General features: G+C 50.4%; 4 protein-coding genes, 2 long non-coding RNA genes and 1 other non-coding gene across 28 annotated transcripts; 4 read left to right on the top strand and 3 right to left on the bottom strand.

Moving 5' to 3' along the window:
- The first annotated feature begins 43,125 nt into the window (after window positions 1–43,125).
- Phospho1 (phosphoethanolamine/phosphocholine phosphatase 1) lies at window positions 43,126–51,386 on the top strand. 3 transcript variants are annotated; one of them, XM_060386886.1, is made up of 3 exons: window positions 43,126–43,348; window positions 47,748–47,859; window positions 49,681–51,386. In XM_060386886.1, the coding sequence occupies exons 2-3, from the start codon at window positions 47,815–47,817 to the stop codon at window positions 50,437–50,439; spliced, it is 804 nt and encodes a 267-aa protein (XP_060242869.1). In that variant the 5' UTR covers window positions 43,126–43,348; window positions 47,748–47,814; the 3' UTR covers window positions 50,440–51,386. The 3 variants fall into 3 exon arrangements, with proteins under 3 accessions (XP_060242869.1, XP_021497285.1, XP_021497284.1); XM_021641610.2 differs by lacking the exon at window positions 43,126–43,348 and adding an exon at window positions 44,296–44,537; XM_021641609.2 differs by lacking the exon at window positions 43,126–43,348 and adding an exon at window positions 44,298–44,537 and having other exon boundaries at window positions 49,563–51,386.
- A 127-nt stretch (window positions 51,387–51,513) lies between these two features.
- On the bottom strand, window positions 51,514–61,465 carry Abi3 (ABI family member 3). 3 transcript variants are annotated; one of them, XM_021641614.2, is made up of 8 exons: window positions 61,413–61,465; window positions 56,070–56,237; window positions 54,771–54,947; window positions 53,464–53,549; window positions 53,150–53,245; window positions 52,761–52,954; window positions 52,320–52,445; window positions 51,514–51,988 (listed from the first exon to the last, which is right to left on the bottom strand). In XM_021641614.2, the coding sequence occupies exons 2-8, from the start codon at window positions 56,202–56,204 to the stop codon at window positions 51,825–51,827; spliced, it is 978 nt and encodes a 325-aa protein (XP_021497289.1). In that variant the 5' UTR covers window positions 56,205–56,237; window positions 61,413–61,465; the 3' UTR covers window positions 51,514–51,824. The 3 variants fall into 3 exon arrangements, with proteins under 3 accessions (XP_021497289.1, XP_021497288.1, XP_021497287.2); XM_021641613.2 differs by lacking the exon at window positions 61,413–61,465 and adding an exon at window positions 61,027–61,164; XM_021641612.2 differs by lacking the exon at window positions 61,413–61,465 and adding an exon at window positions 61,027–61,164 and having other exon boundaries at window positions 52,761–52,951.
- Window positions 60,833–64,524, top strand: Gngt2 (G protein subunit gamma transducin 2). Of its 12 annotated transcripts, none has more exons than XM_060386895.1 (4): window positions 60,833–61,032; window positions 62,881–62,963; window positions 63,835–63,924; window positions 64,262–64,524. In XM_060386895.1, exons 3-4 carry the CDS (start codon window positions 63,841–63,843, stop codon window positions 64,385–64,387), a joined length of 210 nt encoding a protein of 69 aa, XP_060242878.1. In that variant the 5' UTR covers window positions 60,833–61,032; window positions 62,881–62,963; window positions 63,835–63,840; the 3' UTR covers window positions 64,388–64,524. The 12 variants fall into 12 exon arrangements, with proteins under 12 accessions (XP_060242878.1, XP_060242874.1, XP_060242873.1 ...); XM_060386891.1 differs by having other exon boundaries at window positions 60,879–61,032; window positions 63,816–63,924; XM_060386890.1 differs by lacking the exon at window positions 60,833–61,032 and adding an exon at window positions 61,232–61,284 and having other exon boundaries at window positions 63,816–63,924.
- Window positions 64,525–71,523: 6,999 nt separating this feature from the next.
- On the top strand, window positions 71,524–75,236 carry LOC132655157 (uncharacterized). The gene is made up of 2 exons (XR_009592818.1): window positions 71,524–71,966; window positions 72,635–75,236. It is a non-coding gene; the product is annotated as an uncharacterized LOC132655157 (long non-coding RNA).
- A 322-nt stretch (window positions 75,237–75,558) lies between these two features.
- On the top strand, window positions 75,559–88,010 carry LOC132655156 (uncharacterized). Of its 6 annotated transcripts, none has more exons than XR_009592815.1 (5): window positions 75,559–75,652; window positions 77,923–78,019; window positions 78,248–79,018; window positions 80,370–85,489; window positions 86,001–88,010. It is a non-coding gene; the product is annotated as an uncharacterized LOC132655156 (long non-coding RNA). The 6 variants fall into 6 exon arrangements; XR_009592817.1 differs by lacking the exon at window positions 75,559–75,652 and having other exon boundaries at window positions 75,703–78,019; window positions 78,248–78,327; window positions 78,883–79,018; XR_009592814.1 differs by having other exon boundaries at window positions 77,923–79,018.
- Trnaq-uug (transfer RNA glutamine (anticodon UUG)) lies at window positions 79,108–79,179 on the bottom strand. Its single transcript has one exon. It is a non-coding gene; the product is annotated as a tRNA-Gln (tRNA).
- Window positions 83,330–123,212, bottom strand: B4galnt2 (beta-1,4-N-acetyl-galactosaminyltransferase 2). 2 transcript variants are annotated; one of them, XM_021645357.2, is made up of 11 exons: window positions 122,923–123,212; window positions 103,172–103,369; window positions 102,458–102,595; window positions 101,140–101,246; window positions 97,365–97,402; window positions 92,591–92,771; window positions 90,519–90,605; window positions 88,204–88,391; window positions 87,184–87,324; window positions 85,979–86,198; window positions 83,330–85,617 (listed from the first exon to the last, which is right to left on the bottom strand). In XM_021645357.2, the coding sequence occupies exons 2-11, from the start codon at window positions 103,303–103,305 to the stop codon at window positions 85,412–85,414; spliced, it is 1,440 nt and encodes a 479-aa protein (XP_021501032.1). In that variant the 5' UTR covers window positions 103,306–103,369; window positions 122,923–123,212; the 3' UTR covers window positions 83,330–85,411. The 2 variants fall into 2 exon arrangements, with proteins under 2 accessions (XP_021501032.1, XP_021501031.2); XM_021645356.2 differs by lacking the exon at window positions 122,923–123,212 and adding an exon at window positions 122,650–122,723.
- Between the last annotated feature and the right edge of the window lie 16,202 nt (window positions 123,213–139,414).

Raw genomic sequence — 139,414 nt, 5'->3', positions numbered from 1 at the left:
CCCCCCACGGGCCTGTTCCCAGGTGAAGCCAGGGAACACCTCTCCTCCACCTCATAGTTCCCTGGTTCCCAACCTTCTCAGCACTGCGACCTTTTAACACCGTTTCTCATGTTGTGGTGACCGACCCCTCAACTGCAGGATTATTCTGTTGCTACTTCATACCTGTAATTAATTTTGCTGTTATGGATCGTAATGTAAATACGATATTCAGGATATCTGATAGGTGACTCACGGGTGGAGAGTTGCTGAATCATAGCCCGTGGCTGTGAGCAAGCATCCTGGCCGCTCGGAGCTCGTCCCCATGTCTGCAAGTGGTGGCGTTGGTAACCAGCACCGTAAGGTCAGCATGAGGATTTAAGAGAAGCAGGTGAAAGACTCAGCTGGACCTCTGCCGGGTAGGTGTGAGGACAGTCAGCTTCCAATAACACCGGACTCAAAGATGCCCCCGATGAGCCCACTTCCTAGTGCAGCCACACCCTAAATGATTGGTTCTCCTTCTTGATTTGGCTTGGCTTCAGTGACTTCTTTCTGAATGCCACTGGCAGGGTGAGATTATGAACCCTAGAAATTTAGCCCGGTGTCAAGAAAGTCAGAAATTCAAAGGCTGTATGAGAGACCCTCTCTCAAAAACAAAACTTTTCGCTCTGGATGTGGCCTCCATCTTCAGTCACCAGCCGCCACGTCACGAGGACACGTAGGCAGCTGTGGAGGATGCCACAGGACTGAAGCTGGCCAGCCACCCTGTGAGCCAGCTTGGAGGGAGATCTGCTAAGGCCTGCCGCCTGTCGCATAAGCGAAGTTAGATGAGAGCTCGCCAGTCCTGGCAGAGCCTTGAGATTCTAGGCCGGGAGTGTAAGGACGACAGTCTCCCGAAAGCCCAGGACCCACACACCCAACTAAGTTGAGGTCAGACTCCTGACATCACAGAAGCTGTGAGGTAAGGGGATTTTTAGCCACTGAGTTCAGGGGGGGAGGGGAGCAGTTGTGTTTTTTTTGTTTGGGTTTGGGTGGCACTGGCCTCGGGCATGCTGGGAAAGCATTCTTGAATTGAGCCCCAGCTTCCTTCTCCTCCTCCTCCTTCTTTTCCTCCTCTTCTTCTTTTTGAGACAGTTGCCCAGGTTGACCTTGAACTCCCTGTAAACCTCTAACTTTAGGCCCTATGGCCTAGGCCTCCCAAGAAGCTGGGATTACCGGGCTGTGCCACCAGGCCTGGTTCTAGGGGTGGGATTTGTTATGAAGCAATAAAACTACAAGGACTAGGGATGTATGTGTGCACAGAGCCTTGGCTTCCATCCCCAGCGCTGACCAGATCAGACATAGCAGCTGGCACATGCCTGTGACACCAGAACTTGGGAAGTAGAGGCAAGAGAATCAAGAATCCAAGCTCATCCTTGACTACATAGCAAGTTTGGGGCCAACCTGGACTACAGGAGACTCTGTGAGAGCCAGACACGGTGGTACACACTGTAAGCCCAGCACTGAGGGGGCTGAAACAGGAAGATCATGGATTTCAGCTTCTGTTACATAGAGAGCTATAACTCAGTTTGTCAATTGAGTTCCATCTCTGGGACTGACTCCCAAAAGCAGATCTGACTTCTACACATGCTCCGTGGCATTATCCCCCTGCCCCCACCCCCACCCCACAGACACACAATTCAATAAATAAAATGTGGCAGTACTATTATGGACTATGAGGAGATTCCGTAAACAATCGTTGGCAGTAGCTCTGTGGCTTGTGTCCAGACTCACCACTCCAGGGTGAAGGGGTCAGTCAGCCCTGTTCCTCCCCCAGGACCGTCCACAGCCAGAGTGTCGCCTCCTCTGCCCAGGGGAGGTCCGCCTCCAGTGACTGGTACGCAGACCAGGCAGGCCTGTTGCTTTAAATGGGGTGGGATTCGAGGCTCACCCTTTCCTGAACTCCCGTGACATCATCTGCACACTTTGTTGTGACTGCATCACAGCCAGGCCCTGTGTCCGACCTGCCTACAACGTGACCTCTGACCTGGCCTGCTTCTCCACTTTACCAGCTCTTGCCTTTGGGTGCTGGTGTCCGTGCCCGGGGTATCTGATGGGTTTGAGAGGCGTCAGGAAGGCAGCTCTCACATAGGACTTGCTAACTAGTAATATGATCCCCACCCTGGGGTGGTAGAGCCACCGAGCACGGGGTGTTAAAGGGATGCAGTGTTCGGCAGCAGGGGGCCGGGCCGGCTGGCTGCAGGTCTCAGAGCGGCCAGTTGGGGAAGTCGTGTCTGAGCGCTCCTGGTGAGCACAGACGTGAACTGAAGGAAGCAGAAGGGCTCTGGGTGTTTTGTCACCCGTGGGGCAGGGGACTGAGCAATGGCTGTAGAGTCACGGGGCTCTGAGTTGCTCAAAGCCGCTGCATTTGAGGCGGGTTCGCTGTCTTTAATCCCAGTGCGTGGGCGACAGAGGCGGGCCGATGTCTGTCTGAGGCCAGCTTGCTCTACATCGGCGGTTCTCAGCCTTCCTAACACTGTGACCCTTTAATGCAGCTCCTGGGGTTATGACCCCAGCCATAGCATTTCGTTGTTGCTACTTCATAACTGGAATTTCGCTGCTGTGTCGAAGTGAAGCCTGATGAAGAGGATGTACGGGATGTCTGATGTGTGACCCCTGTGGAAGGGTCGTTTGACCCCCAAAGGTTAAGAACCACATAGTGAGTTCCAGGACACCCAGAGCTACATAGTGAGACCATCTCTCTCTCTCTAAAAACAAAAACAAAAACGAAAAAAACCTGCCATGTGTATGTACCTGCAATCACAGCTCTGAAACTGGGAGGGTGAGGGGCTTGGCAGTACTTTGTAACGTTTGATAAGCAAACATTATTGGGCTGGAGAGATGGCTCAGAGGTTAAGAGCCATGGCTGCTCTGCCAGAGGTCCTGAGTTCAATTCCCAGCAACCACATGGTGGCTCACAACCATCTATAATGACATCTGATGCCCTCCTCAGACGTGCAGGTGTATATGCAAAACACAACATTGTATACATAATAAATAAATAAATCTTAAAAAAGAAAGAAAGAAAACATTATCATTTTCTTGATAGATTGCCTTGAACAACCTTAGGTTAAAAAAAAAAAATACAGAAGCTGGCCTGAGTGTGGTAGCACCCAGGAAGCAGAGGCAGGGAATGTTCAAGGCCAGCCTTGTCTACATCAGCAAGTTCAGGCCAGCCAGGGCTACATGGTGAGACCCTGTAAGCCCTCAAAAAGAATTTACATAAAGGCTAGTGCTAGTCAAAGTGGACATTCCAATTGCTATAGCAATTACTGACACCTTAGGTTGCCTTAGAGAGGACGCGTCTTTGGTGGTTCTTGTTTTCCTTTTGAGACAGTTTCATAGTGCCACCTTGGCTGGCCTGGGGCCATGCTGTGTAGACCAGGTTGACCTTGAGCTCACAGCAATCCTGCCTCTGCCTCCCAAGTGCTGGGCTACACCCAGCGGACAGCTTGGATCTTGAGGAAGAGACCTCAGGAGAAGCAGCTGCATACCCTCAGTGGACACTCCAGACAGAGGAATGTGCCTTTGGGAGCCAGAGGAAGAGAGAGCCGCCGAGGGGCATGACGGTAGCCAGCTCGGTGGGACCATGTCGGGTCATTCTGTGCAGAACAGTTTACAAAGGCTAACATAATGATGACTTCCAGGACTAAGCTTGGCTGCTTTTTTGCTACTCGTGATAACGTGTAAGAAGAAAGAAATACATCGGGAAAGAACTGTGAAACAGAAAGCGAGCTGTGGGAGAGGTCCGGGAAAGAGGCAAGATGGCTCAGCGGGCAAGCCCGGAGAACTGTGCTTCCCCTCCGCCCCGCCCCCCAGCACTTGGGAAGGGGAGGCAGAAGGCCTAGGGTCTTCAAGGCAAGCCGGTCTGCCAAGGCCACGTTGTGGGGAGATGACTGGCGAGATGACTCCAGGAGTAAAGCACCTGCCACCGAGCCTGGTGACCTGAGTGAAACTCAGGGGCTCCACTGTTTGTCCTCTGACTGCCATAGCTGAGCCACGGTGGTCAAGCATTCGCATTGCACAAGTAGGTACACACACCACGCCACGCCCCCCCCCCCACGCTTACACAAAAGAAAATGTGAGGAAGGCAGAGCTGGTTGGGCGTGGTGGCACACACTTTTAATCCCAACCCTTTGGAAACAGAGGCAGGCAGATCTTTGTGAATTTGAAGCCAACCTGGCCTAGGAGATCTGGGACAGCCAGGACTACATCAAGAGACCTTATCTCTAAATAGAATAAAAGAAAACAAAACAGAGCTTGAGAGATGGCTTGGAGGCTAAGAGCGCTTGCTGCTCTTTCAGAAGACCTGGACTCAGTTCCCAGCACCCTCATGGTAGCTGACAGTCCCAGGAGCTCGCCTTCTTCTGTTTTTCTAAGGCCCCAGGCACTCACTTGGTGCACATCCACACATTCAGGCCAAACATTCACACACGTAGAATTAATAAAGATCTACATAAATAAGTGGATAAACAACAAACAAATAAAATGAATATTACAAAGTTCAAAAGAGGCCAGGGCTTGATGATCTGGAAAATTCTCAGCCTACCCAGCCTGTGAAGAGTGCTTTGTTGTTTTTATTAATTTTTGTTTGTTTGTTTAGACTGAGTGCTACTATATAGCCCTGGCTGGCCTGGAACTTGATCTGTAGACCAGATTGAACTCAGAGGTCTGCCTGCCATCCCCTCCCCAGGTACTGGGATCACCGTGTGTGCCGCCTGAAAACTGTTTTTAAAAAGGAAAACAGAGATGAGAGACAAACAAACAAACAAACAAAAAAGATACTAAAGCTCAGGCGTGGTACTGAACTTGGTAGCTTACGTCTATAGTCCCAGCTCTTTGGGAGGCTGATAGGAGGATGGCAAGTTCAAGTCCGGCCTTAGCAAAACCCCGGTGGGTGTCCAGAGCTAAAAACGGGGCTATGGCTTAAGAATATGCCGGCTTAATGTGCATGAGGCTCTAGTTCATCCTCTGTACTCAGACAAAAAAAAAAAAATATTAAAACCAAATTACGAAAATAATAAAGAGGATTAAGATTTCTAAGTGATCCTTGCTGACGTGATGAATCGGAAGGCCGGCCTGGACTCTGTGAGAGCATGTTCCCTGGCACGCCTCTCCTTTCCGGCAGTTTGCTGGCAGCCTTCAATACTCTTTGGCTGGTAGAAATCTCCACCTGACCTTCACCCTCATGAGGTGTTGCCTTTGTGCATTTGTCTGTACCCAAACTGCCCTGGTCATAGTAGATCAAGGGCCTAACCCTATTCCTATTCCAGGGAGAGCCCATTGGTTTGTTTGTTTTGAAATAGAGTCTCCCCGTGGAACCCCCCAGCTGTCTTGAACTTTTTTGTGTGAGACAGGGGTTCCCTGGAGAGCCCTGGCTGCCCTGGAACCCAGAGATCTGCCTGCCTCTGCCTTCTAAGTGCTGGGCTTAAAAGCCTGAGCCACAACATCAGGCTTGGTCTTGAACTCTTGAAACTCCTGCCTCAGTTTCCCAGTGATAGGATTTATAGGTGTGTCCATGTATTCTTTCATTTAGTAGCACTGAGAATGAGACTGGCCTTTGCTTCTCCTGGGCAAGTGCTCTTATCACTCAGCTACGCTACAGCCCTTCACCTCGTCTTAACTGATGGCTTCTGCAAAACTGTTTCCTAATCAGGCTGAATTAAGTACCGGGGCTTAGGACTTCAGCTTATGGGATTCACCCTGTGCTGAGGGGGCTGTTCTTACACCTGCCACTTCCTAGAGGGGGCTCTAGGAAGCTTATGTAGCTTCATCCTTCAGCTTCCTCAGCAGAAACCAAGTATAAAGGCAGGATTTGTTTGTCCTTGATGGATGTTTGCCTGTTTTTTAAGACAGGATTTTCCAGTGGTGCCTTTCTTTAATCCCTGCAACTCAGAGGCAGAGGCAGGCAGATCTCTCTGAGTTAGAGGTCAGCCTTGTCTACGGAGAATTCCAGGCCAGCCAGGGCTACACAAAGAAACCCTGTCTCAAAAGCCAAAACAAAGCAAAACAAAACAACCGTGATAACAAAATGCTTTGGCTTTCCTGGAATTTATGACTTGCTATGTAAAATCAGGATGGTCTGGAACTCAAAGAGATCCTCTTGCCTCTGCTTCCCAAGGGCTGGGACTAAACGTGTTTTACCATCACAAGTAGCTTGTTTTTTGTTTGCTTCTTTGACCTTTCTTTCTTTCCTTTCTTTCTTTTCTTTTTTATTTATTTCCTTCCTTCCTTCCTTCCTTCCTTCCTTCCTTCCTTCCTTCCTTCCTTCCTTCATTTCCTTTTTCCAGATAAGGTTTCTTTGTGTAGAAACCTTGGCTGTCCTGGACTCCCTTTGTAGATTAGGCTGGCCTCAAACTCAGAGAGATCCACCTACCACTGCCCCTCTAAATGCTGAGGGTAAAGGCATGCGCCACCAGGCCCAGCTGATTTTTGTTTTCTCCTTAAAGACAGAATCTGTTTTGGGTATAGTGGCATATACCTTTAATCCCAGTACTGGGAGGGAGAGGCAGGTGAATCCCTGAGTTAGAGACCAGCCTGGTTGGTCTCCTGAGTGAGTTCCAGGACAGCCAGGGCTACCCAGAGAAACCCTGTCTTCTTGTAGCCTGGGCTGGCCTTGAACTCTTGATCTCTCTGTCTCAGCTTCCCAGCGCTAGAAATATTTTGGCCTGGCTCAGAAGAGTTTGCTTTGGGAGGATCTGCAGAGCCTTTGGATAAATAAAATGAGTCCCTGCAAGGCCCACAGGGATCCTGAATGATTTATATCCACAGAACTCAGTAGATTCTTAACTGAGTGGAATGGAAAACAAGATGAAAGAAGGTTCCAGACCTTCCAAACTGTTGCTGCCAGGAAGCATGCTGATGACGCAGCAGCGAACATGAAGGTCCTTCATGAAGAATCAAGGATGGAGCGTGGGCTACAGAGTCCAGAGGGTGCAGGCAAGATCTGAAAGAATCGCGCTCAGAATTAAAACCGAATGGAGTTTGTCCACGGCCCGAGGAAAACTAGCCTGACTGTGGCACTTCTCCCTTGTTGAACTGAATGTAACTGCTTAGCTCATCCTGTCCCACTGTTGTGTATTGAGACTCTCAGTGACATACAATTTTTTTTTTTTTTTTTTTTTTTTAGTTCTAAAAAATAAGTCTTGGATCTCCCCTATGCTACAGAGCTGTATCCCCACCCACCCACCCGATTTTGTCTACTTTTGGAGATAGGATCTTTCGGAACTACCCTGAACAGCCTCAAATTCACTAACAGCCTAGGCAAGTCTTGAACTTCCAACCATCACGTCTTACTGTCCCAAGAAACTGGGATTGCGAGCCTGGCTTGCAACTTTTTTCTTTAGCTTCATATAAGAGGAAACCTACCTAGACCTGTTTCTCATGGGCCCACACGAAAGGAATCCAGCTACGCCTGTTTCACAAACAAAATTTTGGATGTTTTTTTTTTTTTTCTTTTTCATTTCATCTTACTATATGTGAGTGTTTTGCCTGCAGTATATCTGGAGCGCTCTGAATGTGCATGCAGTACTGGAGGAGGCCAGGAGAGGGCACCAGATCCCCCAGGGTTGGCGTTAACAGTTGGGAGCCACCATGTTGGTGCTGGGAATTGAAACTGGGTCCCCTGGAAGAACAGCCATCAGTACTCTTAACCTGATGAGCCATCTCTCCACCACCACCTCCCAGTTCCGTTTGTTTGTTTGTTTGTTCGATAATGGTCACATGAGATTTCAGGTTTGCAGTTCATATCGTCACTGGATGAGGCGTGGGCTAGGGGTTCTGCCTCAGTTTACAGCATAGGGAGCTGCTGGCGGTGTCCAGTTAGAGCAAAGCAGGCCCAGCCACAGTGCGAGCACTTCTCCTTGGCAGCCACTGGGACACCGCTGTAGGATTAGAGGTGAAAGGGTTGACGCGTAGGACTCTGGAGCGCGTCCCTGCCCTCCGTTTAAGATCGCCGTTTTGCACATACTATGCGCCTAAGTGCATATTTTGCTGAACGGCTTCTGAAGGCTGGCCACGTAGCTCAGCAGCAGAGCGCGGGGAGAACATAGGCCAAGCCCTAGATTTAATCCCTGCTGTGGAGGGGTAGGGCGTGGGGGAGGAGCTTCCGAATGGTCTCCCGCAGAAGGAGGGGCTAATGGTCATGTTCATACACGTTCCTGAAGCCGGAACTGCCCATCTCCATCTCGAGTTCAGCTCTGTCAGACCTACAAGGTCGCACGGGCCTGACAGCACTCTGAGGTTTGAGAAGAAGTGCATCCAGGATCGAACTCAAGCAGACACAGGATGCGAGAGGTAGCGGTGAGATGTACAGGCCTGAGGCCCAGACGCCATGGCCTCCTCCGCCACCGTGGTCCCGGTGCCCACATAGGGAGGTAACTGCCCTTCAGGAGCCTCGCCCACAGATGCACTGGCTCAGTGGGTACAAGCCGAGGACAGATTGTCAACTGCGGCCTAGCCCCACTCTGGTTGCCTTCTGGATAATACCAGTGACGGCCAGTCCTCCCAGCAGGCAGAGAGCTTCGGCAGGGCCCGGGAGTATCCAACACTTTCTGGGAAAAGGAGAGCCGTGGGAATAAAAATCTAAGAGTCAAGCACAGTGGGAAAGGGCTTGACTGGTGGCCACGGACTTGAAGGATGGGGACACCAAGGAAGGGGGCCTATGACTCGGAGCTGTAAGCTGGACCTGTGGGAGAGGGCACGAAGTCTGAGGATCCGTGCCTTAAAAGACCACCGGGGAAGACGCGTTGCTGAACCAAGGAGGGTAACTAGGTCACTGGCATTTGCATGCAGCGCGTGCTGTGGTTTCAGTGCGGTTTGCCCCTCTGGAGTTCTTGTTGGAGTTTTAGCCATCCTGAGGTATTAAGAAAGTGGAATTTAATCGGAGGATAGTATTTAGAAGTAGGGCCTTGGGGTGGAGATTAAGATTAAATAAGGTCAGGAAGTGGAGGCCCCATGACTGAATGACAAATGGCATGTTGCTCTAGAACAGTGGTTCTCAACCTTCCTGACTCTGCGACCCTTTAGCGCAGTTCCTCATGCTGTGGCGACCCCCAGCCATACAATCGTTTCCACTGCTACTTCATAACTAATATTGCTGTTGTTAGGAATTATGATATATCTGATAGGCAGGATATCTGACATGTGACCCTCAAAGGGATTGCAGCCCACAGGCTGAGAACACCGCTCCATAAGCATGAGCAAAGACGCTGTGGTGGTGCATGCCTTTAACCCCAGCACTCAGGAGGCAGAGGCAGACAAATATCTGAGTTCGAGGCCAGCCTGGTCTACAGAGTGAGTTCCAGAACAGCCAGGGCTACACAGAGAAATCCTGTCTCAAAAAGACTAACTAACTAACTAGCTAACTAACTAGCTAAATAAATAGATAGATAGATAGATAGATAGATAGATAAATAAATAAATAAATGAGAGACCAGAGGATATAAGTACACATTAACGCATTCTCTGTCTCTTCACATGTGCTGTCTTGGGACTCTGTCAGATATCCAAGAAGGATATCACCAGATTCTGCCCCTCTTTATATCTTACCCATCCGGTGGATACTGTGATATTAGCGAGAGAAGCAGAACTAAGGCAGTGCACAAATGAGGGAGGCCTGAGGAGGCCGAGGATGATGTTGTAACTAGGCCAACAGCACCGGCGCCCGCTCACCAAGACGCGTCCTCCTGCGGCTGGCCAACCTGCCCATAGCAGTGCGCCACGCCAAACCCGTTAACTCACCCTGTGCCTAGAGCCTGTCACACATGAGTCTGGAACTGACGCCTACGCCGGACAGCCCGCAAGCAGCTCGACCGAGGCTGAGTGCGTCACGCGGCTGCAGAGATCTGTGCTGTGATGCAGCAGCTGGGTCCTCCCAGGCTCTCTTCAGCCGTCTACCATCCACTTCCGCAGCTGAGCAAACCTCCTCTTCCCCATTAGAGAGGGCTCTAGATAGCCCTAGCTGCACCCACCCTAAGACTAAGAACAGGACAGAGACAACACCTAAGATCCGCCCCCACTAGGAAGCGAACCCAAGGCTCTGCGCATGCGGGGCAAACACTCTACCCAAAGCCTTCTTTTCCCCCTTTCCCTTTTCGTGTCTGTGTGTGTGAGTGCTGGGGTTAAAGCTGTCCTATTGCTGCCGGCTATTGTTGCTTGTTTTTTTTTTTTTTGAGACAGGCTATCTCTGGGTAGCCCAAGCTGCCCACAGCCAGGAACTTCCCATCTCCTTCGGGGATTCAATCCAGTTGAGTGCTGGGTCTATGGGCGTGCACACCACACCCAGCTCCTGCCCGTTTTGTAAACACGTTAGTTCACGAGTTTCCTTTCTGCAACTATAAAAAGTTCACGTCAGGCTTCGGGTGTAGTTCAGTGACAGAGGGCTTGCCTAGCCGGCCTAAGGCAGACTGTCTCTTCACCGGGGACTGTGCAGACAGAGGTTATTGTTCCGTGGAGTCTGCGCCGCTGTCCAGAAGATGTCGCAACGTTTTGAGGAAGTCATGCGCAATGTTTGGAGAACAGTGCCCATGCAAGTTTGCACGGCGGAACGTGTCATTTGAGGCAGCTGGGCTCTATGTTCCCAGGCCATTGTGCCACCGTCGTTTAGATTTGGCTCAGCATAAACTGGAGCAGAGTTGATATTTTCCTTACGTGAACAAAGGTGATTACCGGGGACCAGTGAGATGTCGTGGAAGCCCGGAGACCTGAGTTTAATTGCCCACTCTCTGTTAAGGGCAAGACCTGACTCCACAAAGTTGTCCTTAGACCTCAACTAGGCATCAAGGCCCATGCTCTCCTGCCCCTACCTCTCTCTCTCATACACACACAAACAGTAATTTTCTTTTCTTTTTTTTTTTTGAGACAGGGTCTCTCTGTGGTCTTGGCTGACCTGGAGCTTGCTATATAGACTAGGCTGCCCTTGGACTCACGGACCCACCAGCCCCTCAAGCTTCTTCCCCGTTCTGCTGTCAGTCGCAGGCAGTTTTTACTCTGATTCTCAAGGGTAGCTGTCATTTCCAGTTCTCAGCAATTGGTCTCCTGGGCTTAAGTCCTCAGCTCTCTCCTTGACCTGGGCTGGGGTCAAAAGGACTTGGATCACGAAGAGATGGAAAAAGCCACCACCGGGCTTTGAAAAGACCCCTGTTCTTTCACTCCAGACGGGCCAGTGTGAGTCTGAGGCGACCCAGCCCAAATATGTCCCATCAGAACAGCATACATTAACTCTGTGCCACTCTCTTTGCTTTGGCGACCTTCGCAGAAAAACGTGGCCCCCTGTGGGAAAGCGGGATCAATAAAAGACTCCTAATTTGTAACTAGCTAATGTTTGAAGTTCTAATTTCGGAGCTTTCCAGAGAGAGCGCTATTTTGTGGTCCGAGATGGTCTGGGATGTTATTTGCTAAACTAAGCCACATCACTCACCCTGGCCTGCCTACATTCCTGCTCTGGAAAAGTCGACAGCTCCAGGCCTGCGGGCTGGCTCTTTCCCAAGGCCTCCCCTGGGTGTTCAGCTCAGCGCTGGACTCCGTTAATGAATACCCTCTCACCTGGGCCCAAACTAGCAGGGAAGAAAAACCATACTGTGAAATCGGCCCATGCGTCAAAGTGGCCCAGTGGCTTAGGGATCACATTTCCACAGCCTCACAGCTGGAGAGGGCAGAGAAGTCAGTTGAGTTCAGCCCTTCTCTTCCGTTCGGTATTCCTGACCCCAGAGGAGGAACGGCTGTCATTACTCTCCTGCTCAATCTACCATTCCTTGGCTTCTGGACGCTTTCAGGGATCCATCAAGGGAGGGGTCCGGCAGAACTACTGCAGCATTTTCTGCCTCCTCGGCTACCCCAGCCCTGCCCCCAACAGAGGGCCTTTCTGCCTGTCAAGGTCCATGCCACCCAGTGTCTCCCATATGCTCTGGTGTGCCCAGGAGTGATCCTCACCCCCTGGGTTCTAGACTGATGAGGACTGTCCCAGGAGGCACTTCTCTAATGCTATTAGTTTTATTTTTAATTTTTTTGGCATTAGGGGGTTTGATTCTAGAGCCTTGTAGACACTAGGGAATATTATCTATCCAGAGCCCTCATTTGCTTTTTTTTTTTAAATGCTGAGTTGCAGCCAGGCCGTGCTGGTGCGCGCCTTTCATCCCAGCAACCAGGAGGCAGAGGCAGGTGGATCTCTGTGAGTTGAAGCCAGCCTGGTCTACAGAGCGAGTCCCAGAACAGCCAAGGCTAAGCAGAGAAACCCTGTCTTGAGACACCGCTTCCCTCACACCAAAAAAAAAAAAAAAAAAGAAAGAAAAAAAGAAAAAGAATGAGTTGCCCAGGCTGGCCTTGAACTTGTAATCCTACTGCCTCAAATTCTCAGGTAGCTGGGATTACAGGCTTATGCCACCAGGATACTAGTATTTTTTAAAACCAGACTAGCTTTAGGACAAAGCCTGCTTTCAGGACAGCGCCGAGGCTATATCCCGTGGGAGGTCAGCCCTCACTCGCCTTTTCTCTTTCATGTTGTCTCTCATTCTACTCTCAAGACAATATTAAAAATGAAAAACAAAAGCCTTGATTGTTCCTCCGTGAAAGAGACCGATCCAAAACGAGAGAAAATGGTTCCAAACGCCTTTTTAGCGGCTAGTCATCGCCCCGTAATTGCGTGTTGAATGCAACACCTTCTCTCCCAAGCTGGATTGCCTTGTGCTAAGACACTGGTTTCCTCTCCGAGCACCCTGTGCCAGATGGCAGGAACCAGCGAGTCTGGAAAGTGCTTTCTCTGCCCGGGAGTGAGCCACACGCAGTCAGGAAGCAAATGTTCAGATGCTTCTGGCGCCCACAGATGGAGAGTTTGACGGAAACTGCCTCTCCCCTCCTCAACCAAGACAAATGGAGCAACCAGACCACCAACACCCCGGTTTCCATCCAGCTGTGCCAAAGCCAAGGGAGCTCCCATAGTCCCACCCGTGCCTTTGATGGCTCTCTACCTGGCGGGTGTCTCTGGTTTCCTCCCAGGCTTCCTCAGAAAGCCACCCCAAGGTGTTAAGAAAGGGCTGTGTCTTGGTTACGGCTTCTATTGCTGGAATCAAACAGCATGACTGAAAAACAAGTTGAGGAGGAAGGGTTTGCCTGTTTGCACTTCCTTATCAAGTAGTTCCTCACCGAAGGAAGTCAGGACAGGAACTCAAATGGGGCAGGAACCTGGAGGCAGGAGCTGGTGCAGAGGCCGGGGAGGGTGCTGCTTACCGGCTTGCTCCTTATGGCTTGCTTGGCCTGCTTTCTGACAGAACCCAGGACTGTAACGGAAGTTTTGGTTTCTTAAAAAAAAACAAAAAAACAAAACTCTATTATGTTATGTAAATATGTGTTCGTTTTAATCCCAAGGGGGGATTTTCATTTGGGCTTTAGTTTGTCCACAGTTGATAATGAGAGACCAAAAGATAAAGTAGCAGCTAGCAGCTGTTATTAAGACCTAGAGTAGGTGCAGTACAGAAGTTAGTAATGCCCTGAGGGGAGAGCTACCTCACTGCATTCTTTCCCCACCCACTAGAGATACAGTTGCTAGGAAACTGGACCATTCCCCCCCCCCCAGGGAGGGACACCAGGTCATTAATGGTCTGGGAGCCTTCCTATAGCCAATCGATTCAAAATGTAACATCTTGACCAATAGATGCTTGCCAGGCAGGAATTGCCCCTGCCTTGGGCATGCTGGGATGGCCCAGAATCTATATATATATCACCCAACTAACCTGGGGGACCGGGCGCTCAGCTCCCACCACTTTGGCGGTGGGTGTTGTGGGCCCAAGCTGCAGCTTGTAATTTACAATAAAGAGACCCTCATGTGTTTTGCAATGGAGTCAATTCCTGTAGATCTTTTGGGGGCTCTCGAACTGGGTATAACAATAACTGTCTCGTTCGGGGTGTGGTCTTTGCCTGCGTGGTCTAGGGCTCCAAGGATGTAAAGATGGGAGCCCAGGAAGAGACGGTGTGGTGTGTGGTGGTGGCCTGTGGAAAGTGGCCGTTTGGAAAAGCTAGAGACACTTTGTGGCACATTAGCTTGGAGGAGAGAGACAGAGGAGACTGCTTGCTGCTTTTGCTGTCGATGGAGAATTGGTATAGTCCTAAAGGAACTCATTAACCCTAAACAGTGGGGAGAAGTAAAGGGGTCTGGGCCCCCTCTCCCCACTAACCTCCTCTTTCCTACTAAGCCTGGCGGGTTGGAAGGGAGAAGCTTTAAGGAACCCCAAAGAAAATAGCTTAAAGATGAGCGTAACACAGAACTCCCCACAATGGGCTGGGCCTGCCCCCATTCAATCACTAATTACGAAAAATGCCTTCCAGGCTTGCCTGCAGCCTGATCTTATGGAGCTCCTCTCAGATGACTCCAGCTTGTGTCCAGTTGACATAAAACTAGCCAGCACTGACCATGTACTGAAAGAATAGCAGCCTGGAAACTGGGCCTTTCGTCCTGTAACCCAGCCCATCTTTCTGGGTCAACAATTCATCTTTTGACACTCACTCAAGTGCTGGATGATTCTTTTCCAAGCAGAGATGGTCCTGCCACTGCCAGCCCCGCACTCTGCATAATTGTCACAGTTTTGTGTAAGCTGCCTGTTTTGAGACAGGGTCTCCTGTAGTCCAGCTTGGCCTCAGACTTCTGATCTTCCTGCCTCTGTCTCCCAAGGGCTGGGTTTACAATGCTCCAGCTTTGCCAGTTTAACTGTCACAATTCTAATTCCACTGCCATAACTAGTGGGCACACTCATTTGTCTCCTAGCCCTGTGAGCTCATTGGAAAAAGAAAATTGTCTCCGTGGCCTCAGTCCGTCCATAGCATGTGGCCATGCACGTGTGCAAATGAGTGCTTTTTAGGCTATTCAAACTGGGCATGGTGGCACGTGCCTGTAATCCCAGCACTCTGGGAGAAAGAGGCAGGTAGATCACTGTGAGTTCGAGGCCAGCCTGGTGTACAAATGGAGTCTAGGACATCCATGGCTACACAGAGAAACCCTGACTCAAAAAAAAAAAAAGAAGAAGAAGAAGGAGAAACAAACAAACAAACAAAGAAGAAAATGGGCTAGGCAAGTTACATCCTTTTTGGTTTCTTGCGATGAGGTGTCAAGATACTGCCCAGACAGGCTTAGAATTTAATCCATAGACCAGGCTAGACTGGAGCTTGTAGCCGTGCACTTGTCTCAGACTCCCAAGTGAACTAAGTTATGTTGAAGATCTCTTCCTTGCTCGGGAGTCTGCGATGTAGCCAGGAGTGATGGCTTCTGCTAGTGGTGTGAACGCGCAAGGTGCTGAAGCGGTCTCTTGTCCCAGGCTAGCCTAAGCTGCAAGAGCAGGAGCCCATCTCAGAGAAAATGACAATGATGAAAGCAGCTCTGCGGTCATCCCCCGTCACATGTCATGACTGGGCTGTCAGGCCTAGGAAGCAGTCACGAAAGACCTGGAATTTCCAAACCCTCAAACCAAGCTTGCTTAAGCTGAGTGCTCCAACCTGGTAGCTCTTGCTTGCCAGGACTTAAAGAAATTACATCTAACTGTCATGAACAGAGGCCTATGACTGTCCAGAAAGAACTTAGAAGTTAAAGGCACTTCTCTCCCCTCTGTGGACAGAGATCAGACAGCTAACGGCACTTTGGGATCTGTCACACTGTGTCCCCTGAGGTGGTCTTTTCTGCTGAGAAGATGGAAGCAGGCCCTGGGGCTGACAGAGTAATCCAACCACACACACTGAGCCCTCAGTTTTCTTTCTGAGACAGGGTCTCTCTATGCCGTCCTGGCTGCCTGTCTCTACCTCCTGAGTTCTGGTTAAAGGTGTCTGCCACCAGGCCCATTTTAAGCTCCCAGTTCTTTAAAAAAGTGGGAAAGCGAGGCACAGTGGCACACACCTGGAATCTCAGCACTCAGGAGGCAGAGGCAGGCGGATCTCTGAGTTCGAGGCCAGCCTGGTCTACAGAGTCCCGGTCCAGGACAGCCAGCGCCACACAGAGAAACCCTGTCTAGAGAAACCAAAAGGGAAGCTATAAATAGATACATAAAATAATATCTGTTTCATGTCTGTGAATGTATTGCCTGTACAGCATGTACATGCCTGATGCCCTTGGAGTTCAAAAGAAGGTGTCAGATGCCCTGGAACTGGAGCTGTAGATGGTTGTGAACCACTATGTAGGTGCTGGGTCCTAACCAGGGTCCTCCAAAAGATCTGTAAGAATAACAAGCGCTCCTAAGCACTGAGCCATGTCCCCAGCCTCTCAGTCCTCAGTTTAATCTCAGGTATGGTGTAGCTCTGAAGGTAGTGCTCCAGCCTGTAATCCCAGCAGCGGAAGGTGGAAGAAGATTGAGTTGAGTGGTCAGCCTTGACTACATAGAGCTCGATGCCAGCATGGCCTATGTGAGGCTCTGCCCCGCCTCCCATACCCCAAAATAGACCATACAAAGAATAAGTGTGACCAATAGCTCAGTCAGCCTCACATAGCTGGAGAAAGACCCAAGTCGTCCTCTGGTGCCTCCACTTCCCTCTGGGTCACCCTGAGTACCCTAGGGTTTGCAATTAGGCAGTGCAGGAGCGAGCAGCCCTTCCCATGTGGCGTTTGTGGGCAGGGCAGGGCTCTAGGAGGAGCTACCTTTGATGTGGGCCACTGAAGCCGAGGATCCTCCTCGGCGTGGTCTGAAAAACCGCCATGGTGTGTTTGAATTAGCCCTCTATAAAGACTGGAGACGAGGCCGTGTCTAAATATAACCGAGGAGGACGTGTGCAGTGGGGACAGGGGCGAGATGGCCATTCCAGGCAGGCAAAGGGGACTTGTTTTGCCAAAGAAAACAGAGCAGTCCCACCCTGCTTTGCAAAAGCAGAAGCTGCCCGTGTCGGAGAATGGGTTCTGGAAAGGTCCCCGTGGTAGGCAAGGGCTGAGCCCTCAGCCTTCACCGCACAGAGCAGACAGGCAACGGCAGGAGAAGTAACAACTCAGCCCGTGAGACAGTGTCGCAGCCATCAGTGGCTAAACAAGGAAGTTCCTCAGGCTGCAGAGGTGCGTGGGCAGTGGGCAGCACATACTGCTCTTGCAGAGGACCTGGTTTTGATTCCCAGTACCCACAGCAGGCAACCCACAACTCGATGCCTGTAATGCCAGCCTCCCGAGCGATCCAGTGCTCTGGGCTCCTCAGGCATTTGTACATACCCGTAATTAATTTGTTTTTAATCTTTTAAAAATAGGAAGGAAAGAGAGTCCTCTAGAAGCAATGAGACAATAGGGGAAAATAAAATAAAATTCACCCTCTCATCCCCCACCTTCTGGCTCTGGGCATTTTAAATTTCACTTAGTTAATTATATTGTGTATGTGCATGGGGTGTTGGGTGTGATACCATATGCACGTAGAGATCAGAGGACGATTGATAAGAGTCGGTTCTCTTCCTCCATCCTGTGACAGCATCTTTATGTGCTAAGCCATCACGTCAGCCCCTTTAGGCATTCCTTCTAAGGCAGAGGAGAAACAGGCTGTAGCAGGTTGGATGGTGAGATTCTGTTGTTTGTTTGTTTTTGAGACAGGGTTTCTCTGTGTAGCCCTGGCTGTCCTGGAACTCCCTCTGGAGACCGGGCTGGCCTCCAACTCACAGGTCCGCCTGCCTCTACCTCCCGAGTGCTGGGGTCAAAGGCTTGCACCACCACTGCCTCCTGGCAGGCAGTAGGATCCTTGCAAGCTGTGATGGACAGACACTTTGGGTTTCAGCCAGAAAAGACGTTAATAAAGGGACTAGGGTTGTTGCTCACTTGGGATAGCACAAACCTAACACAAACAAAGCCTTGGGCTCAAACCCCAGTAGCCTATAAACTGGCACGGCATCACTTGGGAGGCAAAGGCGTGCAAGATCACCCTGAGTACAGAAGGAGTTTGAAGCCAGCCTGGGCTACAGGAGACCGTTTCTTAAAAGGTGGTGGTGGTGGGGCTCGGTGGCTTGACCCAAGAGCCCTCACTTGGAGACTCTTAAGCCTGGGTTCTCTAAGAGACAGGAAGTCTGTTAGGAGACCCCATAGAAGGACAGTGCTGAGAACAGGAAGAAGGGCAGTAGAGGAAGGAGCAGGGTCACATCAGGTCCCTGGGCATTTCTGCCTCTAAATGCCACAGAAGGCGCCGTTGTGTGTAGGTACAGAGCCGCCTGGCTGCAAATGTCAACCAAGGCTGTGCAGGTGACTTGGGGTGCCAGGCGGTGAGCAGGCCAAGGAAGGAAGATGGCTTTTATTAGAAACCTTTCATTTTTCAGACTTTTTTTTTTTTCTAATTTAGTCTTGGCAAAGGTCTGGGTGTCCTTAGCCTCGGGGCAATTCTGATTTAAAATATGAGGTGGGCTGTGGAGTGTTGGAGAAAGGAGGCAGCAATTCGAAACATGAGCGGGGGTAGGGGGGACTACAGCCCCATCATATCCTTAACTACAGCAGGGACTCAATAAATCAGCCCCTCCGTCTGGGCCTCAATTTCCCCATCAGCAGGACACAAAGAATTGGTGGTGTCCTAGGCTCTGTTTCTCTGTGGGTACCGGGTGACAGGAAAATGATGATAGGCCACCCTCTAGGACTCCCTTAGAAGCGACTCAGTTGAAGGCACAAACCCTTTCACACGCTGGCTTTCGGGGACCCCTCCCCCCCAATTGCCAAACTGAACAAGTGTCCCCAGTCATAATGCAGGTCCAACAGCACGTTGTCCTCCTCATGAGCAGGCCCCTGCGGTAGGTCCCCGCCCAGTCCAGCCCCAAGCAGCCGGCGCCCTGGCAGCCGCCCGTGGACCCCTGAGGGCGTCGGGCCCCGACGACGCGCCGGGCCTGGACGTGGCGCCTTCCGTGGTGTGGCCCGGACTGGGACTGGGCGGAGGCCGCTGCCCAAGGGACGAGGGTCCCCCGCCACAAACTCAGGGCCCTTCTGGGACAAGCCGTGCTTAGCTCTAGCCGGCCCAAGTCGGTCACCGCGGGAACGCCCCGGGACGCCGCGGCGCGTGCAGGGAGACCGGGGCCATGGCAACCCCAGCGCGCATCACCGCCCCCCTCCCCCGCGCCGCCCCCGCGTCTGCCGCTGTCTCGGCGGAGCCCCGCATCGGGGCTGCTGATTGTTCATCGCCGAAGACTGCCTGGCTCTGCTCAATTTCCCAGATGCCTCCGTGGTCCTCCTGGGGGAGGAGAGGAGGAATCCGTGCTAAGGAAAAGCAAGGCACGGGAGGACTCCGCTGCTCTCGGGATGCTCTTACACCGTGCAGGTCTGCACGTGTAGCGAGGGGCAGGACCATTTCGCAGATGCCAAAGCCTAAGGCTCGCAGCAGTGGCTGATAGAGCCAACTCCCTCCACCTGGGGGAGGGGAGGGCAAGCTTCCAGGGTCTCTGACCCAGGCTGCAGCAGACTGCAGAGGCTGGGGATCACCTTCTGGGCTCCTGACCTCCTTTAAGGAAAGACTCTATCTTCCCTGCCCTGGCTTCTCCCCATATTCCTCAGAGCCCCGGGTTTGGCAACAAAACACTGGTGTTTTGTCGTCATGGTGGGTGTCGGCAGCTTCCAGTGGAGCTAGTCACAGTTTCCCCCTTTGGTTCCGCCAGAATTGGAAGTCAAGGACCAAATTTCCTTTTTCTCTTTAATTAAAGACTATTTAGTTGAGAGTGTTTCAGAGTGTATAACTTGAGCAAGCCCCTTCTCTCTTTAGGGATTTTTTTTTTTTTTTTTTTTTTTTTTTGTGCTTACACATCTCAGGCAAGAGATGTATCTCTGAGCTACACCTGGCCTCCTCCCCCTATTTTAGGCGCCAATTTCCCTGTCCAGGGAAATTTTCTATTTCTATTTAGGGACTAAATTAACTCCTGAGATTCCTCCCAATGCTGTTACTCCAGGAGACTCACATTCACAGATGTTCTTTGCAGGGCTAAGCAGGGGTTTTTCTTTTTTTCCTTGCTCTATTGTGATTGGGCTCACCTCCCCATTCAGCTAGTGTACTCAATAAGAGATTTCTGGGGGGCTCAGCAAAGGCCATCACCACCAAGGTTGATTTCGTAAGCTGGAGCCTCAGGACACAATTGTGTATGAAGAGAACTGACTCCCACAGGTTTTCCTCTGTCCTGTCACCTATGGGCTACGCCTTTAATCCCAGCACTCCCGAAACAGAAACAGGCAGATCTCTTGAGTTCGAGGCCAGCCTGGTCTACAGAGCGAGTTCCAAGAAAGCCAGGGCTACAGAAAGACACCCTGTCTCGAAAAAAAAAAAAAAAAAAAAAAAGGAAAAGGGAAAAAAGAAAAGACTTGGCATTGGGGAGATAGCTCAGTGTGGGCCAGCTTGTTACCTAAGTACAAAGTAAGTTTGAGCCCCAAAGCCTATATAAAAAAAGACAGGCATCAAAGCATCATGGCATGTATTTGTGTGCTTTTTTTTTCTTTTTAAAAAATATTTACTTTTCAAAATTTCCTTTTATGTGTATGTGTGTGTGTGCCTGAGTGTGTGGACCATACCCTGCATAGAGGAGCCCGAGGAGATCAGAGGACATATTAGATTCCCTGGAGATGGAATTACAGGCACTTGTGAGCCACTGGGTGGCTATTAGAAATGAAACAATTAAGTGTTCTTAACCATGAGCCGGCTCAACACACTTTTTTTTTTTTTTTTAGATAGGGTTTCTCTGTGTAGCCTTGGCTGTCCAGGGCTTGCTTTGTAGACCAGGCTGTTCTCGAACTCACTCAGATCTGCCTGTGAGTGCTGGGATTACAGGTATGTACCACCATACCCGGCTGTTCTTTTAAGGCAGGGTCTTGCTATGTAGCTCTCGCTGGCTGGAAACTCACTAAACGGGCCCACAATTTACAGAGATGTGCTAACCTCTGCCTCCTGAGTTCTGGGACTTAAAGGCCTACACCAGTATTCCTAGGTAACACTTGTAATCCCAGTCCTGGCTCCCTGGGGCTTGCTGGTTTATCAGATAGCCTAGCATTCTTAGTGCGTCCTAGACACTGGGAGAGCCTGTGTCAAAAAGAGAAATAAAGAGCTGTAGAGGCGGCTCCGTGGTTAAGAGCTCCTGTTGGTCTTGCAGAGGACCTGGGTTTTGACTTCTCAGTACTCACATGACAGCTCAGAACCATCTGTTCCTCCAATTCCAGGAGATTGGAAGCCATCTTCTGACCTAGCGGTACACATACACACACGCAAGTAAAATACTCACATGCAGCTAGGCTGTGGTGGAGCATGCCTTTAATCCCAGCACTCAGGAGAAACCCTGTCTCAAAAAACCAAAACCAACTAACCGACCAAAACAAACAAACAAACAAAAAACTCCACTCATACACATAAAATAAACAAACCTAAAAGCTGATAGGTAGACAGACAGACAGATGGGTAAATGGTGGGTGCCTGAAGACCACCATCAGAGATTGTCCTTTGGCTTCCAAGAGCGGTGTGCCCATGGACCTGTACCCAAATGTGCATCTGCACACACATACATGAGCATGCAGAGCTTTTGTAATGTTGGGGCCGGAGAGATAGCTTAGCAGCTATAAGCACTGGCTGCTCTTCCAGAGGACCTTGGTTCAATTCCGAGTACCCACATGGCAGCTCACCACAGTCTATAATTCCATTCCATGAGGGGATCCAACACCCTCATATAAAGATAAGTGCGGGCAGAACACCAAAGTATGTTAAAAAAATAAATTAATACAAGGGATTTCATGATGCTGGGGACTGGACCTATATTTGTGCATATGAGACAAGTGCCTGTACCCCCAGTTTTGTTTTGGGTTTTTTTTTTTGCATTTTAAAAAATATTATTTTATTTCATATGTATGGATTTTTTTTTTGTTCTTTGTTTGTTTGAAACAGGATCTCACTTAATATGTGGCTCCGTCTCTCCTGGAGTTCGCTAAGTAGACTAGGATGACTTCAGACTCACAGAGATCCACCTGCCTGTGTAGTCCTGGGATTAAAGGAGTGTGCCACCGCATCTGGTCTGTGTGGGTGTTTTGTTTGCTTCTCTATCCGTGCACACCTGGGTCTGTGGAAGCCAGAAGAGAGCATCAGATCCCCCAGAACGGAAGTTACAAAGGTTGGGAGCTGCCACGTGGGTGCTGGGGCTGGAACCCGGGTCTTCTGGAAGAGCAGCCAGTGCTCTGAACCACTGAGCCATCTCTCCAGCTCTGTGTATGTGTGTGTTTGTGTGTGTGTGTGTGTGTCGCCACTAAGTTTCCCAGAGCAGCCTTTTGCCTCGGCTTTTTGAACAGCTGGCATTACAGGCATGTACCACAAGGCCCAACCTCATAAAAGGTAACTAATGAAGGCTAAAGGTACCTTGGGCCATCCCTTTTCCATCAACAAATCTCTATAGCTAACCAAAAACAAGAATTTTTTTTTTTTTTTTTTTTTAAGTCCATGAGCCTTGAGAAACAGAGGCAGGCAGATCTCTGTGCGTTCGAGGCCAGCCTGGTCTACAAACCAAGTCCAGGAGAGCCAGGACTGTGCAGAAAAACCCTGTCTCAAAAAACCAAAACAAACAAACAAAGCTGCGATGGGGATTAGAGGCTCAGGGATGGAGAGAGAGTCCCGGGGCCTGAGGCTGGTGGACAGTAGATGCTGTGCCTCTTGCCACAGCCACTTGAAGTTCTGGTTCTTTCTTGTCCCCTGGGCTGTTGGGAACAACAGTGGCTTGTGTCAGATAACAAAGTCTAAGAAGTTCCTGACTCGGCTAAGAGCAGGACACAAAACGCTAACAGTCCCACCATAGCTCTGCCCTTTTCCCAGCTCGGATGTCCTATCTGAGGGACCGGCCAGCTGGGTGACACGGCGGCTTCTTCTCCTTGGGTGGCAGGATGACCCTGCATGACTCAGGCCGTGTCTTGGGAGCACACTCACGGGCTTCCCTGTGGTTCAGCTTCTCTCTGTGTACAGAGGTTGTTTTGTTTTTTTTTTTTTAAGGCATAAATAAAGCTACCATCTGGGAGTAGAGGACCTTGGACTGGGACAGAGTTCTACACTTTTCAAATGAGACCAGTGTGGTGGTAACACATCTATGATGCCTGAACTCCAGAATCTCAGGCCAGGAGTTTGAGGCCAGCCTGAGCTGCATGCTAAGTGTCAGGCTAGCCTAGGCTAAAGGGTAAGACCAATCAGTTTAACCAACCTTAAAGACTGACACAGGAGTACTGGGTGTGATGGAGTAGGCCTTAATCCCAGCACTTGAGAGGTAGAGGCAGTGGGTCTCTGTGTTTGAGGCCAGCAAGGCCTGTGTAGTGAGTTCCAGGCCAGCCAGGCCTACACTACTACATAGCCAATTTGAGGCTAACCTGGGCTACTTGATATCCTATTTTTAAAAAAGGTTTCGCCAGCAAAACTGTTCAGTGGATAAAGGCATGCAAACCTGATGACCTGAGTTGGAGCCCTGGACAGCCCAGTGGAAGGGAAAAAAATCAATACCCAGAAGTTATCCTATGACCTCTACACATTCTTACACACACACACACACACACACACACACACTTTCACGTTAACAGTAAGTAATTTATCTTTTACTGATTTGTGTGTGAGCAGGCATGTACCTGCCACAGTGCGTATGTGGAAGTCAGGGGACTTTTTTCAGGAATGCGTTCTCTCCTTCTTCCACATGAGTCCCTGGGATTGAACTCAGGTCACCGGGCTCGGTGCCCTTACCTGCCGAGCCATCTCATCAGTCTGTTAATATATATATTTAGAGCTTCAAATGTACTGTTGAAATGAAGTCACAATTGTAAAGGTTTATCTCTTCCCTGTGTTTATGTCTGTGCACCAACGTTTGTGCGATGCCAGGGAGGGTGTCAGATCCCCTGGAGCTGGGAGTGACAGGCAGCTAGGAACCAAACCAGGAAGAACAACAAGTGATTTTAACTGTTCCCTCAATCTCTCTCTCCAGCCCTAAATTCACATTTTTATTATTGGCAAAACTATTTGTGTTTTATTACTATTGAGGCTTGTGAGACAGAACGCTGACCATTACAAAGGACAAATAACACTGAAAGCAAGCCTCTCACCCCAGCCTCCTGTTTGCTACCCCACCCCCACCGGGTAATAATTCTTACTGTTTTCTTAAATATCCCTAAAGGACCAAATACTCTCTTTTAGAGATTTTTTTCCTTAAGTTTTAAAAATTACATTTTGTGTGTGTGTGTGTGTGTGTGTGTGTGTACATGCCACAGCATACTTGTATAGGTCAGATGACAACTTCTGGGAGTCTGTTGTGTCCCGTGGGGGGGTGGTCCTGGGGATGCCAGGCTCGGTAGCAGGAACCTTTATTTCCTGGGGCCGTCTCACCCTGAAAGAAATCTCTTTAAGCAAGATTTATCAAGATTTGGCTCACGGAATACCGGAGCCAGAATCACGGGATCACAAACACTACAGGGGGAGCGGCTGCCTTGAAAAATTTGCCAGCTGTCTCTCTACAGTGGGGGAGAGAGAGAGATTTCTGGAGGTCTCCATTTCTACATGAGAGGCCAAACCTGCTCAAGCTCTAAAGCAGGGTTTGCCTGTTCCAGAACCCAAGTTGCTGGCACTTGGCCAGTGTGGTGGTTTGGATAAAAATGGCCCGCAGACTCACAGGGAGTGGCATTGGAGGTGTGGCCTTGTTGGGTCACCAGGGGGTGGGCTTTGAGGTTTCAGAAGCGCAAGCCAGGCCTAGTGTCACTCTCTCTTCCTGCCGCCCTCAGATCCTGATGTAGAACTCTCAGCCACCTCTCCAGCACCACATCTGCCTTCCTGCTGCCATGCTTCCCTTCATGACGGTAATGGACTAACCACCCCCCAGCTGTAAGCCAGACCCAATGAAATGTTTTCTTTTCTAAGAGCTGCTGTGATCATGCTGTATTTTCACAGCAATAAAAACCCTACCTAAGACACCCAGCGTCGTGCAAACCAACCCCCCTGTGTGTGCCCGTGTGTGGGTCCTTGTAACAAACCCCGTTTTCGAATGGAGTTGGCCCGATGAACACACAGATGAACAAGCAGAGCGGAGTCCCTTTACTTCCCTTCCCAGGACTCTCCACCACGAATAAGTGTAAAGCTAGTAGCCGCCCCCCCTCCCCCATTCCCTGTTGTTCTCAGTTTCGCTGCAGAGAGAAGAGCTACGAAGAAGTGACGAAATGAGTTGGCAGGTGTGAGCACATAGCCAAAGAAAGGTCAGAGCAGGTTAGTGGTGTCTGATGCTCCGCAGGAGAGGAGAGAGGCTGGAGAGGTGGAGGGTAAACAGAGTGGGCGGGAAAAACGTGACCCAGCCCCACCGGTTGGAATCAAAGCCCTCACCCCAGCTCAAAACTTGGAACCGGTTTGAGGGGCAAGCGTCAGAGTTCACGGTGGCCCCACGGCTCTCTGCATGCCGTAGCTGGCTCTCCATGGTTCTGGGACACCCCTGGAGGGTGTCCTCCCTAGCTCCTCCCCTCCTCCCCTAACTGTGTAAGTCCTTCTTCCCGACAGCTAAGTGTCACCCGGTGCCTTCGGTCGCTTCATGTTTCCCAGGGTGTCTGTGATCATTTGGTTTCTATGCACTTCTCTACTGCTGACTACTCCCGTTGGACAGGAGCTGAGTGAGCTCCCTGGGAGCCTGGGGGAGCGGGTGCCACGGGGCTCCTGAAAGGCGGGTAGAGGGCGTGGTCCCAGCCCTAGCTGACACCAACTCGCTGTTGATACTCGGCTGGGGATTAGGGAGCAGCCGTAGCAGCTTTCTGAACCCTGTTGTGTGCAAAGCTTCAGACCTGGTGTGCCCTCCCACTTCCGGGCTCTGTGCCCTTAACCTGCCCTTGGCTCCGCAGATGAATCAGCAAGTTCCAGCCCCTGGGGTTCCTTGCAGCACATCCCTAGGGGAAGTGCTCTTACGTGACATTAAGAAATACATGCAACAGGGCAGGAGCTTCGTAAACCACCAACAGCCTGGGTAAGGGTCACCCATGGCGCCGGCTATGCCTGTGAAGCCTCCAGCCTAGGAAACAACCAAAGCAGGGAATGGGAGTTGTAGGGAGCCCAGCGAGGGGTAGGGTTGGGGGTTAGGGGGTCCGGGAAGTGGGGTTGCCCCAGGCTCAGCTGAAAACCTGCAGCTTGGCTACAAGTAGTTACAAAGAGGCAGTTTGAAAGCAGAAAAACCTCGAAGAGAAGGAAAACAAATGTGTGGACCCTGCTTGAAACTAAGTCTTGGATGAAAACCAAGTCTCTCTCCCCCCCCAAAAAAAAATCGCAAGGGAAGAGGACAATGAGATGGTTTAGTGGGTGCTTGCTGCCAAGGTACTTGCTGCCAATCTTTGACAACCTGAGTTCAATCCCTGGGACCCACATTTTGGAAGGAGTGAACATGCTCTCACACAGATACCGTGCACCACGGCCCATCTGCACACACACAAACACATATACACCAAATAAATACACAAATAAGATAATTTAAATATTAAAAAAAAAAACCAAAAAACAAAGAACTCAAAGGCAGTAATTCCTCATTTTGAAGGAGATGCTCCTTGGGTACCTAGAGGAGCTCCCCTGACAAGCTTGGCATCGTTGCCGATTTTAACATTCAATTTCCACGGGTAGAGAGATGGCTACACAGCTCAGAACAAGACCGCTCTTCCGGAGGACCCGTGCTGGAGTCCCAGCACCAATATGGCTGCTCACCATCCGTAATTCTAGTCTAGGGGATCCGATGTCCTTTTCTGGTCTCCACTGGCACCAGTCACACATACGGTGTACGGTACAGACACACCTGCAGACGACACGCCCGTACTCGGCACACAGTAAGTCTGAAATATTTAGCTTTCACGTGAGTTGCATTGTGGAGATCCCTGATGGACAGGCCACCTTCAAAGACGCCGGTTCTTTGGCTCGGTTGGCACAGTGCCTAGCCTAGCAGGCACAAAGCCTTTGGTACAAGCCCCGGCACTACATAAACTAGTGACCCCAGAACTCCGAGGTACAGGCAGAAGGATTGAGAGTTCAAGGTTATCCTTGGCTACATAATAAATTTGAAGCTAGCCTGGGCTGCATGAGACCCTGTCTCAAAACAAACAAACAAACAAACAAACAAACAAACAAACACTTAAGTAGTTCAAACACGCATGACATCAGACTCCCAGAGGATCCTACAAAGACCCACAGTGAGGAAACAAACACGGACCGGGTAAGACCTGTACCTTAGGCTGCTGTTCAGACTAGACGCCCTCCGGGACGTGGTGCTGTTCAGCCGTGGGCACAGCTCTGGAATGCCAACGTCTCAGTCACGGCTCTATTGCTGTGAAGAGACACTGTGACCCGTGGGGCCTCTTATTAAAGAAAGCACTTGACTGGGGGCTTGCTTACGTCATCATCATGGGAGGAAGCGTGGCGACACACGTGAGCCGGAACGGAAGCTGAGCACTCTATCCTGTTCTGCAGGCGGCAGGCAGACAAGCTCTGGCCCCGGCAGGAGCTTATGAAACCTCAAAGCCCACCCGCATAGCACACTTCCTCCAACAAGGCCACGCCTCCTACTCCTTCTAATCCTTCCGAACAGTTCTACATCCTGGTGACCAGGCATTCAGATAGATGAGCCTATGGGAGCTGTTGGGGAGGGGGCATTCTTATTCAAACCACCACGGCCAGTGTGCGGAAAGCTACCATGATCCTATGTGACAGCTGGAAACCAGAGACCATACGGTACAGGGCTGTCACGCCTGAGCTCAGGTCTGAGTTACCTCCCTAGGTCACATTTTTTTTTTTTTTTTTAATTTCTAGGGCCTTGCTTTCCTTGTCTGTAAATGAGAATAAGAATACTTACATCAGCACGAAGCGCCGGTGACCCGAGCGGTGCGTGTTACCGCTTAGAGCAGCCTGACACGCGGCTGCCGTTAGTCTGTCTGTCATTCTGCTATTTTTAGAGGATCTCACACTTGTATGAAATACCCACAGGGATACTGAAGGGAGAATCCTCCTCCCCTCTGGGGGCAGGCAAGATGTCATCCTACCCCCATCCTAGACCATCGTTCTCCTACCACCCATCCTCCCACTGGAAACTCACACCTGACAGGTCTCTCCTCTCCCCATCCGAGCCTCCCTGCCATGGGCTGGCTGGATGGCAGGGCCAGCGCTTCATACACACCACGAGGCCATCATGTGGTGGCTGGACTCAGCCTGCAGCAACGCCCGGAGCCCAGACATCCTGGGCAGGCTGCCAGGGCTTCCTCGGTAGGAGGCCCCGCCACTCCCTCTAGGCCCCTCTATTCTGGGAGCCGTAATTTACACACGCCGCTCCCCCACCCTACTCGCTATCTGCGGCCGCAGTCACAGCTCCCAAGGGCCCTGCCCATCCCCAGCTAACTAGCCTTTCATAAACAGCTCCCGAGCTGCCCTGCTATCTTGGACACTAGGGAGGAGCCCAGCCGCCCTGGGAGGAACCCAGGGAGAAGCTGGCCCAGTGTGGGCTTCAGTGAGACGTAGCCCTTATCCACAAGAGACAGGGATAGCATCCTCAAAGCCCGACCCCAGCCTCTGCTGGGTTGGGTGGGGAGCAGAGCAATTGAGAGCCTGTTATTACCTGCCCGCCTGGGCAACACACCCTGGGAACTGGGTCAACCTGACCCTGTCTAGAGGTCTGACTTCCTCAGGCATGGGGGGCCTGAAAAGAGAGAGAAAGAAAATGTGTCTATGTGTGTGTGTATGTATATATTTGTATGTGTGTGTGTGTGTGTTTGTGTATTTGTGTGTATGTGTGTGTGTCCTTCTCTAACATCTCTGTCACCTTAGGGACTTTCACAAGCTCTCTCTCTCCTCAGCACTCTTCCCTCTCCCACTTGCTCTTCGGGTCTCAGCTTAGAAGCTGCTTCTCCTGGAAGCCATCTCTGACACACAGCACATACAGCCATCTATGCAGATCTGGGATGGGCATCCCTTCCAAGTTCCCCGGAGGCACCCCAGACCAGCCTTGTGTGTGCCGCGGTCTGTCTCTCTGGGCAACTAAGAGCACTCCCAGGATGGTTCCTCCTTTGTGTTTAGTTTTTTTTCTCCAGCACACAATAGGTGCTCAGGAAATGTCTTGAAAGATGGCAGTTTCTTCCAGGAAAGCCCAAGCTTTAATGTTCATATTCCTTTCTGTTTGCTCCATTAGATAAGGCCTCACTTAGCTCAGGCTAGCCTCAAATTTGCTTTGCCGTGAAAAGTATCATGCCCTTAAACTTCTGATCTGCCTGTATCCATCCGAGTGAGAGGACACAGGCGTACATCACTATGCTCAGTTTACATGGTGCTAGTAATTGATTGATCCCAGGGCCTTGAACATGCTAAGTAAGCACCCTACCACGTAGGCCACATTTCTAGCGTCCACCTCTGACCTCCTCCATCTTCAGTATTCCGTGCCTTCGTCCTTGAAGTCTAACTGCAGGCTTGTCACACTCTCTGTCTAGCCTGGCCTGCTAAACAGAGTTGCTCTGGCGATGGATGGGCTTGCTCAAGGGAAGGCCAGAGTTTCTGAGGAGGTGCTGCCGATAGACAGGCATCCTTAGATAGAGAGGGAGGCAGGTGGAAAGGGGATCATGAGTCACCAGCAGGAAATCCATTCCTGTGAGAGACAGCTTGGATGCCCAACTGACATGTCAGGCCCTACTGCACCTTCCCCTGAATGCAGTCCAGGCCTGATCTTGTCAGGGGCTGGACAAATACAGTCCTGCTGCGGCTTCTACCTTCGGAGACCATGACGCCCACTCCTGGGAATGGAGTCAAGGAGCCACGATGGGGGGGGCAGCCTTTTATGGGGACAGCACAAGAACAGCGATGCCACCTTCCTCTCACTTCTGAAGGTCACCAGAGCTAAGCCAAGTGAGGACAATAGTTTTGGTGGCAAATATATATATGGTGAGGACAGTCATGTGACCCAGCCATGTCTGAATCTCAGGACCTCTGCACTTGCTGTTTCTGACCCCAGCATGCTTTTCCTGACCTCTCCATTCTTCCTTCCTTCCCCTTCTTCTTTCCTTCCTTTCTTTTTTTTTTTTTTTTTCAAGACAAGAGATTCTCTGTGTAGCTCTTCCTTTCTTTTTCTTTGTTTGACAGGGTCTTTATTTATTTATTTATTTATTTATCTATTGGTTTGGTTTTGGTTTTTGATTTTTCGGGCCAGGATTTCTCTGTGTAGCCCTGGCTGTCCTGGATTCGCTTTGTATACCAGGCTGACCTCGAACTCACAGACATCCACCTGTGTCTGCCTCCCTGAGTGCTGGGATGACAGGCGTATGTAACTGCATTGTTATTTCCTCTGGTTTCTGTTATCAGTCACTCCACCATTTCAGGTATCTGTTAACTTATTATTATTATTTTGAGTGTGTTATATATTGTGTGTGTGACTCAGCTGTGCTATGGTGCACATGTGGAGGTCAAAGGACAAGTCCCAGGGGTCAGTTCTCTCCTTCTACTGTGGTTTCCAGGAATTGAACCTATGTAAGCAGGCCTACTGTGAGACAAGGACTTTTTCTGGATGAGCCATCTTTCTGGCGCCTGATCTTTGCTTAAGTGTTCCCTTTTAAGTCAGGCCTTCTTGGACCACTCCATCCCGTGTGTGTGTGTGTGTGTGTGTGTGTGTGTGTGTGTGTGTTAGAGAGAGAGAGAGAGAGAGAGAGAGGTCTCACATACATAGCCCAGGCTGGACTTAAACTCTGAGCTTACCTCATCTACCTCCTAAGTGGTAGGCTCTCAGGCATGTGCCACCACATCCCCACTAATCACCCCATTTAAATAAAACCTCCATTCCCCCACCTCTCCCTGCTTCCCACCAGGATCTTTCCCACAGTGCCAGCTGCACCCTGGGTGTCCCACAGTGTACTGCCTACCCTACCCCCTTTCCTGCTACTCTCAGAACTCAAAGTCAGTTTGGTTTGGACCGGAACTCTGGTGCCGTTCTCTGTTATCCTGTGACGAATTGCCCCCAGATTTAGCGGCTCACACTGGCAAGTATTTCTCTCTAAGGCTGTTTGAGCAGACATCAGGAGGTGGGCATGTCAGGGCCCCTTGGAGGCCAGCATCCTTGTCACCAACACAGAAAGAAACGCTTGTAGAAAGAGAATGAAAACGGAGCTGTCATTATAACTCACATCTGTAATCCCTGGATTCAGAAGGCTGAGGCAGGAGAATGAGGCCAAAGTCAGGGCTGCATAGTAAAGTCGAGGTCAACCAGGGACAGTTAAGGAGAGAGAGAGAGAGTGGGAGAGAGAATGAAGAAAGGCATTTTAGCGTCATTATGTGTAGTTTAGTCTTTAGTCTTCTTGGAGGTTTAGCAGCCTTGACCAGGAACTTACCCTGAAAGGACCTTAAACCACCCAGCATTCTCTCAGCCACCCCCACCCGGCACCCTTATAGTCCACGCCCACCCAGCAGGCTGTGTGTGACCGTGGGCACATTCCAGAGCACATTGGCCTATTGTGCAGAGGGGAACACACACAGACGTAAACAGGCACTGCGGCGAGGGCCACACCCACCTCAAGAAGGAGCCACGCCGACGCACAGGATTGTGTGCTCACAACCTGCGGAGGAGCCGCACATCTCCGCGACAGCGGACGGTTTGTGGGGCTATGGCGGTGTGACTGAGAGGCACGGGCCAGTGTTCCTAGGAGTCCTCCTGGGGTGCCAGTGCCTGGACGGGTCATGTGACCCAGGTTTATCATTTGGGCCAGAGATGGTTATGTGCTGTAAGACCTTAGTCACCACCAAGCAGGCAGGGGACAGTGAGATAGACGGGGGCTGTTTCCTGTTCACACCGTGGAGCACACGTTACCGGGGAGGTTTTTGTTGTTGTTCTCAAGCCTGACTTACCTATCAGTTTTTAAACTTTCTGCAGAAAGGAATGTTTACAAGAAAATTGGTTTGCAGGACGGCTATGGTAGTGCACGCCCATCCTTGCTCTTGGAAGGTAGAGAGGGAGGAGGCTGAGGAGTTCAAGGTCAGCCTCAGCTATATGAGATCCTGTCTTCAAATATAATATATATATATATATATATGTATATATTGTGTTACCTAACAATAAAACTATGTGTACAGATAGGTGTATTATTATGAGTACATATATATACTAAAACATATATAGCTTTATTTATATATATATAGTATGTATGTATCATGTATAAGTGTATTTATTTATTTATTTATTTTTGGTTTTTGAAGCAAATTTTTTCTGTGTAGCCCTGGTGTTGATGATTATTAGTATTTAATATTGATTCATCTTTTAGTTAAACAGTGGTTATTCCTAAGTCAGCTGCATACCCAAATCACCACAAAGAGACTAGGATGTATTTAGTTAAGCTAGCACACAATGCTGGGCAACAGTTACTCCATCTTAAACCTCCAAGCCTGCATAGTTTCCTCCCATTCAGATTTCCGACGTTATACTTGCTTTTTAGTCTTATCTTAGATCCGGTTCATCCCTCCTGGTGTTTCCGGGTCCTCTCTTCTCAGATCTCTCTTCTCCAACCCTCCTCCCACTCACTTCTTTCTCCTCCCCCTCCAGACCAGGATGCCCCACCCTATTCTCTCCATTGCTCAGCATTGGCTGGTCGTTTTATTGGCAATACAGAGAACAAACAAACGGTAGCATGTTTACACAGACTTGAGACAGGTGATGCTTAGAATAAACATCACAATGCAATGTCCAGACTAAAACCTGACAGTGGGGTAGAGAAATCAGCATCTGCATGAACAAGGGTAAATTGTATACATTCCACGAGAACATTATACCAACACCCTGGCTGTCTTGTAACCCACTCTTTAGACCAGCCTGGCCTTGAACTCAGAGAGCTGCCTGCCTCTGTCTCCTGAGTGCTAGCATCAAGGGTATGCACCACCACGCCTGGCCACATACAGTTTTATTATTTGTGTGTTTTTTAAAAGGCTTTTAAAGATTTGTGCATTTTTATCATATGGCTGCTTTCCCTATATGTATGTTCATGTATCACTGGAGTGCCGGGCGCCTGCCGTTACAGATGATTGTTATTCACCATGTGGAGGCTGGGAATTGAACCTGAAGGAGCAGTCGGCGCTCCTAACCACTAGACACCTCACCAGTCCTAAGAAGCTCTTTTTAAAGATTTTGTCGATGTGTGTACGTGTGCATGAGTGGGTTTTGCATGCAGGATGTGCACACGGGTGCCAGAGAAGCCAGGAGAGAGTATTGGTTCCCCTGAAGTAGGAATTATAGGCAGCTGTGAGCCACCTGGTGTGGACGCTGGGAACTGAAGTTGGGTCCTCAGCATGGTCAGTACCGTTTTGTGTTGGTTACTCTTTGTTTGATTTTATTTTTTCAATAATTTATTCATTACTTCTTCGTGGGCATTGGTGTTTTGCCTGCGTGTACGTACGTCTGTGTGAGGGTGGAGTTATGGACAGTTGTGAACTGCCACGTGGGCACTGGAAATTAAACCAGAGTCCTCTGGAAGAGCAGTCAGTGCTCTTAACCGCTGAGCCATCTCTCCAGCGCCCTTGTTCGTTTTCTTTTTCAAGACAGAGCTTCTCTGTGTAGCTCTGGCTCGTCCTGGAACACTGTGGAGACCAGGCTGGCCTCACACTCAAGAGATCCACCTGCCTCTGCCTCCCAAGTGCTGCAATTAAAGGTGTGCCCTGCCACTGCCAGTGTATTGGTTACTTTTCTATTGTTCTGAGAAAACGCCATGACCAGGGCAACTTATAAAAGTAGGTGTTTGGGCTGGAGAGGTGGCTCAGTGGTCAAGAGCACTGTCTGCTCTTTCAGAGGTCCTCAGTTCAATTCCCAGCAACCACATGGCGGCTCACAGCCACCTATACTGGGGTCTGATGCCCTCTTCTAGCATGCCTGTGTTCATGCAGAACACTCATACACAAAACACATAATAAATAAAATCTTAAAAAAAAACTTAAGTGCTGAGACTACCGTACAGTGAGGATAATTTTAAAAAAATAATAAAAGCAGGTATTTAATTAGGCACTTGCTTACAGTTTCAGAGGGTGAGACCATTCGTGGCTATTATGGTGGGGAGCATGGCAGCCTCTACTGCCATGATGCCAAGTTGAAAGCTTATATTGTGATCCACAGTGCAAGACAAACAGACAGGACAGAGAGAGAGAGAGAGGAGGGAGAGAGGGAATGAGGGAGAGAGACTGGGCCTGGTGTGGGCTTTTGAAACCTCAAAGCCCACTCCCAATGGCACACCTCCTCCAACAATGGCACACTTCCTAATCCTTACCAAACAGTTCCACCAACTGGGGACCAGGCAAGCATTCAAACATACGAGCCTATGAGGATCGCTGTCATTCAGACCACCACATGTTCTTAACCACTGAACAATCTCCTCAGCCCCTGCTTTGCTTTGTTTTGTTTTGTTTTTTCCCTTTCCAGACAATAACTCGTGTAGCCAAGGCTGTTCTTGAACTCCTGACCCTCCTGCCTCCAACTCCTGAGTGGAGGGATTTTAAGTGAATGCCCCCACTCCTGGCTTTAGCGCTAAGTTTTTTAAACACCCTCAGGCCATTTTCAGACCTCAGATTCAATGGAACTGTGGTCTCCCTGAAGACGAAGACTGGAACCTGTGTCTCATGAACAAATGAACAAATGAGAACAAAGAAGAAAGTCATTACAGGGCCAGAATCTTTGCTAACTGGTATATCCCCCCGCCCTTTTTTTTTTGGATAGCTGCCTCCAGAATATGCTGACTTCACAAGACCCTCATCCCAGCTTAAACCTACGCTCCTTCCTCACTGCTAGACCTTAGACTTAGCACTTCACTTTTCTTCCCATCATTGTAGAGGCCTTTTAATCCAGCAACGTGGCTACCACGGCAAGGGATCACATCCAAAGATTTAGAACACACCTTTAATCCCAAACAGCGATGTCTCACTGAGGGACAGACAAAGTGACCAACCAGAGAAAGATTTGACAGAATGAGTCAGAGACAGGAAATGCCCAACCCTCACACCTTAGACTGAGAACAGACAGGAAAGAGAGTCTGCTTGAGAGTAGTTCAGGGAGAAGGAGGAGTAGAGTCCAGTTTGGTGGAGCTGAGTTCATGGAGTTAGGGCAGTTCAGTGAGTGGAGTTCAGAGGCCATTTTTTTCCCCAAGCAGAGCAATTCAGTGAGAAGCCAGGTTGAATCAGTCAGCTTGGAGAGGAGTTTTGACCCAGAGCAGCTGAGTTGAAACAGCCAGCCAGAGTTCAGAAAGAACTAGAAAGGGTGAGTTTATTCAGCAGTAAGTCTCCCTTCAAGGTCTGGGCTTGCAGAGATTAGATTGTACGGACGCGGAGGTTCGAGGCTTCCAGGACCAGCCTAGGGATAGTCAGGTAGAAACTCTCTGGGCTCAGCCCAAACTATGTATTCACACAGTTTGGGTACAGCTCTCACCTCATCCCGTCTTCTGAGGAAATAGAATCGACATTTACACATCACGAAAACAATGGTTTTATTGTAGCAACAAAACCTCCTAAAATACAAAAGGCTCTTATTTTAGATGAACTCCTAATTTGGTGGGTACATCTGGAATTAAGCCTAAGGAACTGAGGGTTCAGGGCCACAGGTACTGCTGGCTCCCAGTTACCATCATCACCTTGTCCCTGCCTTGGGGAGGGGCGATTCCTGGGGGAGCAGCTGGCTCAGGGGAAGGTATGAAAAGTCTCAGGCAGCTCTTCCCTTTGTTAGCACAACCACAGTTGTGGATGGTTGCAACGTGGCTGAGGCCAGCATAGTCTCCCCTTCGGTCTCATTCACCCTGCAGAAGCGGACTAGATGGATCTTACCGTCATACAGGCGACAGACAGTTATTTTTAACATTCAAACAAGGATAATTTAATTTTCTTTCCATTGATTACTTTTTCTTATTTGACAGTTTCGCATGTGTATATAGAATTTATTTTATTTTGTTGTTTGTTTGTTTTGAAACAGTGTCTCTCTGTGTAGCCCTGGCTGGTCTGGAACTCACTTTGCAGATCAGGCTGGTCTCGAACTCACAGAGAGCCAGCTACCTTCCACATGGTGGGATTAAAGGCGTGTGCCTGTTTTAATTGTTTAATGTGAGTCTACATTAAACAGAATGTGCTTTGCGTGAACAGCCCAATGTGTGCATGTGGAGGTCAGAGGGCAACTTGTGGGAGTCAGTTCTCTCCTTCTGCTCTGGGTTCAGTGGATCAAACAGGCTGCCAGACTTGCTCAGCGGGTGCTCCAGTCACTGAGCCACCTTACTGGCCCGATGTTTACAGAGTAGCTCTTACTGATCAAGGACTCTGTAGGGTGTGTCGGATGCCCTGAGAGTAAAAGCAGGAAGGTCCCTGCATGCTGTTGGAGACTGTGGAATAGACAGTTTGAGGGAAGTGAGGTTATTACTCCCCAGGAGAACTATAGCAGGCTGTGGAGATACAGATGAGGCTCTGATCTTGGGAGCGAGCAGGATGAGCGTCCTTTCAGATAAGAGCTAGGCCCTGACTTCAGGGAGGAGTCCTAACCCCAGGCAACAGCGCAGGCAAAGGCCCTTCGGGAAGTGACTGAAAGAAGGCAAGCTCGGTTGTAAATTCCACGGCTGTGCAGAATTACAAAGTATTGCAGACACTTCAGGGAACACGTGCGCCAAGAGAGGACGGTGGGAACCAGGTCCTCGGCAGGGGATGCTTCTCAGTGACGTGCTGGAGGCGTGGGTGGAAAGAAACAGACGTGCATTGGTCAGGGAGCTCGAAGGAAAGTAATGGATAGAATGAAGTAATGAATCTATTGGAAAGGGACTTGTGGGGCTGGAGAGATGGCTCAGGGACGAAGAGCACTAGCCGCTCTTCCAGAAGACCCAGGTTCAATTCCCAGCACCCACCTGGTGGCTCAGATGTACATGAAAGCAAAACACCCACGCACATAAACAAACATAAAATAAGCATTGAAAAAAAAAAAAAAAAAAAAGCCAGGCGGGCCGGGAAGTGGTGGTGTACTCCTTTAATCCCAGAACTTGGGAGGCAGAGGCAGGGGGATCTCTGTGGGATCAAGGCCAGCCTGGTCTAGCAAATGAGTTCCAGGACAGCCAGGGCTACACAGAGAAACCCTGTCTCAAAAACAAAACAAAACAAAAAGCCAGGTGGTGGAAGGGCAGGCTTTTAAACCCAGCACTCAGGAGGCAGGGGTAGGTTGACCTCTGGGTTCAAGACCAGCTCGCTCTACAGAGTTCCAGGACAGCCAGGGCTACACAGAGAGTCCCTGGGGTGTGTGTGTGGGTGGGGGGGGTACTCTTTAAAGATTTTTTTTTTTCCTGAAAATGTGTTGTTTAGTTTCCCCTGGAAACGTCTAGCTCTTGCCTGTAGATCAGCCCAGGAGAGGCAAAGCCCGGAATGTGGAAACCACTTGAAATCCCTTAGCACAGCCGCCCCGGAGAAACACGTATGTGGGACTGTTAGGTGTGGTCTACCCCTCCCCCACACCGGTTGCTTCATCTCCTCTCACTACCTGCCTGTCAAACGCGCAGGGCAGCAGTACGCACAACGTACAGCAGTGCGCCATTTCCTGCTTCCTTTTAAAATAATAAATAAATAAAATAATAATAATAAAATAATTTTATTTTATGTGCCTGGGATAAGGGTGTCAGATCCTTTGGAACTACTAGAATTAGACAGTTGTAAGCTGCCATGTGGGTGCTGGAAATTGAACCAATCTCTCCAGCCCTCTTTTTTTTTTTTGGTTTTTCAAGACAGGGTTTCTGTAAGCCCTGGCTGCCTGCCCTGGAACTTGCTCTATGGACCAGGATGGCCTCAAACTCACAGAGATCCCCCTGCCTCTGCCTCCTGAGTGCTGGGATTAAAGGCCTGCACCACCACACCCCAGCTACACCCTTTCTCTCTAAAGCCCAGAAAGGGAAGGATGCTGATGGTTCAATACAGCAGCGCAGTGAGGGAGGAATGCCAGCCGCTGGATCTGCCTGCCTCCCGCCCCTCCGATTCTTTTCTCCCACCACTGTGGCTTCCTGAGGACAAACAAATCCATGAACCTGAAGATGGGAGAAGGGACTGAAGAGGCTGGGGCAGGGAAGGCGGACAGGGAGGGACAGACGCAAATGGGTATGGGTAGAAGTATGGGTATATGTTCTCTGCCCAGAGGAGGTGGGAGGGCAGGAAACGAGAGCCAACAGCAGCAAAGCAGGAGAGTTCAAACAGGACAGTAGTAACATGGTCAGGATGGGATTTCTCAGGGAGCCCAGAGCCCTGATCGAGGGATCTCCTTTTTCCTCCCGGAGGGCCCCTTGGGCGCCCTGCTGAAACACAGATGACACAGGGCAACAGCAGCTCAGGTAGATGTTCTGTTTTGGTACTTTTTTTTTTTTCAGCACCAGAGATTGATCATAAATCCTCACACATGCTAGGTAACATGTCTACCACTGAGCTATCCCCAGGCCAGCCCTCCTCCCCTTATAGTCTCATATAGCCCAGGTAGACCTCAAACTTATTAGGTAGCTGAGAATGACTCGAAATTATTATTGTTGTTGTTACTAAATTACTAATAAAAATTAGGAGCCTGGCCTGGCGACACGTCTTTTTTTCATTTATTTATTTATTTTCCTCTTGGGGCAGGGTTAAGACAGGGGTTTCTTTTCGTATCCCTGGCTGTCCTGAAAATCACTTTGTAGACCAGGTGTGCACCTGGCCTTGATGCAAGCCTTTAATCTCAGCATTCAGAAAGCAGAGGCAGTCACAGATTCTGTGAGTCTAAGGCCACCTTGGTCTACATAGTAAGAGCTTGTCTAAATAAACGAACAAGCAAGCAAATGAATGAATAAAAAGATAAAAAGAGAAAGAAAGGAAAGGAAAAAATGACCCTTGTAAAAAAACCTTGAACTTCTGACCTTCCTACACTCTCACATCTGGACTCCCAACCTTTCAAATTTATTTTTAGCTTTTATTTTGAAATGGGATCTAGACCAGCCTTAAGCTCACTCTACAGCCCAGGTGGGTCTTGAACTTGCCATCCCCCTGCCTCAGCCTTACAGTCCTGTGTCACTAAGGCCTGGCTTTCTCTAACAATGTTCTGAAAAGGCCTGTTTTCTTGCACAGTCTTCTTCAGGCTGAAGCTAATCTAGGACAGGGTACACACTGAATCTACTGAATCTCCCTACCCTCCTCCCCCCAGTGCGGCACACAGTAAATACCTTTTTTTACTTTTAAGAGCATGAATGGTTCGCCTACATGTATGTCTGTGCACCACGACACGCCTGGAACTGGAATTACAGATGATTATGGGGTGCCACGTGGGTGCCGGGAATCGAACCCTGGTCCTCTGAAAGAACAGGCCGTGCTCTTAGCTGCTAACAGCCGAGCCATATCTCCACTGCCCGGGTTTTTTTGTTGACCACAAACAAGCATAGCATGTTGTGATGCACAAGCAGCAGGAGAACACACATTGTTTCCAGCTTCTGAAGGACCTGGCTTTACAGGTCAGAGCCCAGACCTGGGCTTCGCTGTTGCCCAGCTCCTCTGTGGACTGGTGGGCATAGCACAGCCTTTTTGGACCCTTAAAAAGGCAATCGAAAACCAGACAGGTTCACCTCGTTTACTGGGACTCATACAGTGTAGGAGCCTGCACACGCCATGGTCAGAGAATCAACAGTCCTCCCCGTGAGGATAGGGATCGGGGCAGACTTATGGAATGCCCCTAGTGCCACCGGAGAGCAGACAGGCTTCTGCATGTTTGGGTGAGCCCAGGGACTCAGGCCAGAGTATTTCAAAAATGCTCTTTGCTCTACCCTCCTAGGGCTCACGGGCCCAGGTGACTAGGCAGGCTGGTGCCTGTGCGGGGAAGAGCACCCCACCCATTCCTGCTTTGCTCCTTACCCGTGCCCTCTGGACCTGGCTGGGATCCGAGCAGTCCAGGAGACCGTGTGGCCTCCAGGCAGTTAAGAGGAGGAACCCTTAAGGCTCACTCTCCGGTCTCCATTAAATAAACTTGGAAGATCTTGATAGTCTAGCCCTAGTTGGAAAACAAGGTCCAAAGGGAGCCACGTGCCTGATGTCAGGGAAGTTCTAAAGCAGGTGTCCTCGTTCCTAGTCAAACTGTTCTAGCAAGCCAGAGTTTAAGGGATGCTTAAATAAGGTAATACGTAGTTGTTGTTTTTCGAGACAGGGCTTCTCTGTGTAGCTTCCGCTCTCTCAGATTCAATTTGTAGACCCTGGACTCCGCCTGCCTCTGCCTCCCTAATTGCTGGGATTACAGGCATGCGCCACCGAGCCTGGCAGTTAACCCTGCAGGCAGAGGCAGGCTGCTTTTTATGAGTTCCAGCCCAGCCCGATCTACACAGTGAGTTCCAGCACAGGCAGGGCTCTGCAGAGAGACCTTGTCTCAAGACAGAAACAAAATTAAAGCCGATTGTGGTGGCACATACCTTAAATCCCAGTGCTAGAGAGGCAGAAGTAGAGAGAGTGCCAAGTTTGAGACCAGCTTGGTCTGCAGAGAGAGTTCCAAGACAGCGAGGGCTACACAGATAAACCCTATCTCAAAAAAAAACCAACCAAACAAAAACCTAATAGGCCCAGGTGTGCTAAGAAAGTAGTTCATTCAAGAACATGAGCCTCCTGCCAGACGTGGTGCTTAATCCCAGTTTGGAGCTTGGGTGAGTAGAGGAGGGAGGACCAGGTCAACCTCAGCTACACAGTGAACTGGAGTCTAGCTTGTCTGGAAACACACATACCTGGTGTGTTTCTATAAATGACTATAGATGAGGCTGGGTTCCAGGTCCCCCTACACCTCAGAAGAACAACAAAGAGGAACAGACAAGCCTTCTCCCCTAGGGCCAGCACCTTTTTCTTGATCAGAAGGGGACACTTCCTTCTGATTAAGAATGCAGTTGGAGGATGGGGGATGGAGAGCTAAGTGGCTGGGCCGTTAAGAGCACTGGCTGCTCTTCCGGGAAGACCGAGGTTCGATTCTCAGCACCCACAGGCAGCTCACAAGGGTCTGTACCTCCAGGGCCAGAGGATCCAACACCCTCACACAGACATCCATGCAGGCCAAACATCAGGGCACACACAGGGAAAATGAAAAGTTGGGGGTCCTAAGGGGTGTGGCTCAGTTGGAAAAGGGGTTAGTGCCCTCAGGCAAGGTGCTTTCTTAACATCCCTAGGTGTCTGCCTCTGTAAAACTGGAAACACTAAAGCCACCCGCCAAGACGCTGTCCAGATCACGTGGCCAAGGTCACCCAGATGGTTCCTGGAAAGGTTAGTTAGTGGTCTTCCTCCCTCAGGTGGGCCATGTGAACTGAACCATCCGTCCCTTCATCCGAGCAGGCGGTGACCTTGGATTCCTGGCTTCTTGGCTTCACCACTGAAACCTCGGACAAGTGACTCAGCCTCGTGGTGAGGCTCGGCTGGAAAGCTCCAATCTGGCCACCTGAGTCGAAGCTCAGCATGGACTTGAGCAAGCGCTGTCACCTCAGGTGACTCTTCACCCTCTGCCTCTTCGCTCTCCACCAGGTCGGGTGACCCAAGTCCTAAAGTGAAACTGATAAGGAGCACGAGCTTCGACTCTGTGCTTTGCTGAGCGTGTGCCTGGGATGCCTGGCTCACTCTTCCCTCCCGTCTCTGTCCCCATCTTTAGACACAGGGCTGATGGCCCCATTGGTTCACTCTCCGTTAAGAGGAAAAGAAGATTGAAAGATGGACAAGGGATGTTGTGAGCGTTTTAGCTTGTACCTCGCAGGAGCAGAGGGGAAGGGAATGGGATGGAGTGTGTTGGGGGGGGGAAATAGGCATTTTCCCCCCCTGTGCTGGGGCTAGAGATGGCTCAGCAGTGGAGAGTGCTCCTGCTGGCCTCTCAGAGAACCAGAGTTCAGTTCCCAGCACCCATACTGGGCAGCTCACCTATCTTACAGTCACTGCCTGTATCTCCAGCTCCAGGGGATCCGAAGCCCCTGGCCTCCAACCGGTACCTGTATGCTCATCTCAAGCATATACCCATATACACGCGTAGTTTAAAATAAAATAAAGCTTTAAAAAGCATCAAAGGTTTCTGTGTCTGGGCCTGCGAGTGTCAGTGGTAGCTGTTCCCTGGCATGCCCGACTGTCCTTCCAACACCACTACACTTATTTCACTAAGGCGCTCTGCAGGCCGCACAGGTGAGTTCTGGCATCCCCGTGACGGGGCTAGAAGGCAGAACAGGCAGCAAAAAGTGAGATAATTAGTGGAGGCCAAAAGTCCTCTACCAGCTCTCCCTGACAACATCTGTGAATTTGGAAATGAGGCTGAGCTTGCACCAGAGAATCAAGACAGGGTCTTACTATGTAGCTCTGACTTCACCGTAACTCATTCTGTAGACCACGCTGGCTTTGATCTCACAGAGATACAAACAAAATCTAAGAGCCGGATTCCTGAGCCATGTCTGTAATCCCAGCACTCGGGGAGGCAGAGGCAGGCAGATCTCTGGGAGTTCAAGGCCAGACTGGTCTACAAGTGAGTCCAGGACAGCCAAGGCTACACAGATAAACCCCTTGGAAAAACAGAAACAAACAAACAGAAATCTAAGGCCTCTAGAGTCAGTACCTGGGTGTGAGTCACAGAGCTAAATAAAACAAACAGGAATTGGGTGGCTGGTTGCTGGCACATGCCTTTAATCCCAGAGTCCCAAGTCTACAGGGTGACTTCTAGGACAGGCAGGGCTACGCAGGGAAACCCTGCCGGTCTGGAAAACAACAAAGACAAACATGGTCTCCGCCAACATTTACTTAAAGGAGAGCAAAAGTGAGAGGCATACTGTGAGGTCCTAGATAAACCAATTGGGCTGGAACCCCAGCAACTACCATCCCTTAACTGGATGGCCCAGAGCAAGTGCAGCTAGCTTCGATTTTCTTCTTTTCTGACCGCCACCGTTTTGGTAGGAGAGTAGGGATCAGATCACGGATCCACACATTCAGGTCTTTCCAGCACCTACCCACTGCTCTCTGCCAGTACATACAGGACTGGCATAAGGAAAGGTTATTAGCGGCACATGCCTCGCTCGGGAGGTGGAGACAGGAGATCAGAAGTTGAAGGTTATTCTGGACTATAAAGCAAGATCCAGACTAGCTTGGGCTACACGGAAGTGTCTCAAAGGTTGGGGGCACTGCAGGGCAGAGACCAGATACAACACAGCCGCTGAAGACCGTGCGAGCCTGTCTTTGGCAGGGTGTGGAGAGAAACAGCTTCTGCAAGAGGAAAGATTGCAGAGTATGGTGACTCAGGCCTTTAATCCATCAAACCGGAGGCAGGGGGATTAGGAGCTCCAGGAGAGGACTAGTAGGGTGGGTAGGTGAGCTCAGCACAAGCTATAAAAGACCCCAACTCAAGATTTTCTTTCAAAAGGGCCTGGCAAGGCTGAAGAAGCATGAGCACCTACTATTACTAGTTGGCCTCTGACCTCAGCAAGGTAAGGTGAAGGGCCACAGCTGGGTTAGGAACAGGGGCAATGGAGAAGTCACGGGCAAAGGTTTAAAGGATGGAGGGGTGGTGGATCAGGCTCACAGCCTTTCTATCTGCCCTTGTACTGGTAGAACCATGCATGGAGTACCGGTATTCAGAGCTACATGTAGGAGGAGGGCTGAAGTTAAACCCAGGCCGAGGTACCCCTCCTTCTCACCTACAGATCCCGTCCTGTGACTGGGTGATGAGTTCTTGTGTTTGAACTCTTGGGCAAACTGTTTCTCCTGGGTCAAGGGCTCGGGTCACAGTCCGGCTCAGGAAATCTTAGGCTTCAACACCTCTTCTCTCTTGATCTTAATTAACTTCGGTGTCCTGAGGGCTGGGAAGGATGGCAAAGCTCCCCCGAGGGGGAAAAAAAAAAACAGCGGGAGACGGAGCCAGGAGCGCGCACCCTCGGGACTGGAGAGAAGGCGGGTTATTCGCTCCACTGGGCTCCGCGTCGGTCCTCCAACTCCGTGTTTACGCGGTGCTGCGTGAGTCCCTCCGCCCGCAAGCCCGAGTGCCCGGGAGTCTGGGGGACCGGGTTCCGAGGACGCGGCGGGTCGCCGTGGCTCCTCCGGGAAGGGCCGAGGGCGGTGAGCCCCGCGCACGTGGAGAGGGCGCCGCTCGGCTCCTCCCGACCGTCCGGCGGGCGGCGGAGGGGCCGCATGCAAATCCCCCGCGCCGAGCCCAGCGAGGGGGGGGCGGACAGGGTGACAGTGACTCACGCGCGTGCCCACGCGCACGCAGAGGGTGCCCCGCACCCACGCCTGTCGGACGGGACGCACCACGCTCCACCCGTCCCGCCCGCCCGCCCGGTCCCACCGCCGCTCGCGCGGCCTCGGGGACAGCCGGGAGGCGTGGCCCGCGGGCAGCCCGCCCCTTTGATGTGCGCCGGCACCGCGGTGATTGGCCGGGCGCTTGTGACGTGCGGGGACTGCGGTGGGCCCGGGTGCTGCGGCAGCCGCAGCGCCCGCCGCGGCTCGAGCTCAGGCTCCCCGGCATTTAAAGGGAACGCAGCGGCGGACCCGGGGATGGGGGCAGGTGGAAGGGACGGAGCAGAAGCACATCATCCACAGTCCCTCGGGGCTGGAGGGACGCGTGAGCCGGAGCTCAGAGATCCGGGGGTGGATAAGACCGCGTCCCCCCCAATTCCCGTAAGCACCCCTTGCTCCATCCTGCCCCTAGATCCCTTAACTAGCCCCCTTCCCACTACTTCCACTCCAAACTCGGTTGGGACACACAGGGCGACCGCCGCTGCCCTGCGTGAGTCCTGGGGCTGCGGGAGGACCGCAGTCTCAGTGTTGGGGTGGGGGCCGTGTGGAGTTTGAGGGTGTTTCACGCGCTTGGTGGTGGGGGTAATCCCTGGGGCACGGAACTGGCCCCCCCTTCTTTCCCAGGTTCGTGGTGCTCAGTCCCCTCATCTCCGGGGACTGTCATAGCTCCCCGCCACCCACAAGTCTTCCCTTCTCCCCGGCCGCGCACCCCCCGCCCGCATTAGAGCGAAGCGCCGGCCAGCTGGGGGTGTGCCAGAGTGCCTGCTTTCCAGTCACCTCTAAAAATATCTCTCCTGCTACCCCACCGGCAGCTGCCGTCTCCCTGCCCCTACTCGGTGAGGATCACCTCCGCCTGTCCACCTAGTCAGGGCACCCCAGAGGCGACGTCTAACCCCAGATTCCTCGCTGGCACCAGGGCACAGATCATTACTCCCTAGCTAGCCAGGACAGGGGGCATTCCAGAGCCTCCCAGCAGCCGGGGAAGGTTCAGCTAGTTTCTCCAAGAGACCCCAGAGTTAATCCTGTTTGGGATGCTGTTTGACACCGGTGATGTAAGCTGGACCTCTCTGGGCCTTTTTTTTTTTTTTTAAGGGTTCATGAACAAGAAAGGGGTTCCTGAAGTTGAGAGGGTTAAGGGCAAGAATCCCAGCTTAATTGTCGGATCTAATTTCTGGTGCCGGACATATTTATTCTTGGAGCCGAGAGGACTTGTTACTTTTCTGAAGTCCTCAACCCCATTCTCAGCCTGCATGTTTCTTCTGGAAGACTCTCCGAACTTTCCTATGGGCTCTACCCTCTCCCCAATTAGGAGAATTTCAAGCTTAGAGCTCTCTCTCTCACTCACACGAACTCCTACCTTCCCACAGACTTAACCTAAGCGTATCTGTGTCGAAGGAGGGAGAGAGCGGGCAGAGGCTGTGACCTGATGTGGAGTCAGGGACCACAGAGGTTGATTTTAGGTGGGACTAGAAAAGAACTACCTTCAGCCCCTCGCAGCTCTAGCTGGAGAAACTGAAGAGGTCCTGTCCTCATTCTCCACCAGGGACTCTGGTAGCACACACAGGATTTTTTGTTGTTGCTGTTCTGTGTGTTTTTTGTTTGTTTGTTTGTTTGTTTGTTTTTTTTTTAAGACTGGGTTTCTCTGTGTACCCCGCTGTCCCAGAACTCACTTTTCATGTAGCTCAGGCTGGCCTCGAACTCAGATTCTCCTGGCTGGCCCTCCCTCTCCTGCATCACCAGGCCAAGCAACTGCCATTGGCCTTTTTGAATGCTATGGAGGGAAACAAGAACTAGGGGTGAGTGGGGCAGGGATGGGGTGTCACGGTGAGGCTGCTTTAGTGTCTGGGAAGAAACCAGGGGTGCCTGGCTTTCTTCTGTGGGCATGAGAAAGAAGCAAGGTTATGCAAACTGATCTTAGCAGAGTATTTATCACACGCCTGAATCCCTGTACTCTGGAGTCTCAGAACTAAAAACAAACAGTATCAGATTAAGGGCAGGCTGTATAAGGCCTGAAAAGCCCTGGGGTCAGTACTGACTGGGAAATGAAGGGAGGGAAGGGAGAAGCAGAATGAGAGGAGGGAAAGTTGGTCTCCGTGGGTGCTGGTGACTATTTGTATCTTCGTGTCTTGTGTCCGCCCCTTGCTTCTTTCCCTTTCTGCTGCTTAGTCCCCTCTCTTTGAAATGGTTTTGTGTAATGGTTGTGGCGCCCCCTGACTTTTCACCTCTAACTCTTGTCTTGGGACAAAGGTTGTATCTCCCAGGATTCTGACAGTGACTCCTCGCCCCGATATCCCTTGCATGCCATTCATTCCCTTGTCCCCTTCTCTCCCATTATCTCAACAATGTTGGGTCTCACAGGGCACTGCTACTTTTTGCTAGTGAGCTTAACGTCCTCCCAGTAACTAGCTCTAAATTCTTTGGGGGCGAGGAACACCAAGAGCTACTTTCCTGTCTCTGCTGAAAAGCTTTGCTGTGAGGATGCGAGGGTGGGCAGCTATCTAAAGAGGGTTCCAGACTCTGTGTCTTCCTGGTCCTATCATAGTCTATTCTGGAGGCAGTTGCCTCTCTGCTGCCCTGGGATGGCCAGGGAGTGTCACCTTGACAAAGTCAGAATTTACTTGTGCCGCCCATCGCCACCACTAGAGGGCAGCAGTCAGCTAGAGCTTTGCTCTCTCTGGTATCTTTCCAATTCCAAGCTGTATCTTTCCAATTTAAAAGGGACTGGCCTCTGGCCTCTCGACCTGGGAGGTGAAGGGGTAGGGGAGTTGGGCGGCAACGGAAGCTGTAGATGGTATGCTGTGTGGCTGCACTGATGAAGGTCGTAACCAAAAGATCAGACCGAGTCACCTAAACTCCAGCAGAGATTTCAGCCTGGCCTGCTGGTGAGACCCCTGAACAAAATTAGTGTTCCTGTAGGGCCCAAGGCTCTCAGCCTCTATCGAGACAGTAATGCCGTGTTCATGAACCAAGTGCCAGCCTGTTCAAACAATACAGCCTCTGGGAAGTGAGTTAATCTCTCTGCCCTCTGCCTTCGTGGGTCTCATGAGCCGTGAACACCATTGGGAATAAAGGTGATCGGTAAACTGTGATGCGCCCCATTCACGTGTGGGCATAGCTCATCCACGGGGAAGAAGCCCTGGACCAGACTCAGATCTGGTCTTAAAAGCGTCTCAGCCCCTTTGAGTGAATGGCCTTTGGGCAAGTCCCTTTCTTAGCCTGTCTGTGTCTCCAGTGATGCCTTCTGTAACCTCTCTGGGAAGCCAGGGAACTGGCCAAGGGTGCTGCTAGTAAGGAGCATGCCCTAAGTGTATGCTTACTCCTGCTGATGACACGGGAGTGTTTCCTGGGCTTGATGGAAGGAAGAGAGAGTCAGAGGGGCATGAGTGGGGAAAGGGAAGGCAGTGGATAGACACTCTGTTTTGAGACAGGCTCTCTCTACATAACGCCTAACTGTCCTAGAACTCACTCTGTCGACCAGGCTGGCTTGGGCTCCCAGAGATCCGCTCTGTCTGCCTCCCTCCTGAGTGCTGAGATTAAAGGTGCAGATATGGACTTTCATTGTTTTTTTTTGTTTTTTGTTTTTTCCCCCAGGAGCTCTAGATGACAGCTGGAGACCAACAAACTTTCTAGAGGTGGTACTCAGCATCCTGTGTTGACAATGAGCGGGTGTTTTCCAGTTGTTGGTCTACGGTGCCTATCTAGGGTAAGTGGGACCCTTCAGGATGAGGCCTCAAGCCCCAACTTTCCACCCTGGGATAGGAGGAAGCCCTCTCCGGCCCCTTTCATATTTGCACTGTCCACTGGCTCTCTGTGAATCCCTGAAAATTTCTCTGCTCTGCCTCCTGATGTCTCACATAATGGAGATCCCAAGCCAGAGATTCCCACAGACTGGTGCTAAAACCCCATCATCCTGGAGGTGATGAAGTGGAAGAGATGGTTCTCTGAGGGAGGCAGGTAGCCAGGTTCCCAACACAACTCTGAAATGAGCTCGAGCTGTTTTATAAGGTGTGCCAGGCCCCCCAGCACCCCGGAAGTAACAAGAGCCAGTAAGCGCTTGGGGTGTAGCTGGGTTGGTAGAAGGCTGTTCATCTCAGCACTGGGAAGGTCTTGAAGGCTGGAGAATCAGGAGTCCTCAGCTACACAGCAAAGTTTGAGGTTAGCCTGAGCTGCACGAGACCCATTCTTTACAAAGAAAGAATGTGGGTGTAGGCGTGTGACCGGAAACCAGGTTCCATATTGGATACTTAGCACACTGGCATAGGAATCGAACGCTGGGCAGGAGTCAGAGAGTCAAGCAGTGTGACAGGGATTTTAGGATTTAGAGGGTCTTTCACTCTGCCCTCCATGCAGCTGCTGGCAAACAGGTGGGCTGGGACCTGTAGGTGGGGGAGATCCTGCTGTGTCCATGTGCTTGCTTCCCTTTGGGCGCCCCCCCATACTTCCATTGTGCCCCCATCTCCCACGCTGTTCCCCCTTCGCCCACCATCTTCCAAAGAAATGACCCTGACCCCAAAGTCTCACTACTTAGGGCCCCCCACCATGTTCCAGCAGCCCTACAGGTCTGACTTCATCCTAGGAGTCCCCTCCCCCGCACCCCATCACCGCCCCTCTCTCCCTCCCTCCCTCCGTCCTTTCAGCCACTGCTGCTCTCTCTCTCCTCTCCCCTACCTGTCTCCCAGGTGTGCCGTGGCCTGGCGAGGGGGGCTCCCACCTCCTTAAGCGCCATTGCTTCTCCTGCTGCCTGCTTGCTTCGGACTCTGGCAGAAACCCCACCCGCTGGCACGTGCTTCCCGGGGAATTGGCAAGTGACTAGCGATGGGCAGCAGCACAGGGCCCGGCAGCTCCCAAAGAGCCTTCCCTAGGTCTTGTGTGGTCTGCATACCTACCTGGTAATTTCAAGGGCTAAAACCTAGTTCTCTGGCCAAGGCCGGAGGAGGCTCAGGAAGCTGGCTTCCCAAGCCTGCCACTTAGCACGACATCCAGGCCCGGGAAAGCCCTGATACTCATTACCCCACCTGCCTTGGCTTTTCCTGGAGCCTGGCTCCTGCTTTTAAGACCCTTGATCCCACAAAGTTCAAAGGGAGAAGGAGGCTGCCCCCCCCAACAAGAACGATTCTTCCATCCAGTCTGCTGATTTAGAGCAGAAAGTGTGGGGTTCGCCCACTACTGTCTGCAGCACCCTCCTGAGCCTCAAGAAGTGATCCCTGACCAGTCACACCTGCTAAGTGAGGCCCGGAGATCTCCTGAGGGCAGCAGAAAAGGAAGCCTCTGGCTTCAGGGCTCCTTAGGATGTCCCCCTTGCGTCAACCCAAACACAAGTAGCTGAACAAACAGGCAAGCGACGGCGGGGTTGTGGGCCACACCTCGGCTCCATCTCCAGCTTAACCAGCCTTGGGTCCTCCTCAGGTCTTGGATGTGCCAGCGACCCTGGCCGTGGCCCGCTAACCAGCCTCTCCCTGGCCGGCTCCCGCCGCGCCGCCTCTCGCTTGCCTTCTCCTCCTGCTCCTCTTCCCCCTGCTCCCAGGACGGCAGGATGGCTGCGCCGGGAGCGCCCCGCTTCCTCCTGACCTTCGACTTCGACGAGACCATCATAGACGAAAACAGCGACGACTCGATCGTGCGCGCCGCGCCAGGCCAGCAGCTGCCCGAGAGCCTGCGTGCCACCTACCGCGAGGGCTACTACAATGAGTACATGCAACGCGTCTTCAAGTACCTGGGCGAGCAGGGCGTGCGGCCCCGGGACCTGCGCGCTGTCTATGAGACCATCCCCCTGTCGCCGGGCATGGGCGAGCTGCTGCAGTTCGTAGCCAAGCAGGGCTCCTGCTTCGAGGTCATTCTCATTTCCGATGCCAACACCTTCGGGGTGGAGTGCGCCCTGCGCGCCGCCGGCCACCACAGCTTGTTCCGCCGCATCCTCAGCAACCCGTCGGGGCCCGACTCGCGGGGACTGCTGACGCTGAGGCCCTTCCACACGCACAGCTGCTCGCGCTGCCCCGCCAACATGTGCAAACACAAGGTGCTCAGCGAGTACTTGCGAGAGCGGGCCCACGAGGGCGTGCACTTCGAACGCCTCTTCTACGTGGGGGACGGTGCGAACGACTTCTGCCCCATGGGGCTCCTGGCGGGCGGGGACGTGGCCTTTCCGCGCCACGGCTACCCCATGCACCGCCTCATCCAGGAGGCACAGAAGGCCGAGCCCAGCTCCTTCCGCGCCCACGTGGTGCCCTGGGAAACAGCCACCGAGGTGCGCCAACATCTCCAGCAGGTGCTGAAGACGTGTTGAAAGACCACCGCCAGCAAGGGGGTTGCGGGGGGGGGGGGGCGAGAACCGTCGGAGGAGGAGGGGCAGGACTGGAGATGGCCTGGGAGCGACTGGTTTTTGACTCCGCCCTCTTCCCTGCTTTGCCACGCCCCGCCCCGCCCCGGGCGTCCCTGGAATTCCCGTCCGCCCGTAGGCCCGGAGCGGAGAGTCTTGAGCTGTGCCCTATCTATGCAGTTAAACGAAGCGGTGGGCACCCCTTGGAAGGCAGGCAGTGCCCCTGAGCCGAGAGGAAGGGGGCTCCTGGCAGTTGGGAGAAGGAACACCTCCCGCTACTTTTACCTGCTGCTCCCGGCTGCGTGACCTCCCCCACCCAGTCTCCCTTGCAAACGGACTCAGGACCCCCCTCCCCCAATCCGCATGTCAGCACGGACTTCCTCGCCTAGACCTACGATGCTCAGGAGACCGCTCTGGGCGGGCTTGATCTTGCTTCAGCCACCGCCGCCCTACACTCTCCGCTGCGCCTCGCTCCCTCCCCGCCCACGCCAGACACCCCCAAAGGAAGAAAAAGCCAGAAGGAACAACCACCTCGTGCTGGTGGAACGAGGTCGAACCCAACCAGTGACCTCGGAGAGAGACAGGTCCTCTCCAGCCTCATCTACCGCAGCAAGAGACCAGGGACTCCACCAAAGTCCTCCTCCGAATCCCCCTGCCCCCTTCCGCCTTTATGGAACAGAAAGCCATGTTTTTAAGCAGAGCCAGGGAAACCCAAGCCCCTTCCCCCTCTAGTGTTTCAGACCTATAAAGGAGGTGAAGGGGGAACAAAACGGCTCTTCGTCAGTTGCGCCACAGTGGGAGGGAGAGGTGCTCTTTGCTCTTCCGGGGTAGGGGAGGCCTGACAAGCCCAGACCGAACATAAGCGAGAGGCAGAAGGCAAAGGATGCGGCGGATGGCTGCCTGTGACTGGCAGGGGTCTGGTCGGAAGTGGAGGACAAAGATGGTGAGGTCCTCCCTGGGCAGTCTGCAGGGCTGTGTGCATGACCTTGTTCCCTTTCCATCATGCCCTCTCTGGTCCTCTGACCCTGTGGGGCAACTACCAGGAGGTCAACAAGAGTTTTATTCAAAGCTGTCAATATGCTCTGCATGAGCCAGGGGTCCTCTGGGCAAGGTGCCTGAACTTGCCTCCTAGTTTAGGGTATTTTGGTTTTTTTTTTTTTTTCTCCTGAGTACCACGCCCTCTCTAAGCACCCCCTTCCCTCTGCGGTGTGGTGCAGGGGCTGAACATGGACACAGTCCCACAGCCCAAGAGGTAGACAGGCGCTCCAGCTTTGACTGTGGAAGCTGGCTTCTCGGGGTTCACGGGGCCCCCTGAGGCAGTGCTGGGTTGGTGTAGGGACAGATCTGGGCTGTCAGCAGCTGGGTTCCACATAGTTCCCGGGGAAGAATCCGGTGCCCTCTGAGCTGACGCCCTCACACCAGCCATCCGAGTAGCGGCGGGTGACACAGATGAGGGTGCCCTCGGAGAAGGAGAGCTCATTGTCCTTCTGTCGGGTGTATGGGTATAGGGTCACCACTGCAGGGCAGAAAGAAGTCTTGTGAGACGCGCCCTCTGCCGTCCCCTCCATCCCCCCAATGACACAGCTATAGTGCTGGGCTCTAGGGAAATAGTGGGAGGAGGCTGCAAGGGGAAGCTTTGGAAATTTCACCTCTCTCCCCGGCTCAGGCAGTATCAATACCAGGCCAGCTGCTCTTTTCCTAGGCTTCAGAACTCCGCTCATCAGAAATGAAGGGGAAGGAGAGACCAGATAAGGTCGCACCTTGGCAGAGAGCAAATGCCTCTGGGATGGAGACCAGAAACCCGGCAAATAGATTCTGGTGCCTTTTAGGTCCCAAGAAGAAAGTACCTTTCTCCAAGTAGGCATCAGGGACCCAGCTGGGCTCGTCTGGTCCAAAACCCGGTGGGGGCGGAGGCAGCAGCCCCAGTTCATCCCCCTCCAGAGCTGGAGGCGGGGGCAGGAGCAGCTCTGTTGCTGGGTACGAAGGCAAAAAGGTGGCATGAGCCACCCTTGCACTGTCCCGAGGATCTCGCCCGTTCGTGTCACCACCCGTAGCCCACTGCTGAGGCTTGGAGGGACTCAGCACAGGCTAGGCTGCTGGCCAACCCCTAGGCAGGTGGCTTAAAGGTCCTGCCAAAGTTAACTTCACGTGAGAAGCTTTGCACGCGGCGGGGGGGCGGGGCAGTGTAAAACAGCCTTGGTAAACTGCTTCCCAGGGGTTCCCGAGGAGCGCACGCTGCAGCCCAGAAGGCTGGGTGAGAGTCTCAAGGTGGGCGGGACACTTCTTACCCGGAGGGGGCTGGAATAACTCCTCCAGCGGAGGGGGAGGCAGGAAGACCTCCGCAGAGATGGGTGGAGGGGGCGGAGTCCCGGGTGCCGCAGGTGGAGGAGGCGGGGTCGCAGGTGCCACAGGTGGAGGAGGCGGGGTGGCAGGTGCTACCTGTCCCTTGGACTGGGGGATCCCACTGGCACCCTCGGCACTGCTAAAGACAAGAGCACATGCAGATGAGGGGCGCCCTCTAACGGAGGTTGGGGGGCCGCCGCTCCAACCCAAAATCTAGCCTCAGATGATTTTCCACACCCTGTGGTCCTTAGTTTTCTCAACCCCAGAAGTCTGGCAGAAGGCCCCTCCTGAAACTCACCGACCGTCTACCCACCCACCGGACTCCAGCGCTCACCCTGCCGAGGCCAAGGAAGAGGCAGAGGAGGCAGCGGAGAGCTTGCCGTCCGGCACGGCCGGCAGCTGCACCGGCTCGGGGATCCGGGGTGGTCTCCTGGGGGGTGGGGTAGGGTGACATGAGGAGGGAGGGCTCTCTGCTGAGCGGGGCTCAGGGTTGAGGAAGGGCGACTCGCGGAAGGGGAAGCTGGGCGCCGGGAGATGGAGTATCAAGGCGCCAGGTGCTGCGGGTGAGGGGTTGGGTGAGGGGTTGGCCGGGGGTGGGGAGCAGTGAAGAACCACAGGGGGCTGGTTGGGATGGCCTGGAGGCCTCACCCCAGCGTGGCCGAGGCAGGTGTGGCTGGCGCCTTTATGCTCTTGCGAGACAGGGTCCCGGTCCGCGACAGCTGCGTGCTCAAGTCCTGAGAGGAGGGGTTAGGGTTGACATCTGGAGCAAGGGGCGCAGCTCTCACCCCCCTCCCTGGGAGGAAATGGGAGAGGGGAGGACGAGAACTGGGAGGGGTTAGCCAGACTCAGCAAGTTCCCACTTCCACATCCCAGCCCTCCTCCTGCCCTAGCCCCACCCCGGCGTCATGGCCCGAGCCACAAGAGTCCTTAAGTCTGCAGCAGCCCCCCCCCCCCCGCCCCAGCTAAGCCACGGAAAGAAACCCGCAGCACAGACACGTCTGAGGGCCACTTCCTCTGCGTAGCCACAGTGACTGAGCTGGCCTTTTCTCCCCACACTATCTCAAATGCCCAGGGATCCGGGTGGCTGGGTGGTCCTTAAACTCAGATTCGTTAGACCTTGACTGCTGCGTGAGCTGAGGAGACACATCTCGCGGGAAGTGTCCCACTCATCGCTTCCATAAACCTACGGAAAAGACCTCCCCCCCAGATTCAAGGCAGAGGGATGGCAGAACCCAAGACACTCAGGGGAGTCGAGGATCGGGTGCAACTCGCAATGCGAGAGACACCGTTGTAACTTCGGGACTTCCCCCGGGGTGAGCAACGCAGGGCCCACGTTCTCTGTCACCCTGCCTCGCTAGAGACAAGACAAAGGGGGAACTGAGGCACAAAGGCTAAGCTGGAGGCTGGGCCCATGGCTCAGGGGTGGAGCTTGTGCAGAGTTTATAGAAGGCCTGGGTTCCATCCACAGCGCCATCAAAAGAAAAACAAAAGATAAGAAAGTTGGACGAGAAAAACAACATACAGGGACCCGGGAACCGAAGGGAAGAGTTATTTTTCCCTTTTGGGTCTGGCATAGTATCCAAGGGTTAAGCTTCTAATCTAATCTGATAGGAAACAGTGCTGACAAGCTGAGATCTGTCCGTCCCCCTCCACCAAGTCTGCCTTCTGTTGCTGCCTCCTGTCCCTGCCACCAGCATTCTGGGGTGACTTCTTAGAGCCGTGGCCTCAAACCCCCAGACAGAGGAAGTTGCCTTTCTCACGTGGCTGAGAAGTGGTTCTCATGCCCCGACAGCCTCCCTCCCCCCCTCTTCCCCTTCACACCCACACCCAGTACCCATGGGTGGGGGGCGGGGACAGCCCATGGTCTGAAGCTGAGAGTAAAGGGTGTGAGAGGGGAATGAAGGGGGCTGCATGGCAGGACGGGCGGGCAGTGGGGAGAGCAAGGCGTCCCTTACCTTGACACCATGGCCAATGTCATCCAGGCAGGTGAAGTTGAGGGGTTTTCTGTGGTAGGGAGTGAGGGGAGGCAGGCTTTCAGGGGGGATGACCTTCTGGCTAGGGGGCAGCCTCATGACAGTGGCTAACGCGCCGATCTCCCTTCGGGCCACCTTTTCCATATGCATGTTCACCATCTATGCACGACAGGGTCGGGAAGGCCGCGGTGAGAAATAGCCTGCCCAACACCCTTCCTTCCCTTGAAGAGGGGGGCAGACCCAGCACTCGGGAGACAGGCAGGTGGGTTTGTAGGCCAACCTTGCTTATATGATGAGTTCTAGGCCAGGTGGGACTACTTAGCGAGGCCCTGTCTCAAAAGAAGGGAGGAGAGAAGAATGGGGCCCGCCGGAGGCAAGGAAATGCAGAGAAAGGGCCGGTTTTGTCCCCCCCCCCCCCGTGGCCATACAGCAACTGGGACAAGAGTGGCAGAAGAGGATGGAGCCTCTTTGGAAGCAACTTCCTGGTGGAAGAGACTGGGGGATTATTATTAGCAGGAACCAGAAGAAGAGGGGAAAACGACATCCCAGGGGATGCAGGGAAGGGCTTGAAGGACAGGGCACGGCTCTGGAGCAGAAGGGCAAGGGCGTAGGTGGAGGTAGCAGAGAATTACACCTAAATCAGCTCTCCCCCTTAGGAGACACACACGTGAATTAGCTTCCTCTTGAAATGTTCCCTCAGGCCTTGAGGGGTGGGCCCTCAGGTCTTCAGGAGGAAGAGGAAGACACACCCCATACGCTGATCCCCTTGGGGACCATACGGTTAGATTAAAAGTGTGACTCGCTAATTCCTTGCCTTGTGGGGTCAAGGATCCTGGAAGGAAGGCTAAGGGTATTTAAGACTCTGTGTGGTGGCGGCAAGGACATCGTGGGGCTGAGTCTAGACTTGCCTCGCCTCAGCGGAGGACATTTATGAATGCACGCCTCTATGTCAATACAAAGAGGATGATGGCCTTTAGTCGCTCCTGCTCTCTGCAGGCACTGTGAGCGGCAGACAGAGCATTAGACATCCGGAATAACATTCAGAGACAGAAAAAAAAAAAAGAAAGAAAGAAAAGAAAAGTCTGCTTTCCAGAACTTTGTGCCTAACGGGGTAGCCAGGACCCCACTAAGACATAGCCGTGATAGAAGTCTCCAAAGTTCAGAAAGTGCCAACCTTCTGTAGTCATGTTGGCCTGTGCGGAAGTGGAGAGACCTTTGTTACAGAGACCATTAAAGTGGGGCTAAAGAGCTGGGAGCAGAAGGGGATGGCCACACCCTTACCTGGCCCAGCGTGCTGATCCTGGCTTCCACCTGCCGTAGGGCAGCACCCTGGAGGTCCAGCATTCGAAGGGTATGCCCAGCCAGGTTACCCACTTGGTAGGCCACACTGGCCAGGGCCTGGGTGGTGAAAGCCATGGTCTCCTCTAGTGCCTTCCGCTTGTCCGTGGCCTGAAATACACACAGGCTTGGCCTGAGGCCAGCACATTCCACAGCTTCCTTGGCAGAGTCCCGTGGAACCAGGAGAGAATCTAAGGAAGGCGGGAGCTGAGCTTGGAGAAAGCTGCAGTCCTGAGATGCTTGAGGTAGCTTCCGGAAGGATGGTGCTGCAGTGAGAGGAGACGCGCAAGGGCAGTGCGAGGGACATTGGGAAAGCAAGCCTGAGGAAACTGGAGGTTGGGGGGGAGGCCTTTCCTCCAGTTGTTGAGATGAGGACTCAAATGAGCGGACCCTGTTGCCCTCTTCAGCAAGTGTGTCTCTGCAGGCGGACTGGTGAAGGGTAGAGAAGAAAGAGGCTAGAGGAGACATTCCTACGTTTAAAAACCAGCCAGCCAACATCAGGCTCTTACCTGCAAACCAAAGTCCCCTCGGAGGGAGGCCAGCCCCCAGCCCCAACCCTCAGGCAGGTGTGTGGGAGGACACTGCGCCCCAGAACCAAGTAAGTGACTTCATTCTCTTGTTCCCTCTGACAGCTTTCTAACATGCTTTTCTTTTCTGAAACAGGGTTTCCTGCAAGTATAGGCCTCAAACTCTCTGTGTAACCAAGGCTGACCTTGAACTAGCCCTCTTGCCTTGTCACCTAAGTGCTAGGATTACAGGTGTGCACCACAACAGTTGGCTTTATTTTATTATTCTATTATCTATCTATCTATCTATCTATCTATCTATCTATCTACCTACCTACCTACCTACTATTCGGATTTTCAAGTCAGGGTTTCTCTGTGTAGCCCTGGTTGTTCTGGAGCTCACTCTGTAGACGAGGCCGGCTGGCATTGAACTCAGAGATCTGCCTGCCTCTGCCTCCAGAATACTGGGATTAAAGGCAGGAGCCATCATTGCCCATACACAGTGGCGGTTAAAATACCACCCTCCCCCTTCCACACAGACCTCTTGCTTCTCTCAGGCCCTACTAGCTACTGGGGTTCTGCATCCTAACAAGACACGTGGCCCCTACCTCGGGGCCTTGGGGATTGCATTTCTTAGAGTTCTTTCACTAGGTGGTTCCAGCTTCTCCGCTGCTCTCAACACCCTAAGCTTTTACCCAGCTCACCTTTATGAGATATCAGACTCCCCCGTCCTTTTTTTTTTTTTTCACTCCCCACCCCATCCACATAAAAGTACCATAAAACCAGAGAGCCTGGCCCATTCTGTTCTGCATCCTACGCTGACACAGTCCCCAATACACAGAAGATCATAAATAAGTGTGCGTTTGTTGGCTGATTGACAGGTCAAAGGGGAACCCAGCACTAGCTGGGCAGCTTCCTGCTTCACGCCAGACACTGGCCAGTGCCACTCTGTCAGTCAGTGGAAAGCGGTGGCCAGAGAGTGGCTAAAGACAAACTAAAGACAAAAAAAAGACTTTTTTTTTTTTTTTTTGGTCCCAGACCAGACCTTGGGGGCTGGGTAAACCTTCTTGGGTCTCCGACTTCCCCATCAATCATGAGCTTGGTACACTGAAGCCTGTCCCTCCCTTTTGGGGGGGGTAGTGGGCTACAGAGGTGAGTCCAAGGCCAATTAGAAGGGCACTGGCAGGCAAGGCTGCACACCCACGGCCTCCTGGCGTGAAACCTTGTGTACACCCCAGGACCTGTCACTGGAACTATCAGGGCCACGCCCTCGGTGAGATTCCTCTCGTGTAGCCTGAACTAGAACCTTCTGGAAAACCCATGCCAAGGTCCTTCCCTTCCCCACTCTTCTGTTCTGACAGCAGGAACTCGATGTTCATTTGTGTGCCTATTTACATGGTATCTGCATATGCAATAAAATTTACATTTCATCTACATATGCCAACCCAAATCCTTGAATAGGCAAAGAAGCTAGAAAGGACTGCAGACTTTGTTCTAGATCGTTGTTTAATGTAAGAAAACAGCACACACACACACACACACACACCCCGCTTCTGGACAGTCCTCTTGTTTGTAACCCACACAAGAAACTCATCTGCTTGGGCCCAGCTCTAGGTGCCTCTAGACGTTTCTAACCAGTAACTTCAATCCTGGCCCAAGGTCAGGTCTGGCTGAACGAGGGTCTGGGACCCTTCCTGTAAGCTGACTGTCATGCAAATGACCCCGTTTTCACACTCCGTCAACCCTGACTGAGAACCCCACAGTTCACCAGAGGAATACCCTGAGGCAGTTCACAGTCTGCCCCAGGCTATTCCCCCGGGCTTCTGACACCTGGTTAAATGGGAGGGGTTGGGGGAAGAATGGGATGGAGACCCTATTAAAGACATGCACCAAGATTCTCCTCTGTAGACAGACAAGGATGGTCTAAGAGCCAGTGGTCTACACAGCGGAATCCAGGGATTCCAACCTGGGTGGGGACTTCTGGGGGCCGCCACCTCAGAAGAATGGGGTTTCATCACTAGCATGTGTCTTCTATCCTCCTGAAATGGTAGCAGCAGCAATCCCAGCTACATTTGCCCTTCCTTCTTAAGGGATGACGGGCCCTGAGCGAATGCTTTAACACTGGTTCCAGTCAATGCTTGTAACCACCTTGGAGAAGTTAAGAGTCTAAGAGGAACCTCATCCCATCCGCAAATGGTGACAACGGGCCTGTAATTCCAGTCTTCTGGGGGCTGAGGCAGACAGGTCATAAGTTCAGGGACAGCCTGAGCTACAGAGTGACGATGACTGGAAGGGAAGAGAGAGGAGAAGGAAGGAAGCCGGTCTGGAAATTCACCACAGGTTCCTAAGTCAATAGGTGGGACACCTGTTGCCTCGGCTTCATGGCCTCAGTTCCTGTGTGCACGGCAATTGTATGCATGGGACCACCAGGAACACTTTGAGGTGTGGGGAGACATGGATGGAGTGAAAAGGGTTGCTTCCATCCCTGCCAGGCGTACACGCTTAAGTGCTAGGGGGGTCAGAGCTGGTTTATAAGCCACATGCCAGATCATCTTTCTAGAAGCTGGTCACTCAGCCTCACAGACACAGACACACACACACAGACACACACACACACACACACACACACTAGAATGACACTCAAGGTAGCCCTGTGGCCTAAAGGGTTAGGGCCTGGGCTCTGGAGTCAGAATTCTGGCTGCTTGTTGGTTTGGGGTTTCGGCTTGTTGTTTTGGTCTATTGGAGGTAATGTCCTGCTAGTCCTGCTATGTAATCCTGACTGGCTTGGACTCACCATGTAGACTCTAAAGAGGGTCTTGAACTTTCAGAGATTTCCCTGCCGTAGCTTCCCAAGTGCTGGGATCACACAGGTATGGACCACCACAGCCAGCTAGAATCCCAAGTTTGAACCCTGTCTCTGTGTCTATCTTGGAGGCCTCTGGAAATACAGTTGGAGGCTTTGCAAACCTCAGCTTCCTCACTGTGAAGTGTGAAGGGTGCTCACCTCACAGAACTGGGGTTAGGGACAACAAGAGGCTGTGGGAGGGTTCAGAGAGGTCACTGCCTCTCTTTGGTCTGCCATTTCCCATAGGCATTTGCTTTCCTTTTCTCCCCAGCCCTCTCACTGTAGGAGGAGAGGTGCCTGGTGTCGTCTCAAGGTCTGACTAGAGGTAAGAGGTCACAGACTTGGCCTGTCACTCTTGATGGAGCAGAGGAAACCAAGGACAAGGACAAAGAGTGTAGATAAACTGTCCCAAGCCATGCACCATGTCAGTCTGGCAGAAGGATGGAGAAGGAGGGGCCCAGGTGAGAAGGCAAGGGAGCCACACTTGGCTCTGCTAGCCAGAGCGGAGTGGCCCTGGAAAAGTCACCTCCACACCCCAATTCCCACCCCAGAGCTGCTGTTCTCACGTTCATAAGACAGGAATTATATAGTCTTTGCCTCACAAGGTGGCTATGAAGATTGACAAAAGAGCAGGTGGGCTGTCGTGAAATCTTCCGCCCCAGGAATCAATGTTATAGAAGAAGCACAGGATCAGCAAGGCTACTCCAGGGTGGAGGGGGTCTTAGCTCAACCCAAGACAGCCCTGGGCTCCCCTTCCAATGCCTTAAGAAACTGAAAGAAACCTTCACGACACAAACAACAGCCAGGTGAGCTGGTGGGAGCCTGTAATCCCAGCACTGAGGCTGGGTTGGGAATCCAGCCTGTGCTACAGTTAACACAAGGGCAGCCTGGGCCAAACAGTGAGACCCTGTCTTAAAAACCCCAAATAAGTAAAAGTTCAAGCTGCCCTACAGAGTCCGGGCCATGGCCGTGCACGCCTTTAATCCCAGCACTCAGGAGGCAGAGGATCTCCCTGAGTTCGAAGCCAGCCTGATCTAGAGTGAGTTCCAGGACAGCCAGGGCTACACAGAGAAACCCTGTCTTGGAAAACAAAGCAAAACAAAAGAAGCTGCTCCACAGTGCCTCTCTCAGTCATCATTTCCCAATAGGCAGGCTGTAAATCCCCTGCCTCTGCATCACACCCCTTCTCTCTTTGGGGTCCCCTCTGATCCTCCGTTCTCCCTCCAACATCAAGGAACAAACTCCTTTCTGTGTGTCTGCGGGAAGTTTCCTGACTCCACTCGGGCCAGCCTGAAGATGCTACCAGCACCTGTGACAGGACAGGGTCTTCCCCGAGAGATGAGCAAGATTATATATGCAGCGATGTGTGCATGTCCTCTACCTCCGAGGCCGTGGCAGAGAGAGCAAGTGCTGTGGCGCGTGGGACGCCGCTGAAGCCTGAAGACTGCTCGGCCAAGGCGAGAACAGTTACCTGCGAGAACAGTGGCCCTGCAAGGCGGCAGGTCCCCTCCCCAGGGGTATCTTGGCCTGCGCCCTCTCCTCCGCTTACCTGCAGGTAATTATCCTCGCAGTAGTTGGCCACCCGCTGCAGGGCGCTGTGGTTACCCCGCAGGGCCTCTCGGCCCGTGGGGATATCAAAGTCTTGAAGCTGCTGCAGCTCCGCCATGGCTCAGGCCTCGGTGGGGCTCCCTGGGGAGCCTGCCGGGTTTTTGAGCCTCACCCTGCCCCTGATTGGCCGCTCTGCCTTCCCTCCCTCTCACTGCTTTTGGTTTCCTCTGCGTGAGAGACCCAAACCTGCCTGCAAAGGGTAGGCATGCTCGTTCCGGGACAAGAGGAAGTCAGACCCTGGGTTCTGGGCCTGGGCCTCTCTGTCCTCTGCTCGGGGAGAAGGGGGAAGCCAGGGGCCTGCTTGGGGGCTCGGCCACCCAATCTCACCAGGCAAAGGAAGCCAAGGTCGGGCCATCTGTGATTGCTCCCTGGTCCTGGAGAGGAAGCTCGTCGATGGGGGGGGGGGATGGGGCAGTAGAGACAAGAGGAAGGGGCTGGCCTGCTCTGGGGCTGGATTTTCCACTCGTGGAAGAGGGGAGGAAGGGCAGAGGGTGGGGGCTTCCTTGGGAAGCTCGGGATGAGTCACCAAGGGATGGGGGAGTGGAGAGTGGATAGGATATGGGGATAAGTCATACTGGGGTGGGGCGGGGGGAGGGCAGGGCTGGCAGTGCCGCTACAATGGAAAACAGCCCATGCAGCAGCGAGAAGAATGAGGGTCAGACACCAGGAATGCAGAGCTAGAGTTCCTGAGGAGCTGTGGACAAGCCTGTTGAAGGGTCAGGTAGGAAGTCCTGTGGCCAGTATTTTGTGCCTGATGGAAGTAGGAGAAGATGAAATTGACCAAATAAGTAGTATGAGGGACCCAAATGAGCATCAGGGAGACCTTGGATGCGAGCTAACGGCACTCCGGGTGCGAGCGTGGACTTGAGGCGGCGCCACTGGACGGATGGCTGAGCAGGCCTCACGCATTAGCCGGGAGTTGGATGGGCCGACGGTTCTGTCCTAAACTTGGATTCATGGAGCTCCCACACGTGAGAGGGACTTGATCCCGGGGGCCAGGGATGGCCTCCCAGAGCCCCTCCCCCTCCCAGCCTGTCATCCTCCCGACAGAAGAGGAACCGTACTGACCACACTGGTTCCCTAACATTTCCTCAAGAATGTCCCTTGCCATTGGGCAGATGTCAGCCAGAGCAGGAGCTCAGCTCTGCTAAATGTCATCGTGGTACGTCAGGTGGCCCTGGGAGTGGCAAAGAGAACGAGCAGGTTGTAGGCCAGCACTAGGAATCAAAAGTAAAGGAGTTCTACAAGCCAGGGAGGGCTTGGAGGCCAAGAAGCAAAGGACATGACCATTGGGGCGGTCAGGGCCACTGGATACTAGCCGTTGAGAGTTGGGACTGAGGGTATGTATTCATGGTGTGAATGAGGAGTGTGAGCCTGAGGACCCTTGTAAGGTGATAGGGCCCCTAATGGAAAGCACAGGGCTTCCCGGTGGGGAACGCCAGGAGCCAGTTTGGGGCATGTCTTCCGGGGAGGAGCAGGATCTGCGATGGAGAAAGACAGGCAAGGGGGAGATGTAGGGTTAGAGGGAAGCTGTGCAGCTGGGAGAGGAGGCAGCTGGGAGAGGAGATGGGGTCACTAAAGGAGATGGCTGACGTCCTCCAGAGCCCCATAATGGAGGCAGCCTGTTTGTTTGTTTGTTTATTTGTTTGTTTGTGTTGCGGGGGGAACATTAGTGTCTGCTATATAGGAGCCAAGGGCTTGGAGGCTCAGCTCAGATCAGGACTTAGAACCCTGAGCTCATGATCAGCTTAGGAGGCTGAGATTTGGCTTTGCCGACCATCTGCTTTATCTGAAGATTTTCAGCCGATGAGGTCCTAGGAGGTTCAAGCACCATTGCGCCTCGATCCTGGACAGGTGGTTTGGGGAGCACACTAACAGGTAAGGAGGCCCTGGGACACTGGGCAGGGATCTAGTCTTAGCATTACTAACTCTAAGCACCAGGCTGGCTCTCCTGGTTTCCCTGGAGTTTTGATGGTAATAATCACAGAGTTGGAAATAAGAAGAGCTGTGCCCTGGTTGTTACGTGCAGTGTGACAATGTTTCCCTGTGCATTATTGTCCTTATTATTTGATATATATGAATGTTTTGCATGCATGGATGTACTATGCCTTATGCATGCCTGGTTCTCACAGAGCTCAGGAGATGGCATTGGGTTCCCTGGAACTGGGGTTATGGATGGCTGTCAGCCACCAGGTGGGTGCTGGGAATCAAACCCTCGCCCTCTGCAAGGGCAGCAAGTTCTCTAAAATGCCGGGTCATCTCTCCAGCCACCTCTTGCATTATTATTAATTTATTATTATCATCATTAGTGCTCACAATAATAGTGGGATGAGGGATGTAGATCTGTGGATAGAATGCTTGCCTAATGGCCTTGAAGCCCAGGTTCCCTCCCCAGGAGCGCACAGACTCAGAGCTGTGGTGCCTGACTGACTCCAAACCCTGGCTGCACACGCCGCCATCCCCTGTCAGGACCTAGACACAAAACATCCGCTGAGTCATTATACGGAGCAGTCACTCTTTGTCCCAACTTTTCTACACTTCAACTCCGTTTTCCCTTCCTTTTCTGTTTCCTCCCTAGAGACGTTCTTTGTCAAGGTCACCCCTATTGACCAGTCACTTCTCTTCCTTCTAAGCCTTTGTTCATGATAGAGTGAGGATGGAGGGATACACTGAGGGACCTTGATTGGGGTATCAGGCATCAAAGGGCTGATGGCTGTGGCATCCCGTCAGGCCCCAGGTCTCCCTCTAGGGCAGGATGGCCCAGGATCTCAGTGAAAAAGAGCTGCTGAGGATGGAAGTGGAGCAGCTGAAGAAGGAAGTGAAGAACCCACGTGACCCGGTGAGCCTCCAGTCACTCCTCTTGGATTCTCTTTCTGTTGGAAGCTGAGGGGAGACACTAGGCAGAGGACATATCGCTGGGTTGGGGTGGGATAGAGAAGAGAGTTGGGGTCCTCCTCATGTTCCTGGGCTCAGGAGAGAGACAGAACTGAAAGGAGCCCAGTGTGTCCCAGGCTGGGTTTGAGGGTCAGCTCCAGGAACTCACCCCCCTGCCTGCCTCTTTCTTCTCCCTTCTTCCTCGCTGACCTCTTCCCCACCCTGCCCATCTTATTAAGATTGCCGGGTCAGGGATTCTGAGAACCAGACAAGAGCTGTGACCATGTTTTATCATCTTGCAGATTTCCAAGACAGGGAAGGAAATCAAGGATTACGTAGAGGCCCAAGCAGGGACGGACCCTCTTCTCAAAGGCATCCCAGATGACAAGAATCCCTTCAAGGAGAAAGGCGCTTGTATGATAAGCTGATGGTCTGGAGCACACACACCCCCTTCTCTGTCCCTCCTCAGCCAGGCCCACGTGTTCCCGGATACCCAGGGACTAGTGCTTACCTCCTCTTCCACATAAAACGAGTAAAGATACTGGAAAAGACCAACAAACAAAAACCCTGAGTCGATTCTCAATCCTGCTTCCCACCCTGTCCCCCACCTGACTTCCTTTCCTCATGATAGGGAAACATTGGGTAGGGGGATACAATGAGGAACTGTTAGCCAATGGGGTGACTTCACTGGGGGGTGTGGCCAGGAAGAACCAGAGGTCTACAGCTGAGCAGGTGGCCCATGGATGGCCGGTCAGGAAGAGCCTGCAATCCCCTGAGGCCTCAGAGGGAAGTCCTAGGCAGCATTTACTCCTCCTAGAATATCATCCCCCATCTTTTCTTCTCCTACCTTCAGCATCAGTGACGCTGGGAAGAGGGCTCCCCTGCCCCATGCCCTATCTTGATATCCGCTTCCTAGTTATATGGGTCACAGCATGGGGGTTGGGAGCTCAGTGGGTAGAGTGCTTGCCTGGCATGCAGGAGACCTGGGGGTTCCATCCCCAGAACCACATAACGCTGGGTGGGTATGGTGCCCCTGTCTAAAGGGCCAGCCCTGGCGGGGCTAGAGGCAGGACAATCGGAAATTCAGGGCTGTGGTCATTCATTACGTAATGAGACCAGCCCAGGCTAAGTAAGATTCCGTCTCGATAAAATGAAACGAAGTAAGAAGGAAAATCAAAAACTGCACCAGCCTTGATAGACGGAAAATGAGAGAGAGAGAAAGAGAGAGAGAGAGAGAGAGAGAGAAAGGGTTTGTAGGGTTATGGCTTATTTAATGTATTGAATGTCTATTTCGTGTTAGGCAGTACAGCCGGAAGCACGAGCAAGACTGGCTGGTTCTTATTTTTATGGAATCTGGTAAAGAAAACCTAAAAGAATCTGCTGTGAAGCCAATAGTCCACGGTCTGGGGGAGTCAAGGGCTGTGCAGAAGCACAGAGCAGATGTACCTTTAGGGCAGTGAACAAGGTCAAGGTGATCACCAACGAGAGGGCAGAGGGTACAGAGGGTGAAGCTCGGAGGAATAGCCAGGCAAAGCCTTGAAGGGATCACGGGCGCTGCGGCACACGACTTTGATTCTGGCACTGGGGAGTTAGAGAGGCAGGGAGATCTCTGTGAGTTCGAGGCCAGCCTGGTCTACAAAGCGAGTCCAGGACAGTCAAAGCTACACAGAGAAACCCTGACTGGCAAAAACAAAGTCTTGAAGGATCTATCTGTGACATCAGTGCTACGACCCAGTCTGGTTCCCAGCACCCAGAGGGGAGGCTCAAAACCACTTGTAACTCCAGCTCCAGGGGATCCGGTATATCGAGCCTCCAAGGGTGAGCACACACGCACACAAACATGTGCACATACACACAATTAAAAACAACACAGAGTGAAAAATAAAACAATAAGTGTAAATAAAAAAAATTAAAAATTGTTTTCATGGTCATAGTAACACATGCCTGTACTCCCAAGACTAGAGAGAAAGAGGGAGGAAGATCACAAATTCAAGTCAAGCATTCTGGGTTACCCTGAGCTACTCAAGGGAAACCCTGTCTTAAAAAAAAAAAAAAAAGAAAGAAAGAAAGAAAGAAAGAAAGAAAGAAAGAAAAGAAAGTAACTTTCTCCTTTATTTTTTTTTTTTAGTTATTTATTTTTATTTTTTGTGCATTGGTGGCTTGCCTGCATGTATGTCTGTGTGAGGGTGTCTGATTCTGGGGCTAGGGACAGCAGTGAGCTGCCGTGTGGGTGCTGGGATTTGAATCCAGGTCAGCGCTCTTAACCACTGAGCCATCTCTCTAGCCCGGGAACTTCCTTCTTTACCTCAAGGGTAAACAGGAACAGAGATGGATATTTAGGTAGCCAAGGGACCTGGCTCAGTTAATAGAGAGATCAGTCAGGTCCTGCCCGGGGCTGAGAATATAATTGTGGGCACAGCTCTGAGGCTTTGTCAGCCATGAAGAATCTGGAAGAATTGTAGATGAACACACATGGTACAGAGTACTCCCTGACATATAAGAGGTTTTTCGGATGTTACAGGGACTCCTAGAAGGCCTACCTAATCCAGCTAAATGGGCACACTGAGTCCTGGGAGAGAGGACAGAAAAGGTCTCCAGATAGAAGTTATTCCGAGGAGGACTTAGTGCCAAAGGCTTATGCTCTGACTACCTGAAGGGTGACACTCCTGGAACAAAGGACATTGCAAACAGAAGCACAGAAAGGAGAGGAAAAAGAACCATGGTTGGGTGTCTGGCATGATGGCATGTGATTCGAACACTGGGGAAATTGACATAGTTTGGGAGACCAGCTGGAGATACCTGGTGAGACTCTCAAAAAAAAAAAAAATATATATATATACATAAATATATAGATATATATAGTCTTAGTCACTGTTCTATTGCTTTGAAGAGACACCATGACCAAGGCAACAGTTATAAAAGAAAGTATTTAACTGGGGGTTTGCTTGAAGTTTTCAGGGTTAGCCCATTCTCAGCATGGTGGGGAGCGTGCATGGTGCTTGAGCAGGGGCTGAGAACTTTACATCAAGACAGCAGACAGAGAAATTCTGGGCCTGGTGCGGGCTTCTGAAACCTCAAAACCTTCCTCCAAAGAGGCCACGCCTTCTAACCCTTCTAATCCTTTCAAACAGCTGTATCCTTTGGTGACTAAGCACTCAAACATATGAGCCTATGAGACTATTCTCATTCAAACCTTTTGTTGCTGTTATTTTTGCTTTCTTTTGAGACAGGTCTCACTATGTAGTGCTAGATGGCCTCTACCTTGCTATTTTGACCAAGCTGGCCTCAAGCTCACAGAGATCTAGCTACCACTATAGCCTCTGCCCCCTGAGTGCTGAGCCTAAAGGTATACACCCTCACAACCCTGCTCAGACTTTAATTTAATGTTTTTGTTTTGTTTTGGATTTATTTGTTTCATGTAAAGGAGCATTTTGCTTGCACGCCTGTATGTGTACCATGTGAATGCCTGTTTCCTGCAGAGTGAGGTCAGAAGAGGGCACCAGATTCCCTGGAACTGGAGTCTCGGACAGTTGTGAGCCACCATGTTGGTACTGGGAACCAAACTGAGTCCTTCACAACCGCAGCCAATGCTTCGTCTCTCCAACCCCAAGAACTACACTTAAAATGGAACAGCAGTCAGGTCGGGACTGAATGTCAAGAGGTAGTTTTTAGGATGCCCTCTGGAGGTGGACTGGAGGGTCAGAGGGTCTTGCTCGTTGGGCTATATGGCTTTATCCCCTGATAGATCCATCCATCTCTCTATCTGCTTCCTGGGTTGTTTTGTTTGTTTGTATTTTGTTGGCTCATTTGTGAGAGAATCTCATACAGCACTCCAGGCTCTCCTTGAGCTCACGGCAACACTTCTGCCTCAACTCCCCAGTGCTCAGTGACAGACATGGGCCACCACACCTCGGGGAAATGTGTTCTTGACAAGATTGGAAGCAGAAAGCTATCGGAGAGGAGAGCGAGTGATTGCTCTCCGGGGAGAGGTGACATGAACAGCAGTGGCCATAAGTAGGAGCGGGGATGCCTTGAAGAGTTTCTGTGGGAAGTGAAGTTTACAGATCTTGGCTTCTGATGGGTGGGAAGGAGAGAGTGTGTTCACGAATGACAGCTGGGTTCGCGAGGGTGAGCTGAAGGAACTGACCCAGTAGACTGTGGATATTCAATATAGGGTGGTTTGCTAGATCGGCTGACAGAATAAGGGCTGGGCATTCCAGCGGTGCCCAGCTGTATGTTAGAGAGGCTGAGAACGTTGCTGCTCCCTGGTCTACGGAGCTGGGTGCCTCATTGTTGGAGGCTCTGTGGAGAGGCACCAGCATGCACTTAGTCCACGTGGGAAGGCTGAAGAGGCTGGAGTGCGGTGTCAGCAGAGGACGATACCGTCAGAGGGAAGAAGCTGTGGCAGGTGCCACCTCTTTTTCCTTCCTGGGCCACCATCTAGAAGGTATTAACTGAGAACCTATCAGCCCCCTCTCAGTTAATCCTCTCTGGAAACTCTCTCCCAGAAATACCTACAGTTGTGTCTCCAAGGTGATTCTAAATCCCTCGAAGCTAACAGTTAGGACCAAACATCAGCAACCAAATGCCAGCACCGCCGAGCAAAGTGGCGCTCGCTTTTGGCCCAGCACTGGGGAGGCGGAGGCAGGCAGATTTCAGTGAGTTCGAGGCCAGCATGGTCTACAAAGCGAGTTCCAGGACAGCCAGGGCAACACAGAGAAACCCTGTCTCGAAAAACAAGCAACAGAGCATGCGCTACCCTTGTTGAGGACGGAAGTCCAGACCTGAGTACCTGCATCAGGCAGTCACAACCACCCGCAGCTCCAGCTCCAGAGGAAAACGGCTATTTTAAAGAAGGGGGAAGGGCTGATGTTCTGGTTAAGAGTACTGCCCTGGCAGGGGACCCAAGTCCAGTTCCAGCACCCACACAGTGGCTCACAACTACTTGTAATTCAAGTTCCAGGAGATCTGACGTCCTTGGTAGCTAGGGTTTTGATCCCGGCAAGAAACTCTATCCCTTCTTCTTGACTAGCTTTCCAGTCAGAGAAGCCCTTTTGTTTTGTTTTGTTTTGTTTTGTTTTGTTTTGTTTTGTTTTCAGAGACAAGGTTTCTCTTTGTAGACTCAAACTCGAACTCACAGAGAGCCGACGGCCTCTGCCTCCTCAGTGCTGGGGCTAAAGGCATGTGCCACCACACTCAGCTAGGGACCATTTCTTTAGCTGACCTTCACTCAGACTATCACAGGCCACATGCTCTCCGGAGACTGTGTTTTCCTAGCTACTCCAAAGCACAGTAAGAGTCACAGGATCCCCTAAGCCTCAAGCTTAGGCGTTGGCCCAACACTCTTTTCTATCTGAGGTTTGTCTGTTTGCTGTGTTCTGCTGCGATATTCTCACTAGGTAGCCCAGGCTATGCTTGAACACTAGATCCTCCTGCCCCAGCTTCTCGAGTGTGTGCGCCTGACTACAAGTGTACACACCAGACGAGTGTTCGCTTTTCCCTAATACCACAAGGAAGGTCAGCTCTCTGAGCACAGAACACAGCTTCCACCTAATGGAATTAAGGCCCTGGGTCCTGCTAGCAGTGCTCCTTTCTCTGGTGCCCAAGCCTCACATGAGCAGGTTAAAGAGACAAGAATGGGGGAGGGGGAGATGGCTTATCAGTAGAGTGCTCGCCTTGAAAGTACAAAGCCAAGTTTTTAAAAAGGCAGGCATGAGGCAGCATGGCATCACACGCCTTTAGTTCCAGCAGTCAAGAGGCAGAGGCAGGTAGAGCCCTGTAATTTGGAGGCCAGCCTTGACTACCTATTGAGTTCCAGGACAGCCAGGGCGATATAGGGAGAACCTGTCTCAAAAATAAAAGAAAGAGCAGGGAGAGGTGGCACGTGCTGTCATCCCAGCACTAGAGGAGGCAGAGGCAGGCAGATCTCTGGGAGTTCAAGGCCAGCCTGGCCTGCAAAGCAAGTCCCTGACAGCCAAGGCTACACAGAGAAGCCCTGTTTCAGGAAAAAAAAAAATAAATAAGGAAGGAACTGAGAAAGAAAGGAAAGAAAGAGAAGCAAGAAGCTGGACATAATGGTGAATATTTGTAAGTCCAGGCAGAGACAAGCGGAGGCAGAGACAAGCAGAGGCGGAGACAAGTGGCCTAGGGGACTTGCTGAGTTCTAAGCCAGTGTGAGAGACCCTGCCTCAAAATAAATAGATGATAGATAAATAAATGTCGGGTGTGGTGGCACATGCCTGAAATCCCAGCACTCTGGGAGGCAGAGGCTGGCTGATCTGAGTTCGAGGCCAGCCTGGTCTACAAAGCGAGCCTGGGACAGCCACGGCTTACACAGAGAAACCATGCCTAACAAACAAACAAAAAAAGTAAGTAAATAAATAAAATAAAGGTGCCCGGCATCTGAGGAAAGACACACGCGTGTGCAAGCACAGGCACACACTCACAGGTGCACTTGCGCGCGCACACACACACACACACACACACACACACACACACACAGAATGGGCGTGGTCATTCCCAGAGTGGGTCACCTGTGGCATCCCATCCACCTTTCCCGTCATTGATCTCATAGATGTCCAAGGGTTTGAACCTGGAAAGGGGAGTCCTGAGAGGCGGGTACCGCTGGTTCCGCAGAGCCCACCAGGCAGCTTTTCCAACCGCACTTGGCCCTGGGCAACATGGTATCACCCAGCAGAGCTGGGGCACCGCACTGGGTCTTTCCCAGTTCAGCCCACCACGACGCACAAGCCACTGCTTTCAAGTTCTGATCACACAGGGTGCCAGCAAGTCCTGCCACCCTCAGCTCCTTGCCTCCCTGCCCCCCCCCAGTGGCTTTATTTTTATTAATTTATTTATTCATTTTTGTGGTTTTCTTGCTTGCTTGCTTTATTTAGTTATCTTCTTTGTTTTGTTTTCAATGCAGCCCGACAACAGTTTCTCCTCTTCCCACTCCTCCCAGGCCCCAGCCCCCTCCTCGTTGGTGTTACTTTGAGGTATTTTTAGATTTACAGAAAGACTGCAGAACAGAGTTCTGCAAAGTAACAGAGGTTTTTTTTTTTTTCTCTCTTTACCCTTACACAAGTCGCCCAATGGTGACCTCTTCTAGGACCATGACATTTTTTTAAAATGAAGAAATCAAGAAATGGAGATGGCGCAAGCCTGTAACACCAGCACGTGGGAAAAGGATTACCAACAAGTGTGAGGCCAGCATGTTCCACATCGTGAGTTTCAGGCCAGGCAGGGCTATACCGTGAGACGCTGTCTTCAACCAGCAGCAGGGGCCTGGGGGAAAACTTCAGTGAGTGGAGATTCCTGCTGCCAAGCCTGAAGGCCTGAGCTCTGGGGACGGCTCAGCCCTCGGGAGTCTTGCTGAGCCATCCACAGAGAGGTCCCGGGGCACTGACCGGTGCACATGAGTGCATACACACAAATAAACAAACAAACAAGAATTCTCTGCTCCAGGATTTCTCTTAAGTTTATTGCCTTTCCTTTGTTGTTGTTGTTAAAGACATAAACTAGGACACTGTGGCTGTCTGGAAAGCACGCCGTGATCCACCGACACTGGAGAGCACAATGCTAACTTCCTAAATCACTGCCTGCTTCAGAGGGGACAACCTCCAGTCACCTGCCACTAGAGAACTAACTGCCTAGTGTCTTCCAGTCTCTGGACTCACCCCACAGGGTCTAGCCTCAGCATCTTCCTGGATCTCTTTGTCTTCATCTCACTGCTTATGCTGCATGACCTTGACCGCCTGACCGGAACCTTAATAACATCCCAGGAATCCTAGAAAATAGAAACTTTCGGAGCCACCCTGAGAACAGCAGTTTCCAGAGAAAGGGGAAGCAGTACAGTGCAGCCAAGCCTCCCAGATGTGGTTAGGAGACGAAGGGGGAAGGAACAGAGGGGAGGCAAGGAATAGGAGAAGAGACAGAGAGAAAAGACCAAGGATGCTTCCTTCAACTTTATCAGGGTCTTCGGAGGATGAGCGAGCGGTGATGTCACAGGTAGAGATGATCCCCCCCCACACACTTTCCCAGAAATTTCCCCCACCCCCGATTTTCCTCTCACCTTCTGTGCCTAGAAGAAGGCCAGAAATAGAGCTCGGGGGAACTACAGTAGTTCAGGCCAGCCGATGGAGGCAGGGCAGTGAAGGGGCCTGAGAGCTGTCGGGTCAGAGAAGGGAGACCGGCCAGCAGAGACCAGGAGATTGCAACTCAGAGGATCCTGATCTGAGGAGGCAGTGTGGTCGTGTAAACTCCGCCAAGTCCTGTTCAGTACGGTTGTGCTGAGTCCTTTTCAAGTTTCAAGTTCTTGAGACAGGCTCTAATGTAGCCAGGGTCGGCCTTTCACTCACCGAGCTACAGAGGATGGCCTTGGATTTCCCATCATGCTGATCTTTCTCTCTGTGCTCCTCAAGCATTGAGATTATAGGCTTGTACCTCTGTGGATACAAGCTAATCCTAACGGACTCTAATTCTCCAGGACGGCAAAACTCTCAAGCATTCATCCGTAAAAGCTGTATTCCCTCCCTCTGCCACATCCTTAGTGAAAGACCCTTTACCTCAGGCTGACCACTCTTTCCCTGTCCTCATTCATTCTTTCTGTAAGAATTTCTCTTCTCTTAAAGCCCTTCTTGATTGTTTTGGATTTTCGTTTGTTTGTTGTTTTCTAGACCTGTTTTCTCTGCATAGCCTTGACTGTCCTGGAGCTCGCTCTGCAGACCAAGCTGGCCTAGAACTCAGAGATCCGCCTGCCTCTGCCTCCCAAGTGCTGGGATTCAAGGTGGGGCACAAGCCTGTTTTACCAGTCTTGTTTTGGCTTTGAGACAGGTTTTCAGTACTTAACCCAGGATGACCTGCAACTGGTTATACATGGAAACTGGCCTCAAACTCACTGTCCTCCTGCCAAAGGGGTCAGGATCAGGGGCTCGATTTTAACGTTTCCATCAAGATGGGATGGCTTGGCAGGTAAAAGCTGTTGCTGCTCGCTCAGGCTTGATTACCTGAGTTCTAGCCCAAGAATTCACAATGGGAGGAGAGAACTGACTCCTGAGGGTTGCCCTCTGACCTCTTACAAGTGCTCCTTCCTTGTACATCCATCTCCACAATCATACGCACACATCACGCCCTCCCCCCCATCCCGAGAATAATAACACAATTTAAAAAAAATCTTCATTTTACATGGAGAAGTGTTTTGCACGTAGGTGCCGTGTGCATGTCTGGTACCTGTGGAAGCCAGAAGAGGGCACTGGATGCTCGGGCACTGAGGTTGGGAGCTGCCATGTGGGTGCTGGGAATCGAACTGGTCCTCTGCGAGAGCAGCACGCTCTCTAACCAACTGCTGAGCTGTGTCTCCAGCCCCAATTTTATTATTATTATTGTTATTATTGTTATTATTATTTTTCTTTGAAGGATCTCAGACTTCTTGAGGGAGGAGGTCAAGGCTTGCTTTATCTCATTGACCTTCCAGGGTGCTGGCCAACAGGTATGAAAGGAGCCTGTGTTCTGCCACTCACAGGCTGCTGTGTGCTAGCTAGCGTGATAAGGGGTGCACAGACATTATCTTATCTGCGAGTGAAAACCGAGACAAGGAAGGGACAGCCTCTGGAAGGTAGGAGGCGAACGCGACTTCGCTGGTGCCAGGGTGCTGCCCCCTGCTGGTGACTAACATGGAGGACGACACGCTACAGAAGGTATCCTGCAGTGCCCGTCGGTCCCTTCTGCGGAAGAAAACCATGAGAAGGGACTTCTCAGACCGTTGTGAGAAAAGAGAGGTTTCCTCCAAAGCTACAGGGGCCAGGAAGACGGGAAGACAGGGTCAGCGAACCTGGCTCTGGAAAAGAACAGGGGGGTGCCGGTGGGTTTTGTTTGTTTATTTGTTTTTGTTGCTGCTGCTGTTGGTTGGTTGGTTGTTGGGTTTTGGTTTTTTCAAGACAGGGTTTCTCTGTGTAGCCCCGGCTGTCCTGGAACTTGAACTGTAGTCCAGGCTGGCCTTGAACTAAGAGATCCACCTGCCTCTGCCTCCCGAGTGCTGGGATCAAAGGCGTGTGCCGCCACCATCACACAGCTGAAACCAACATTTTAAAAATAACATGCATCAGGATTGAGAGATAGCTCGGCGGTTAAGAGCACTTAACTGCTGTTGCAGAGAATCTAGGTTTCATTGCCAGCACCTGTATCAGGTGGCTCATAACCACGGGTAATTCCAGTTCCAGGGAGGTGATGTCCTTCGGCCTCTAAGGTCACTTGCATACACACGGCACACATAAACTCACACAGGTACACACACGTAAATAAAACATATGAAGGAATCCTAAACACCTAGAAAAATATCAGAGTGCAGTCTCACATATTAAGGATAAGTATCTTTAGTTTGCTTGTTTTTTTTTGTTGTTGTTTTGTTTTTGTTTGTTTTTCAGGAAACACGTCGCCCAGGCTGGCCTTGAATTCACTACAATATAGCTCCCCTTCTCCCCAGAGTACTGGAATTGCTGGCCTGTACCACCACACCTACCTCACACGCACGCACGCGCGCGCACGCACACACACACACACACACACACACACACACACCGTTAGATTTATTCATTTTACTTTAGTGTGTATGTCTGTGCCCCTCATGCACACTTGGTGAACCAAGGTGGTCACAAGTGGGCACTGGAGTCTCAGGAACCCCAGTACGGATGCTGGGACTCAAAACCAGATCCTCTGCAAGAGGAATGAATGGCTGCTCTTAACTACGAACCATCTTTTCAGCCCAGATCATGTTTCTTAAACTTATATTTCAGGTAGGTGTGTGTGTGTGTGTGTGTGTGTGTGTGTGCTGGTTTGTGAAACAAAATATGTTTTCTGGCCCACAGTATTAATACCAACAAATAAACGAAAAACAAACAAACGAAAAACAAAGAAACGGGAAAGGGGAAACCCCTGGAAAACTGATTGGAAAGTTCATGGCCATCGAAGCTCTGAGCTGGAAGAGGAGTCACTGGGAAGCTGAGGAGGCCTGACACTGAATGTGGTACCCGTTGTCTCCCAAGGGTCTCTGAGTTCCCCAGAAGACGTCCAGGAACCGGAAGCCCCATCTTGAGGACTGTCCCATTGATGGACAGCACCAATGGTTACAATGCTCTTCCTAATGGCCCCTTCAACTTCCACCCTCCAGTTCTCCTCTGCATCTGTCAGAACCCACACTGAGAGCACATAAGCAAATACATTAAATAGCTGTCTGTGCTCTCTAAGGTTTTCCTCCTTAGAGAGCGTCAGCGTTTCTCCTTCCTGGTGTCTGAGCTTCTAGAACTATCCTGGTTGTCCTTCTGGAAGTTACCGGTATCGGAGGAGGCACAGACTGGCCCAGACAGGCAAGTGCTTCCCCTTTCTCTCGCCGTCACATCACGTGTGTGTCTATGTGTTCCTGAAGAGTTGGGCAGAGCTGGATGTGTGTCAGTGTGTGTGTGTGGGGGGGGGGGTGTCAGAGGACAACCCTTGGGAGTCAGTTCTCCCCTTTGTCCTTACGCAGGTTCCACGGTGGAACTCAGGTCAGCAGGCTTGTGAGGTGACTTCACCCCCTGAGCCGTCTCACTGGCCTCTTTCTTCCTCTGACAGAATCTCATGTAGTCTGTGCTGGCCTTGACCCTGCGGTGTAACTGAGGATGGCCTTGAACTTCTGATGCTGCTGTTCCTACCTTCCACATGTAGGGATTATAGGCGTGTGGTAATATACCCAGCAAGGGTTTTTTTCTGAAACACTGGCAGGCAAAAGGCACCGTTGTTATTCTTTTACCAAAGAGGCTCAGTACATGCAAACGGCTTACCCAGATGTGTTTACCCAGGTCTTTGCATGACTCCTGGTTTTGTAAATGCAGCCTCATGTCTAGTTAAAGCAAAAACATATTGCGGGATAGGTTCTGTTTTAGACAAAGTCTTTTTAAAATTTATTTGTCTTTCCACACGGCCTGGGATGTTCTGGAACTCACTATGTAGAGCAGGCTGTCCTCATATTCATGGAGATCTGCCTGCCTCTGACTCCCAGGCGTTAGAATTAAAAGCGGGTGCTGTTATTGTCAGCTAAAATAAGCTTTTTTTTTTTTTTGAGACACTCTCTGCTGTGTCCCAGGCTAGCCTCCAACGCCCTATCAGAGCTCAAGATGACCGTGAACACCTGTTTTTCCTGCCTCTGAAGGTTCTCTGTGGATCTCCTGCTGTGGATTGGGCATAAGGTTTTCTGCGAGCTAGGCACACACTCTACAAAATCAGTTGCTTATTTATTTTTAAGTGTATGCGTATTTGTGTGTGTGTGTGTGTGTGTGCAGTGCCTGAGATGTCAGAAGAGAGCACTGGATCCCCTGGAATTGGACCTATAGATAGCTGTGAGCACCATGTAGGTGCTGGGAATCAAACCCAGGTCCTTTGAAAGAGCAACCAGAACTCTTACAGAATGAGCCCAGACAGTCTTACTGTGTAGCCTAGGCTGGCCTTGAATTCTGATTCTCTCGCCTCACCCTCCTGAGTTATGGGGCCTCAGGCATTCAATCCGTAATCACCTTAGGTAATTTTCATTTATTTATTTTATCTGTATTCGTATTTTGCCTTCTGTCTGTATACCGCATGTATGCCGGAGGCCCTCAAAGACCGGAAGAGGACGTCAGGTTGCCTGGAGTCAGAGTTGTGAGCCACCGTGTGGCTGCTGGGAATTGAACTCTGGTCTTCTGGAAGAACAGCCAGTGCTCTTACTCACTAAACCATCTCTCCAGCCTGTAGATGAATAATTTTTGAGCATTTCAAGCTCCCTGTAGAATATGATGTGCAGGCAGAACAATGTGTGTGCTCATACCCGGGCTTTTGTTTTGTTTCTTTGGAAACAAGGTTTTGCGGTTTAGCCTTGAACTTGCCGTGTATCCCAGGCTGAACTCAGATTCACCGCAATCCTCCTCCCTCTCCCTGCCGTGTGCTGGATACTGGCATTATAAGGATGTCCCATAATGCTGGGCCATACCTGTGTGTTCGTGTGTGTGTGTGCGTGTGTGCGTGTAGTTATCCTATTTATGCCTATGTGCCTATGTGAATGAACTCAAGTATGTGCAGGTGTCTGAGGAGGCCCAGCACCTGCTCAGTGGGTGTTCTGCTGACCTACGCTGAGGTCTTTAATGATCTACCTCACCTTCCAAAGTGAGGTGCCCACTCGAGTCTTAGGCTATTTTCCTCCTGGTTTTGTGAATTTTAAAATGTGGGTGCATGTGGAAGTGACCCCAGAGATCAGCCTCAGGTGTAGCTCCTCAGGCAATGCTCAGTTTCAAAAGTAAAGAGACAAGTTCTCTTATTGGCCAGCCAGTAAGCTTAGCCCCAGAGATCCTGCTGTCTCTGCTTCCCTACCGTTGGGACTATAAATCTGTGCCCAGATTTTTGACATGGGTTCTGTGGATGGACCACGGGTCCTCATGCTTGCACACAAGCACTTTACCAGCTGAGCTATGCTGGGCCCACGGTTTTGCTAGTTTTTCTGCAGGCAGCTTTCTTACAGGTTTTTAGATTTTTTTTGTACTTATTTGTTATTTCTGCAGTACACACGCATATCACTCCAGTCCCTTGCACAATTTACCACTGAGTAACACACATACCTAGACACGTTTGCTTTCTTATTTACCAATATTCTATGCTCTTTTAATAAGAGCATAGAGTAGTACACTCAATGTTTGTGCCTTTTTCTTCTTCTTCTTTTTTTTTTTTTTCTCAAGACAGGGCTTCTCTGTGTAGCGCTGGCTGCCCTAGACTCACTTTGTAGACCAGGTTGTCCCGGAGCTCACAGCCCTTCTCCTGCCTCTGCCTCCCTGAGTGCTGGGATTAACTGCGTGCGCCACTACGCGGCAATGTTTGTGTCTTTTATTAAGCCTTTTTTTTAACCTGAGAGACGTAGGCATTCCCCTGTGCTGTCACCCCGAGCTTCACGTGCTTCCTTCACTTTCAGGTCGACAAAATTCTCGTGGGATTTACTGCTGTGTGCTTGGCGTAAATTAGAGAGGAATCCGATTTCGTATTTTTCCATATGAACGATCCGATGTCGAGTAGGTCTTTTCCCCTGCTCTGCTGTGCTACCTTTCATTATTATTTATTTGTGTGTGTGTGTGTGTGTGTGACACTTTTGGTATGGACTGTCTATGGGGGAGGGGCTGTTTCTTGGTTCTCGACTCTGACCCGTCGGTATGTTCACCTCTTCAGCGTCCAGCTGACAACAAGCAGCTTTATCGTTCCGTCCCTCCTCCTCTCACGCCTTGACATTTTTCTTTTCAAAGCCGATCCATTCGGGGGCTCGGAGCAGCGCGTGGGTCGGGTCCGGAAGGGGCGTGCTCAGAGGATTAACAGCACCGAGGAGGTGAGGCTCCTTCTCGTTCCCAGGGCACCCTCCCCGGGGTGGGAGCCTGGGCCGCGGTGCCCATCCCTCCGTGGGGAGACGGCGATGCGTCAGCAGGCGCCCTCGTCCCCGGCCCCGCGGGGGAAGCCACGTCTCACACGCGCGACACCAGCGCGGAGGGCAGTCCTCCCCGAGCGTCCTTTCCCCGCGGCCCCACGCCCGCGCGATGCCGCCGGAGGAGCCCTGAGGCGAGTTCCGTCCTCCGCTCCGAGAAGCGCCCGGGGACGGTGAGCCACGGAGACGCCCGGACCACCACACGGGTCTCTGACCTCTAATCGCACAAACCTCCGGGAGCCACTCGCTCCCGACCAATCAGGATTCCCCTGGCGCCGCTATGCCCGCCCTCCGGCCCCGTCCGGCTACCTCATTCGCGGCTCATAAAGCAATCCGGCCGTTCGTTCTGCACGCCAGCCAATCAGAGGACAGGGGGGCGGGGACTTCCAAGCGCGCCTGAGTGCGGCCGTCCCCGGACAGGAGAGCCTCGGGATCCTTCGGCTCCTTTCGTTTTCCCTCCAGGGCAAAGTTATATTCAGTCGTTCCGTCAACACGTTTATTTTTCCGCCCGGCTCGGCGCGCGTGCGCAGTGCCTGCCAGCCCAGGCTGTTCCTGAGATGTAAGACCCGAGAAGGGAAGCTGAACGGCCATCCTGCAGGTCAGTGCATTCCCCGCGCAGCCTCGGGTGGGTTCCTCCTTCCTGCAAGGCTCCAAAACAGGGGGTTCGAAGGCCAAAAAGGTTCCGTGAGGTCCCACCGAGATTTGAACTCGGATCGCTGGATTCAAAGTCCAGAGTGCTAACCATTACACCATGGGACCTGCTGGCGGCTTTAGGCGCCCGGCAGCCTTCTCAAGCCGCATGACGTTAGGCAACCTTCTCTAGGCTTCGCTACGCTCGGCTTGGGCCCCAGGTGGACGCGGAACGGCCGACATTCCCGCTCCCAAGCGTTCCTGAGCCCCGAGGTGTCCCCTCTTCCGGTGCTCCTCCGTGGGTACCGGGCCCTCGGCCCCCCTGTCCGGGGGTCGGCGCGTTGTCGGGGTCGGACCAAGTCCGGAGGAAGCGGGCTCCGGGCGGGAGTGCGCGTGGTTTACGTATTTATGGTAGGAGGCCTGCGGCCGGGACGCCGTAGCCCAGCGGGGAAGGACGCGGGGATGCAAACGGGGGGATGCAAACGCGAGGATGCAAACGCGGGGACCCCGGAGAGGGCGCCCCGCTTGGTCCCCGCCGTCCCCGCTCCGCGCACAGATGGGGAGACGGGCGCTTCCAGTCCGCACTTCCGCCCGCCCGCTCTCTGAAAGCTCCGGCTGTCGAAACTTCTAGAGTTCGGATCCTTAGCGGTCCCCGGTGAGATCTTTAACAGCAGACGTTCCCCTCCTTCTCCCCCCCCAAAGAAGGGATTTCTCTGCGCTTTCTCCCTCTCTCAGTTTCGCCGACTGTAATTACCTGCGGGTCAGTCTAGCAACGGTTTTTGACTCGGCGATTTCGCAGTCAGGGGGATATCCTCCTCTTACAAGGAGGCTGTACGGCTGTTGTTTACTCTAATGCAGTGAAGACTGGCAGAAAATATTAAAAAAGAAAAGAAAAGAAATAGCTGTTCTGGAGGCGCTTTTAAGAGGCGCAGAAGTTCTTGTGGTCACACATGAGCGCTAAGGTGTGCAATGTTAAACACACAGGGTTGCCTCCTGAGGGAGAGCGATGGACAAGCAGGCAGGGTGTGGACGTGGTTTAATAGCCTGATGACCTTTGCACTGTGTGGCAGAGACCACAGCAGTCCCCCCCGCCCACACCCCTAGCGAAGATGTCTCATGTACATGACAGTTTCAGTGTGGTCATGTCTTAAACTTTGTTATGCTCCTGGGATTGGGTTAATTATTGCCAGGAAAAATTTCACCAAATTGTTCTGGGCTTAAATATGCCTAAAATCAACTGCTCGACGTCAGACTCGAAGTTTGAACCAGCACTGGCTCCCGAGTCGCGTTGAACTGAGCGGCCTTCTTGCCTCCTGCAGATCATTGCTCAGCTGGCCTTGGTGGTCAACGGAGACAACCCCACCCCCACAAACTTGTATTGAGACAGAAGACAGACCCAATGAAAACAGCTCTGCCTTCCACTTCGGAAGCTTAAGATGCCACCCACATGCAAACGGAAGAGCTACGCAGTAGTGCAGTCTATTTGCTGTGTGACATTGTGTTAGTCAGGGTTCTAAAGGGTAACAGAGCTTATAGAATGAATATATATATTATTAATATAACATGTTATATAAACATATTATATAACAGTATTGTGAATGAATGTATGTATACATAAGAGGGAGCGAGGAAGATGGAGTCATGAACCCAGGAAACAGACTCCAGAGACCAGCGTCGAGGTGCAGATCTATTTTATTGTGAAGCAGCAAGCCTTTTTATACGACCTTTGGGCCAGTGGGGAGTTGACAGGAGCTTTGGGGTAGCCAACCATCCCACTGTCACTTCGAGGAGATAGCAGGCCTGCAGCACCTGAAGGGACTTCCTTATGGACCAGGAAAGCAGCCACTGCCCTGCTCCGGGCACATTTTGAGGTTCTGGTAGATTGCTAGGATCATCTGTTTTGTGTCAGGAGATAGGCCAGCAGATATGGGCACTTGGACCATAGAGTGGTGTGGAAGCCTCTCTCACTGTCTGACACCGGTCCCTACCCAGGGTCCACAGCACCCACAATATAAATGTATATATTTATATAAATATCTCATAAATATATTAATATATGTCCAATTAAAGGTATGTCTTCCCACCTCAAGATCTGGATGAAAAGTGGATCTTAACTATTTCAAATAAAACAAAATCCCTCACAGGCGAGCCCTCCGTTTTTGGATTTAGTCAAGTTGACGTCCAAAATAAGCCTCATGGGTCTTACTTCCTTGAGGAATTCAATGTTTTGCAAGTCTGGGTGACACCAGCACTGTGCCCAAAGCAAATGCACTTACTCTCCAGGCTCAGTGTTCGTGTGTTCCCATGTGTTCATGCATGAACCTGTCTTTAGCTTGATTGGTTGGACTTGGACAGGATCCAGAGACTAATACTCAGAAGCCATAGATTTTAGAATTGGATCCAATTCTGGTGGTGTCTCTGACACCCATTGACCTTAGTGCCATAGGGCAGCCATGCCATGGCCACTGACTCCTCAAGTGACAACCCAAGCAAACGGGCCTTTCTGGGTTCTTGGTCACCCCAGGCCCCTGGATTCCTGGCCACTTTCCTGAGCTTGTTTCATCCACCCCCTTCTAGTGCTATGCGCTATCCACCATCCTTCTGGTAAGTTCCTCTTCTGTATAATGCATGGCATCCTTTACCCATGCATGCAGTCAAGAACATGGTTAGCCCAAGCCCCCAAAAGCTTCGTTGTCAGCAGCGTGGCCATTTGTCTTTATAACTCTTACATACTATCAGAAGAAACACTAAATGTTTTCTGTTTTGAGGAATAAACCATTCCAACCTTGTACTTCTGTTAGGGGTTACTGTCCTTCAAGGCTGAGCCTGAACACCAGCCATTTTTAGGCCTCAGTTTTCTTGCTTGTTTCTTACAAAGGTTTTAGGTAGCATAAGCCTATAATCTCAGCACTGTGAGGTTTTAGGTAGCATAAGCCTATAATCTCAGCACTGTGAGGCCACTGGCAGGCTGCTCTCTGTGAGTTCTAGGACAGCTAGGGCTACATAGAGAGACTTGCCTGCCCACAAATGGTCCTATGACTCACACAGGACAGACACAATGTCACAGTCTCCCCCACCCCTGTCCTCTCTCCCTCTCTAGGGTTTCACTATGCCCCACAACTTGCTATGTAGACCAAAGATCAAAGACATCAACTGGCCTGGTGTGATTTCTCAAGAGCTAGTGTAGGTCAGGATTATGTCCCTACAGCGGGTAGGCCACAGATCCTTCTGTGTTTACAAGAGTGACAGTGACTCCTACTGCTGTGGATAGAAACAGGTTTGTTTTGGTCCCAGGTGTGGGATGTGGGACTGATTCAAATAGTCCACAACAGCAGACTGCCTCATGGGGGCTTTGAGAAGAGCTCTGTGCCAGCTGCAGGTAGTTTAAATCTGAGGACTCTGGAGAGGGGATAAATGCCAGAGCCCAGAGAGTGGAGAGGACAAAGATCAAGGCTGCTGCTGCTTTCCCCCTTGCTGCTCCTAGTTGCTGCTATGAGACAAGAAGGTGGAGATTGGGCTGGAGAGATGGCTCAGAAGTTAAGAGCACTGTCTGCTCTTCCAAAGGTCCTGAGTTCAATTCCCGGCAACCATATGGTGGCTCACAACCATCTGTAGTAAAAATCCGATGCCCTCTGCTGTCCTGAGGCACACATGCAGGCAGAACACTGAATAATAAATAAATCTTTAAAAAAAAAAAAAAAAAAAAAAGGTGGAGATCTCCTGAAATGAGGATTGGACCGGCTCCAAGGAACCCGACAGCCCTGACAAGCAGGAAGCACCTAAGAGAACTGTACTCCTTCTCCCACCAACCCTTTCTCTCTCCTACCTGGTGTTGGGGTGTTAGAAGGGATTGGGATGGAGTAGGGAGAAAAAGATAAAAGAAATGAAATGTAAATCAGTTTTGGTTTTTTGTTTTTTTTAAAGTATGCCATCTCGGTGACATTAAAGGATTGCTCTCCTTGTCTTTGCTTGCTGCAGTTAGAGGAAAGGGATTCAGTTTTTCCACCCACTGTCTCCATTTGATGTGGCTGGGAAATCTCAGAGTAGGCCCTAGAGCTTGCTAGTCTTTAAATATGGCTACTGTCTTACCCGACTTGGTGACTGAACTGCTTGCTAGGGACATAGGAGCACCCGAAGGAAGAAATGTTCTCATTTTGGGCCCAGAGACTCTTAATACCATACTGTCATGTGACACTACCCTTAGGAAGGTGTGAACAAACATAACTCCAATTAGGGAACCAATGACAGAGCAAAATAAGGACTCTACTCAAGCCCAATATAGTGGACCAACGAGTTTTATTGGGATTACTTACAGACATATGGGTGAGGGTTTATTACAGAAAAGGAAATGACTCAAAAGACAGCTGTACCATGAGAGCTCACCATGTCACAAAAGAAGTAAACTTGGAGTCTTCTGTACCATTTGCAGGCAGCTTGACAGGTTAGAAAACGTCTGTTGCAGGGAGCTCAGCTTGGCTGAGAATGCCTCTTAGCACCTTTTATCTACTTGGGAGGGAGGGGCCTACTGTGTCTGGTAGGTTTCAGGGACTTCCTGAAGCCTTTGGGTTGAATGTAATGTTTCACATCCCTTGAGAACATTTAGTGCTCCTGGGGAAGAGGGGTTACTGGATTGTAGAGGAATTTTAATACAGAAGATGGCCATCCTGGCAAGAGATCACATCCAAAGACCTTCTAGGTTTGTGTGATATGGCTGGAATACAAACATACCTTTAATCCAGGAGACAGAGGCAAGCAGATCTGAATTCAAGGCCAACCTGGTATAGAGCAAGTTTCAAGTAAAGAAAAGCTTAGATCCAGGTGTGGTGGTACATACCTTTAATCCCAAACAATGAAAGTAAAGATAGTTTGTAGAAGGAAGCACCCATGTTTGAAAGTGACACCTAATTGAGTGGCAGAAGAGGTGACAAATCAGAGAAAGATTTGACAAAATAGGATAACCCAACTCAGGAGAAGAGAGGGGAACTATTGAGGGAGCAACACAGAGAATGAGAGAAAAGGTAGCTTTTACTGGGATAGTTTTACAGAGAGAGGTTGAATAAGCGGATAAGCTAGACACAGGTGAAGACCAAATGAGTGAGCCGGCGAATGAGAAGGAGCCAGAAGATTAGAAAAGATTGCTCCAGTTAGTTTGATGCCAACTAGAGCAATTCAGGGACTGAGAGAGAAGCCAGATTGAATAAATCACCTGGGAGAGGAGTTTGAAGCAGAACAGCTGAGTTGAATCAGACAGCCCAGAGCTCAGTAAGAACAAGAAAGGGTGAGTTTATTAAGCAGCAAGTTTGAGAGGCTGAAAACCCTAAGACAGTGCGCGGAGGCTAGAAGCTTCCAGGACTAGGCCTAGGTTAGCAGAAGGAGGTAGTAAGCCCCTGAGACAATGGAAACAGACAAAAGTTCCTTTTACACTAGATCATAGTTTCTCTCTCCTGGAGAGATGGTTCTAGATCTTGAAGTAGAGAAGGCACTGTGCTTGGGCATGCTGATGATAATCCTGTCAAACTGGAGGATGGCGTAGTTGCTGCCAGAGTGCCTGGAGTTACAGACTGCAGCCACGCCTTGCTTTGTGTTCTGGGAATCTGGACTCAAGTCCTCAAGCTTGGGCAGCTTCTGAGCCATTTCCCCAGCCTGATTTGGGTTTTGTTTTTAAATATTAAAAAAAAAAATTCATCAAGCCGGGTGCACACCTGTAATCCCAGCACTCTGGGAGGCAGAGGCAGGCAGATCTCTGTGAGTTCAAGTCCAGCCTGGTCTATAAAGTGAGTCCAGGCCGCCAGGGCTACACTGAGAAACCCTGTCTCGAAAAATCACAAAACAAACAAAATGCTCAGTCTATAGCCCTGGCTGGTGGATCTCTGAATTCAAAGCTGGCATTAGCTGGTCTCCCTCACCCCTTCCCTTTCCATCCTCCTCTTCAGTGTTCGGCTTTTTTTTCTTCTTCTTTTTTGTTTGTTTGTTTTTCTCCAGACAAGGTTTCTCTGTGTAGCCTTAGCTGTCCTGGAATTTAGCTCTGTACACTAGCCTGGCTTCAAACTCACAGAGATCTGCCTGCCTCTGCCTTCCTGAGTGCTGCCACCACCGGGCCCCTGTCTTTGTCTCTTATTCCCTGCTCTTTGCCCCTCCAGGGCAGATAATCTTTGTGCTGAGAACTTGGCCTTGGGGTATCTCCAGCCAACTTCGAGGTCCCTACAACAGCTCCAGCTCCTGGCTACTTTGTCCCCCTGTTCCTCTTGTTGGGAGTCTGCTTTTGGTATCCCTAATGACCAGTCCTTTTTTCTTTTTCTTTTTCTTTGTTGTTGTTGCTAGCAGCCAGTCTGTTTATTTGAACTTCCTGTCCCTTGCACCTTTAAGTGGAGCACTGGAGACGGTTCTTGAAGTAGTGGAGCGCAAGCTTGAATTGGACCTGAGAATTGGTGTTGGTGCGGTAAGTGCTGTAAGACTTCTCCAAGGCAGCCAGCGCTGGGTCTTTTGCTGGCGTCCGTGTTTGGTGCTCTACAGTCACGTCCTTGCATGAGCCCACCAACAGGCTTCCCAGCCCGTCAATAAAGAACTCTGCAAAGAGAGGAGGAACAGGGGACAAAAGGAAGCTGAAGCCACGCAGCCAGGCGTCCTCACCCTCACTGTGGGCCCTGGAGCAGGAGGGGTGACGTGGGAGAGGGGGAGGGGAGTTCCTGGGTGCTGTTTTAGGTGGAAAAGACTTTCTGAAAGGAGAAGGTAAAGGGTGGAGCTGAAGGGAGGAAGAAGTAGGCTGTCTCAGATGGGCAGAGGCAGCCTAGGGGAGACACTTGAGAGGTGAGGGTGAGGAGGGGGACTGTGGGCTCCATCGTCAGGGGTGAAAGGGGAAGGAGAAAGAAGAGGTTCCCAAGGGGGACCCCCTCCCCTGCCCCCTCCGTCAGACCTCCAAGCTTCCCACCTGAGTGAGCCACTCTCTGCAGGATGGGATCAAAACCAACTCTTCGGAGTTGCTCTGTGTGAGCCAAGAAGAAGTTGGTAACGCCACTGGCCACCGTGCATCCGGGGAAGCCGTCCAGGGCCCGGAACGCTCCCCACCTCTGGTGAAGGCAGTCTCCGTTCTCACTCTGTTCCAACAACAGCCTGAACTGGAAAGTGTTCCCCTGCACGCTGCCGCCCACCTAGGCCACAAACAGAAACCGGGGTCTGAGCAGGCTCAGTACTCTTCCCCTCTAGGAAGCCTCGCTCCACCGCACCCCCATGGGAGTAAATGCTGTACTCTATGGAGCTAGCCTCCTCAGGGCCCTCAGAGGCTCTGCCCTTCCTGCACTGCTCCTGGGTCCTTCAGATCATCGAATCCCTATCTCCACATACAGGCACTCACATACAAATGTGTATACATACACATACACACTTGCTTTATAGCCAAGGCTGGCCTTGAACTCCTGCTTCCACAGGCGTGCACCAGCACACACAGTGTATATCTTTAGGGGTTTGGGTTTTGTTGTTGTCTTTGAGGTAGGGATCTATTTTGTAGATCAGGCTGGCCTTGAACTCACAGAGATCCTCCTGCCTCTGTCTCCCCAGTGCTGGGATTAAATACATGTCCAACTGTATTTTTATACTTAAAAAACAAAACAATGTCATGGGGTGGAGGGTAGAGAGTAGTTAAAAGCACTTGTTCTTGCAGAGGACCAGGTTCTGTTCCCATCTGGCACCCACACGGCAATTCATATCCATCTGTAACTCCAGTTCTGGGATATCCAGCACCACGAGTTCACAGATACATAGGCAGCAAAACAACTATACACATAAAATAAAATAAAATAAAAAAAATCAGTAAATCTAAAAAAGCTTGGGACCAAAGAAGAACACAGTTCTCTTAAACCTCATATAGTCCAAGAAAATCAGAAATGATGCGTAAACGGGCTGTTTTGAAAATTGAACAACTTCAGACTTTTTTAGTGTGGTGTATAAAATCTGCTCAAGGGAAGCCATTGGGGAGTCAAAAGCAGAACGCACGTGCTCTCCAGCCTTCCTGCGAGGCCCTCTCCTGCCTTGTCCTCCTCTCTGCTCCTCCCTCAGACACTGGCGTTCCTTTCTCTTCCTCTGTCCTTTCCCCTCACCTCAGGCTACAGCCGGCTGAACTTGGCCTTTGAACCTTACCACATCCAGTTCAGTTTTCTCCAGGACATCCACCAGCACCTCAATCTTGGTGTTGTTGTTGAAGAGAAAGTCATCATCTACCCAGAGGACATATTTGGTGGTCACCTGTGAGATGGCCAGGTTTCTACCAGCAAACCAGCCCTGTGGGTAGCATGGGGTTAGATCAGCAGCTGTCCCCTGGCAGGGTGAGGCTTTCGGAATTCCCAGTGGCCAGGCTGCCTCCCACCATGGACAAAGTTGGAGTGTGTGAGATTCCACAGTTCAGACAACTACTGGGTCAAAGGAGTCCACCTCAGAGAATCATGTTAGGGACAGCAACCTTCTGGATCAGAGGCTGAGACAAAGACTGGAAAGCCCCTCCTTGGACCAGTGGCCTCTGTGTATAGGCTGGAGTCCTTTCTCACCATACAGTTTCCTTCTACTTCCTGGGAGATGGTGGTTTGGGGAACGTCTGCTATCAGTGATATCCCTCCCTCTTCTATCCTTGGTGGAAGATGGGAAGGAAAGAGGGAGGGAAGGAAGCAGACAAGGAGGGAGGAAGGGAGAGCCTAGCTTGGGCACAATCCCAGGGAACAAAAGGCTGCCGTTAACCCACACACAATCAGATGTTAGCTCCCTTAAGTCACTTAAAAGAACCCCTGTAAGGAGCTGGAGAGATAGCTCAGAGGTTAAGAGCACTGGCTGCTCTCCCAGAGGTCCTCTGAGTTCAATTCCCAGCAACCACATGGTGGCTCACAACCATCTATAATGAGATCTGGTGCCCTCTTCTGATGTGAAGGCATACATGCAGATATTGTATATATAATAAATAAATTAATTTTAAAAAATCCCTGTAAGATGGAATAAACTAACACTTTATTAACGTGGAAAAATGAGATCCATCTAATTTCTCTCTGAAGGAGAGAAGCCCCCGACTGCTCTTCCCACAGGACTCTGCCCCCTAAAGAAGGCATGGAAGCAGCTGAATCTGGAGGCCTCCTGTTTTGGGAGCTAGGTGTCCCCAGTCTGAGGGGAACATACCTTTCCAAAGGGCATGGGGTAATATTCCAAATAGTCATCTTTAATTTCCAGGGGCTGCTTGCTGTCATCAGCCACAATCACAGTTAAATCTGGGTAATATTTTCGAATGCTCTGAAGCAGGATCTTAAACTTGTGAGGACGGAGGAAAGTCTTGGTGGCAATGGTCACCAGGTTTCTGAGCTTCCTCTCTAGAGAAAAAATGTAAAAGTGAATGCTAGCACCCCAGCTCTGGATTCGCTTTCTTCGGGTAGGGCTTGTTTTGGTTTGTTTGGGGTTTGAACCTAGGGCCTCATACATGCTAAGAAAGCATTCTATCAACTGAGTTATAGTTCCATCATCTGATGGCTTCTTTATCTTTTGACCTGTCAGCATTGGGGACCTCGTCCCTGGTTGGCTTTGCTGTGCTATTCTGCTGTCGGGGTTCCTCATTTTCTGGTTGCCTCTTAGCAAGCCCTTGTGCGTCCATCTTACTACTAGAAGTTGAGGTGTCCAGAGCTTTTTCTCTAAAGGGGGTTCCTGATGAAAGGTTCCAGGAAGAGAAGAAAAGGTCTAAAGGACTAAAAACCCACCCTTGTTTTTCAGTTCTAAGAAGGGCTTTCCTAGGAGAAGTCCCCTGGCCTCTGTCTCAGAGAGGCATGGTTAGAGAGAAGTCTACTTGAAGACCAGAGGACCTGGACCAAGTTGTTGACCGTAAAGCACGTCACTTGAAAAAAACAACAAACAAGCAAACAAAAAAACCCCACAAGACTTGGAGGGGCTGGGGAGATGCTCAGTGGTTGAAATATTCGCCCCACAAATGTGTAGCTGCCCAAGTTCATATCCCCAGAATCCACAAAAATGCTGGGAGGGGTATGGCAGCATGCCTGTAGTTTTAGCTTCAGAAGATGGGTTCAGGGGGTCCCCAGGGCAAGCCGCCCCCCAGGGAGACCAGCTGTATTATAGAGCCCTGGCTTTGACCAGGAGACCCGGTCTCAATGAATGGGGTGGGAGTGCCGTGAGGATGATCCCAGACAGAAGGCTAGGACTGACACCTGAGACGCTCCTCTGAACTTCATATTCCCACTGTGGCACGAGCGCACAGATGCGCACACATACACAATCACTAATTGCCTGGAATCTCACCACTAACAAGGCTGAGTCCAGAGGATTACCAGTCTAGTCATACGGAAGGGATGAAAATCCAGCTCTGTTGGTAGAGTGCCTACCTACTTAACACACCCAAAGCCCTAGGTTTGATCCCCGGCAACTGGGCTTGGTGGTACATGTGTAAAATTCCAGCACTTGGGGGCACTAGGCAGTGTTGGAGGGCCTTGCTCTTTGAGGTTGCAGTCCTCCAGGACCGATAGCCTTTCTGAGCTTGGCACTAGACAGAGGACTCTCCCTCTCCCCAGCAGGGACCTCACCTGGAGAACGTCCTCAGGCAGAGATGCCTCTAACCATACCTGGTGTATGACCTTCGGCACAGTTCCCTGCTAGCACTCCCCCCTCTCCTTGTGCCTACAGGATAAGTAGGTACTATGTACCCTAGGACCGTGCTGCCAAAGCATCCTTGGAACTCCTAGTTTCAACCAATTATGTACGCTTATCGCTTATCCCGGAGCCTCCTGCCCACTCCCTAAGGACTATACAGCTTTTGTTCATTCCCAATAAAGGTGAGCTGTCTCACACCTGGCCTGGTGTCACACACCTGTGATGTCAGCACTCATGGAGGTAGAGACAGGCGGATCTCTGTGTGTTCGAGACCAGCCTGTCCAGGACAGCCAAGGTTACACAGAGAAACCCCGTCTGGAAAAACAAATGTTATCTTGCTGAAGTGGTTTTCAGAGGTCATTCCGTAGTACTTGCTGGCCTTCCAAATCCCCAGTTTGTCCCCTCTGCCCCCTTGTTCCTGAGAACCGTTGGCCTGAGGAATGAGGGAGAGCCACAGGCAGGAGGTTCAATAATATTCTCAACTATAAATATAGTTTGAGCTCACCCTGGGACACGTGAGACCTTGTCTCAATAAAGGGCTGAGAGGTCTGGAGAGCTGTGTTGGCAGTTGAGAGCACATACCGCTCTTGCAGGGACCAGAGTTTGGTTCTCAGCACCCACATCAGGTGGCTCACAACCACCTGTCACTCCAACTCTAAAGAGATCCAAATTCTGGCCATTATGGATACCCATGCCTCCCAATCCTTCCCAAAACAGTTCCACCAACTACAGACCAAGCATTCAAATATATGAGTCCGTGGGAGACCTGGCCATTCAGACTACCACACCCTCTGACTCTCACCCCGCCTGATGGACTCCCTGAACCTCAAAGACGAGAGCCTTACCAGGTCCAGGGTCATACAACTTGGGTACAACTGGCTGGTTGATGGTGACTGGAAACTTGACCACTGAGGACTCGGACTCCAAACTCACTGGAAGGAAAAGAAAAGTCAGAGGCCAGGCCGTGTCAGATCTGCTCAGACCCTGATGTCCTGAGGAAGTCAATGAGGCCAGCAGCTGCAGAGAGTCCTGGCTGGGAGGAGGCCGAGGACCCACGAAGACTGGGGCATCCTGACTCCTGACTTGCCGTGTATCCCTGGGGCTATGAGGATGTGCTGCTGGAATGGGCTGGAGATTCAAGGACCTGGATGAAGTTGGACTCTGCCGTGCCCGACCTGAAACAGGTTCCTCCATCAGCTTCTCCACTGACAAAACCAGGGCAGTAATATCCACTGTACCTTATCACATTTGGGGTTACATTCTGAAGAAAATGCTTTCAAATCTGAAGGTGGGGAGGATGCTCGCTATAGCCATGGAGGATTAACCTAGGACCCTGAGTCCTCCTTATTCCACCCCTTAGGGTCCTAGGCAAAGCAGGACCTCCCACCCACACCTAATGTCATGTGGTTACTGGGACTCGAACACAGGGCTCTGTACATGCTAGGCAAGTACTCTACCAACTAAGCTGAACTTCCATTTGTCCAAGCTACATTTTTTTTTCTTATTGCTGTGTCATGCACATACTCAAAAAAGAAATAGATACTTTTAACTGATGCAGAGAGAGGCTGAGGCTGTACTGAGGCTGGCAAGACTTGTTCTCCCAGTTCCCTGTCATGGGGGGATGTGGAGAGAGGCAAAGCCATACCCTTGGAACTGGCCACAGTCTCTCTGTTCATGAGTGCTTAGGACAAGATAGTGACATGCAGGCTGGTTAGGCTGGTCCCTCCTCAACACAAGCTTTAAAGCTGCAGAGGGGTCATCACAATGGCTCAGCAAAAAGAGAGAGAAAAGGAAGGAAGGAAGGAAAGAAGGGAAAGGAAGGAAGGAAGGAAGGAAAGAAGGAAAGAAAGAAAGAAAGAAAAAGATAGATTGATGTATGGTTGTAATCCCAGCATTATGGATGCTGAGGTTTAGGAGTTAAGAATTTGAGGCCAGCCCCAGGATACACAACAAGATCCTACCTCAAGCAAATGGACAAACAAGTAAACAAACAAACAAACCAGCAGAGTGTGGTAGTATGCACGTGTAATCCCTAAACTTGGGAGATGAAGAAAGGAGGGTCCAGAGTTCAAGAACAGCCAGCTACAACCACAGGAGAGAGTTTGGGATATCCTGGGCTACAGGAGAGCTTATCTCAAGAAACAAGGCTGGCGATGTAACTCAGCTGTCAGAGTGTGGTCTACCACACAGGAAGTCCTGGCTTTGATTCCCAGCCCCGCATGAACGTTACTTGGAGGTGCACTGCCTATAACCCCAGCATCCGGGAGGCGGAAACGGGAGGGGCACACGTCCAGAGTTGGAAGTTGGCCTGGGCCGTCTGAGATCCCGTGTATCAAGCAGAACAAAACCCCGTGGATAAGAGGAAGAACTGGAAGGTGCTGTGGTTGGCATCAGTGTCTGCCAAGGTCCACGTAGTATAGGCACAGGCCGCCACGGCGCAGCGGGAGTCGGAGCCCTCAGAAACTAGGGGCTGATGGGAGCTGTCCAGGGCCCTGTGGGCATGCCTTGAAGCTGACAGCAGGACCTGCCTCCTGTCTCTCTGCTCCTGTTTGCTTCCTAGCTCTGAGGCGAGCGGCTCCTCTCTTATCACACAGCCGCCTCGCCACAAGCAAAAGGGCCAAGTCACCCCAGCCTGAAGCCCCCAAACCTGTGAGGCAGAGGAAACCTTTCCTTCTTCTCCATTACCTCGGGTATTGGCTACAGTGACAGGACATCGACGTGGCAGCAGGGGGACACTGTTGGATGCTATCAATAGGAAGGTCATTGTCTGGGCTTAGAAACTGGCGCACAGGAAGAATCTCTGGCGAATGCTTGCTTCCTGGAGGAGGAAGGCTTTGTGTGTGTGGGGGGGGGGGGGGGCTTGGTGCTTTTTTTCCAGCCCCCCTCAGCATTTTGCAGTTGGAAGACGGTATCTCACCCACGTCCACCTTGTGGAGATGGTACACTGCGCTGGTGTACGTCACATGCTGAAGGATGAAATTCAGGACCCTCCGATCGCTGGTGGAGATGGTCAGCTGCTTCTGGCCTCTGCCCTGTGCCACGTTTTCTGGGACGTCAGCAAGGGTGTTCAGTGTCCCCAGAGACGCTCTCAGGGTGACCTGGGGGTGACATTCACAGTGCTCATGTTATTGTACCTCTATCCATCTGTAGAGGCCCTTTGTCCTACCCAGTGAAACTTTATACCTACCCGACTGTAACCCCCTGGTCTCCCAGCCCTGAAAGATTCTAAACATCATGCACGGAGAAAAATCCATTCACAGGTAGGGCAAGTACCCAGGATGGCCAGCAGGGGGCAGAGCACCCAGGGTACAGAGCCGCCTTCAAGCACTAGGGCAGAAGGCTGGTTGGAAAGGAAGTAGACTAAGCCAGTCTCTAAGCCCGTCTCCCTCACCCCAAGACCCAGAGACTTGGAAATTTAAAGGACTCATTCTGCAAATATCTCTGTCTTTTTTCTTTTAAAGATTTATTTCTTTATTTTACATGAGTGCTCTATTTGCATGTATATCTGCATGACAGAAGAGAGCAGCAGATCTTATTATAGAAGGTCGTGAGCCACCATGTGGTTGCTGGGAATTGAACTCAGGAGACCTCTGGAAGAGCACACAGTGCCCTTAACCTCTGAGCCACCTCTCCAGCCCTCTATCTCTGTCTTAATGGACATTGTTCTTCGAGACTTCAAGAGCCAGGCGGTGGCAGTGGCGGTTGTGGTGGTGGTGGCGCAACCCTTAATCCCAGCACTTGGGAGGCAGAAGCAAGCGGAGTCTCTGCAAGTTCCAGGTCTGCAGAATGAGTTCCAGGACAGCCAGGGATACAGCAGAGAAACCCTGTGGCCTGGGGGCGGGGCCCATGACAACAATGAGGACTTCTCGATTATTTCTTCTTCCTCCTCTTTCAACAAGTTCTCACTGTGTTGCCCGGAGCATCCTTGAGCTCCAGGGCTCAAGAGTTCTCACTGCCTCCTGCCACTACCTCCCCAATATCTGAGACTATAGATGGGGGCCACTTTGCCTTGCTCCCCCTGCTGCTGCTGCTGCTGCTGCTGCTGCATGATTTCTGTTTGTCAGTCACGTCTGCTCCACCTCCCTCTGATGTCTGATGGATATCTTCCAGGGCTTGGTTCTGGGTCTTCTGAGTTATAATTCCCTGCCAGAGGATTTTACACATCATCCAGGAGAGGATTTTACTCATCATCCAGGAGATACCATCATCTTTCAAGCCGTTTCCAAATGTTTATCGCAGCCCACTTTGGTGGCACGCGTCTTTAATCCCAGCACTCAGGTGTGTCTTGTGAGTTTGGAGCTAGTTTAGTCTACACAGTGAATTCCACGCTGCAGGGTGAGGTGGTGAGACCTTGTCTCAAAAAAAAGAGTAAAACGAAATGTTTGTCTGACTCATCCCACTGCCTTCACCCTTTGCCCCGTGTGGTGGTCTGAAATGACAACAGCTCCTAAAGGTTCATATGTTTGAATTCTTGGTCTGCAGTTGGGGGAACTGTTTGGGAATGATTGGGAAGTGTGGCCTTGTTGGGGGAGGTGTGTTCCTGGGGCAGGCTTTAAGCCTTCCAGAGCATCCTCAGTGTGTCCTCTGCCTTTTGATTTTGATTTGCGGTGCGGCTCTCAGCTGCCACCATGTTCCTGCCACCATGTCTTTGCTCTGCTATCATGGACTCTAATCCTCTGGAACTGTAAGCCCAGTTAAATGTTTGTCTGTCTGTCTGTTTGTTTGTTTGTTTGAAACAGGGTTTCTCTGTGTGTAGCCATGGCTATCCTGGAACTATCTCTCTAGACCAGGCTGACCTTGAACTCTCAGAGATCTGCCTGCCCCTGTCTGGTATCAAAGACATGCACCACCACCTCCAGGTTTTAAGTGCTTTTATAAGTTGCCTTTGTCATGGTGTTTTTCTCACAGCAATGGAAAAGTAATTAAAACAGAAATTGGTTCCAGATTCGTGGGATAGTGCTATGACGGACCTGACCATATTTTTGAAGGAATGTGGAAGATTTGGGGACGTTGGACTAGGAAAGTGGTTAAATGCTGTAGGCGGAGTTTAATGGGCCATCCTAGGAGGGGTTTGGAAGGCCGCTGTGACGGAAGCTATGTGGGTTGTGGAGGCTCAGCTCCAGAGGTCTCAGAGGGGAACAACATTAGGGACTGGGCTAGAGGCCATCCTTGTGATAATCTGGTAATGTCTGCCTTCTGCCCTCAACCTAAAAACTTGCCTGAAGTGAAGTTAAAAAGCAATGGACTAATTTCTTCAGCCGAGAAGATTTCAAGACAGCCTAATGATGACTCTGTCGTACGGTTATTAGTGATTATTTTTAAGCAGGTGTACGATGAAAAAGAGCACGCGGGGCAAAGAGAAGTTCAAAATGTGCAGCCTGAAGAGAAAACGAGTAGGCCAGTAAGCAGCGTCCATGTCCACGGCTTCTGCTTTGGGTCCTGCTTCCAAGTTCCTGCTCTCGGTTCCTGCCTTGACTTTGAGGATGAATTATGCTGTAAAACCACAAACTGAAACAAAGCCCTTTGTTTCCCAAGATGCTTTTGGGGAACAAAAGCTTGTGGTGTTTAGCACAGCAATAGAAACCCTTACTAAGCCACCCTGCAAGGAAGGCTTGCATGAAACTCAGAGTTTAAAAAAAAAAAAAAAAAAAAAGCAAACAAACAATTGAACCGCTGGGCCATACAATGGCAGACTATGGCTTAGCTGTACAATCACAGAAACCAGAATACGGAGACCAGCACCTACATAACAAGCTGGGCAGCAGCCTGGAGAAGCCTATAACTCCAGCTCCGAGACACCAGACATTTCTTTTGGCCTCTGAGCATTGAGGCCTGAATTCACTTCTCAGCACAAAAATAAAAAACAAAAGACAACCAGGACAGGAGCCTTCCACAGAAGGCCTCTGAAAGACTCTACCCACCAGGGTATCGAAGGAGTTACTGAGACTCACAGCCAAACTTTGGGCAGAGCGCTGGAAACCTTGTGGAAGAAGAGGGAGATAGAAAGACCTGAAGGGGACAGGAACTCCACAAGCAGAACAACAGAGCCAAAAAAAACCTGGGCCCAGGGGGACCTGCAGAGACCAATACTCCAACCAAGGACCATGTGTGGAGAGGACCTAGACCCCTTGTTCAGAGGAAGCCCACAGGCTGCTCAGTTTCTAAGTAGGTTCCCTAGTAAGGGGTACATGAACTCAGTGGCTGGCTCTTTGATCACCTCCCCCTGAGGGGTACAGCCTTGCCAGGCCACAGAGGAAGATGATGCAGCCAGCTTTGATGAAACCTGATGGGCTAGGGTCAGATAGAAGGGGAGGAGGACCTTCCCTATCAAGGGACTAGGGGAGGGCATAGGGGGAGAAGAGGGAGAAAGAGTGGGCCTGGGAGGAGATGAGGGAGGGAGCTGCAGCGGGATACAAAATGAATAAATTATAATAAATAAATAAAATTAAAAAAAGAAAAGAAAACCCGCTAAATCAGTTTGTCACTAATAGAAACTGCCGATGTCAGCCCATCATCCCCTCTTGCTGCCATTGGCACTTGCTTCTATTCCAGCTCTCAGATGCCCAAAGAGCGGCCATTCTTGTTCCTCCTACCTGCAGCCCACCTGGGAGCAAGTCCTGCCCATTGATTCTACCTGAAGATGCAGCTGGAAGCAGGCTTCTCTCGTCCCCACCACCCTAAAGGCCACTCTTTCCTTTGTCTGCCGTAGGCAGGCGTCTTTGTGGGGAGAAGACTGGGTTATGCCACTCTTCTGAAAACTCAGGTCAATCAACAGAATGAAAGTCTCCATGAAGCAAGCCCGTAGGCCAATGAGGATGAGAAGCATACAGCCACTCCCACACCATAACGAGGCACACAGTGAAAGGGGCTAGAGGCATGGCTGGGTGGTAGAGCTTTTTCCCAGCATGTGTGAGGGCCTGGATTCCCTCCCTGACACCCCCAAGAGAAAATGAGTCCTAGTTATGAGAAAGATGACAGGGATAGGATGGAGGTTGGGGGAGCTTGTGTGGGTGACAGAGGAGATCTCTGAGGACAGCGAGCAGCTCACGTACCCCGACTCCAGCCTGTGGGGGTGGAGGGTGCAGACAGCACAGGGTGTAAGAACGCTTGTGTAACTATCAGAACCTGAATTTGCATGTCCCCAAACAGAAACATCAGGCAACCCCAGTAACCAAAGAAGACAGACAGTGAGGCAGGAGGCTCGTGGGGAATTGTTGGCTGTGAGCCTGGCCAAAAAAACCAAAAAACGATGAGTTCCCCAGTGCCTCAGGGGAATGGGGGGAGAAACAGAGGAGGGTGCCTCCAGATTCACCCCTGTGCACATATCCCGAGCTTCATTTCCCAGGCCTTTTGCAGGTTCCAAATGGGATCATGCCTCGCCCTTCGGACATCCCATCCCAAGGCCTCAACCCAGAGCTACACTGTGAGGGGAGGAAAACAGGACAACCCACACTCTTGTGGTCAGGGGCCACATGTGGCGGCGGCTCCCTCGTAAAACAAACACAGCCACGGAGGTGGCCTTGTGCTTCGTGTAGCATTGGAAGTCCTTCCCGCAGCCATTCCAAAGGCTAGAAAACTCCTGCGCAACGGCCCCGCGTCCCGCTTTGCATTCATCTGGGGTTAAAGGCTGAGGTCAGCCACAGTCGTGGAAGCAAGGGCAGAGCCGAAAATGCTGGGGTGGGGACGCTTACCTCATAGACTGGGGCATCTGGCCCTTCATACCGGAGGCCTAGAAGACACAGGAGCAATAAAGAAGGATCTGAGTGGACAGTGAAGCTCACCAGCACACCTCCCCACCTATGACCCCTGCGTATCTGGAGACACCCGCCAAGCGTCACTTCCTATCAGGTGGTTGGCCTCCACAGGCCCCCATGGGATGCGGTCTCAAACCCACGCGGCTCTAAGGCTTCCGGTGGGGGTAACGGAGACCCACCCACGGTGAGTGGCACCATGCCCTAGGCAGGGGACCCTGGACCGCGTGAAGGGGCAGACTGAGCTGAACACTAACGCGCACACATCCGCGTTCCTCTTCGACTGACTGCACACAAGCTCCTGAGGCCTTGACCGGGCACGCGCAATGCCGCACTGCCGCAATGCCTCGGGTCTGACCCCCGGGACTCTGGGATCAGGAAACAGCGCAGGGAAGCCGGTGGGGAGGGGGGGACCCCTTAGAATCAGAAGTCGGAACGCTGCAGACAGCTGGCTTCTCCGTCACGACATGGTGGCATCTGTGACTACCTGCGCGAGGTGGCGCCCGTGGTGGACGGAGGGGCAGGGAGAGCTCACGAGGCTCCACCCCTCTCCGGGGAGATGTTAGCAGTTGGAGGAGGGGGAGGTGCTTTCTTCAGTGGTGTAGCTGCTAGGAGGACCCCCCCTCACCAAACCTATGCAAGCAAGCCTAAGAACACCTCATTGGGTCTTATTTATTTTCGAGTTTTAATTAATTTTTTTAAAATTTACAGGCATAAGTGTATTTTGCTTTTTGTTTGTTTGTTTGAGGTTTTTGTTTTGCTTTTGCTTTTCTTTCTTTCTCTTTCTTTTCTTTTTCTTTTTTGAGACAGGGTTTCTTTGTGTAGCCTTGGCTGTCCTGGACTCACTCTGTAGACCAGGCTGGCCTTGAACTTGCAGAGATCCACCTGCCTCTGCTGGGATTAAAGGCCTGCGACAACACTGCCTGACATATATGTGCATTTTTAAAAGACGTGAAAGCAAATGGGGGATTTAATAGGGAAGAAAAATGGGTTCATTTGGAGGGTGAAGAGAAGTAGAAAAGATAATGGGGATGAACATGACCAATACATTATACACATGTATGAAATAGCCAAAAAAAAAAAAAAGGCCTTTAAAAATCCTTCACAGCCTGCCTGACCCTAGCTTGCTTTCCACTTTATATTCCTGTCACTTGTTTTCCATCACACTCTGATTTGCTACATAAAATCTTTCATTCTACAACTCCTTGTTCTTCTAGAACCAGAACCTTCGATTACTGCCTTGTTACCTGCTGAAGTCTCACGGTCTCTGCATGGTCTGCCTTATCACTTCTTGCTTTACGATTCTGTGTGTGTGTGTGTGTGTGTGTGTGTGTGTGTGTGTGTGTGTATGTGTGTGGAGGCCAGATGTTCATGTCCCTTATTTTAGTCTATGTGTATGGGTGTTTCGCCTACATGTCTGTCTGTCTATCTACCATGTGCATGCCTAGTGCCCTTGGAGGTCAGGAGGCATCAGATCACCTGAAACTAGAATTATGGAGTCGGGAATCACCAGGTGAGATAAAATAGACCCTTTTATCCTCTGAGTTGTTTTCGTCAGGATATCTTATCAGAGTAACAGGAAAAGCCAAAACAAGATGTCCTCTCCAAGGTTTTCAAAGGATTTGTGGGTTAAGCAATTTAAAATTATTTTATTAAAAAATCTTTAAAACACACAACAAACAGGCCAGAGCTCAGGAGGTAAGTGTGCTTGCTACACAGTCATAAGGACCTGAGTTCAAGTCCCAGTACCTTAAGATCAATATGGGTATGCCTGTTATCCTAGCTCTGAGAGAAGCAGAGACAGGAGGATTCCTGGGACTTGCTGGCTTCCAGCCTAGCAGGGAAAACATGACTCCAGAAAACCTACCTCAAAAAGGAAAAGGAGAGATAATAGAGAAAACATGACAGTCTTCTGGCCTCCATACACATCTGTATGTATTGAAGTATGTATACACACACACACACATACATACACACAAGCATAAACATTTTAAATAAACAACAAAACAATCAAATAAACAGATCTCATTTTATAAATAAATAAGTTACCCAAAATATAAAATCATTTTTAAATGGCTACTCAAAAACATTACCAGGGTTAAGGGTGGAACTCATTGGTACAGCCCTTCTCTGAAGCCTTGGGTTCAATCGATAGTGTTCTCCCTCTAGGCAAGACACATTAGTCATCTCACAGGATGTCATTAAGAGTGACTTCAGCCGGAAAGGAAGGCTGTTAAGAGCAGGGTAAGAGGAGGCTGTCACTGGGCCGAGGAGGCTGCTTCTCCTTCGGATTGTTCTGCCTGGAGAGCTTGGCTACAGATCTGGTACCCTCAAGCCTTTCTGTCTAGCCTGGCTGCTCACGCTCATCTCCACCCTTTTGCAGAGTGAGTTTGGATAATTTGGGTCTTGCTCAGGGACACCTGTGTGCCACTGTCACCCAGCACAACCAGGGTCTTCTCCATGACTCATGGTGAGGGCTGTTTGCCTCTAGATGCCAAGAGCCCATCGGAGGGGAGGAATCCAACTGCAGATCCAGAGCCCACCCACCCGCTCTGAGGGGGAAAATGCGTGTATCGCCTGTGTCCTTTGCCAGTGTTGCAAAAGCAGGTGATGTTGAACCACAGGGGCACGTAAAGGCCCCATGACGAGGTGGTTTTGGTTTCGGTTTTACTTTGTTTGCTTTAGTTTGGGGGGCCTGACATTGGGGTGTGTAGCTCTGACCCTCCTGCCTCAGCCTCCTGACTTCTGTGTGATTACAGGTGAGTGTGTCACCACAGTGAGCTTGGAAAGGAACTTAATTGTTATTTTATTTGACATCTTAGAAATGTTTGTTTTGTGCAAAGGGAGCATGTGTGTGTGATGGGGCTCGTTGTGGAAGGGTACATGCAGGCTTCGGCTCGGGTTAAGTTAGAGGAGAGTCTGAGGAAGCTGTGTGGGTCCTGTGTACAGACCTCAGGTGTCAGCCTTGGCACAGGCTCCTTTATCTGCCAAGCCACATCTCCTGCCTACGAGAGAGTTGAACTGACATAAGCATTCTCCTTAAAAATGGGTTTATCAGTGCATTCTTTTTTTTTTTTTTTTCATACTTTTAATGATTTATTTATTTATTTATTTTTGGGTTTGGAGTGTTTCGAGACAGGGTTTCTCTGTGTAGCCTTGGCTCTTCTGGACTTGCCTTGTAGACCAGGGTGACCTCAAACTCAAAGCTCCACCTGCCTCTGTCTCCCAGGGCGCTGGGATTACGGTGTGTGTCACCGCGCCCGGCTCTTAATGATTTATTTTTATTTCAGGTACATTGGTGTTCTGCCTGCAGGCATATCTGCATGAGGGTATTAGATCCTTTACAACTGGAGTTACTGACAATTGTGAGAAACCATGTGGGTGCTGGGAATTGAACTGGGTCCTCTGGGAGAGCAGCCAGTGCTCTTAACCGCTGAGCCATCCCTCCAGCCCCCCATCAGTGTGTTCTTGATGCTACAGGACCTTTGAAGGCTGATTATTCCCTAAGATTCCCGGAGGCCCACGGAATGCCAGCTTCCTTGTCATCTCAGGGCCCCAGGGAAGCTGTGGCTATAGAGAGAGATTCTGTGTTGTGAACCGGGGAGGCTAACACCGGGTGAAATCCCACCGCGGACACCCAGGAAACAACGTCCTCCTTTTGTTTCCGGAGAGTAAGAGCATCGCCTGCACCCTCTAAGGATACAGACGTTCGTACCTGGGATGAGGATTGTGTGCAGCGGCATCACCTCCACACCGTGTACCGGGTAGCCGAAAGGGAGATTGGGCGGAGCCAGCAGAGGTGGTGGGCGGGGCAGCCCTTCTCTTCAGGAGAAAACAAGCGTGAAAGTCAGTGTACAACAAAATGCTTTTTTTTTTTTTTTTTAAATCACCCTCATAAGCAACAACAAGGACCAGTGAAATTATCGCCTGCGCCTACACGTGCGTATGGTTTAAAATAATAAAAAGTAAGTCTTAATGGAAGAATGTCTTCATTCCTGCCGGGCCTGTTATATTTGCCTGCTTCCTGAGGTGAAACATGTCCGTAGGGAAACAAGGATCATGGACCATGCAAGTAGGAATCAAGGTTCACGTCCCGTTAGAGCCAGCTAATACTGGCTCTAAAGCATTTCTCTAAAACAGCGGTTTTTTAACCCGTGGGTCCAATGACCCTTTCACAGGGGTTTTCTAAGACTATCGGAAAACCCAGATACTTGCGTTACAATTCATCACGCTGGGAAAATTACAGTTATGAAACGCCAGTGAAAATAATTTTATGGCTGTGGGGGTCACCACAACGTGAGGAACTGTATTAAAGGGTCACAGCGTGAGGAAGGTCGAGAGCCGCTGCTCTAAAACCTCTCGGCTCTTAGTTACTTTTAAAGGGGCTGTCGCAGGCGACTCCATCTTGTTGGTTTGAGACGAGGTCTTGCCACGAGGCCTAGGCTGGCCTTAAAGCTTACAACCCTCCTGCTTCAGCTTCCCACATGCTGGGACGACAGACAGGCGCCAGAAGGCTCGGCATATGCCAAATCCCCTTGAATAAAAGCCAGCCAGATCCTATTTGAATTCCTTCTTCAACCAACAATTTTGGTATCGACCCTTGGTTTGATTCCCAGCGCCGCAGGAAAAGAACTGGGGCGGGGGAGGAGATGGATCGTGGCTCAGAGGTCGAGTGTTTGCCTGGCTTCTAGGAGGGCTGTCAGCTGACAGACAGTATGCTCCCAGCACATGCTGCCCCCGGGCACCTGGCGGCTGTGTCGCCACCATCGCCGAGCATTGTGGAGCTCCCTGTTCCTTTTTCTCTATTGGTTTTATTGAAAGGTTTTATGTGCACAAAACCCCACAACTCCTCCTTGGAGAGTACTGCTCTCCATCGTCTTCCTCTGTTCATTCCCAGTAGTTCCTGCCAGGGCCCCCTCAGGAAGATGAGGTCCAGACTTTTTCCTTAGGGTCCCTCACTCTCTCAAAGCACTCCAGTGTTTGCTCTCTCTCTCACTCCCCAGAGACCCAAGAGCTCCCTCGGCCTGTGTCACCTCCTCTGAAAGTGTTCAAATTCCGCCTGTCTCCTGGCGTTCACAGCTGGGAGGTCATTCTGGTTATAGGCATCCTGAAAATTATATTTTCTTTGCAGTTGGCCGGAGTGACAGTCGCACTGATTCTTAGGGAAGAGCCTAGAGCAAGAGAGAGAAGCACATACACGCGGATGGCTGATGGCTAATGTTACTCATCACTCACCCTGAAAATCTCCTATACCACATGGCTGTCCTAACCGGGCTGACACCCTGGAACCACCCAGCAGTGACCCCTCAGAGAGACGGAGGAGGGAGGTGAGGAGGGAGGACCAAGGGAGGAACTAAAGACCTTTCCCTCTTTCTTTTCCTTTTCCCTTTTGACATAAGATCTTGTCTGTGTGGCCCAGCCTGGCCTCAAACTCATGACAATCCCCCTGCCTCAGCCTCCTGAGTGCACCACCATGCCCAACAGCCCTCTCTTGAATTATCCCCTCAAACCCAAGAGCCACAAGCATGCAGCTAGCTCCACCAGGACAGACACCAGGAGCAGCTTGGCCTCCAATGAGGCTGTAAGGTTGCTGGGCGCTGCAGGGGACAGAGACTGGGTCCCACGGACTGGTCTCACTTTAGCAATCAGCACCTGTTCAGAACTGTCTACAGTGTCTAGGGCCCCACAAAGGAGCAGGGAGGAGACATGGAGGAAGACTACGATGAAGCCGGAGCACCCAGTCTCACCAGATGCCACTGTAGGTAAAGAGCTCCCTCAGCTGTGCCTCTGGTAGAAGTCTCAGCACTGGGTCCCACGCAGGCTTGGGGATCTCTGGCTTGAACATGCTGAAGTTGGCCTGAATGGACACACTTACGAACATCAACAGAACGATAACGAGTCCCAGGATGGTGACTGACAGCTTGAGGAGCCACAGAAACCTGGAGCTGGCAAAACACACAGAGAGAAAGCAAAATGCATTTAGGATCTTTGATCCTGAGGGGCTGGGGAGGTAGTTAGCTCAGAGAGTAAAGCCGCATGTGAGGGCCTGAGTTCAGTTCCCGGCACTCACGTGAAAAGCTGGGTAAGAACTGGTAGAGGGTTCGGTGGGTAAAAGCACTTCCATGCACACCAGGGCGCAATGCAGTTCCTGGAGCCCACGCTAGAAGGGCAGTTCCAGCTCCCACAGCCTGTCCCCCAACATCTATACCTGAGCCATGGCATTCACATGTGCACACCCACACACACTCAATAATACAAGTTTGTTTGGTTTTTCTGATCGAGACAGGTCTCACCACACAGCCCTGGCTGGCCTGGAGTTCACTATGATCATGCTGGCGTTGATTTCACAGGGCTCTGCCTGCCTCTGTCTCTTAGGCTGGGATTAAAGGCGGCGCTCTCAGCTACTCTTGGCTTAATAATTTCTTCAAGTTGGGTGTGATGTTATGACGTGCTTGTAACCCCAAGGTGAACAGGAAGACAATGGGGGCTCACTGGCCAGCCAGTGTAGTCTAGCAGTGAACTCCAGGCCAATAAAAGACTGTCTTTCCTTCCTTCTTTCCTTCTTTCCTTCTTTCCTTCTTTCCTTCTTTCCTTCTTTCCTTCTTTCGTTCTTTCCTTCCTTCCTTCCTTCCTTCCTTCCTTCCTTCCTTCCTTCCTTCCTTCCTTCCCCTCCTTCCCCTCCTTCCCCTCCTTCCCTCCCTCTCTCCCTCCCTCATTTTTGGTTCTGCAAGACAGGGTTTCTCCACGTAGTGGTGTCCTAGAATTCACTCTGTAGACCAGGCTGGCCTTGAACTCCCAGAAATCCACCTGCCTCTGCCTCCACTCCTGGGATTAAGGGTATACGCCATCACCACCTGGCAGAGACTCTGCCTTAAAGAAGGTGAAGTATTTCTAAGGACAACTCAGAAACAGAGAAGAGTCAAGTGTCAACAAAGGACTCAGATCCCAAATGAAGGGATAGGCAAAAGGGTGTGTGTGTGTGTGTGTGTGTGTGTGTGTATGTGTGTTTGGAGCTGAAGCTCACGTATCAGCACTTTTGCCTCAAAGTGATTAAATGACATGCAGAAAGCACCTGAAGTGAAAAGCATCTGAAAGCATCACTCGGCCCCCTGATTTAAGAAGCTCAGGCAGTCATTGCAAAGAACAGGAAGCTAGGAGAGGGGAAGTCCAGCCCAAGGGACAGTAGCACCTACATTCAGTGCGGGTCTTTGTGTCTGTGACCTGACCTTCCTCCTAGGGAGGCGAGAACAAACACCTGCTCACTCTAAACAGAGAACGGTTCCACCAAAATCCAACTTGGTGAACCAATGAATTTATCAGGAATATGGGCGAGAGTTTCTCACAGGAGAAAAAACAACCCAAAGGCAGCTGCATCACCAAAAGCTGACCTACCACAACGTGGCTCATGACGGCTGCAGCTCTCTGCAGAACTCCCCGGCTGCTTTCCCCTCAGGGCGGAAAGTCTCCTCTCCGGCTGCTGGAAAAGCATGTATCCCAGCAACCGCTTTATAGTCTCAGGGCGGACCTGGCGCTAGCTTACAGGCAGTTCAGCTGGCCTGCCTTTAGGGTGCCAACGATTGCTTAGATCATCACCTGCCTCTGCCAGGTGCACCAGGTGCGTGCAGGGTGTAAGGGCCCTCACCACCCCAACTCTCTCTACCCTCTGTTTCAGCTCCCTCTCTCTCCGTGTTCCAGATGCCCCCTTTCTCTCGCTCCCTGCCCCCTCTCTCTGCCCTCGTGGCTCACTTGCTTGCCTCTACACTTCCTCCAGCCCCTCCTCTCCTTTCCCCCAATAAACTTCCGTATACCAGACCTGTTGCTTGGCATGATTCCTCAAGGGGTGCGTGCTCCTTGGCACGGGCCCTCCCTGATACCCCTCGTTGCATCGTTGCTATGGATCATAGCATTGGTGCCATGACCTTGGTGGGCTCTCCTGGTGTCTAAACACACTGGGATCCCTTGTGCAGCTAGGCCCCACCAGCCACAGATTTGCTTTCTGGTCCACTGATCAGGAGGCGCTCCACCCAACAAGGACAAATTGGTGAATTCTCTGTGTCTGACCATTTCCCTGGATGAAACTTTGTTTTTCCAGCACGTTTTCTTCTCCTCCCTCCTCTCTCCTCCTCCTCCTCCCCCTCCCCCTCCTCTTGGTTTCTTGAAAATCCTGGTACCCGGTAACCTTGACTGCTCAAGCTTCTAGCACCAGCCCCCGGATGGTCTAACAGAACAATTTGTACCTTCTCAGTTCGATCTCTCCCGGGTTCCTTGGGTCTCCAGGAACTCGGGCCTGGGACTTTTCTCATCCATCGGAACTGTGTTCTGATACACCTGGCTTATAAATGTATCAAATCTGACCTCAAGCGATGAGGGATGGGAGGCTACATGAAAAAACGTTTCCTTTCTTTATTTCTTTTTCTTGCTCCAAACTCTGTTTCATTCTGTCTGGTCTCTTTCCCCATGCTGTCTGTATAAATGTCTCTAAGTATGCAACACGTTGGAGCCAGGGGAGAACAGGGATGGCACTACACACACACACCCCTTTTCTGCTGCAGGGCCACTTCTGAGGTGTGGATCATCTGTGAATCTGATTCCAAAGTCTAGCTAACGCCCGACTTCTCCACGTGGCTCTAGCCTTGGGCCTGCCCGCGTGGACCGGCTTGCCCCTCTCGTAGCTGGCCTGCAGGAAGCCAAGCGCTCTCCCCTCTCCCTTCATGGACTAGCAATTGGCACACCCGGTTTCCAAATTCACCGCCAAGGACAAATGACTCCCAAATATCTAAGTTTGCTCGGCTCTAAGTTCCCAAAGGCTCTTATCTCCAAGGCTCTTCTCCCCAACTCTTAAAAAAATCTTTTCTCTCTCATTTCTTTGTACTTACTATGCTCTCAAAAGAAAAAATAAAATCTTAAGATTCTGCTATAAACTCTTATCTGAGGATTTATAATTTGCTCATTGGGTATAGTTAAAAATCTATATAATCTACAGCAATGTTTGACTTTAAACTTAAAACAAAAGGCTTATAATTTAAAATCTCTATATAAGTATATATCTGATTCAATTCTTGTTTAGGGCATATTTATGTGCGCATATGTGTATAAAACGCTAATTCAACTATGAGTATATACACATGTAACTTGAATTCAACTCTCACTTAAAGATATATACACAAATGTTTTTAATAGCAACACTATCAACCACATACATGGCTTGCAATCTGCCGTATGTCTTCACCAGCTTAGACGACCGCATGACATACAGCAACATTTATAAAGCTTTTTAGTCCAGCCAGGTGGTGCAGTGGCACACGCCTGTAATCCCAAGACTTAGGGCAGGCAGATCTCTGTGAGTTCGAGGCCAGCCCGGTCCACAAAGTGAGTCAGGACCGCCAGGGCTACACAGAGAAACCCTGTCTCGAAAATAAAACAAAACTTCTTAGTCTTAATGAACTCTCTGTTTACCATTGCACCTCCTTTTAGACAAAGAAAGCAACAAGTTTCATATCTTAGATTGGTACCAATTTTTAGATGGTGATAGAAATTGTTATTTTTGCAATATACTGTACATGTGATTCAACCCTGGTTTAAAATATTCTTTATATGATGATGAATTTTCAGGGTTTTAAAGGTCTATCCAGATTAGCAAAAGCTAATTTATGTCTTTGCCAGTGTGTAACCATTACATGTTTATTTCTGACTGGCCTTAAATGTATGACTTTATTATATTCTCTATGTCTTGGTCATAGATTATTGACTTAAACATTATTGCATATGGTTAAAACTCCTAACTCGGGTTAATAATTAAAAGTTTATGTTTAGGTAATCTTAAACCATGTAACATGATTCTAAAACACTGAAGTTGAGATGTATTAATTTTAGAGACATTGAATTGCTTACACTGCTGTTAGAACTTGGTTTTGCTTTCTGAAAATTGTGATTATGCTGTGTCTTCACTCTTTAAAAGGTACTTTATTTTAGTATTACAAAAAAACATAATTGAGAGATTTTAAATTTCTTTTTAAAAATTTTTGGAGGTTTACAACATTAAAAGTTTTTGTTTGTTTGTTTTTTAAATCACTGCCTTAAAATATGTTTAGCCAGCTGGGCATGGTGGCATACATCTTTAATCCCAGCACTCAGGACTCAGGGAGGCAGAGGCAGGTGGATAGCTGTGAGTTTCAGTCCAGCCTGGTTTACAAAGCCAGTCCAGGGTAGCCAGAGCTACACAGAGAAACCCTGTCTCCAACAAAAACAAACACAAACACAAACAAAAAAACCCAACCAAACAAATATGTTTAGCCTTGATTTTGCTCATTTTATTAAGTTACAATACACCTTTAGATTTTTATAAGCTATAGACTTTTCATAAACTAAATCATATGGGAAACTGTTATTTTCCATAATGGTATACCATATAAAGGTCAGAAAAGCTCCCAACCTCTTTATGGACTATGACTACGGAATGAAAAGTTTAATTTTGATACTGAAGAGCTCCAATTCAGAATCATGATCATTAGGGCTCTAAACTTAACAGGGATAGACCCTAAGTCACAGTCCTTAATAATAATTAAGAAATGCGAGTTAATGGCTACCTTACCAGTGATCAAATCCTTTAGTGTGCTCAGAAATGCATGTGTAGTCATGAAAGGACTAACGTGATTAATTACAAGATTAAACTTTATTTGGCCTCCTGTACTTGTTTTCAAAGTTAAGCAGAAAGTAACTAGGAACAAGCAAAGTTTGCCTAGTTAGACCCGCTTCGGGCAGACACGTGGTCCTCAGACGTCTCAGAGATCTACAGAACATGGCATTTAAAATGCTTATTTTAAAAAGCTCCCTGGGACTGACATGCCAGCTCCTGACAGCACCTCTAATCTCCTCCAAAGAAGAGGATGGGCACAGAAGCAACTCCACCCGCAACTTGCTTTAAACGTGGAGAAGCTGGCCCCTGGGCTGTAGGCTGCCCTTTGCCTCACCTGCCGTGAGCATACTATCCAAACTATGGACAGCCTGGGAGTTGGCTGAGTTATTTTCCTTAAACAAATGTACGACAGGGCCTCCAAGTTCCTGCTTCACAGAAGTCTGTCAGGTCTCCTGGGACTGGTGGCTAAAGATGGGCGCCCGATGGGCACAGAGGAACCTTGGGTGACTGTTCAGGTAGCTGGTAGGCCTGTCATTTTTTTAGAGACTCTTTACAAAAGTTTCTGTGATAGACATACCAGCTCCTGGCATCAAACCTAATGTCATCCCTAATCTCCTCCTTCGGCACACAGCTTTCAATGTGGCAAAGCTCACCACGGGAAGTGTTTTGGTCTGCACTCCCTGCTTGCTCAGGTGAAATTCACCTTTCTCAGGTCCCAGAGATCCACCTACCGCCTACCTCTGCCTCCGGAACGTTGGGATTAAAGGCCTGCACCACCGCCACCCGGATTAAATGCACACTTTCAATTGCAAAACGTAAAATTAACAAATTAAGCATGCACAACAACCACCATAGTACTGGGCTGGAGAGACGCTCAGTGGCTTAAAGGCTCCCGATGCTCTCGCGGGGTTCGGACCCCAGCACGCAAAGGGCGGCGCACAGTTACAACTCCAGTTCTGGAAGGTCTGGCCTGATACCCTCCTCACGTGGCCTTCTCGGGCACCTGCACACGTGGGGTGCACACACGGATACTCCTAGCGCATACATGTAAAAGCCTCTAACCCCAGCGCTCCCAAGGCAGGGGCAGGCAGATCTCCAGGGCCAAGGCCGGCCTGTCATACGAAGTGAGTTCCTGAACACCCAGGGCTACAGAGAAAAATCTTCTCTTGAAAATAAACAAGCAAACAAGCAACCGAGGTATAACTACGCTCTGGGCGAAGCTTTCGAAGAGCTGATGATTTTAAAGCGCAGTTATTGATCCAGGGATCAACAAGTACGTGGAATGAGTCCACGGCCGGAAATGAGTATTTTTTTTTTAATGGGGAATTTTCACTCCCTTTGTTATGCATTCTTTCTAACATCTGAACACATTCAGTTAAACTAACCAAGTTACAGAAAACTCTCGTGGAAAATGAGACCTTTATTTTCTTCGTCAACTCCTTAGGCTCTTAAAAACTATTTATTTGTTTACTCATTTATTTTGGGTAGGGGAGAGGTACGTGGAGGGCAGAAGGCAGCCTGTGGGGGTAAGTTCTCTCTTTCTACCGTGTGGGACTCGGGGATGGAACTCCGTTTGTCTCTTTTGGTAGCAAGAGCCTTTATATTGAGCCTTCTCCTCGGCCCCTTGGACTTTCCTTTAAAAAGGAAAAAAAAAAAAAAAAAAAAAAAAGGCTGACCTCAAACTTCACTGTCTAGCCAAGATGTCATGGACTTCCTGTTCCTTCTGCCTCCACCTCCTAGGTCTTCCTGGTCCTCCTGCCTTCACCCTCTAGCCGAAGTACCAGAATTCTAGGCTTGCAACACTGCTTTAGCTTTAAATCACTGGAATTGTATTTTTGGTAATTTTTTTGATTCATCCCAGGGCCTTGTGTATGCCTAGCAAGTACTCTAGCGCTGAGTTACACTCTCAGCCCCAAGTTCTTAGACGTCTGACTCCCCAAAGCAGGCTCCAGCTAGGATAATATCTTAAGCCGTAACCATTAACACAAATCATTCTGCTTAGAGATTAGAAATAGAGACCTAAGTTTTTTCCTGGCTATAAGAAAAGAGATTTTCATCGTGTGAAAACAGCACGGCCTACGTGCTTTCGTGGAGACTGGTTGGACTACATTTAAGTAACGTCCAAGAAGGGTTTCACAGTGCAACTTTTAAGTCGATGCCAAAGTAAAGACCCAGGGCAGTCAGCCATGACGGCGGCAAGCATTGTGTCCTGTGCTGTTGACAAGGTTTGTTTCTGAAATGAGCAGAAACGGAACGGCCGAAGCCTGAGCCCTGACTAATGCTGCCTCCTGTTTAAATACACACTTTTTGTCGTTGTTGTCTGAGGCAGGGTTTCTCTGTCTAGCCTTAGTCGTCCTGGAACTCACAGAGATCCTGAGTGCTGCAGGCGTGCACAGAAGGAGCCGTTCCTTCCTTCAGCTGCTTTTGTTAGGTATTCCCTCACGAGGAGAAAAATAGCTGACGCATCTACCCTTACCAGGCTGCCGCCGGGTGAGGGGAAAAGTCTCCTGGGACAGTTTTCCTGAGGTTCATCTAAAAGCCTGTGAGAGAGCTGCCTCCTCCTCCAACCACAGCAGACCAGACTATGCCCACTGTCCTGTTTCCTCCCCTCTTCCACTCACACACAAAAATCTGTGTGGAGATGTGAGAGGGCTACTAAAACAACGGGAGAAATGATGAACAACAATAATAACAAAACAACACTCCCTGTAAGCAGTCTGAGGTAAAGTGTGAGAAGATTCCATTCCATTACTCTCCTGCCAGGTGTGACGCTGCTTGCATTTGTTCCCAGCACTCCCAAGGCCGAGGCAGAAAGATTTCCAGCCCGGCTGAATTAGTGAGGCCCCCTCACAAGTATTTTTTTAAAGTCACTTTGTTGTTGTTGTTTTGAGGCAATGTCTCTCGCTATGTAGCCCTGGCTGACCTGGAACTCTTTGTAGAACACTGACTGGCCTTGAACTCAGAGATCAGCCTGCTTCTGCCTCCTGAGCGCTGGTACTAAGGGTGTATGCCACCACTGAGTACCTGTCTATAAGATCGTTCCCTCCTTCAAGGATTCTGTAGTGTTACTCTTTTCCTCCAGGTGCACTTTGGAGCGGAGATTCCTTGGCTGAGAGCCATGGCTACTCACTGAACAAGACTGAGAGATCCAGGTCTCCGGTTCCCTGGTTACAGCTGATGGGAGTTCTAAGTAGAAGGAGCCAAGGAAGGTCACAGGCCCCTCTGCTGGGGCTGCAGCCATTTTACCCTTCTGGTCTTCCAGATGCAAGTGATCTTGGGAGCTGCCAGAGGACATAGGAGTGGGTGGATGGCTGGAAATGTGGCTCCCATAAGGTCATCATCCACATGAGGTGCAACTTTGCGCTAATGCCATTGTTTTGAGGTCACCCATGTTCCTGTAAGTAACCCCTCCCCTACGCTCTGTCTGTAAGGTTGGACTTTGGCTTTAGGTCTGTCATTGGTGCCCTATCTGCGGTAAATAGACTTCCCAGAAGTTAACAAAGGTGCAAAGCCACAAAACCACCAAGTATCTGAAAGAAGCAATGACAGCCATTACAGACTTAAAATGGTGACATGGTTGGTAGATGTGACAGACCAAATGGGGGTGCTAGACAAAGGGTCTAAAATGAGTTCTGATTTTTTTTTTTTTGCAGTTGTTCCGTGGCAGGACAGTCTTGGAGGCCAGTAAAGATAGACCTTTCCCTCAAAATCAGCTTTCGCTCTACCGCTCTGGCAACTCTCAGAAAGGGAAGAATTAGCTTTGCCCTTCCCCTTAAGATTTAAACCACCCAATAAAAGGGGGTATCGGGACTCCATTGAGCCCTGTTGAATAAGGTTCCTTCCTCCTAGTCAGAAGAATAAAATCTGAAGCCTTCCTTTGGCCTTGACTGGAGACCTGGTGTTCTGCTCTACCCCAAAGATCAGAACATTAGATACCATTGTTCCCTTCCCTAATCCTTAATACAGCTGGACCTACTGGGCCAGGAGACTCCCCTTCTTCCCCTCCAAACCCGATTCATCTGAAGACATGTTAAGGAAGTGGAAGGAATAATTATCCCCTTTATGAGCTCATGTACTTTTATGTCTAGAAACCCTCCCCTCAACTCAGTTGTTGCGGGTCTTCACGGACTACGCACCTTTCCAACTCGGTTATTGGTTGGCTGGTTTGTTGGTTTGTTTTGTGTGGGGAAAGGTAGTCAAGGTGGCTCAACCCACGTGTGGAGAACCGGTTCTCTCCTTCCACCGTGTGGCCTCTGGAGACTGAACTCAGGTCATTAGGCTTGGGGCAAGTGCCTTTACCCACTGAGCCATCTTTCTGGTCCTTCTTCAGAGTTTTAACTTTTCCTTTTCACTCATTCTATCTCTTTTGGGGTCCAGCCATAACCCAAACCTACTTGTCCGGACACCCTGGACCGTCTCTAACGTCCCACCACCCCATAGCAACTGCTTACCGACCTCTATCCCTGAACATGCCTGCTTTCTTGGATTCTACATTCAAGTCATGCTCTTCTCTCTTTCTACCCACTGTTCTCTGTAGAGGAATTTTAATTACAAGCACAGCTTTTCTGGCAAGAGATCACATCTAAAGACCTTCTAGGTCTGAGTGATCCACCTGGAATACAGTCAGGGCTTTAATCCCAGGAGACAGAGGCAAGGAGATCTCTGGGTTCGAGGCCGTCTGGTGTAGAGCAAGTTTCAGGTAAAGAAAAGCATAGGTCCAGGAATGGTGGTACATGCCTTTAGTGCCAGCACTCAAGAGACAGAGCTATGCAGATCTCTGAGTTCTAGTCCGTGCTGTTCAATCAGTTCAGCTGAATCAGTGAGTTTGAGAGGCAGTGCAGTGGAGTTGAGTTTGTGGGAGTTCTGGTCGTGGAATTCAGAGGCAGTTTTTACCAGAAGAGTTTTACAGAGATAGATTAAAGAGAGAACAAGCTAGACACAGGTGAAGACAGAAGGAGCCAGAAGATTAGAATATACTGCCAAAGTTAGTGTAAGGCCAAGCAGAGCAATTCAGTCAGAGGCCAAGAGAGAAGCCAGATTGAATCAGTCAGTCGGCTAGAAGAGGAGTTGGAGCCAGAATAGCTGAATTGAACCAGCCAGCCAGAATTCAAAAAGAGCTAGAAAGGGTGAGTTTATTCAGCAGTAAGTCTCAGAGGCTGAAAACATTCTAGGCTTAGATTAGATTGTATGGAGGCTAGAAGTTTCCAGAACTAGACCTTGGTTAGCAGATGGAGGCAATAAACCTCCAAGACAACAATTACCTCTGGAGGAAAAAAATAGTTACTTTTACAGCTCTTCCTGGCAACTGCCAAGATTTACTTTCCTGCCCTGCCTATTTAGTCTCAAGCATTAATAAATAAGCCTTTAGATTCCTTCTGAATCTATTTTTAAATTCTTTTATTAGCAAGACCCATAAAACAGAACTCCAGTTTCGTCCTTAGACCAGATGCTCAAGAATGTAGGTGGGGCTGGCTCGGCGGTCCAGAGCTCATACTGACATGAGGGCCTAAGCTGACTCCCTGCACCCAATCACCTGTAACTCTAGCTGTAACTCCAGCGTCTCCTTTGGACTCCCCGGGTACCTGCACAGACGTGCGTGTGTATATAGACACAGACGGACACACAGACACAGACAGACACACAATTTAAAAACAAAATTAAAAAAAAAACAAAAAAACAGGAACCCAAAGGCTGTTAAGATGGCTTCATGGTTAGAGCTTTTGTTGTTCTCACAGAAGACCCCTGTTCATTACCCAGTACCCACCTGGTGACTTGGAACTCCAGTTCCGACACCCTCTTCGGACTCCCACTGCCACCAAGGACGCCAGGGTTCACACATACATACATGCAGGCAGGTAAAACGCACCCACAGACATAAGCATCAATAAATTAGGAACACAGACAACTTGACGGACTGAGCCTCAAGGCTGGGTATGTTTTCGGGACAGTGAACCCATCCAGGTGAGCACAATGCCCAAGCTGTGTTGTCCTGCCAGTAAAGTTCACGGGCCGACTGACCCACAGGGTTGCCACCCTGCTTCACAGAGATGTTCCTCGCTGTCCCAGACCAAAAGATCTTGCACAGGAGGAAAAGACGCCCTCAAAGAAATGGAAGTGTAAGCCAGGCAGTGGTGGTGCAGGCCTTTAATCCCAGCCCTTGGGAGGTAGAGATGGTCAGATCTCCTGAGTTTGAGGCTAGCCTGGTCTACAGAGTGAGTTCCGGGTCGGCCAGGGCTACACAGAGAAACCCTGTCTTGAACAACCCCCCCCCCCAGAAAAGCAATGAAAATGTATTATGTGGTATTAAATATAGCATAAAACGAAAGTATAAAATTGCTTGATCTGCAAGCCCAACGTGGTACGCATCTGAAACCCCAGCTCATCTAAAGCAGGACGGCAGATGGAGACAGGAAAGTCAGCAGAAAGCTCAAGGGCCTGCCAACCAGGAGTATTCTGGGGAGCAACAGAATGCAGGAACATCCCTGCTTCAAAAACTAAGTGGACTTGAGAAGCAGTTCCGAAAAGGCTACACAGTAAATAAAAACTTTTAAGTCCTACGGAGAAGGGAGTGTCCGCCTTCAGTTCAGTAGACTGGGGAGGGGTTGGCATTGGTGGAAAGCTGTTAAGTAAGTAATCAACTCAGCAGAACTTAGGAGCGTCATTGGCCAACCCTGAGTCATGCCTCACTAGCTCACAGACAGGCAGGTGAAAGTGAAAGAGACTGTTGACCAACAGGGGAGGAGAGAGAAACAGCTGGGAGAGATCCTGAGCCCAGTGTGAGGCCAGTGCAAAGATGCCTTGACCCACTTAGATCAAGGTCAGGCTGCTTGGCAGGAAGAGTCCCTAGACTTGGTTGCCCTTTGCCCAGTGGTTTGGGGTTTAGAAGAGGGTTTTACAAAGCAGGAAGGGACCGTCAGTCAACGCGCTCTGAGCAGTCTGCCTACGGTTTTTCTAGGAACCAAGCCATCTTCAGCTGTGGTTTTCACGTGGTTGCATCAAAGGCAAGCTGTCAGCTCATCACCGAAACCTGTACGGTCTGGCCAGAGTGCTCTGCCGTGACTGCCTGGTGGGAGCCTAACTCCTTGGCTCATTGTGGTAACTGGTAGTGAACTCCTTTCTCACACTGGCTTTTGTGATCAGCAAACACGCACATAACCTTTGCAGTTTCCGCAGTTAGGTAATAAAAGTCATGGTGGCTTTGGACTCGGTGGCTTCCCAGATGATTTGCTGAGAAGGAAGCTTGTTGGGTCTCAACCCTAAACAAACCACTGAGGTGCTTACCTAACATATCAAAGCAGACGCTGGCCCCATGTCCTCCCAGCATCCTTCAGTCCCTACCTGTTACAGGGCCCTCCCAGCTGGCATACCTCACCCACCACCCTAAACTTCTCCAGCCCAGCACCTGGACTGCTCTACCCCCAGCTGCCCTTCCCTATAGAATCCAAATATTTTGGTCAACTGGCCCTTTCGTCTTTTCGTCTACCCTTTACCCTCCTGGCCTCTGGGTCTAGCTCCTGTCTCCTCTCTCTCTCTCCCCTGTCTCCTCACAAGGCCTAGCTCAGTCCGGTCATGTCCACTCTGGACTCTCCAGGATGCCTCTGTCTCTGGCTATGCTCTCCCTTTAACCTACAATAAACTTTCTTGTCCTGTACTCTGTACCTAGGAGCAGTCCTGACCTTCCCTTTTTATCCCCCCCCCATTCAGAAGCTAGCTTCCACAGGATGAACTGACAGAGCCCCACCTGAAGAGGATCTACACTCCCCAGACAAAGGGCACAGGAATAGATACGTCAGACTAATTACAGTTATGCTTTCATTAAAATATGTTTTGTTGGAGGAAAATATGTTTTGTTGGCTTGGTTTGGTTTTTTGAGACAGGGTTTCTCTATATAACAACTCTGGCTGTCCTGGGACTCATCTTGTAGACCAGGCTTGCCCTGAACTCACAGAGATCCACCTGCCTCTGCCTCCCAAGTGCTGGGGCTAAAGGGGCATGTCACCACTGCTTGGCTTTCGTGAAAATATATTTAAAACCTGAGTGTGGCAGGACATACGTGTAATTGCAGAACTCAAGAGGCTGAGGATAGAAAGCAAATTCCAGGCCAGCTGAGGCTACATAAAAAGTCTTTTAAAATTAATAAGTGAATGAATTTATGTTAACATCTAGTAGGTTTATGATTCCTTGATTTGTTTTTATTGATTGTGGTGTGCTAGCACTCAAACCCTCTGCTCCCAGCCCTGTCCCTTTTAATGAATTCTTAAGTATCTTTAAATGGTCTCAGCTTTAAATCACAACTTGTCAAGTAGCTTGTTGTTGTTACTTTGTTCATTTTTCTCTTGAGACAGGGTCCCTCTCTGAAGCTCTGGCTAGCCTAAAACTCTGTGTCGACTAGACTGGCCTTACAGCCACTGCTGCCTCTGCCTCCTGAGTGTTGGCATTAAAGACGTGTGCCGCCAGGCCTGCCTCGGTGTATGTGTGTGTGTGCGCGCAAACACATGCACACACAGGTGCATAGGCATGATTGGGCAGGGCACACACACCAGGCAAGTGTAAAGATCAGAGCACAGCTTCATGCAGTTGGCTCTCTCTTTTCACCTTCGTGTGGCCCCAGGGATTAGACACCAGGTCTGTGAGGCTTGTGGTGCAAATGCCTTCACCCACTGAGCCATCTCACCGGCCCTTTTGTTGTATTTGATTTGGGGGATTTTTTTAAAAAGATTTTTACACAGAAAGGTAGGACTTCTGCCTTCGTTTCTGCACTGAGCTTCACTGCTGTGTGCTCTAGCGATACCACACAGGAGCATCAGGTGAGCGCTGTCTTTACATCCCCCCTCCACCCCCACCCCCCGTCACGTGGAACTTAAGCTGAAGAAATCAGCTGGGTAGTGGCTCCCAGCATGCACCTGGTTCTCAGTGGTGGGCCTCAGGCTGTCCAGATAGGCAGATAGGAGATCAGCCTGGACTATAGGGTTCTGGTGGTTAGATAAAGGTCAGCAGTCCTCAGGAAGCTGTGATGCCTGTGCCCATCTTCCAAAAGCAGTCACTTCCCTTATACCTCTGGCAGAAGGGACAGGTGGCTACGGGTGGCATCTCTCAGCTTATCAAAGCCATGCTGGCCTGCAAGCTCCCTCAGTATCACAGGTTACACATTTCAAAGTCCCCTCTAGCACCCTCCTCCCCTACGCTAACTGCCCTTGGGCTCAGTCTTCCTTCTCCCCAGCTATCCTTCCTTCCTATAACCCGGCTATTCTCACAACTCTCCCTAGCTGTGCTCTATTCTCTATCTCTTACTAGCTCCACTATTCTCCTCTCCCACTTCCCTAGCTAACGCTGGCCACGTCCAGTCCGCCGACCATGTTCAGTCTGCTTCTTTCTCGCTCTGCTCTGGATTCCTCCAGATGCCTCTGGCGGTCCTCTCCCTCATGTCTGTAATGAAAACCTTAACCACAGCCAAGCACGGTGGCACATGCCTGTGATCCTGAAGTCCCAGCACTTGGGGGAGCAGAAGCAGGCAGATCTCTGTGAGTTCGAGGCCAGCCTGGTCTACAAAGCGAGTCCAGGACAGATAAGACTACACAGAGAAACCCTGTCTGGGCGGGGGTGAGGGGTGGGGTGGGGGGGAGGGGCAACAACAAAATCCTTAACCATATATCGTGGAGTGGTTATGTCAGCAGTTTCTTTACTGTAACCCCCTCCCCCCACACACACACACTAGGCTACCTGGATTCTTTACAAGAATAAGCTTTGTTGGGGGTTGTTCTGATGCTAGCCCTCAAGATCTGGTTAAACCTATCCTTGTTGTATAAACCTATCCTTGTTGTGTAAACCTGCCTAAGTCATTATATATGATTGGTTGATTAAATGCCTTATGCCTGGGAAGGGCAGATTAGGGTAGATGAGGCTAAGGTTCCCAGGACTGGAGAGGGCAGGAGAATCATGGGACACAGACAGACCGGATGAGAGGAGGAAGGAGGACGCCTGGAGAAGGAACCACGTGGGTGAGGAGGAAGGACTCCAGTGATGGCATGAAAAGGCCCAGGTGAAGAATGCAAGCAAGTACCATGGGAATGTGGATGGAAGGGAGACCAGATGAGGAGGATTTAGGTGGATGGCATTGGATGGGGGCTGGGAGATGGATATTGGGTTACTGAACTATCTGCCTGGCCCAAGGTAAATAAGGCAATTATAAAATCTAACAGGTGTCTGTATCTTATTATTTGTGATAAACAGGTTAAATAATAACACCACGATGATGATGATGATAAAAATAATAAACATTATGTAGCCCAACACTCATTTTTTTATTTACTACAACAAAGCTTGCCATTGAATTAATTTTATAACATGCATTTTTTTTCTGTTTTAGAGAGCAGAATTTTGTTTTGTGCTGTTTAACCTGTTTAACCTGTTTAAAACAAAACAACCCCACCCAAAAAAAAAACAAACAACAACAACCAAGGTTTCTCTAGCCAGAAACAAGCTTCTGACCTTTGAAGCCTCTATAATAAGGGATTGTGGCTGTGGAACAATACCAGGCCAGAATAGAGGACACTTTGTGCTTCTCATAGTGGTTACTTCCTGAAGCAGATGTGAAACAAGCACGGAGATCCTGAGAGCAGTGATTGTGAAGAGGAAATATGTACTTGAGGTTTTTTTTGTTTTTTTTGTTTTTTTTGTTTTTTTTTTTGAGATTGATTTATTTATCATGTATACAATGTTCTGCCTGCATGTATGCCTGCAGGTCAGACGAGGACATCAGATCTTATTATAGATGGCTGTGAGCCACCATGTGGTTGCTGGGAATTGAACTCAGGACCTTTGGAAGGGTAGACAGTGCTCTTAACCTCTGAGCCATCTCTCCAGCCCGTACTTGAGGTTTTAATTGATGCTTATAATTTTAAAATACCATGAGACAGAAAGATCAGGCCAGCCTGCGCTACAAAGCAAGTCTGAAGTCTCAGATTGAGCTATAGAAAACCCCTTCTCAAAGAACAAATGAAAACTTAGAATGTCAAAACAGAGCAAATTGCCAAGCATAATATGGTGTGTGTGTGTTTCATGGTGGTGGTTTTGTTTGTATGTGGAGGAAAGCCAAGGATGTAGCTCCATAGCAGAGAATGCACTTTAACGTTTCCAAGGCACTGGGGTTAGCACCTCCAAAAGGAGAAAACAAATGAACAAAAACAAAAACTGTAGGCCAGGCTGGCCTCGAACTCAGAGATCCGCCTGCCTCTACTTCCCAAGCGCTGGGACCAAAGGTGTGCGCCACCGCAGCCCAGCTTGGGAATATTTTATTAAGTATGAATGAAACACCTTAGCTCACTGAGCTCCCCGCCCCCTTTGGGAGCATAGAGCCCTCATGTAAACTAGACAAGCACTGTACCACCGAGTTCTATCCCTGGCCTTCCTTAACCCTTCATTTATACACATTTCACCCAATTAAAAAAAATCTCTGAAGAGTGTACCTTTAGTCACCCTAAAGTGAAAGAAAAACTGGGAAGCTGGCTCCCCTGGCAAAAGCAGTCGCTGTGGGAGCCTGATGACCTGAGTTTGACCCCAGAACCCACGTAGAAAGCCAAATGCAGTAACCTCCTCTGTAGTCTCAGCATTTATACCAATACTGGGAAGAGGGCTCCAGGCACAGGGGCGCACGCACGCCTTTGGTCCCAGTGTTCGTGAGGCAGAGGCAGGCTGATCTTTGTGAGGTTGAGGCCAGCCTCAATATTGAGTCCAAGGACGGGCTACCCAGTGAGACCCTGTGTCAAAAACAAACAAAACGACAAAACCAACATCATAAGGGAAGGGAGACAAGGAGAATCATCAGGAAGCTTTTGCACCAGGTAGCCTGGAAGTATACTTCACACTGAAGAGGGGAAAACAACAACAACGCTGCCTCTGACCCCCACACATGCACCACTGTGAAGATGTTCACATGTATACACACACACACACACAATAAATAAGTAAATACAAAAATAAAAGACACAAGAAAACAATTATCGATTATTCGCTTGTTACCAAAATAATTCTTTTCCAAAGAGGAAGGGGGTGTTAAACCTGGCCACAGTGGTTCCTGCTTTTGATCCCAGTACTACGAAGGTAGAGGAAGGTTCCGACATCCAAGGTCATCTCTGGGTACATAGTGAATTCAAAGCCAGCCCGGGCTACGTGAGACTCCATCTCAAACTTACAAAGAAAAAAGGAAGGAAGAAGAGAAGGAAGGGGGAGGGAAAGTGGGCAACATTTTAAGGTGTTTTCCACCCTGATGACGTGAAGTCTGACCCCCTGTAACCAACAAGGAAGGAGAAAAGTTGTCCTCCGACCCCTGTGTGCATGCCCTGCAGGCAAGAGCAGTCCTCAGAAAGTCCCAATTTCACTGGCGTTCCTTTGAGCTCATTTAAAGAAATGTGTTGTTCAAGGTTGGGGGGGGGGGATGTAATATTGGACTGAAAGTCTTTGCTCACGACATCTGATTTGATGCTCATGTCAAATACACTACAGTTGGGGCTTTTGTATTTCCAGGGCCTTGTAAGTAAGGCAGTAAGGGCCATCCAACATCTGGCTTTGGGGGTGTTGTGTGTGTGTAAGAGAGAGAGAGAGGGAGACAGAGAGACAGAGTGTGAGAATACGTGCGGGTACCTGAGGAGTCCAGAGGAGAATTTTCAGACCCCCTTGGAGCTGGAGTCACGGGTGCTCATGGCCTGCTAGACATCAGTGCTGGGAATCAAACTCATGAGCGCCGTGCCGTGTGCTTTTAACGACTGAACCGTCTCCCCAGCTCCCCAACACTTGCTAAACGAAATTCCAGTAAGTGTCCGAAACAATCCAAACCCATCGCACTGAGCTAAAATCCAATAGGCTGCTTCCAGGCTGGTCCTCAGACAACCTTCTCCCTCCGTTTCCCCAACTGTAAAATGGAGATTTCAGCAGTTCTTCATAGGAGCTGCTAGAACTCAGCAGAGGCGCCCTGAGTAGGAGCGGCACAGGGAACAAACGACTTATCTCTCCATGTCTCCCTGTTTCCTTCTCCCCTTCAATCAGGCTTTTCTGTCCCCTTTCCACAGAAATATAATCACTCTTGGGTGCCCCATAGGGTATAAACGGAACTGAACTTTTTCCGGCCTTTGGAGACAAGGTCTTCTGTAGCCCAGGCTGCCCTCAAACTTACAATGTAGCAAAAAGGTGACCTTGATCGTCTGGAATAACTACAAACATTCGGATGTTTGTACGCTTTTGAAATGAATGTAATAATTAACATTACGGGACGACAGCCTCTTCCCGGGTTGCCAGGGTGGGTGTGTTGAGGGGGGAAACTAGCCCATTTCAGAAGTAGAAAGCCAGAGGTTGGAAGAGGTGCTTCCCGAAGGCCACACTGACCACCACAGAGACAGGAAAAGAGCAAACAGTGGGGAATGAAAATCGTAGATCTAAAGGTACAATTCTAGCTTTCTGTTAAGTGGAGGAAAAACGAAGCTTGCCCCCCAAAATGTGCCCGCCCTAAATTCACTGGCATCGTCCCAGCTTCCGCCTTCGCTCCCTCCTGCAGGAAGGACGAAGCTACAGGAATACTGAAGGACTCTAGATTCCTGAAGCCCTTAGCAAGGGGCAAAGGGCACTGCAGGAATCGACCTCCTTCCCCTTTCTCCCTGCATCCTTTGTCGAACAGGTGAGCGGTTTAAAAGCAAACAAACAGAAAATGAACCCAGGTCTTGGTGCCTCGTCAGCAAGCGCCCGGACCCCTGAGCAACACCCTCGGCCCATTTTAAAAAGTTTTGAGACAAGGATCTCCATCTGACCTCAGACTTGTTAGGCTTCTGCCTCCCAAGGAGCTGGAATGGAGCCCAGGGCTTCCTGGAGGTCAGGCAAGCTACTAGCATCCGCCCCTTAACTGCATTTGTATTTGGGGAGAAAAAAAAATCTTTTTTTTTTTTTTTTTTTTCAGAGAAAATAACTTTTGGGGCGGGGGTGAGGTACAAGACTGATTTCTAACGCACAACACTCGTTTCCGAATCTTCTATGCACTTTTTGGAAAAATTAATCGAATGCGTCCAAGTACTGTTTTTGTTTGTTGTTTGTTTGTTTGTTTCCGCGTTCAGTTTTTAAGTTAACCTCCCAGTCTCACCGGCGGCCGGTGCTGTGGCGGGCGCACCGGGGTACAGCCGAGCGTCTCACTCCGAGACCGAACATTCTGAAATCGTTGGGTCTGCGGGGGAGCTGCTATGGACCTCCCTGGCAAGGACTGGGGGGACCGCGGCTCCTGCACTTGCCTAAACCCGCATCCTACCGCCTCGGGGGGGGTGGGGGGCTGCTGGCGGGGCACCCGGCACCCCCACCCAGGGCACGACCCCCCCGCGCGGACCCGCCCTAGGTGCGCTCTTGGCCACCTCCGGGTCCGGTTTTCCCACGAGGGGCCGGTTCCGGGTTTGCACGAGCCCCAGCCCAGACGTGGGGGGTGAGGTGGGGCGGCGGGGGCTTGGGGTGGGAGCTCCTAGCCCCGGCAGCACGCGCTGTGCCCCGCGATTGCTGCCACCCAAGCGAAGGCGCCCCGTACCCCACCCCCGTTTCTCCCCCGGGCCCGGGGACACTCACTAGCTGGGAGTCGTCATCGCCGCTCGCTCGGGCCCCATCTCCACCGACTGCCCAGCGCGAGTCCGGAACCGGGCAGGAAAAGGCTGCGGGCCCGTGCCCGCCCACATCCCACAGCCTCCGCCCAGGCGCTGGACCCAGCTTCGCGCGCGCGCTGCGCTCCGATAGTTTCGCCGTTATTTGGGATGATCCATTGTGACTCCGAGGCGCCCGGGGGCCCACACCCCAGGACCTTAGACGGTCCCCGCGGCGGCCACCGCCCCCAGCTTTTCCTACCAGAAGGAAGAGCTCCCGACGCTCCATGTACGCGCATCCACTGTAACAGCCGCGAAGACAGTCCGGAGGCAGGGCGAGGGCGAGGGCGCAGCAGGCTGGGTAAATCCACCCTGGGTGTACTTTAATGTCCCCGGGGTGCAGGGCTGAGAAGGCAGGCCACCTCTGCTTACCCTCGGGCCAGCCCATCCCCTCTCCTTCGTGGGCAGGTCTGTCTGACCAGCGGCTTCAGCGTTGCGCCCAGACAAACTTCCAGGGTGGACTTGGGACCGGGAGAAGCGGGAGGGGAGTGCGGACCTCTCCCCCCTCCCCGCCTCTCTCTCCCCTCCCCCTCCCCCTCCCCCTCCCGCCCCTTTGCTTTCTCCAATCAGAAGCCGACGGCGTCCCCCTGCCTCGGTTCTCGCTCCGAGGCCGCCCTCCGGGCTTGTGGGGCGCGTCCCAGGGGCGCACGAGCCCCCCTCCCCGCTGCTCTCCAAACGGGGGGGCCCGTTTCTGCGCCTCCCCGGGTCATCAAGCTCGCCCACCCTACACCCCATCCCTCCTCCGCCTCCCCGTCACCTCGCCCCCCGCTTGCCCTTCCGCAGCTGAAATTCGGTTCTCCCTCACCTAGCCTCTGCCCTCCCTCCACCTCCGCCCCAGCACTCCCGGGGAAACCAAAGATGAGACCAGTTCTTCCTGCTAGGACCTACCCGGCCACGCGATGCCTTTTTTTTTTTTTTTTTTTTTTTTCCTCGCGTATTGGGGGGAAGAAAGAGCGAATTTCACACGAGGTTGTTCCGCCTCTGCCTTGGTGAAAGCCTTTCGAAAGGCGCTGGGAGGTGGTTTTCCGGGGGGGGGGGGGTGTTCTTCTCTAACGCGATTGTCCTGTTTTATTCCAACCCGGCCAAGCTTGCACGCACGCGGCTAGTTTGTCGTAAACGGAGACGGAGGCGGGGTGGGAGTGGGGGCGGGGGTTCGCGTGCGATGCTCTGCTAGCGCTTGCTGAGCCGCATCTCTTTCTACCTTGTCTAGTCTCAAAAAAAAAAAAAAAAAAAAAAAAGGAAGTAAGGTTAAAAACAGTAATCCCGAATACCCAGCCAGGTAGGACAGCGTCTCACTCTGTCGAAAGCTTCCTAAGCCAAATGGGACACAGGAAACCCCAGGAAAATCAGAATTCCAATTCACCCTTAGTTATGTATGATTTAGATGAACACACAGCCTACAGAATGGGGGGAAATCTTTGCCAGCCCAATACACCTGACAGAATTACCATAGAATATACAAATAACCAAAAAAAAAAAAAACCGAATAAAGCCTTTGGTTGTTTGTTTTTGTTTGTTTCTGGTTTCAACACCGTCATAGGTCCGGTCCACCGTTTCTTTTCATGATGGATACAAATTCAGTTTTCTGGGTATTGACATGGCAGACACAGGACAAACGGCTATTTGTGGTGCTTCCTGGCATGCCAAAGTGGACGCTGGCCCCCAGGCTTCCTCGGATTCATGGCTACCTGTGGCTCCTCGCAGTGGGGTTTTCCCACCCTGCCCCTTACTCTAAATTTTTCCCGCACGGGAGCTGCCCGTCCCGACCTTCCCATTCCCTTATAACCCCAGCTACGCACTCTCTGGGTCTCCCCGTCTTCTCCGGCCCCCTTCCCTCTTGCTCCTTTCTCCTTTCTCTCCTCCTCTTCCTCCCCTCCCCCAGCCTTCCCGTGGCCGAGTCCAGCCCGCCGCTGACCACGGTCAATCTAGTCATAGATGTCGCCTCTGTGCCCTCCCAGATGCCTCCGGCTGTACTCTCCCTCACATCTGCGTTAGGAACCTTCCCCTCAACTCTACCTTGGGGTGGCTACGCCCCTACTTCACACACCTGATGCCGAAACCTCCCCGAGGGGCATAAACAAACCCCCTTCCAGGGGCCTAGCCCCCTCACTGAACCAAGCTGCTGATCCGACGCTGAATCCTTCATTTCAGTGGCTTCTGTCACCCACACTATTTGACTCCAAATTCTGAAGCCTGCCTCCTCAACGGCTCCCCCTCCCACCCCACCCCCGCTGTGCACCTCCAACTGTGATTCAGGGTTTGCCTGGGCCCTGGAGCCTGCTGACCACTCCTGGGAGCCCATCGAGTGGAAAGCCTTCACTCTCTTCCTCCACCTGCTTTCTCCTCCTCTGCCGCATTCCTATCACCCTGCGGCGGCCTGGTTTGTCTCTGCTGGCTCCCCGGAGCCTACCATTGCTAGAAGAGCCACATCGGTTGCCAGGAGGCTCCTTTACCCTCGACCCCCGGCCCCCATCCCATAGAAAGATGCCTCTCCCGTGTGATTTGGGACCTTTCTCTCTGACAAGTCTCTCAGTCCACTCGGGGACGCCCCAAGTTGACATTCCTGTCGCCAGGAACACAGGTTCTCGGCTTCTTCCAGGAACTTCCTCACCTCCCCTGGGAGCTGCCTGCTCCATCCCTTCCTTATGCCCTCCGGACCTGTCCAGCACTGGAGCCCTCCCTCCCCTGGAACGCCTGTCGGTGACCCTTGTCCCTGATGCCTGTTAGCTCCTTTCTGGAGCTTATTGTAACCGTCCTTCTGGAGGAGCTCTTGTTTGCAACGCCTCTTTTCATTCTCGGACTCCGAGATTACATTAAAACCTCAAAGCTGGGTTGCAGTACAGACCCATGGCCACAAAACTGACACATTCGGTTTTCTAGTTCTCACAGACCCTAACAACTTCCGCCACCCCAGAAGTAAATGATTGTAAACTCTTATCTACAAACTTTTTCTGCTCTCCACTCTTAAAAAAATCTCTTATCTCTGTGCTTCCTTTGCTCTCCGCTCCCATAAAGAAATCTCTTAGGCTATTACATAAACTATCTTGGGATTTGTAAATTTACTGGGCATGCTTTAAAATGTCGTAAACTATGTGACAGGCAGCGGTGGTGCACGCCTTTAGTCCCAGCACTCAGGAGGCAGAGGCAGGTGAGTTGGAGGTCAGCCTTGTCTGCAGGGAGAGCTCCAGGACAACCAGAGCTACAAAGAGAAACCCTGTCTCAAGAAGAAAAGAAAAGGAAAGATAAGGAAAAAAAGTGTAACAAACAGCCAGGCAAGGTGGTCCACAACTTTAGGCAGGCAGATCTCTGAGTTTGAGGTCAGTCTGGTCTACAAAGCAAGTTCCAAGACAGCCAGAACTACACAGAGAAAGCCTCCCCCCATATAGATATATTTGTTATATTACATATAACAAAAGATTGAAAGTTTAAAAATCCGTTCATAAGGTAATCCTAATTTACTACTGCAGACTGTATGTGTAGCTTGGATTCAACTCTTGTTTAACCCTGGTTTAGGAAAATGGTTCAACTCCATCTTGGTGGATGGTCTTCTCATGATGGAAGCAGTTGAGGCTACCAGCCACCTTTGTTGACATAATGTTCTTATGGACTGTGCATAGTTTAACCTGGCTCGTTCAGATGCTGATAACTCTACCTCCGCTATCTGGCTTCAAGTTTGTGTAAACATGCCACCATTTGTTCTCTGTATTGGTAATAAAACCAATGCTGATCAATAAAAGATAACAGAACGGGACATCCCGGTTCAGGGAGGGGAGGAGGAAGAGGAGAGTGCTGGAGAGAGGACCAGGGGAACATCAGGAGACAGGAACCAGAAGACGCTATGCTGGTTTGGAGGTTTAGGATGGAGTGATGTTTGGGAAGCACTGTGCTCTAGGTTAATTGACTAAATCCTAGTCTCTGTGTGGTGATTTGGGCTTTATAGCTGGTTAGGGAATAACTGCTACTTTACTAACATATGCATCAATATTAAATATTAATAATTCTACACACCTTCACTAAAGCTAAAAGAGTACGTGCCATGTAGCTCCAACTCCATCTTGGTTAAAAGACCAGATGGATAGAAACCAACAAGGCAGCGCTTAGAAGACTTCTTAGTCCTAACAAGCCCTTGGCTTACCATTGCGCGTCTCCTTTTTAGACACAAAGGGCAACAGCAGGTCTTCAAGGTATTTTGGATGAGGATAGTTTCTATACGACGATTTTCATCCTGAGAGTAAAAATTTTAGATAAAGAACAACATATGTTTGATGAATAAGGTATTTTTGAGGCTTGTACATGCCAAAGTTTATAAAGGTCTACTCAGATTAACAGACGCCGACACCTTAGTCATTGTCCTATTGCTGTGAGGAGACGTCATGGCCGCCATGCCTTTGCTAGAGTGTGAGGCAAACCATAGACAGTTGGACAGTTGGAAGCAGCCCCACACCCTACACCTGGGATTAAAGCAGAACACGTCCTTAAAATATTCCTCTGTTCTTAAAGAAACCAAAATTTGGGCTGGAGAGATGGCTCAGTGGTTAAGAGCACTGTCTGGGACTCAGGTTCAATTTCCAGCACCCACATGGCAGCTCACAACTGTAACCAGTTCTAAAAGATTTGACACCTTCACACTGATACACATAAAATAAAGAAAAATTAAAAAAAAAAAAGAAAACTGAAATTTCAGAATTGTCACTATAACACACACACATGCACACTTGAAAGCACAGGCAGGCACACACACACACAGAGATATTTATATTTGAAATTCCTGTGGAAATAAATAAATAGAGTGCCAGCCATGATTACAAAGGCCTTTAATCCCAGCACTTGGGAGGCAGAGGCAGGTGGATCTCTGAGTTTGAGGCCAGCCTGGTCTATCGAGTGAGTTCCAGGACAGCTAGGGCTACACAGAGAAACCCTGTCTTGAAAATTCTATCTTACGTTTTTTGTTTATTTGTTGTTGTTTTAACTTTTTAATGATTCTTTATTTCACAGCCTGCAGCTGGGTCCTGTTCACTTTCCCATCCCCTCATATCCGCCCTTGCCCTTGCTACCTCCCATCAAAATAGAAAAACACACCAACAAACAAAGGACAACACAGAACAAAGCATAGACAATGCCTCATCACCGTAGAAGCTGTAGCCTGTCCTGAAGCAGACCCCACTATCCCTACATCGCTGCTTGCAAACGTTCATTGCAACGTGTCTCTTACATTTTTAAGACACTGAAACTTTGCTGGACCTCACAGCCAAAGTTAATATTACACTTGGAAGTCACTTAAGACTGGTACCCTACTGTGTACTCAGCCTGTTTGTTTAACATTCTTTTAAGAAAACAATGTAACCTATAACCTTGGGCTTATCATGTTCTCTGTTTTTACAGCCTAAACTAAGGCATAGATGAGATTGTGTATTAGTTAAATTATTTAACATCCATGCCCCTGATCCAGGCTACACAGGTGTAGCATTTGTTCTGTGGCTTTTGGGTGGCCGTCGGTGATGTTTGAGATAGTGCTTGTTGTCTGGTCCATTGGTGCCAGTGACTTCATCCCCTTAAAACTCTGTTAAAGATTTCTGTAAAGGGTCCCTCATTCTTTCCCAGTGTGATGGCTTCTGCGCTGCCCAATAAAGATAGAGTGAAGTCTGTCTGACAGACTGACAGACACAAATTCAGGGGCAGATAACAGTTTCATACTTGTGTGATGGACAGACAGAATGGAAGACACAGGGAGCTGGAAGCAGAGAATTCAATTCTGGACTTGCTCTTGGTTAAATGACTCCAAAGGTAAGTGATTTTATCTCTTAATACAACACCAATACATTTTTATGACTCTAAGTTAATCACTAATTGTTTAATCTAGGAAATCTCTATTAAAGGAACATTGTGTTATTCGAATACTTTCATAGCAACATTTTGTTAATTCTACTGACAAACTTCCTTCTTAGCTACTAAGACTTCCAAACCAGATTCTGGGGCGAGCTGCTCCTTTTCCTGACCAAGTTCCAAGTTCTAATGTTCCTTTTCTCCCGCCTATGTAGGACCCCCACTGTAGAGAGGTCCTGTCTCAGATGCAGGAAGGAGGACTACTGCACAGAAAAGCCAAGAGAAATATGGACACCTTGTGGGCTCTCTCACCTAGTCTATTAGTATCAGGTAAAGCTTTCATTAAAGACTCGAGGAGGAAAAAACAAACAAGACAAAACAAAAAACTCAAAAGGAGGCTGCCTGTGGTGGTATATGCCTTTAATCCCAGCATTTAAGAGGCAGAGGCAAATCTCCAACCAAGGACCGTGCGTGGATATAACCTAGAACCCTTGCTCAGATGTAGCCCATGGTAGCTCAGTATCCAAGTGGATGCCTAGTAAGGGGAACAGGGACTATTTCTGACAGGAACTCAATGGCTGGCTCTTTGACACACACACACACACACACACACCCTGGAGGGGGGAGCAACCCTGCTAGGCCACAGAGGAGGACTTTGCAGCCAGGCCTGAAGATACCTGATAAGCTAGGGTCAGATGAAAGGGGAGGAGGTCCTCCCCTATCAGTGGACTTGGAAAGGGGCAGGGAGGAGATGAGGGAGGGAGGGTGAGATTGGGAGCAAATGAGGGAGCGGGATACAGCTGGGATACAAAGTTAATAAAATGTAACTAATAATAATAATAATAAAAAGGCAGAAGCAAGAGTATAGCTGTGAATTCCAGGCCAGCCTAGTCTTCATAGTGAGTTCCAGTTACTAAATAGGGGAGACCCTTTCTCGAAACAACATCAAAAACAAAAGAAGTTGGGGATTTAGCTCAGTGGTAGAGCGTTTGCCTACCAAGCCCAAGGCCCTGGTCCTCAGCTCTGGAAAAGAAACAAAAAACAAAACAAGGAAATTGTCCCAGGTGAGACCCTCTCTTGGCATAGTCTTATAATCCCAACTCCGGAAGCTGAGGTAAACGGATTACAAATCCATGGGCAGCCTGATGGAAGCCTGTCTCCAAAAATGAGAGAAAGGGGGTGGGGGGAGAGCATTGTAGCAGCTGAATAAACAGAAGGGCATTAAAGGGCTATTTTCTCCAGGTTTAGGTGACCATCCCCTTCCATCAGGAAGCCTCCTGACGGGCAGTTTCCCAGCCCCGCAAACGCAATAAGGAAAGCAACAGTTCCAGCTACGATAATAACACTACACAGCCTTTGCCACTCCCTAGCGGAAGGCAGGCAGCGAGGAGGGTGGCAGGGCCATAAATAAACCCCTTCGAGCCAACCGCCAAGAGTTCTTGGGAAGGGCTAGGCTAGCTCTGAGTCAGAAGGTTAACCGAAGCAGGACGCCACGATGCAGCCCCGGTGAGGTAAGTAAGCATCAGCTCACGCTCTGGTAAACAGGCCCAGTGAACTTCCGCTCAGCACGTCGGACTTCCGTGGGACGAGGGTGGAATAGTTTCCTTGTTCCGTCCTTGTGCCTCTGCGTGGGGCACCTAGGTAGCTAGTCAAACGTGAGCAGGCCTGGAGGTCACCGCCGGCGGCGGACCCACCCGTGCTTCTGGGGTCTGCTAGCTATTTGTTGCTTTGAGGCTGAGTCTCAACCACGTGGCACTTGACTTCCCGGAGCTGAGAGTAATCCTGAACCCCTGATCCCTCTGCCTCTACTTCCGCCAGCGCTGGGATTATAGACATGCGCCTCCACACCTAGTTTATGTAGCTGTGCACACCGCATGCGCATGCGGGCCTGGTACCCCCGGAGGCCAGGAGAGGGCCTTGGATGCCCTGGAGCTGGAGTTGCCGCGGGCTGTCCGATTTGGAGGGCAGAGGCCAGCCTCTTCAAGGACAGCACACACTCTAACTGCTGAGCCTTTTCTCCAGCCCCCAACGTTTATTGATAGTTTGTTTTAAACAAAATATTGATAAATAAATGTATATTTTTTGTTTGTTTGCATTGAATTTTTTTTTTTTTTTTTGAGTCCTTCACGTGTCTGAGCTATCAATCCTTGTCAGGTGGAGGGCTAGAAGGGAATTTCTTCCATCCAGTCAGCAGTCTGTCCTTTCGCTGTGTTTTCCTCTGCTGGGCAGAAGCTTTCTGAGTTTATACAGTTCCCATTTATCCGTCCCTGGGCTGTTCCAATACTTTTTGGAAAGAGCATTCCCTGCCTACATCCTTTAGAATTTTTTTTTTTTTTCTGTTTTTCCTGAAGCAGCTTCAAAGTTTCAGATCATCCAGTGAGGTCTTTGATACATTTGCATTGGATTTTTTTTTTTTTTTGTGCCAGGTGAGAGATAGGAATCTGCGTTTCATTCGTGGGCCTGTGAATGCCATTTTTCCAGCACCATTTATTGAAAGGCTGTATTTTCTCCAATATATGTTTGTCTGGCAACTTTGATGAAGTTCAGGTAGCTGTCTGTATGTGGCTTTATTTTGGGGATGTCTTTTGACATTGAAACATGACAGCATAACCCACACACACACATGTTGGGTTGCCCTCAAAGATCCTTTTGGTCTTTGTGTCTGGTTTTGTGTGTGTGTGTGTGTGTGTGTGTGTGTGTGAGAGAGAGAGAGAGAGAGAGAGAGAGAGAGAGAGAGCATCATGCTGTTCTGTTATCAGGCCCCTGAAGTGTAATTTGAAATCTGGCATTGTGACGATTCTGACATGACTCTTTTTGTCAGGACTGTCCTGTGGGATCCGTGGGATCCCACAAGATGTAAGATTTCATTCTCTATTCTGTGAAGAACGCTGTTGAAATTTTCATGGAGATTGCATTTGAATGTGTACATTTAAAATATTAATAAAATTAATATTAATAAATTATTAATAAAATATTAATTCTGCAAACATATGCGCTTGGAGGCTCTTCTAATGTATTCTTCAGTTTCACATTCCTTAGTCAGGAGTGGTGGTTCATATATGCTCTCTCAGTATTTGAGAAATGGAGGCAGGGAAGTCAGGAATTGATCATGCTCTTCAGCTTCATAGTGAGTTCCCAGCCAGCTAGGTATATGTGAGATTCTGTCTCAAAAACAACAATAGAACAAAGAAACAAAACCTAAAAAAAAAAAAAAAAATTCTTTTTTCACTTCTTGCTTAGGTTAAGGCTATTACTAGTTCTTTGGTTTTGGGTTGCTCTGGCTCAAACTCCTCTCCTAGCTGACTGATTTAAACTGGCCTCTCTCAGTTTTTTACTTTTTGCTCTGCTTGGCCTCAGACTAACTCTAGCAATCCGTTCTGATCTTCCGGCTCCTTCTCATTCTCTGGCTTGTTGTGTCTTCACCTGTGTCTTGCTTTTTCTCTCTTCAACCTGTCTCTGTAAAACTGTCCTGGGAAAAAACTGCCTCCTCTCTCTCTCTCTGCACTGCTCTCTTCAACTGCCTCTCTTTCCTCTCTTTCTCATGAGATTGGACATAGCCTATTCTGTCAAATCTTTCTCTGATGCATCACTTTGCCTCTCAGTTAGACATCGCTTTCAAACATGGGTGCTTCCTTCAGCAAACTAACTTTACTGCCATTGTTTGTGATTAAAGGTGTGTCTGTGTTTTGGCCAGGGGGATTAAAGGTGGGTGCTGAGGGCCTGTCTGTATTCCGGCCAGAATAGCCATATTGCTGGATTAAAATCCCTCTACCCTTGTTTCTATTGGTGGGCTGCGTGACATCTAATGACATATACGTGTTGAATCATCTGTGCATCCATAAAATGGAACCAGCTTGCTCAAGTACCAGCAAGACTGGTTTCACATAATACCCGTAACTGAACCCAGGGTTCCACGTATGCCAGGCCAGCACTCTGCCAACTGAGCTACACTTCCAGCCCTCTCTTTTTTTTTTTAATTTGTCTTAGGCAAACAGGTCTTGATTGAACATTAAGGATTCTTCAGGTGAGGCCTTGTCAGAATAAGCAACTCGGCCCTCTCTGGAGGTAGATTCAGCCTTTGTCACAGGACGTTTATTGTCATGAGAAATTTATTGTTTGTGCACTCAAGGTAACCTGCAGAGCAAAGAAGACAGATGGAAAGTAGAGGCGGCCACGCAACAAGATTTTAGCTTCCTGAAATGTTTCAGGCCCAAATTAAAAGTGGTGCTTTAAAAAAACAAACAAAAACCCACAGCCTGAGTCTTTGTAATGGAATGAGTGGCAAATGAGCCAAACACAGTTTTTCCCAGGATACTTATCCTGAGAATGGGACAGTGTAGCTGCCACATGGCAGGAAGTTGACAATTCTCATCCAGCTCCCTGGATAGCACCTTTCTAGTAAAAAGCCCAGATGAAGCACCTCGCATGCTTGCTTGCAAGCCATTCAGGACCGGCTTCATGATGAGCAGGATAAGGACTATGCTTACTACCAGGTTGCTTTATTTTTTCTTGAAAAGTCTATTTTATTGTTTTTTGTTTTTGTTTTTTGAGACAGTCCTAGATCTCCCTTTGCACACCAGCCTGGCCTCGAACTCACAGAGATCTGCCTGCCTCTGCCTCCCGAGTGCTGGGATTTAAAGGCTTCACCGCCACAGCCTGCTTACCCACTGCTTCTTGAGATGGACCCTGCATGATCAGAGGCAGCAGGAAGGCCTTCAGTTCCTGATGAACTGGCTTCGATGAGTTGCTAGGGAGATTTGGCTATTGCTGGATCTGTCCCTTTGGATATCATGGACTGGGAGACAATGGAGGAAGTGCAGGCATCACTGAGGGATTCCCACGTGTGAAAGAGGACTCGCTAGTCCCAAGAGGACCAAATCCACAGCAGAGGTAATTCAGCAGGGAGTTTTGATGAGACAACCATTGCAGTGATGGGACCGTCAGGATTGGACTTGGCTAACACTTTTGTTGTTCTTGTTTAGTAAAGCCCCTCAGCTATTGTTACTTGCTTGGAATGGACAGTGCTGGGCCTTGGGATTCTGTCCGCCCTCAATCAAAAGGGTCTAGACTCTACAAGAGGCATTGTGGTGGATGACTTTAATCCCAGCACTCAGGAGGCAGAGGCAGCAAGATCCCTGTGAGCTCAAGGCCAGCCTGGTATACAGAATGAGTCCCAGGGCAGACAGCACTATGTAGAGACACCATCCCCTTTTCTACATCTTTTTTTCCCTGTCCTATCTAGTTTGGGGGGGGGGGTTGGAAAGGAAGAAGAAAGTGGGTGGAAAAGAATGGAAGAAAGAAGGACCCACAAAGTAGCAGACGCCGTCTTCAGTGATACAGAAGCGTAAGCCAAATAAACCCTTCCCTCCCCAAGTTGCTTTGGCCGTGGCGTCTCCTCACAGCAAGAGTAACCCTAACTAAGCCACTACCTTATACAACACCGGAAGGTGCTGTTCGGGCTGCAGAACCATCGCCAGAGACCCTATCCATCCGGCTGTGAATCTTGCACCTGGCTGAGGGCAAGATGGCTCTGCAAACTGCCCAGGTTCTTCTCGGTGATGGTGATCCAGCTGCCCCACGCCCCCACCCCACCCCCGACGCTCCCGCTCCTGTAATTACCCACAATAAAGTCACCGGTTCACCAAGCCTTACTTGGGTGGAGTCACTTTCCTGGTTTGTCATTTCCCCTCTAGCTAGGATGACTGGGAGGGGTCCAGTTAGAAAAGTGTGTGAATTGGACCCATAAAGTAATTAAGAGGAACTATTAAGACAGGGAAGCAGATAGGATCTGTCTGTCTGGTTCATCAAAAGCAGGCGTAGGGCTGAAGGGAGGGGAGGGCTCAGGTGTTAAAAGCGATGGCTTTTCCAGACGACCCAAGTTTGGATCCCAGCACCCACAGCAGGGAGCTTCCAGCTCTAGGGGATTCAGTGGTCAGCTAGGGGGCCCATACCCACACACAGCACACACAGAAGTAAAAGATGTTAGTAACAAATATTGAAATCTCACTTTGGGATGCTGGGAGTGGGAGAACAACTCAGTTGGAAAAGGGCTTATTGTGAATGCATGGGAACTTGAGTTTTGGATCCCCAGCAGGCAAGTGTCTATAATCCCAGCACTACGAGGTGAAGACAGCCAAGTTCCTGGAGCTCACTGGCTAGGCAGCCTCGCTGAATCAGTGGGCTCCGGGTTCAGTGAAGCATCCCGTCTCAAAAAATGAGCTGGAACGTGGTACAGAGAGGCATCTGACATCAGCCGCTAGTCTCCGCTTGAAAACATAGACACATATACATGTTTGCTGACACACAAGCATGCGATCACCCACGTGCACCTGTATATACACAATTCTCTCTCTCTCTCTCTCTCTCTCTCTCTCTCTCTCTCTCTCTCTCTCTCACACACACACACAGAGCACAGCACAGCACCGCACACATATGTCTAGGCCGTGTGTGGTCACTCATGCCTGTAATCCCGGCACTCCAGAGAATGGAAGGTTTGAGGAGATCAGTGCTTAAGCATCATGTGTAATCCCAGCACGGTGGGGGGGGGGGGGGAAGCCCAACAAAAACCCATCTCAGAGTCTGAGATTTGGAAGCCGTGGTGAGGGACCTGTTGGAAAGGACTTCATCACTGTGGGGGTGAGTGAAGCCTTTGCCTAGCATGCAGAAGATCACAGGTCTGTACCCAGAACCACAAAGAAATTACGAGTGCAGTTTGAATATCAATTTTGCTGGTAGTGCACACTTATAATCCCAGCCCTTTTGAAGCTGGGGAGGAGGATTGTAGTGAACTCCCAAACAATAAAATAAGTATTAAATTCCAAAAAACTGTCCAACAGTTTCTGGGTCATGTGCTTCCCTGACAGCAGCCCAGAGGCCTTGTAAGGAGACAGCAGCAGGAGGCCAGAGTCTGACCTTCAACAGATGGGACTGGGTTTATCAGCACACACATCGAGGGACGACAGCCCTTTTCCTTTGGGAGCTCCAGGGTCCTGCCAGGGGAAAAGCTGGCTGTGACCCTTCCCAGGGGCTGAGGAGCTTGGGAATGAGAAGGCTTTGGAAGGAAGGAAGGAAGGAAGGAAGGAAGGAAGGAAGGAAGGAAGGAAGGAAGGAAAGGGGGGAGGGGGGAGGAGGGAGGAAGGGAGGGGAGGGAGGAAGGGAGGAAGGAAGGGAAAGAAAGGATGGAAGAAAGGAAGGAGAAGAGGAAGAGGAGGAGATTCTGTACCCATCAACCACGTGTCGGCTCACAACTATAACTCTAGTCCTGGAAGATTTGATTCCCACTTGTGACCCCCAAGGACCCTGCACACAGACATATATACATGCAGGCAAAACACCCATTAATTTAACATTTTTTCCTAAAGGGCAGGAGGATGGGCCGGTGAGATAGCTGAGCGGGTAAATACACCTGCTGCTGAACTTCAAGACCTGAGTTTGATTGATGGCCTGGACCCCACATAGCACAAGAAGAGAACCACAACAGCAAGGTGCCCTCGGGCCTCCATACCTGCATGTCGGTTCCTTTAAAACTCTCTTATTTACACTCCTTATGTCTCTCTCTCCCTACTCCACCCCAATCCCTTCCAACGCCCCAACACCAGGTAGGAGAGAGAAAGGGTTAGTGTATGGTATAGTTCCCTTAGCTGCTTCCTGCTTGTTAGGGTTGTCGGGTTCCTTAGAGCCAGTCCACTCCTTGTTTCAGGAGATCTCCAACATCTTGTCTTCCCTACATCAACAGCAACAGGAGCCGCAGCTGGGGTAGGGGGTGGGGGGCACAGGGAGAGAAGCAGCAGCAGCCTTCTTTTTTCTCAGAGCTCCTCCACACGCTCTGGGCTCTGACATTTATCCCCTCTCCAGAGTCCTCAGATTTAAACTCGCTGCAGCTGGCACAGAGCTCCTCTCAGAGCCCGCATGAGGGCAAACAGTCTGCTGCTGTGGACTATCTGAATCAGTCCCACATCCCACACCTGGGACTAACACAAAAACATGTTTACGTCTACAGCACTTACAAATACCCACACAAAAACAAAAGAAGTATAGTGTTAGATGGAGTAGGAGAGTGCTTAACCCAGGCATGGTAACACGCGCCTCTAATCCCAGCACTCTGATGGTGGAGGCAAGAGGGTCAGAAGTTCAAGGTTCTCAGCTATTCGGCAAGTTGAGGCCAGCCTGGGATATATGAAACTTTGTCAAAAAAAATACAGAACAAAAAGGCATGGTGGCCAGGAGTAAGTACAGCTCAGGGGCGCATTTGTCTTGAGTGTGTGCGGCCCTAGGGTCAAGCCCAGAACTGCACTATAAACCCAGGATTTAGCTACGACCCTTCCCTGGCCCCCAGGCAATTATGTAGACCATCCTGGTGGAAGAGATTCCTCATGTCACGCTGAATGGGAAGCAAAGAGCAAGGAAGGGACTGGAGACCAGGTGTACCCTTCAAAGCCTTAACCCCCCCACTCCATTTCCTCTAATTAGGTTGCAGTTCCTAAAATTTCCAGAATCTTCCAAAATAGCACCCTGAGAGGGAGACCAAGCATAGAGCATGCAAAATTGCAGTGGACACCTTACATTCTAACCAGCAAACGCTCCACCCAGAAATCCTCAGCTCTCCTAGCAACCACTGACCCAGGCTGTGGTCAGCAGTCAGCCTACTGGTGGTTCCTCACACTTATTTAAGTGGCTTCATTTTTCCTTCTGATAGAAGTAGAAAAGAAAAAAAAAAACAAAAACAAAAGGAGCAGAGATGTTTAGGTATACTGGTTTTTATTTTGCTGGTTCATTTGTCTGTTTTTTGTTGGTTTGTTTGTTTCACTTGGACCTGGCATCCTGCTTTAGGCTCTTGGTGGGTCAATGACAATTCCACCGAAACTGCACAAGCAGCTTTATATCATGCTTGAAACCGTTCATCCACCACACAACTACGTCCCCATTGATTCCCAATTACTTTCCCTAGGGCCACAGGGCCAGAGAACAGAGTGACTCTCCGGCAGAAGAGCACCTAATGGCATGTAATGTGACTCTGCAGTTGGTTATTAACTGTGGTTGAGTGAGAGGCTAAATGGAGCAGAGTTATGGCCCTCACAAACTGTTTCATTCATACAAGCAACACTCTAGGCCTTAGGGTATTTGGTAGCACAGGATATCGCCAGGTACCTGATGCAGTGATGTGAGGCCCCAGGTCTGGAAGGAGCAAAATGACCAAAAGAACAGACTGCCCATTGCTCAGGTGTCACAGGATGTTTGACCCCATTGTGAAGCACCAGGAGGGACTGTGGCCTGTAAAAACCTGTTTCTGATTGCTCCATGGCTCAGTCTTTGATCCTGGAGCTTTCTGTTTACTGTAACCAAGTACTTGCGGTGTGGCTCAGCCCTAGCACACACCTTTAACCCAAGAGCTTTCTGTAAACAGGAACAAATAAAGTTAACCCTACGTCAAGAGGCAGAGCAAGAAACCAACTGACAGGGATTAAACAGAAAGAAGGGACATTGAGGAGGAAGGTATTTAAGACAGTATGGAGAAGGAGAAAGAGCTTTTTCCTTCTGGGTCATGAGCTGAACTGGAAGGGCTTTTTCCTTTTGGGATGCTGGCTGAGTAGGAAGGTCAGCTGGGTGCTTTTGCTGCCTCTCTGAGCTAGTAGCCTTACACCCCAGCATCTGGCTCCTGAGTCCTTACTGGTAAAATCAAATGACTGGAATTTTCTTTCTTTATAACAACACTTGGGTTTATCCAAATAAAAAGACTGTCTGAAACAGAGAAATAAATGGGGGCTGGGAAGATGGTCCATAAATGGGTTCAGGTCCTCAGAAGATTCATAAAATGCCAGGAGTGTTCTTCTACTCCAAGTCCCGGAGAAATGGAGAAAGGAGGAGCCCCAGCTCACCCTGGTAGTACATCTTACCGAATTAATGAGTGCCAGGTTCAAAGAGAAACTGTATCTCAAAAAAGTTAGTAATAGAATAGTAAAGGAAGACATCTAACGTCAACCTTTAACCTCCAGCATCCATTTGCACACACACGTGTGTGAGCAACTCCTCATGGGTTTTGTTTTGAGACAGGGTCCCTATGTAGTCCTGGCTGTCCTGGGACTCACTATGTAGACCAGGCCACCTTTGAACTCACAGAGATTCCTCCTACCTCTGCTAGGACTAAAGGTATGCACCACCCCTTCAGCCAGCTGCTGCAAATTCAACACCAATTCACAGCTTGCCTTTGGAAGGCGTTTAGGGATGGTGACTGGGACTAACACAAAAACATGTTTACGTCTACAGCACTTACAAATACCCACACAAAAACAAAAGAAGTATAGCGTTAGATGGAGTAGGAGAGTGCTTAACCCAGGCATGGTAACACGCGCCTCTAATCCCAGCACTCTGATGGTGGAGGCAAGAGGGTCAGAAGTTCAAGGTTCTCAGCTTTCGGCAAGTTGAGGCCAGCCTGGGATATATGAAACTTTGTCAAAAAAAATACAGAAGGCTGTCTCCTTCCTTGTTCTTTCCTATGGTGAAAGGTTGTGAATGAAAGCCAAGGGCTTGCATGAAATAGTATGCAAGAGAAGACCCCCCTCTCCTCCCTCAGCACCCACCCCTTCTCCTACTGGAAGCTGGGGAGAGACAAGAGCCTATCACCCTTTGAATTCTGTCATTCCTGGGTCATCCTGCAGCAGGCACATCAGTGTTGGGCTCCTTGATGAAGAGCAAGTTCCCCTCCACCACAGAGCACGCTTAATTGACCTGAGATGTGACCAGGTTCCAGTCTGCAGAGCACCCATGCAGATAGAAATGAGATCACAGGGACCCGTCACTCTTACTCATGGGGCTCATGGATACACTAGAACAATGCAGGGATCAAACGCTGGGTCAGAGAGAGAAAGTCCTAC

The sequence above is a fragment of the Meriones unguiculatus genome, chromosome 7 (assembly GCF_030254825.1).
Source record: "Meriones unguiculatus strain TT.TT164.6M chromosome 7, Bangor_MerUng_6.1, whole genome shotgun sequence".
Lineage (NCBI taxonomy): Eukaryota > Metazoa > Chordata > Mammalia > Rodentia > Muridae > Meriones > Meriones unguiculatus.
The sequence above is the reverse complement of the archived record's forward strand: the minus strand, read 5'-3'. Positions and strand labels throughout refer to the sequence as shown.

What these genes read in the sequence shown, in the direction of transcription:
- Phospho1 (XM_021641609.2), top strand. Translation starts at nt 49,570, where the DNA reads ATGTGCCAGCGACCCTGGCCGTGGCCCGCTAACCAGCCTCTCCCTGGC.
- Abi3 (XM_021641613.2), bottom strand. Translation starts at nt 61,143, where the DNA reads ATGGCGGAGCTGCAGCAGCTTCAAGACTTTGATATCCCCACGGGCCGA. An exon ending in GCGAGGATAATTACCTGCAG is followed by an intron (nt 56,238 to 61,026) that starts GTAAGCGGAGGA and finishes TGTGTATTTCAG; the next exon opens with GCCACGGACAAGCGGAAGGC. An exon ending in CCTGCCTCGGCCACGCTGGG is followed by an intron (nt 53,246 to 53,463) that starts GTGAGGCCTCCA and finishes CCCACCCCCCAG; the next exon opens with GAGACCACCCCGGATCCCCG.
- Gngt2 (XM_060386895.1), top strand. Translation starts at nt 63,841, where the DNA reads ATGGCCCAGGATCTCAGTGAAAAAGAGCTGCTGAGGATGGAAGTGGAG. An exon ending in TGAAGAACCCACGTGACCCG is followed by an intron (nt 63,925 to 64,261) that starts GTGAGCCTCCAG and finishes ATCATCTTGCAG; the next exon opens with ATTTCCAAGACAGGGAAGGA.
- B4galnt2 (XM_021645356.2), bottom strand. Translation starts at nt 122,687, where the DNA reads ATGGGGCCCGAGCGAGCGGCGATGACGACTCCCAGCTA. An exon ending in TTTGAACACTTTCAGAGGAG is followed by an intron (nt 101,247 to 102,457) that starts GTGACACAGGCC and finishes TTTCTCCTGAAG; the next exon opens with AGAAGGGCTGCCCCGCCCAC. An exon ending in TCTCCACAAGGTGGACGTGG is followed by an intron (nt 90,606 to 92,590) that starts GTGAGATACCGT and finishes TTTTCCTTCCAG; the next exon opens with TGAGTTTGGAGTCCGAGTCC.